Source organism: Pseudoliparis swirei, chromosome 6 (genome assembly GCF_029220125.1).
Source record: "Pseudoliparis swirei isolate HS2019 ecotype Mariana Trench chromosome 6, NWPU_hadal_v1, whole genome shotgun sequence".
NCBI classification, from domain to species: Eukaryota; Metazoa; Chordata; class Actinopteri; order Perciformes; family Liparidae; genus Pseudoliparis; species Pseudoliparis swirei.
The window spans coordinates 20637409-20781587 of NC_079393.1; the positions used below are offsets into that span (position 1 = coordinate 20637409).

Sequence of the window (144179 nt, forward strand, 5' to 3'; positions counted from 1 at the left end):
TGCTCTACGGGCCCCAGAGATGCAGATGGTATTTTCAACTGAATTCTTTATTTGGAAGGACAACTTTGTGATGCTTCATGCGTCACCGAGCAAGTCTCTTCGGCCATGGTCAGAGCGGCGTTGACCGGCACGACAGATCCACTCACATGCACTGAAACGCACGCACGGACGGTCCGGCTGTGTAAACAAAGCAAAGAGAAGCTCAGATTACAACACTCCTCTGCTCGGGTAAACACTCCTCCACTGTAAACAGTTGTTTGCTGCTATGTTCGTGCTCTGATTCCCGTCTTCAGAACCTTGAAGTGAACATGTGGAGGCTGCACAGCGAGTAACGCCTCCATCGGAACAAATATGCAGAACTGTCAGAAGCTCATAACAAGAACATTGCATTGATCAAAAGAAAATATGAGGGAGCTGGATGTAAGATCAACAACTTTCCGGTGGTTTCTTATGAGAATAAAATCCACATCTAGTTGGTGAGGGTAGGTTGTGTCCTTCTGAGTGGGAGGGAAATTCCCTGGGGGGAAATTCCCCATTGTAACCTCAGTGGGGAATTCACTATATGAGTCATAATGTGCATTTAGGCTGCATGTTGATATTGTTTGTGTGGAATGTAACCTGTAAAAAAAAGTTGCAGGTTGATGTTTGAGTATACAAATTGCACATTTTTATCGACCGCATTAAAAGTCTTTAAATCGAATAAAAAAGGGAACCTGGGGGGAAAAAGAACCGGTTGATCTCGGTACTTAAGAAGTTTTAATTCTTCCTTGAATCACTTCCAGATGTCCGGGACTCCAAAAAAATAAATCGTATTCAAACAAACACATAGACCTGCACAACACAATCTCCTTCAAAATTGAAGTGTTGCAGAAAATGTCCAAACATTATCAAGCCACTGTTTATCACCGGTCAAAATATTTTCCTCCACATCCTCCACATCTGTCTCCGCCCATGTGGCCGCGCTGTTGAAAGGATGTGCAGATTAAAGGGCCCGTCGGAGCCTCGGTGACTCTGTATCCCATATCACAGGGGAGTGAGGAGCAAAGGGCCCGCGTAATCCCAGTTGACCATATAAACACTTTGAAATATCTCGGCGACCGAAGCGCAGCGAGGACAAAAGACATCATTATGCGTGTGGAGGAATTTCACTCTCGGTCATTATTTGTGATATGAGGCTTCGCCACCGCAGCATGAGAGCCCTGTCTGTAATGCCATCTGGGAGTTGGAACCCTGTTCCTCTGCTCATTATCTCCCAGGGTGTGGAGATGGATGAGTCTGTGTAAGGCCTGTTTAAATGTGCTCTCTCTCTCTTTTACAATGTTACTGACTGTCCCTGATTCAGTCCAGACCAACAATAATGGGCTACTGCATTTATTAGACCACAATACAGTATACTATCTGCTCTGCACAGCTGATTTTCATTTTTAGACACTGGACTCGAGGTGGACTGCTGGCCAGCGTCGGGCAGCGGGAGTAATGGCAATCAGTGGCAAACGGCATCTGCTGCACCTCGGGGTTCTTTTCACAACCAGAAATTATAATGGTGGAAAATGGCCTTCAGAAAGCCAGTGTGATTCGTCAAAAATAGCAAGGGACTGAGTTAAAAAACACATCCTTTGTTTACTGGAGCACAAAGATCGATTTATCTGAATCACATGATATCGTCTCACACTCTGGGTCCAAGTACGTTCGGCCACGTTTCAGCCCATGCAACATTAAAATCCAATTTGACGGAAAATATGCCGTGGCCGCTTGTGGTTTTGTGGTATTCTGAGCGCTCAGGTTCTGACTGCCCCGAGAGCCCGAGTGGTGTTGTCCGCTGCTCCTTTTATTACTAAACGCACCGTGGACCTCAGACTTGTCGGATGAGATTCGATCGCTTTACGTTGAAGACCTACATCAAGACTGGTATTTCAGCATTGATCTCATTTCCAGTCTCTCAAGATGCAGAAGTCACATGTTTCTTCATTCCGCTGGGTTTCCTTACAGCGTGTGTGTGTGTGTGTGTGTGTGTGTGTGTGTGTTACAAGCCTTGCTCAACTCCCCCTGTGACTGAGATCTGTCGTCACGGTTCAAGAGAGCTGAGTTCGAGTGGAGCACGCCGTCATGTCACTGCCACCTCCTTTGATCATTGAGCAACACATTTAAATGGTATTATAGTGAGTTATGTGTGATCCGAGTCCTGAGTAGTGACCTTGATATTAAACATTCCTGGCAAACGAGGAAAGGACAAAAGCATTGTAGTATGTCACCATATCCCAGAAACAAATCAATGACACATGCAACTCATTAGATATTTAAGAAAACAGCTGATTTTTGAACAATTTCTGTTTCATCCCACTTGTTTTCTCCGATGGCACTGGTCTCTGTTCTGTCATACATGTAACGACATTCGAACCAATGTACAATATGTCGGTTCCCTCCGTTGCATAATAACACATAATCACCATGACCACATTATATGGACAAATTGCAGCCTAAGTGCAGCTTTTTTAGCCCCCAAACAGAGTTCACTGTGTGTCTCCTCCGTACCGCTGCAGTCTGAAACCACTTCGACACGGAGGCCCCATGTGAGTCTCTGGCTGCGTACACCGCTGCAGCTGAAAGAAAGGGGGAAAGAAAGCAGAAGGAGAACAAAGGGAAACGTTGGAGCCGCTTGCGTTCCCTTGCATGCACGTTGTCTTCACCACTGAAACTGTTTCATTCCAAGCATGAGAGCGGCCCAACAACAATTTGTCAACTGTTGCTGTTGTGTCGAGAGAGAGAGAGAGAGAGAGAGAAGAAATGTCAGAGAGCGGGCACAAAAAGAGAAAAATAAAAAACTGAAGAAAGAAATAGTGCAAGGGCTGTGTTGGCAAAGACTGGGGGGGAGGGACATTTGTATGCAAAGCTTAACTTTGGCACATTAGCATTCAGTGACTAGTCACTCTCCACCATGTGCTCACCCCACTATGAATCAAACGGCGTGTTTACTGCACCGATGGCGGAGTTATTGCTGATGCAGGGCGCACTATGAGAACACTGCGCGCTTCACATTTGATTTTCATTTGATGTGCAAGCCTGCAGTCAAAGCAGTTTTTTTCTATGCCTGTGACATTCAGGAGAACATCATGATAAAAATGTGATTTGACTGAAAATTGGCATCGGACAGACACTAAAACCTCCTTTTTGACAGCACTGGCTTCCAGCAATTAATGCACGTCAATCAACTTTCTGGGAGTACTCTATGATAGCATCTATGGCTGATAATATCAACTCATTCACAAGTTTAACGGGATCTTAATATTCTTCACGCAAGACTACCAGTCGGTCCCGCTGAATGTTTTTTAACAGAACATTGGAGAGTTATTGATCATATAGATGGATTTTTAAAGTATCATTAGCTGACCTGATGGTAGTACTGAATGAATATCTGATGTGTTCACGCAATAGAATACCTAAACAATAGCCTTATCTTGGCTTGGGGTGATGGAAAGAATCCAGACTCCAGCTACTTTAGCACAAGTCGTGTTTCTGGCCTAATATTTAGTCCTAATGTTGCTCTGTTTTTGGTCTCCACCAAGTCCTGAGGGAAATACGCGTCTCTTTAGCTGCTAAACTCTTTTCTATGTTCGCCAGCTGAGCCTAACTGTGTTGTTCTGCTGCCCGCTGTTGAACTGACAGTGTACATTTGGAATTTTACATATGTATTTTTTTATTTTAATTGAAAACATCTGTGGGTGAAAAAGAACACTATGAGAGCGGTGAGAGTTAACCAAAACCGCCAAGTCGAGGGTCAGAAAATCAAAACAACGAGCTGAAAGATGCCAAAAAAGCCCGTAAAGCTTTTGTAAAAACACACAGGTGTTTCCACTTAATTCGACTGACCATGCCTCCTCAGAATTTTGTGGATGTGAAGTGGCTTTGAAACTGCTATTTGTGAATTTGACCAACCAGAGCAGAGGCCTAATCAGCCTGTCACTCAAAACACCTGTGTGCATGACATGTCCCAGCAGAACACGCACATGTATGAACAATAAGATGGTTGCATTACATTTAGCTGCTGACTGGGAGATGTCGTTAGTGTTATTAGTAACACCTGCGCTGCTATGAGAAGTCAACATGTGTGAATGTGTGTCGTAAGAGAGTTTAAAAAGCTGTGCTTTTTTTCCCCCCATTGTTTTTTTCCCACCTTAATTTTAGTAACTGGTAATTCATGAGCATGTTCCCTTCTTTCCTTCCTCTGGTTGTCTATCCGTGTCACCTGCAGGAAATAGCAGCTCCTTCAAATATCTGCCAAACTACAGCCGAGACAAGAGACTCATGACCGGAGACCGTGTAATGTCGTCTAAAAATCAAGAAATACACAATTCCTGAGCATCAGCGAGAACTTTATTTGTAGTCGGCCTTCCTATGGCGTGCACTTACCGGATGAGCAGCCGGAGGAGACCTGAACTGACGTTTAGAGGATCCCTAGATCCTCTCCAATCCTCTGCAGCTCACATTAACTCCAGATCAGCTGCGGTTCTCATCAGAGAGGCTGACAAAAAGTTGGACATCAAAAACGACCAGGGTGGATGTATAAACACGCGCTCCAATAAACCGTCACGCAGCTCTACGTGTGTGTGTGTGTGTGCAAAACCGACGCGCACACACCGCACAGTAGGCCTATCCCAGATAGTTTTCTCAGCGAGTGTTCATTAAAGTGGCAGTAAACATCCTCTGATTGAACATATTCATGGTGTTTAGGAGAGCGCTGGCCCGTTGGCTCTCATTAAAATGATCATTTATGCTGCAGGTTATTGCTACAGATCAAGTTTTCACAGATAATTGTCAACTACTCTCGTTTTGTGTTTTTAATATTCCTTTATTGCCTGTTTTATATCCCTTTTTTATATGGCGAGGCACAATATTGACTCTTAGAGTATAAGATTGGAAGTGTGCGTCCAAGAATGCCTCGTGTCCGACTGCATAAAATGTCTGCCGCAGATATTGAAGGAAACACTAAACTACTGCATCAGAGGGTCAATTTGCCCGACAGAAAGGCAGAAAAAACATCCTCTGTGCAAGAAGTGTCCTTTCACTTGTTTTTAAAGGTTACACAAAGGATCTAATGTGCAGTGGGGTTTGGAACCATCCCGTTGCGGGTGTGGGTTGTCGATACAGAGGTTAGGAATAACCGAGGTTTCCGCGATAGTCTCTGCAGTGGGGAGCTTGATTCATCCGTGGAAAGACCTTGCTCCGGGTAATTTCATTATGCAGATGACTACTAGTGCTCCTGTGCCTGCGACGGTGCTGAAAAGGACATGGGCGGCGGTCGGCGTGCGGCTGGCGGGACACGTATGGGCTGGCAGAGTTGACCATACACTTGTGGAAAGCATGCCACCGCCGCAGTGAGCTCCTGATCCGTTGCAGTTATCCACTTTTCTTGATATAACTGGGGTGGGGGGGGAATGGCATTCTGAAGAAGAAAAAAAAAGCCACAGCATTCCTCTGACAATGCCGATGTCTGTATGGCATAAACAGATGGGAGTTTTTGGCCCCGCTGAGCCCCCCCCCCCCCCCCCTCCGCTTAACTTTACTCCAAGATCTATTGTTGTCGTTATAGCAGGCTGCTGCCATGTTGGCATTTTCATCCTGTGGAGACTTTTGTGGTTAATCAAAAAGAGTTTGAAGTAACTGAGACCTTTGTGGCTAATGATAACGAGAATGAAAGAGGACATTAAATAAAACGGGTTTCCTACCACGCGTTGAAGCTCTCTGTGGAAACTGTTCCGTTTGTGGATGATTGGTTGGTTGTCTGCAGTTTTTATTGTTTTCCCTCCTTTCTCCGTTCTTTTATTGTTCTCCCTCTTCCTTCTTGCTATTAAATCTTCACCATTTCTGCCGCTGTGAAATGTGTCCGCTGATCCTTCGGAGCTTCCCTTTTGCATGAGTTTGCTTAACGGTGCAAATGCATGCTGAATTCTCTCCAACTTATCAGATGAGGTGGCGGGTGACGTGTGGGTGAAATAAGGTTAAAAAATCAAAGTCAGACCTCCGTGGCTTAGCCGCCGCGCGCTCCAGCTTGCTTTAATTTGGGCAAATAACAAGAATCTGCCTTAGACGTTATAACTTAAAATAGAAGAGACAGGGTTGGTTCCCTTCCATGGCAAACATCAAGACTTTCCCTCTCTACTTTGACTTGTGAGAAAGACAGCGGCGTGGCGGCCGCTACAGGGGGCATCGGGGCTCAAAGCAGGACGCGGGCTGCTAGAAAGGTGGTGGTTACTTGAAGAGAAGGGGAAAAATAATGCAGCCATAGGACCTCGGGCTAGGTACCAGTGCCACTGAATTAGACAACATAATAGTACGGCTGCCACCTTTTAGTGCAACCGCCAAGATTTCTCAAGTCGATTATTCCGCTTTCATGTTTAAAAAATATTAATTTATGTCCAAAGAATCCTATCAACAAAAGATTCAAAGTGGAAAAATTCTGTGTGATTTTTTATTTATTTTTTGTGTGGAGAAGTTCAGTTCTCAATGAAACTGATACGTCGACAAAACCGTATGAGTGTTGAGTAAGGATTTCTTCGGTAGCTCTAGATCAGGGGTTCTTAACCTTTTTGACCTCGGGGCCCAATTTTTCAAGTACAAAGTGGCCCGGGACCCATTCAAAGAAAACACCGTATCGGTTTAACTAATTGATCTCCCTCTTGGTTTAATTCGTATTCAATAACTAAATAAAATCCAGTAGCAGTTGAACAAGCAAAAACATGACGCAATGTGATCATAACCAAGACATTTGTTCATCATGTGTTTATAAATCTGTGCATAAAACAGGAGAACAATTCATGGAACAAATCAAGCTGATACAATCATAAATGTAAAGGCTCAAGTCAGGCTTATTAACACAAACAAAACTAATTCACTGATTTTACTAAGGAACCAAAGAAAGGACTAAAAAAACTGGAACATTTCAATTTCACGAGCTGATGTTTGGTCCCGAGATGCCGCGTTAGCTTTGAGGCTTCAGTGCTGAGTTGCTCACACTGGGCTCTGGCTCGTCACCTCCGTTAACTAAGCCCTACTTAGTGAAGTCGGGATTGTACGTGCGCAAACATTTAAACTTTTTTTTTTGTAATCACTTTCATCTTTATTTTTTCATTTCAAATTCTTCTCCATAACTTTCGCTTCAGGCTAGCGGCTAGTCTTCTTCTACTTATTGGCGCTTGTAAAAGAACTGACCGCTGCACTAGCGCCACCAAGTGGTGGGAAGCTGTTGTAACTGAGCGTCTCGTGGATAACAGTACGACCTCTGGTGTCTTCAATTGATAACACGTGCGGTCTCGCGGCCCGCGGGTGCTAAACTGAAAGTTGTGTGCGGCTCTCTAGGGGGTGCAGAACCACTGCTCTAGATAATACTGTTGATTCTTTGCTCACAATTTAACTGCTTTTCAAATTGGCGCAACAGCGCACACTGAGGATGTATGCATGAGAGTGCACACTGTGATCTCCATGTATATGTGGAGGGACCAGGTCCAGTCTAGTCTCCACGAGACCGTTTAAAGAAGCCATTCAAGCCTCCTGCTCCTCTCGTCACCATTAATGGACCTGCCACATGGATAGACCTTCTTCTCTCTGATGAAGACGAGAGTAAGGATATTAATGGACATGCCAGTGTCCTGTTTGATGGGCGCGTGCTCCTTCCACCGTCAGCGTTATGCTTTCTCCGACTGCGCCATCAACTCCGAAGTGAAAAGTAGTTTACTGATGATGGTTTTACTGCTGACTAAGTATATTTGGAGCCTCTAACTAACGATCTGGTGTTTTCCCTGAGAGCCAAAGTGTCTCTTTAGTATAGCCGGCAGGTTGTAAAGCAGACGTGTCACCGGACTCACATCACACATCACATCTTATCTGATCTTCTGCTGAATGTCAGTCCCTCCAAAACACCCACAGAGTCGATTCATCCTCGTTGCTCCGTGCGAAGCCGTCTTTAAGAGAGCCTGCGTTAAGCGTCACTTTGTGTCTCGCCGCACTTTCTTCTTCGTTTTTTAAAATTTATTATTTTTTGACCCATGCAGAAGTGATTTGGCCTTAAGACCGAACCTGTAATTATGTAACAGCCAGAGCAGGTTCCCTGTAATTCGTTCAGACCGTCCAGGATCCGAAAGACATTCAGGGAGGTCTTCCTCTGTGACATCAGGCTGAAGCCCCCCTCCTCCTCCTCACACTCACATAGACACGTGTTTTCACTCCGGCGGACACTTTACATGTGCAAAGCTGTGAACTTATCCTCATAAAGTACAGTCCCTGTGATTCCTGCACCCCGAAGCTCCAACATGAATACTTAAAAAAATACTTTTATAGGAAAAAATATATTTAACACACTTCAGACAAGGATGCAGTAGAAAGTATAGTGTAAAAAGTACTCGGATTGTAAAAGTAAAAGAAGCAATATCACAATGTAAATCACACAATGTAAATACAATATATATATATACAGGACTGTCTCAGAAAATTAGAATATTGTGATAAAGTTCTTTATTTTCTGTGTAATTAAAAAAAAAAAAAAAATTGTCATGCATTCTGGATCATTACAAAAATCCTATCTCATAAAATTTTAATATTTCCTCAGACCAGTAAAAAAAAGATTTATAACAGCTGTAATATATAACGGCTGTTGTTACTTTTCAGATTAGCATTTTACAAAACAATCTAGGAGCTAATCGAATATGTTCATTATTTAAAGATTAGCTGATTAATCAGTGTGTTGATTGACATTAAATGCATCAGCTATGACAACAGGGATGAGTTTAATTTATTTTTCATGTTTCGCAAATGTCAGGATGTGCTGCTGACTGGAACTAATCTGACTATTGTTTGGACTGTTTGTATATTTGCAAATGCATCAGTAAGAATCATATTTAATAATAAAGCCATGTTGTACTTTCTACACTTCAATTCAACAATGGATTTAATTCTCAAATAATTATTTGTTGTATTAAATGTAAAAACAACAAAAAGCCAGAGATATATATGACACGTCACACAAAGAAAAGCACTTGGAAATGATCAGATGAAACTATTGAATATTTTTCTAGGGAAATGACTTAAGTGGAGTAGAAATAAAGATACTGGAGCAAGTACACGTCCCTTTATATGGTATGTGGGTGCAGTAATGGAGTTAATGTACTTTAGTTATTAGCCGTCTCAGCCAGTGGTAGTTAATAAAGCACAAGCGATTCAAAACCTCCCTTTGCGGCATACAACAGTGAGACAGTGTTTGCACATGCTTTTGGTCATTCATGTTTAAAATCAATCCTCTTGTGAATTTTAGACCAGAACCAAAACCGTGTGCCGGTCGCTCTGATCAGTTTAATTAATTCCTGAAACGCGTTCCATCGTCGTGTCCTGCTGCTGTCCCGTGAAAGGCTGCATTGAGGTCGGCCCCGGCAGATGGGGTCGGGCTATTGAAACAAGTCTGAATCAATATGCAGTGGGCCAGGCTACATGCTTTGTCTGTGGAGCACTTCTACGATTATTCTTTTTTTTCCCTCCTCCTTTCTTTGGTGCCGTTCTCTTGCCTCTTTACATGCAATATCCAAGACCAGGACTTTGATTTTAATATGCCGTATATTGCTTTTGGAAACCCAAACAGGTTGTCATGCTGAAATTGATGAAACAAGATCCAATCTACAAAAGTATAATAGACCTGCTAGCCAGACAATGAAGCTATCAGCATGTAAATGAGCACACACGTTTGGTATTTTACTCCATCAGTGTTTTAAATGGGCCCTTTTGGAACAATGAGATAATCCTTGGTTTAATATTTAAGGACAGCAGAGACTGTAGTAGTATGTCTACATGTGAGCCCTCTACTGGCCACACAGATAATGTTAAGCCTCACCTAAAGCAATAAAAAGCAATTACTGAAATGACATTGACAATACGTTTAGTAGCCAGTGTGATAACCGCGTCACATATTCTTCACATGCCAGAGGGAATCTATTGACCTCATTATTTAATCAGATAACCAGTCTTCTTCGTAGAGTAGTCACTCAGTCAGTGCACTGACAGAAGTCCAACGGAAAACTTAATACGGATTTTTATTGTTATTCTTTAATTTGGACTCAAATCAGATAATTAAGTTGCTTCAAATAAACAATTGTGAATCTTCCACCTTTTTACAAAAATATTAACACAATGTTCTTTTCATCGCTACTTTTTTTTCTGCAGCTGTGATCGTGTAAATGTTTAGTTTATTGACACAAGATCAGTATGCAAATACACGTTGTTTAATTTACTCAAATCATTCACAATCACAACACTCCTGATATATAAAGCAATGCTGCTGTATTTCTGTATTTGTCATAACCTCAGTGCTTTTCCAATTCACAAAGGTCATTACAAATCATTGAATAATTATCTTGAGTCAGAGGGCGCATACTAAATTATATCGTTATCCAAAAACGACACCTCTGTTGGAGATAATATTCCAAAAATTATTGTGGTAACCTTTAGGGAATAAAATGATAGTCAAATGAAAAATAAATATTCATGATTATGCTATAAGAATCCATGGTAACCACTTGAATAACTCCCAAATGTCCCATAACGTCACTCGGAGGACCACCTTCACATTATGGACTACTGTTAGCGTTAGTAAATGACCCTTACCAACGGGTCTCGGCATCATGGAGTGTGATTTGTCCCCGTCTCCGAAGAAGGGGCATTGCGCATGCGCTTTAGACCTCCCCACCACATGCGTTTGGATAACGTCTGCGTCAATTTCCCAGAGACACGGAGAGCAGGAGCGGAAGTGAAGCAGATGTAACTCAGCATTAAGGCACAAGAGCGTGGAGTTAGAGACCAGGACTCGGAAAACAAACCTGGGAAGAAAATGTGATATAAATAAACTCATAAATTAATAATCTTTATGAGTTTAACAATTTGACAACTGATGTCTTTGGTAAGAACAAAACCACATGCCACGTATCAGCAATGAGATAATAAGATCAAAATGGATGATTGGCTGTTTGAAAAAATGAGCAGCATTGTGATGCATATAATACAAATAGCACACATAAGTCCATTCATAAGTAACTGAACATAAACATGCAGTCATTGCATACCTACTATGTTGGCTAGTCTATTGCCACCCAACTTCTCTTGTGTGTGTCAAAACAATAAATACACAACACTCCATGTTATTCCGCGTTAAAGCCAACAGTTAGGAGAAAACTTCCTCGTGTATAAATTCCAAAAAATGCACTTATATACATGCTTTATTATAAATGCACATAAAATACAACTTTAAAGGCGAGCTTTTGTTTTGAAGGCTCCACCGGAAGTGGCGGACGCTACACGGCCGACGTGAGCGCTGTTGGTCCGGCAGCGACTCGGCGGTCCAGGCATCAGAGCGCGGGTCCTCCAGTGTGTGTGTGTATGCATGTGTGTGTGTGTGCGTCGGGAAGGCGTGCGCTGAAATGCTGAGACGCAGCTCGGGTATTTTTTTATTCGCTCGCGCTACTCCCGGCAGCAGCACCGGAAAGGCTCCACAGCTCGGACCCCGGCATGGGTTAGAGAACCGCGACCTATGGATTAGCCACTTTGTGCACTTCACCCGAGGAGGATGATGCCGGGAGGGGGGCGCGAGGGCGGCGGAGAGACGGACTTGTTTACGCCGAGACACCCTGACAAAGACGGGGGACTGAGAGAGGAATAGAGACTCTCTGTCTCGCTCTTCAGCCTTGTCTTCTTTTATTTGTGTCCTTTTTTTCTTTTCTTCTTCTTCTTCTTCCCCCCACGCGTGTGTGCGAGGCAGAGAGATGTTCGCAGAACTGCTGTGCGGCGCCGTGGCTCTGGTCCTGTATGTCAACACCCTGGACGCCGACTTCTGCTACGATGACAGGTACTCGTGCTGAATGAATGACGTCCAGCTGCGCGCCGACAGCCTCGCCGGGTCCGCCGGTACCGTTTATGAACAACGCGCTCCGGAGCAAATGGCTCCATTCATCACGTTGAAATAACCGCGCACGCGCCGCAGCGGACTCGTGCGCGCTGTTCGGGTTCACTCCTGCGATCTGCCCTCGGGGAAAGTATCACTCTCTCCACGGAGCGTGCTGCTGTCAGCCATGTCATCACTGTGCATGTGTGTGAGACACTTTGGGGTCGCTGTAACATTCACACACACACAAAAACACACACACACACACACACACACTGTACACGCGTGTTTTAACCAGGGGTCATGATCATACAGCCCTGTCATGAACATCCCTCCATCATTCTCCCAGTTATCTCTCTGGGACCAGTCTGGATGGGTGAAGCCTCCACAGTCTGGACTTGCTCATAAGTCTTGAGGCATTAATTGATCGCTGGAGGGCAAATGTGGAATAGGGTGCAGCTCATATTCTTCTCCACGCGCTTCCCCCCACAGCGTGTGTGTGTGTGTGTGTGTGTGTATAACAGGTGCAGCCTTTAAAAGTGCACCCAGAGGATGCACCTTGGTGAACTAACAGCACATTAACACCCTCCCGCATCAGCTGCCGGTGGACTTCCTGTACAGCGGAGCGGTGCACTTAGAGCACTTCCTGTCCAAAGGTGCTGTTTTACTTTGCCTTCTCTTGTCTTAAAGTTGCACTTTGTGTTGCGGTCAGGTGGGCCGGGCGGCTCTTGAGCAAGAGAGGTGGTGTTCTGTATCCATAAAGCTGTGCTTTACTGTATCCATAAAGCTGTGCTTTATGAATCCAGTGTGATCTTACGTGCTCCTGTAGAAGAAAACAAACAATAATGTGACTGTGATGGGGAAGAAGCTGCCATCGTGGACAATACTTCATGTGTGTGAAAAGAGGATTAAATCCAACCCGTGAGCTCGCCATTACCCACAACACCCTGCAGCTCGGAGGCAGGATATATTTAAACTGGGAGTGTGTGACCAATTTGTGGATCACAAGGATAATGACCAGCATCGCAGAATGTCATGAAGATCGATAGTCGATGTTTTCTCCGGTGTGCCCGAACATCTTGTAACTCCTTCTGAATATTCATGAGAAATAGCCACATAATTATTACATCTGGATATTTTACCACATCTCAACATTGATTCCTCTCTCTGTGAGACAGATTGGGCAATTCTCCTAGCTCCTGGCAATGTGGTGTGTGTCTCTGTGTGTGTGTGTGAATGTGTGTAAAATGTCTAAGAGCCCCAGAAAAGACACCTGAGGATTAGTAATGAATTGTCTGGTCTGATGGTGGAATACATAACGCGCTCTCTTTATTCCTCTCGTGGTGAAAGGAGTGTTTGAGAAATACATAACTACCGCAAAGGGCACCGCGTGTTCTCCGCCACGCGCTTCTTATCACTGACACATTAATCTGAGCAAACTTTATGCATTCCACACGCCGTAAACCAAGGCCTCGAGGAGGTCGCCGTTCGAAAAGGAAAGAAAGTTTACACGAGGTACACTACCATTCAAAAGTTTGGGGTCACTTAGAAATGTCTTTTTCAAAGAAAAGCACTGTTTTTTCAATAAAGATAACATTAATCAAAAATACACACTATACATTGTTAATGTGGTAAATGACTATTCTAGGTGGAAGTGTCTGGTTTCTAATGAAATATCTCCAGAGGTGTATAGAGGCCCATTTCCATCAACTATCACTCCAGTGTTCTAATGGTACATTGTGTTTGCTAATCGCCTTAGAAGACTAATATCTGATTAGAAAACCCTTGTGCAATTATGTTAGCACAGCTGAAAACAGTTATGCTGGTGATATAAGCGATACAACTGGCCTTCCTTTGAGCTTGAAGTTTGAAGAACAAAATTAATACTTCAAATATTAATCATTATTTCTAACCTTGTCAATGTCTTGACTACATTTTATATTCAATTCTCAATTCATTTGATAAATAAAAGTGAGTTTTCATGGAAGACACGAAATTGTCTGGATGACCCCAAACTTTTGAACGGTAGTGTACGAGACGTATCCTCCGAGCTCGGGGAAAGAAGAAAAAAAAGAAGATCTCACACATGACAGTTTCTGGACCTGCAGGCTGTTACGATCCCTCCCTGGATACACACTACAGCCCGGAGGAGAAGCACATCCCCCCCCCCCTGGACACACTCATCATTAACTCATACACAGCTTTGACACCTGCACTGGAAAATGGGAATCGTACGTCATGTAGTTCATATCTCTGCTGCTCTATGATCTACAGTTAGGGCTGAGTGAAAGAATATGGGAGAGCCCAGATAAATGTCAGGGGAGAAATACTGGCGCAATATCGCGTGTCTGGCCGCACGCTAGAAAACCCGCGGCACAAAAGCAAGAACCTGGCGACGGCATCATCGCGCCGTTATTGGCTTGATTGCAGGTGGCGGAAATTTATGTCGCGGCCCTTTTTAATTTTTTTAAAATCGTTTTCAGAATCGTTGAGCTTCCCGTGCCGCAGGTTAACCGAGGCGAGCACACGGGGAGGGAGGTCCAAAAAGATAAGGAGGCCACTTTATTTTCCATTTTAGAGCAGAAGAAATGTAGCTGTTGTTAAGGTATATTAAAGCATACACACACACACCCAAACACACACTACGGCGCTGTGTATTATCGTTCCCCGCCAGGCGCTTGACGGATGGGATGAACTGGACCCGCCTTGTTTTACTGCCCCGGTTTGATGTCTTACGGTTCGACCGACCGTGTGTGTGTGTGTGTTTGTGAAAGTCACGGCGTAGGACGCAGCCTCCCTGGCCATGGGTGGTGATTTATAACGCTCAGACAGCTGGCGAGAAAAGCCCCCGTGCTCCGGGAGCTTTAATTTCAAGAAGTCGAGAAGATTCACGAACTATTCGCGCTGATGCGGTTTGACGTGAGCGTCGACTGGATGGCGGCAAAGAAGCCACACGGCGCTGTGGGAAGTGACTCATGTTGCTCTAATGATCCACCAACCGGCTTCCAGGGAGGGAAAAAACAAACTCCAGGGAATCTATTCATTTATTTCTGCTGCATTTGCTTCATTTTACTCCCATTTTCCGCCCCTCGATCCCCTCAGGGACACACAGAGGGAAGTAGGTGGGATACTTCAACGTCTCCTTTGGGCTCCGTGTGGTCCTGGCTTCCTGTTGACCCCGCCCCTGACCTCACGTGGACTATACGCCGTATGCCTGTGCCCATGACGGCCGCCTCCTCCCCGGCCTGTGTGTCGGAGCACTGATCTGGAACCCTTCTCTCGTGGCCTGCAGGACGGGCTGTCTGCGGTTATGTTGAGGGCCCAAGGGCGGCAACCCCGGCGGTTTGAGTATCTCCGCTTGCCCCCCCCCCCCCCCCCAGTCCGTCTCTCTCTCTGCTCCCTGTAATTACCGTCCCGCCTGCCGAGAGGGACTCACGACATGGTTTGGGAGGCGGCGCTGCTCGGCGCTCTCTCCCTGCCTCCAGATGGTCCCGCTCGGTAAGCAGTTCAGTTTTTTTCTTCTTTCTTTCTTCTTCCTTCTGCAGTTCGAAGGGGAAGGTTTGAAAGTGTGGCTAATTGGATCGGGGTCTGCAAGTTAATGTAATATCAAATATCGCGTCAAATTACCCCCCTTAAAATGCCGAAAATGACCGACGACCAGTGTGGTGGACGTGGCTATTTTTTTCTTCTTCAAAGCGCGACGGATTGGAGGAAACTTTGATGTTCATGCATTTCCTCCCTCAAATCACCAGGGAGTACGAGCAGCTTGGCAGCAGAGGAAGGAGATGTGTGGGAGGCATCCTGCCCAAATCCCGTTGGCCCGCACACTTTCTCTGGTGGATTCGTCCTCAGAAGAGGGGGAAGTCGATGCTTATTCAAGATTCAAGATTCAAGATGTTTTATTTGTCACATACACACACAGGGTGTGCAGTGAAATGAAAGTGGCAATGCTCAGCAAGGAATGCAAGGGCAACAAGTACACACATTTAAAACAAAACAACACACACATTAAGTGTGTGTGTGTGTGTGTGTGTGTGTGTGTGTGCCTAAGAGGGGCAGGTGTGTGTGGGGGTGAGTCCTGGTCAGAGTTCACAGTCCAGATGGCTGAAGAAAAGAAACTCCGTCCCCTCTCTCTGTTCTTGCAGCTGCAGCGCCTGGCGCCTGGCCTGACCTGAAACAGCAGCTGTTGTTGGTCTGGTGTTGGGGTGGTGAGGATCCTCATGATCCTTGCCTGCACCTGGCTGTGTACAAGTCCTGCAAGTCCTGCAGGGTGTGGTTCAATTAGTTCAGCTGCTCGCACAGCACTCTGGCTCTCTGCCTTGCCTTCCGTCCTGAGCTGGGCAGGCTGCAAAGGCCAGGATGCTGTGTCAGGTCAGCTCTCCAGCTCTACAGCTGAAGGATAGAAGGACCTCTGGGAAATTCTTGAAACTTGCTCCTTGCCTGGTAGGAGTGAGCCTTTCTTTCTCACCAGAGTGTCTGTGTTGTTCGACCATGTCAGATGTTATACAGCTCATGATGTGGGACTCCGTCCCCCCCCACCCCAGTCACCATAGTCCACAGTAGTCCGTGAATCCCCAGTGGTGAGTCTGCCTCTGTTGTTGTGTGACTCCTGTCAGTCCACAATCAGCATTCATGCTAAGGTGATTGTCCCGATGAGGCTGTTGTCCCAGCACAGAGTGACAGATCAGAGATCAGGTCGTTCCTCAGTCGCGTTGATCAGGATTGATGATGGTCACACACCACCACATGTGGTTGATGGGAATGATGGGGTACAGCTGGCCACACAGAGAGGCACACAGTGGTGTGTGGGAGGGGGGGAGGGGGGGGGGGACAGAGGGTGAGGAGGGGGAGGGGTGGGGGCCCACCCTGACCACCTGTGGCCCCTCTGCCTGCAGGGTGTGGGGTCCAAGCACACAGGCAGTGCAGCTCATCAGCTCCTGCTTCAGCCAGCCCGGACTGGACTGACCACGAGGGAGGGAACAGTGATCTGAAGCAGTTGCAATAAGCCTAGCCTGCCAGATGAGAGGCCAGAGTGTGTGGTGAGGAAGAGTGACATGATCATCCTGGGAGACAGCAGAGGGCATTTGGAGCAGCATCCATGAGGAGAGGAAGGAAGGCGTCCCTGGAGGAAGGGAGGAAGTAGAGGTCAGCGACCACCAGGAGGGCCAGCACCGGTCATCATCACAACATGAGGGTAGCATCATTGGAAGATGCTGGACAATAGTGGATCTCTCTTAAGCAGGCTTCGGGGATAGGGAGAAGCAGGGGGAGAGTGAAGACTTAGGGGGGAGCCAGGAGCTAGCAGGTTAGCACAGTAGCTGGAGCTCTCAGGTCTATCAGTACTCACCCTGCAGGTCTTCAGTACTGCTGCCTCACTCTGTGTCCTGGTGTTCACCCTGAACAGAGGTGTGTCTATCACCCACGAGAGTGTGTGTTGTTCCTCGCTAACGGTGCCTGTTGTTGGCTTACTAGCTGACTCAAAAGCAGTTGTGTTGTTAGCGCCGAGTTCAGCACTGCTCAAAACGCGCTCTCTTTAGCATTAAATAGAGTTCCTGTGCTCCGCTAGGCTGCTCATGGTTCTGGCAGCCTAGACATAGCCTACCTAGTCCAGGCTGCTCCCTGCCCTTGCCATTCTGTCTTCCATCTGTCTCTGGTACCGCCTCCTTGTCCTCTCTGCCCCGCCCTCCCTTCTGTCCATAAGGCCGCAGTACTCAGCATGTTGGCCAGATCAAGACCGGAGCATCACGGATATGCTATCAGCAACTCATTGAGCTGGAAGATGGTAACTTGTACCGCTTTTGGTTAGAGCTCAACACTTACCGTGGGGAGGCGAATGTCGTGTTGCGTTGGTGTCGCTGGGTGTCCCAGACTGGATTGGATCTAGTCTCGGTACCTCAACCGCATCCTGGTCCCCCACTCAGCCACTGATTGGATCATGCACAGCTGGCGATCCTCTTGCTCATAGCTCAGCCTCTCATTGGTCAGACCACCGCTTTCGTCCGGTGCTTTTTTGTCTTCCCGCAAAGGTCTTTTAGATTGGTCCGCTTTCTCGGGAATGGCGTAGAATGTGCCTACGAGAATGGCGATCTTGCTGGTGAAGTTGTAGTTAGGTCCGTTCGGCGCAGCTTTTTGGTCACGCCTGTTCTGATACTTAGCACCCATGACTTTAGGTGGATGCGCAGCAAAACTTCCGAGCCACCACAGACGGTCCAGTGGATGACTGTTCGGATGTCGCATGATGTATTCATGGTAGGTCGATGTAGAATGTCCATGTGATATGAATGGTATGGATGTGGCTGTGGAGATGACCGAGCTGAACTCCGGGTTTGTTCCTTGGGGAGCAGGAGCTTGATCAGGTCTTAAAGGTTCAGAAAGCACCCTTAGATTTACCAGGTCTTGAAAAACTCTGAGTCTGTTTGAGAGAGCATCACGTTCCCTCCATGATCCCTTCCCCAGAGTCGATCATTCTGTCCCCCTCGTTTCGACAAACAGAGAAGGTCATGGTTCCATCTTATCAAAAAGAGATTCTCCACATTCCGGTTCATCTTGGACTTGCCATGTTTCAGATCCAGTTGTCCGTGTTCCCTGATAAAGTCTTCAATTGGGCAGAGTGGGCGGTCGGAGACTCCAGAAAGTGTTCTTCGTCAGCTCCGTTAGACACTGGCTCCAACTCAGTCTGTTTGATTCGCTCCCACTCTTCCCGCCGTGGTTGTTCATCGATGTCCGATCTCCGCACTGTTTCCCTTGTTCGCTTTACGTTAGATGACGTGGGTTTGGATCGATGGAAAAAGTGGATGTGACAAAATGTGAAGAAAACCTAGTTTAAAAAAAAAAATGTAAGAAAAGTGTGAATATGCCTCCAAAAGCGTACATACATGATTATGATTTCTGACCAGCGTTTACAGATTAAGCCCAAACTTGAGTCTGTTCACACGCCAGCCACGTGAGTTGTTGTTACGTCTGCACAAGTCCTTTTCTTACTTTTCGTCCCAATTGATTTTTAATTTTCTTCTCTCGGGATGATTACAAATCACAGAAACAATAAGTCATCTACCATCCAGCCATTCTCTCATCTCTTAATGTGGCCGTCTTTACTTGAGCTCCAGCAGCCCAGAGAGCTCAGTGTCTGACCACAGGAGGATCAGATCTTCTTTCTCCTAAGCTCTCATTGGCCAACAGATAGCCGATGAGGGTAGGAATACTTATTTTGACCTTTGCCCACCATTTCAAGATAAGCTATCCTGCCAGAATTTCATTTCTAAAAATAGCATTAATGAGGGGTTCTGATATGTTTGAGAGTTGCTTCCCTTCACCACAAAACCAGAATTACTTTAACATCTGAGTCGTGGGTAGAGTGAGTTCATATTCAGGTCAATAGGAAACAGCTGACTAGATATGATCCCCCCCCCTTCCCCCCCGACTGTCATCAGACCCAGAATAGGGCTTCACTTTACTGTATCTTGGTTATTACATTTTTTATTGATTTAGTTTCAAAAAATGTTGGCCTTTTTTTGTACCGCGTTCCCTGTGGTGTGCATGTGTGCACAAATGGAAAATCTGGAATACCTGCATATTTTGGAAAATGTGCAAAAGCGATTAAATTTGAGAAAGTGTTTTATTGGTGCACTTCCTAACAAGTAAAAGTTTGTGGAAACGCACACGTAGCAGCAGAAGCAGCAGGACACTGAAATCCTGTTGCCTGGCTGTGGACTTCCTTTTCTCTACCTTTCCATTCTGGGTAGCTGCCGGTTTCCCGCTGACTGTGAAAACAACAGTTCAATGGGCTCTTCAGGCGGCTGTGTGGCCCTTATTGGGGGTGGGGGGGGGGGGGCACAGCAGAGCTCTGTGAGCCCCTCCAGGACCGGAGGGGTGGGCTTTCTCCTCCCAGCACCTCTCTCTTCACATCCTTTTCTTCTTTTTTCTCAAGTATCTGAGAAAAAAATGTTGGTTTGCAATGCTTGCAATATTTTCTATCATTTACATTTTTTTTTTTAGCTCTGCCAATATATTTGCAAAATATTTAACTGTTGTACATAAGATATTTTTTAATAAATGATAAAAAAAAAGAGGAGGGCTGGATCTCATAGTAATGGTACACAATGGATCCTGATGCGCCGGCGTAGCACTGTCTCTTGAACGGGAGCACTGAACCTACACTGGAGAACAATAATTATAATCTTTATTATCACGCTCACATGGTGAAACAAGGCCAACGCATAAACATCCAAACAGTGACACTTTCACAGTAACACGGTTATTAGAGGACGAATACGACATCCTCTTCCTCAGCATTATAATTTTAAAAAAAACTTTTGCCAACAGTTTGGTGTATGGCCAAATACCTGCAGAACTCATAATATTCCCACTACCTGCTAACTTTAAGTGCCCCCATTTGGTCACAATTGAATAGATACTTACATTGAATTTGTTTCTCTATGTTAAGTGTTTAAGTAAAACCCGTATCATGCAGGCTACAATAATCTGGCAAACTAACAAAAACTAGAACCGGCACTCGGTAGAGCGCATACATTCGCATATCACAAGATTGGGCATTGAATTATGAACATTTTGGCATTAGTTGCATACCAATTGGACAAAAATGTATCGTGCTATGGTAAAAAAAGATTTTGACCTTTCCATGACCTTGACCTTGACCTTTGACCCGATTGATCCCAAAATCTAATCAAATGGTCCCCGGATAATAACCAATCATCCCACCAAATTTCATGCGATTCGGTTCAATACTTTTTGAGTTCTGCGAAAGATTTTGACCTGTTCATGACCTTGACCTTTGACCCGATCAATCCCAAAATCTAATCAACTGATCCCCGGATAATAAACAATCATCCCACCAAATTGCATGCGATTCGGTTCAATACTTTTTGAGTTTTGCGAATAACACGCATACAAATAAATAAATAAATAAATACACGGCGATCAAAACATAACCTTCCGGCATTTTCAATGCAAAGGTAAAAATACAGCCTTCACTAGGCCTCATTTATAAATTGAATTAGAATTTCTGATTCTTTTTAATCCAATTTCCACATCACTTCATATGATCTTGAATAGATAAACACGCAATTCCGAAGAGCAATATTTTTGACAAGTCAAAACTTTGTTTTATGCATGTGTGATTTAAAACCATATGCAGGAAATACATGCAAGGAGGCGGAGTTAACAGGGCCTCATTGTTATCCAGAATGCGCACTAGCCTGTCCTATGACATTAAATGTTATAAGTAGGCTACAGTTATCAATTGTCATGTGGCTCAAAGGTTTTGGAAAATCTGCCGATGACTTTGGTGACCCCCATAACATCTCCGGGGACCCTTTGTGGACGGCTGATTGGGTTTACATACTAAACGCTGCTGCGTTGTTAACAAGCGGGTTGAGGTACCGAACACGGTAGCGACACTCAGCCCCAGTTCAGGTTCTTCTCTTGGTCCGACTAATCCTGAACGAGACTTTACGTCGGTGAACACGCCACCGGACACCCGTGACCTGCAGGTCACGCTGATTCCCAGAAACGTGATACATCCCCGACTCTTCAAACACCTGTGATGGTCTGATGTAGAGCTGAAGGGAACTACTTGCTCTCCGCACTTTATGAAACTGAATATGTCTGATTGTCACGTGTGATCCACAGGTCGCCGTTCTCACCGTGGGGTCGAGAGCCCCTCACCGTGGCCACGGTTTTATGAAAGCCCCTCGCTGTGCTCCAGCCTGGCCGAGGCAAGCTGCTTCAAAGCTGCATTAATCAGGCTCCGATGCTTTGTAATCACCCGACTGGTATGCGGTGTGATGAGAAACGCGGCCGTATGGAGATGTGGGGTTAGCTGCATTAGAGATTGTCTTCGCTGCGCCGCACAAGACGTTGACCCTCGTCCTATTTGGTATTCTCAGTGCTGCTCGCCCGGCCATTTAATTAAAAGCCAGCAGATTATCTCTTCTAATACATCAAGCGGTGCGAGCAGCACACACACATGCAGCTGACTGCCCACAGACAGGCAGACGGAATAATAATCGCCTTAACATGGGAATGGGGTTTAATACCGGACCGAATCATCCAATGAGAAAATCCCCCACGTGGTCGGTATTGCGTGGCAGACGTTCAACACGGATACTCGATAATGTAAAGAAGGCGCTACAGCTGCCAAGGAACACACCAAGTCCAAACGATGGATCAAATGTACCGTTGGACCAATCGAGTGAGATTAGTGGGGATTTACAATCGAGTAACACGATGCATCTGGTGTGAGGAAACGAGGCTTCGATGGTGTGATGGGTAAACGCTTCCTGTAGGTTATGCTCCCATCATTAGACGTGGGTCTCAAATGATTTGACTCTGCCAGGCTAAATTCTTAATGGGTCTAGACAAGGGTTTGGATTTCGAGGGCTAATGCTGGCTGATGGCTCCTAAGCCGCGGCCACTCTCGGGCTCTTGGCCCTCTTCATATTAATGGGATTAACAGGACTGTGGCTGAGAGGGGGCACGACGTGTAAGCAGAGAACCTCGAGCCAAGAAACGGAACCTCCCCTGTCCCCCGTATCCAACAGGGATGCCATAGTCTCCTCTGTTCAGTGAGGAAGAGGAGAAGACTACCCCTCTTCACGGGGCCTCTCCATCTCGATGGGCTTATTCTCTGAGGGAGGGGTACTGGCTCGTTTCGATAAAGGTTATGACACAAGTTGGCCAGTTCGGGGGCAATACCTTTGTCCATGGTGAGAAGAAGGGGGGCTGTGTGGTCCCTCTGTTCTCCTTGGACCCAATGAAGGAGGCCATTTGTCCTTAAATGGAGGGGAATTAAGCCCTGGTTGTGTTGCTCTGTTGTTTAAGACGGACAAAGAAGCAGGACCTCAGTGTTCCCTGTTTGGACAGAGCAGCAAACTGCTTGTGAACCGGACCCGTCAGAACCAATCGGCTGAGCTCATTACGGTCGTACGCGCTCCAGTTGGCGAGACCAGAGGGCGGAGGTCACAGGATTCACAGTTGGCGAGCCAACAGAAGCGTCTTTGTGTTTCTGAATATGCCAGCTCGACGTGCTGGCGTTGGGTGGCACGGCTGGAGAGGTGATGCGACGGTCAATGCTCCTGGAGAAATGCGAACCCGGCGATATTTTCGAGCCGGTTGCCAAGCTGGAAAGCCGTCATCTGCTTCTGGTTGCTAAAGCTGCCAGAACGGTTGCCATATTTAATTTAGGATTGTCGTGATTATATTGCTTTTCAATTAAGAAACATATTTTAGTCACGAAAATGTGAAATCAAGAATGGTTACAAATATTTGACAGAAGCCAAAACAACTTGTTGGTGTTTTTGAGACGGGGATTTAACGGTCGGGAAGCTTTTAGGAAAAACATGACTTGCCGCATTCATATTCATAAGCGCTGTCGTGCACTGCTGCCTCTCAGTGTTTAAAAGCCGTTTCTCTTTCATTTATCTTTTGACAGTACTTACATCTGTGCAACAGCAGCAATCACTCGCCTCTTTGGAAAATTCCCCACCGAGGACTTTTGAGACTGTCCTCCCCAGTGGTTTGAGAAAGTTACCATTAACCTTCACCCTGTGTTTATTATTGTAACCATGACAACAAAGCTCCCTTAACTTTAGCAACGCAGCCATTTGAACTCAAATCATGATATTTCCTCCAACATAGTTTTTGTGCCAAATCCTTCAACCACATTGTTGCCACATCATAAAATGTATTGATTTTTACCAATTTGTTTTCATGCTCTTGATACTTTTTTAATTTTAAGTAGCATTGGCAACCAAAACAAATGGCTAACCGGGAACTCAATATCGGGGCTACTGGGGCGACGGGCCAAATGATACTGTTGAGCCCGTTGGAAGAAGCTTGTAACTCTGACTTGTACGCTGCATACGCCCCATCATTGGCATAAAGTTGCTTTTCATCTGACAATATCATCTCTTGGGACTTTCCCCCTCTTTTTCAAAGGTTTCGGTCCAATCCTTAAAGGACAAACGTGTTGGAATGTGTTATTATTGTGGTTTAAGTGGTTTTGAAGTATGAGAACAGTATCTGGTGTTTCCTGAGTGTGGTAAGGGAGTCAAAGGCAGCACAGAAGGGCCTGTGGTCTGGACAGTTTAGCCACCGTGGATAACATGTTGCTCCCCCTCGGGCTTGTAACGCTGGGGCACAGGAAGGCTTGTGCCCCTTGTGTGCTTTATTCTGGTGCTGTGTGTTCCCTCAAGTCTCTGAGTTGATGCATCGATAGCGAGGGATGAGAGGAGGCAAACCGGGAGGGACTCATCAGGTGTGTTGTATTGCAGTCGTCTGTATTCGTGGACTTGGTAACAAGCTGACAGAGCAAAGAGTGGAATCTTGTGGACCTCAGCTGTAGGACCCCCCCCCCCACTCACTTCCTACATCAGACCAGACCATGGCAACGGAGGAAACACAACCTTTTTTCACAAGCTGCCTCTAATTGATACTGTCGAGCGCCGGGAACCCAGCGTGTGGGTTTGATGCTCTGCAACATGCGTACGAAGCACAACAGCCTGCAGTACGCCACCCTCTGAGACACCACAGGTTATTTACAACCAGACGACTAGTCTGGCCCAGGTCTTTGGATAGATCCGTCTAAGTAAAAAAAAATAATAATCAAAATTCCCCCAAAAATCTTTACCGCACTTGGATGTGACCCTCGCCAAGCCTTTCATCTCGCAGCTGCAGAGAGAGGGTAAGAGTTGAATCCAAGCCAGAGCTGTAATCTCAGCCTTAGGGTTTTTTGTTGCTAAATGGCCGTTTGGGTTATGAAAGATTGAAACCAGTTATATATGTAGGTTAAGTTATTTTGGTGCCGTCTTTATTCTTCTGTCTCTGTTCGCACTTTTGCGGTTCCTCACCAGCGACACCTGTGGAGTTGTCATAATCGGACGATTATGTTTCTAGTCGCTAAGCACGGGCCACATCTATTTTCATGTTTTGAAGTGTTCACATGGCATCACCAAATCCAATCAAATGGGGTGTAAATTGACTAGTTCTAATGTAGCTTGTCACGGCTTTGGTGAGACGGACATGTCTGACATCTCTCCAGATGGAGAACAGCTTGTGTTATATTGTGTTTCACCGACCGAGCCAACTTTCTCTCTCTCTCTCTCTCAAAATCACCATGAGTAAAATCACGCTGGCGACAGATGATGGAATCATGATGGTTTACAGAGTTGATTTTGCCGGTTTATTTTGGCTGAGCGCTGACCCTCAGCATCTCTGGCCATCATTTTCGACCTTTCCACATGTGCAACTCCCCTCTGGCTATTTGGCCAAGTGAGGTCTTCCTCCACGTCTGGAGATGGATACACACGATTGGAGTTTATTTTTGAGCCGAGGAGGAAGTTTGGATTGAGAGAAAGTGTGCGCAACTGTTTCCCCTTAACCGGCCGCTGAGGTTTGGAGAGACGCGGTGTCAGAATAACGAGACTCCTCAAAGAAAAATAAATGTGTAATCTGGGAGAGATTGAGGTTTTGTAAAAGAAAGAAAAGAGCACAGCTGGAAAGAAGGAAGGAATGATTGATTGAGCATCATGGAATTGGATGGAAGGTCTGATCCTCGATTGTTTAAGTGTGACTGCGGAGGCCTCGGGGCTGATGCCTTTCATTCTGGGTGAGCACGCCTTGTCCTGACTGTGAACTCCGGCTGCTTTTGGGGTCTTACAACATTTACCTGATGAGATGTTAAGAGGCCTCAAAACCACCCCGGATCCCCCAGGCGGCTCCTCCAAAACATGTCCGGCCTGTAGTAGACACATTTGTTCACCATCACATGGTAGGAACATCAGTGGTTGCTTTAATTAGGAAGCAGTTCAAGGGAAATCCATCCACGGGCCTTGCTGTCTCGCAGGCTTTGTTTTCACATGTGTGAGTGACTGCCGGGGTCCTCGACGAAGACCCGAACCGCCAGACACACGACCGTTCAAACAAGCCGTCACCCAAACCTTCTTTTTTTTTTTCATCTCTGCCGAAACAGTGTTGGCCTTCGCAAGTATTTCCGCCTCGTGCTCAGGCTTAACGTTTTATTTTATAAAAAACAAGCACCGTTGTCTTGGAAGAAGACGCCGCGAGGAGAAGGACACTTCTACCGAGGGACTTCTCGAGGGGGGTCGATTTGTCTGTGTGGGAATGTGGGAAATGATGTTGCCCCGCTGGCAGAATTTCCATTCCCTGTGGAAAGAAAAGTACATTATCAGCACTAAACACGAGCCGTGATGACTCGCTCTGCCTGCCGCCGCTTCTCCTTCAGCACTGGCCAGTGTTGTGTTCAGAAAACCTCGGGTGTGGAACCAAAGAAAATGTCCGGAGACGAAAAAGTAAAAAATATAAAGCACAGGTGTCAAACACAAGGCCCGCGGGCCGAATGCGGCCCCTGACGGCTTGAAAGACATGATCACCTTTTATATCCCGTGCTTTTATTTTGAATGTTACAAACTAAATAGATTTGTGTTATAGTATTAGAGACATGTTCTTGTGTACAATATTTCTACTCTCGAATAAACAATAATCAAATGCAAAGAGAGTTATCTAACAATATGTTCGGGAGTAGTTTATACAGCGCTTCAGTTACACCGGCCCTTTAAGAGGCGGCCATGTTGCTGATATCGGTGAAAATTAGTTTGACACCCCTGATATAAAGTGTTTAATCAAAAGTATTACCAATTATTAATAATGGTTCTGATACAGAATATACATTCTCTGGACGAGGACTTCGAGGATTCGCAATCCACAGTCCACTCCCAGCCAATCCGATCGCAGTTTCTGTCGCTTCGACCCAAAAAGTACCCGACTGGAACAAACATTTTGTTCTCCATCTCCCGGGCCCTGCCGTATCCTCATTGGTTCAACTGTCCAGGAAACACGTCGGCACTAATGTGCTCATTGGGCTAAGCCATGTGTCTGTGGGCGGGTGGGCGTTCCCGCATGACGTCATCACCCCATGCGGGCCCGTTGGGGTTTCCTTAGGGGGTCACACCAGGGGGTCCTCTGTCCATGCTTGGCGAGGGGGAGGGCATTCCTTGCTGCCAGCTGTTTCTCTGCTCTGTGGTACACAAAGATTTAACCAGAAATCCATTAAATAATAATCTACACAGACATTCCTTAACAATATCGTACATTATTAAACAATAACATACATTCTATAATGACCTGTGTGAAGTTATGGTATATTAATAAATCTAATCTAAATATAGCTTTAATAAATTATCTAACTCTTCCATTCCTGGCCGTCACTCCACTTGATTGATGGAGCTGAGGACCCTCCCTCGTGACAGGCCTCGGGGTATCTGCCATGTGGGCTCGTACTTCCCCCGGAGACCCGGCCCCCTTGTTGGGGCACGACGGACCTCGATTGCCTCTGTGATGGTCTCACCTCACGTCCTCATTCTAGCAGATAGCACTGGTTGTTTCTAGCGACGGAACAATCCCCCATAGTTTCCCCGTGAGCACGCAGCTGGCTGGACCTCATTCAGTGAAATATGAATCAGTACAACAAAGAATGACTAATGTGTCTTGCCGGCATTTTGTCAGCAGAATACACATAAATGTAAAATATACTGTCTGTCTGGGTTGAGTTGAGCATTGAGTCGCCGTGACACGAGGAAGTCGAAAGCTCGGCCAACAAGTAGAGTTCAGATTGATGTTGGAGATTATGGTGCATCTCACACTCTACCTTCGCAAATGTTTGGCTGTAGCTCACGTGGCTGAATGATGGATGGAGGACATCACAATGAACAGATGAGTTGGCAGGACAAACGCTGCCATGTTTGCTCGCTCAACGAGCTTTTCACTTGCGGTATCAAGTCGACGTCAGCGCATGAGTGTGTGTGTGGGGTGGGGGTCTTCGGAAATCATGAATGAAGAACGCGTTTCTGGGATGGAAACGTTTTTAAGATGATCTGAGCCGCAGACAAAATGACTCATCGGCTTTTTGGGGGGAAAAAGCATGGAAACTGTGTTCGTGGAACTTTTCATTCAAAGGAAGTGTTCAATAGAAAAGTGATGCGCTGCATTTGGGAGAACGCTCTTTGGCACAAATGCTCCTCGAGTCTGTTGTGTCAGTTCAGTTGCATCCATGGCCACTTTATTCATATTTAACCTTCATCTCTCAACTCAATATCTGAACTCAATACCCCTCACCCTCAGTTTGGCTTTTGGTTATTAGTTTGAGGCCTTAAAGTTATTTTACGTGAAATTTAAAATGATATGTTAATTGCAATGTTGTGTCTTAAAGTCATACAGCGCTCTACCATGGCTTAATAGTGATACAATATGCCGTCTGATGTTAGTCTATTGTTGGAAAGGAACACACTTGTAACGTTGCCCTGATCACATAATCATCATTAAGAATGATCTCGGGGCATTTCGACCAGCTCACATGTCCAGTATATTCGCTTTATGAAATATTCTGGAAGCCATCAGTGCTCATTTCTTTCTCAGTGTTGCATTTCCCCGTGTTTAACCTCAACGATACGTCACCATTTAAATGTCTTTCCTCCTCATGAGCTTGAATCCTCGGGCTGGGAACGACTGTCAGTGACCGGGACTCTGAGACGAGTCGAGTGGGAATCGGAGCCGCTCTGCGTCGCCTGCTTTTTATCTGCGTCCTGCACAATAATCGAATAATGGAAACCCCCGCAGATAATACTGTTATTGCCAAAGCTACTTAAAATAGTTTAAGAGATGGTTACCGCATGTTTGTGTCATCCAAACAGCTGCGTCCTCGAAATAGATTCAGAATAAATTGATGAATAAAACGGAGGATTCTCCCAAAAAGCTTTAATAACTTGCAGATCTGTCGGATTTTGGGGGCTTTCTGTGTCACCGTCAGCCTAGAGTCTCAACCAGATTAAGAATTTAAACCTTTTAGTCCCCCGGTGTAGAGGATGTCAAACTTCCCTTCATTTAGCTCCATACCTTTTTCTTTCTGCATGGAAGAATGTGCAAAAGTAAACATTATGGTTACTAGATGATTCATGACTGAGCTGAAAGGTATCAAAAGATGCAAAGAAGAACTTGGAAGACGATGTGCATTTGATTATTCAGATCAAAGTGCATCGAAACTGGTCAAACATCTTGTTCTCATTTCAAACGTTGATCAAAGAATCGACATGTTGCCGCTGGAGATAAAACCCCGTTCCGAGTGCGTGCACACTGCTTTTCCCTCAGCACTCTCACACCGCCTGACCGCTTGAAGCAGAGGTCACTCGCATATTCATAAACCCGGTGCCGTTGACTGGATGTTCATCTCCAAACATTCTCACATCTCTGCAGATAATGAAGCGCGGCGCTCGCGTCGCTGAGGACAAACAGCGACTGTAACAAAATAAGGGCCAGCTGCGCTCTACCTTCAGACACACCGTGGGCCCGAACACTGAGTAAACACTGATGTGCAATGTGGAGCAGCTAAGAGCTTTGACCTCGTTGAGCCAATAAAGCCTCGCTGATGCAAGTTGAGCTGTGTGCTCATCTCTGAGTCCTTCTCCCAGCCGGCTTTGCGCAGTAGCCTGAGCCTCTCGCACATTCAATATGTTGAGCGGCCGTTCTCATTTTCTTGCACTTGCATTTCAATTTTCGTGGAACACTAAATCTCTTTTGCTAACGCTCCTCAAATAAATAAACACTTTGGAGGTCAAGCCCACTTTATTCGCAAGTAAAATGAAATTGCACCTGATGGTGTTTAGTGCAAACGGTGATTGATAATATTGTACTCGCCCTTCTATAAATCATTCATAAATGGATCCAGTGCAATGGACGAGCATCCTGGCATATCTCCAGCATCAGTCAACCAAAAAGCAGAAGTAAACACCGTTTCCTCGTACAATACATGTCTGTTAGCATTGACAGCGTGCGCATTTATCATTTTCAGCAGCTCTAGTTTGGGTTATTAGCTCAGTTGCGGATATGTTTATGGCTGTTGGAGCTGTGTTTATTTGAGCAGGATTTAGGGCTGTTTATTTGGGACCAGCTTCTTCAGTATACAGTAGGCCCAGTCAGATAATTGTGAGATTTAGGAGCTGAATAAAACACCAGCTCAGTGTTCAGCAGCGTTTACCTCGATGGTTTCGGTACAGCTAAAACATCTGCTATCTTTAAAACAACAACAAAAACATGAAATGATTATGCCGGGTTTGGAGTGAACAGAAAGTACCTGCTTATTTCCCCTGAATGCTCTCTGATTGTGGCTGACTTGGTGCGGAGTGATTATCCTGCTGCCTTTTTTCAACCCAGCGGTCTCTATAAAGACTGAAACTGAATATGTGCAGTATCTGTGTTCTTCATGTTGCATTCCAAGCATCTGAATTAATGTCTCACTTATTTTTGCATCCATTGAAGTCATAAACATGATCCACATTATATTTGTAAGCGTTATACCCGATCCTGTGTCTTTAATAGTAGTTTAACCCTCCTGTTACCTTCACATTTACTAACATATTTTACCCTCGGGGTCAATTTGACCCCAGCAATTAAAACCTCCAGAAAATTATTAGAATTAATATTGTTTCCCAAGTTTAAGTGTGAGGTACTTTATGTTTGTTTGTTGACTACCTAAATAGCCCTTTAAATATATAAAAAAGTTGATATTTCATATGTTTGACACAGTGAAAAACAGCCTGGGGTCAAATTGACCCCAAAGAACACCGACGTTAAACATTGAATGGGGTCAAATTGACCCTAAAGGTAACAGGAGGGTTAAAGAAGGACAACTGCTCATGAATATACCCTTTTATGCATCTCATTAAACAGCTGGGCACTACAGTTGTTTGTAAAAGTGACATAAACACAAGATAATACCTTTTTGAGGACTACTACATGTGTGCAGCTCCTAGTGAGTGTTAACGTCAGCAGGACCATGAACATGGGATTCAAGCTGAACTCCAGTGATGATGGAACGTGTCGCCCAGTGCTGCGGTGTGGCTCATGAATGTATTTTCAATAGTGTTTGGCCAACAACAGCATTCTATGGCGCGGATAAATAATCTATATCTGGCTTTGACTGCACAGTTGATACGTGTCATTGTCAGCTGCATCGGGTGACTATTGGTTTTGCTCTGTTGTGGGATTTGTTAGAACAATATATAACGTTGCCAGTTCTTCTTAAAAAAAAAAGATATTGCTCAATTAGATAATATTAATTGTAAAAAGGTATTTTATGATTTAAACGTAGAGTATTTTTGGCTGATTTAGCGTAGTGTTTTGCCCCAGAACCAGGGGCCGGTGGTAACCAGCATTAGACTGTAATTGATTTGTTTTGGCCCCCCGACTGGCCCGCTGTAATGAGATGACACGTACAGTCCTGGGGAGTCGCTGAGTGGGTAGGGGGGAGTGGGGGGAGGTCCATGACCGACAGCCAGATCAATACTACAGGATGAGGCTGTGGAAATGGGACTGCAGCCTTTTGTTCTCATCCGGCTCTTCGCTGTAAACCGACCATTTTGCTACTTGTGATGTTATGAGATAAAAACATTTCTCGGTGACAGAGGCCATTTGTTTTTTACTGGCCATGTGGTTCTCCATATTGCAGGCCGAGAATCATCCGTTTTAACTGCCGATCATTGTAAGCGATATTGAGGACATAAAACCCAATGCGGATGCCAAACAAAGGCTTTCGTTGTCCCATCGTCTCACCACAAAGGAATGGACACATCCATCACGGACTCGCACTGTGTTTTCTATTTCAGTTCCCACATTTGAAGACGTTGCAAAGATTAATAACCACAGTTATGCTCTTTTGGAGAAAAGACGAGCTCACATCTTTGGGATGTGGGCTTGATTGCAGCGTACAACACCTGCATGATGTGTGGGGAAATGCTCTCCAATAATCCCACCAAATACTGGCATTTGCTCGCGGCAAGGCCTAAATAATTTGTTTGTTTAACGTGAATAATGCAATCGTAAGACACAACTGCACAGATGATGCGCGGCTGTTTTTTCTTCCTGGGTTGTGGATCTGACTTTGAGGCCAGCTGTGGTGCTTCATCCCATCTGTTTGCATTTACAGTATTGAATCTATGCAGTGCAGTATTTGGCAGCATTGCCTTCCAACTTTAGCTCGTCCCCAGCCAAAATAGGGGAGAGGTCAACTGCAAGTACACTTTTCAAATCATACAAAAATACATATTCAAGTGTTGTTCTTTGGGGTCTAAAGAGAATTCCTCGGCCTCAGGAAAGCCGTCTGAATGGTTGCAGGGAATAATAGCTCACTTTGCACCTCGTAAAAAAACCTGTGAGCACACCTTGAGTGCCGCTGCTGACGGCCTCTCGCTGAAAGCCCCACGCTCAAAGCAGTCCCCGGGGATAATGGGAGTGATGGGGAGCGTCGTGGAGAGGATGATATCGGCCTTTACACCACTGACGTGTGTTTAGTCCTTTTCCCACCATTTGTCACCACGTGTCATACGAGAATGACGGGACATCACGAATACCTTCTTCCCTACACTTATTTTGTACCCTGCTGGCTCCTGTGGACGGCCTCAGCTTCCAGTCAACACGCCAACGAGTTTTTATCTGGCCGTGACCCTTCAGCTGTACTAACTGTGTGCACTATACCTCTTTTTAACCCAGTTTGGTTTGCATGACTTTTTTTTAAAATCTCGGTCAAGCTCCAGAAATGCGCTACGGCATGACAGGCGTGGCGGGTGGGTTGTCTCCATTGCATCCACCCCTTTTGGACAACGCCAGGCGACGGAGCTTGAACAGAACTGCAGTGGATGAATTACGAGGCGATGAACCGACAGATGAGCACTTTGTTTCGTCCTCACTCTCCTCCGATTTATTCTCCACCGGCTGTGTTGGCCCTGGCTGCGTGGACGGAGTCATTTCATCACACAGGTGGAAATAGCCATATCCATTATCTGTGCTCTGATGGTGATGATGATGTTAATTGATTGGTGGAAAATGTTGAAAGCTAAGAAGAAGAAAGACTTGTATCGTCATATTACATATAGATATACACATATATGAAATTGTCCTCTGCATTTGACCCATCCTTAGTATTAAGGAGCAGTGGGCTGCTGTGAAGCGCCCGGGGAGCAAATGGGGGTTCAGTGCCTTGCTCATGGACACTTCGACATGCAACTAAAGGGGATAGCGGGGATCGAACCGACTACCTTGCGGTTGCAGGACGAAGTGTTGAAAGCTAACCCTTTAGATGGAGAGTAATGTATCATCACGACTCAGAGTCTTCAGCCATGCTAGCACAAAGTAGTTGAGGCTGAAGCGCTTTACCTTTCCACTTTTAATACGTGAAGCAATCCTCGTGGCAATCTACCCTTTAGTCGATGAGGGGCCCAGAACCATCAGTTGTAGCAGTCGTCCACTGGGGTCAATGCAATGTCTGTACAAAACCTCACAGCTATCCATAGATTTGTTGCACATCGTTTTGGGCCAAATCGGCAGACGAACAAGAAACATTGGAATCCGCCAGCCGGCTAATAAAAGAGTGTAATATTATTAAGATAAATGTATTGCTCTGCAGCTGAGCCGTAAATCATCAACAATCTAAAGGGGAGATGGACTAGGATATGCAGTGTGTAGCCGTAAATGTTTGACTTTCCGAAAATTCTGGATTGTATAAGGCCCTCTCTGGAGGAGTCTGAAATGCATCCTTACTCCCACTCTTAATTCACCGACTTCTTCCAGGTCGCTCAGGGCGGTAAATCTCTCCTCTGAGAAGGCCCGTCCTCCTCCAAGCTCCGCTATCTGGGATCCGACATGCGAGCAGGTTCACGTAATTAAACCCCGCTGCTTCGCTCACATCTGCTCGCAGCTGCGTGTCTCCACGTGATCCGTCTCTCTTTCGCCTCAACTCCTCTTGGCCTCCATCGTGTCCCACGGTTCTTTCATCATTATATACGCATATGCAGTTTGCTTCTGGTTAAGTGGATCGAGGGCTCACTGGGGCGGATTTGTTGTGGCGGTACGCTGGAGATGTCAGCGTGTCTCTCGCTCACGCACAGATGTGTAAACACAAACTCACGGCAAGCTGACACTGATTGGACCGATGGCCTGGGATTTGGAGAGCACCTGAGCGGAGTGGAGTGAGACGGAGCAGCAGGTGTTGTCATATGGATCTATTGAAATGCCGCGTTTAGCAGTTGGTTATTATTTTTCTTTCTTGTGATTTTCATCTCTGAAATTCATTACTCTCCTTTTCAGTGTTTTCTGTGAATTTATATATCTTGCTGATCTCATTTCTTAAGTGGAGGCTTTAATCACCATGTGATGTTCTGCATTTTGCTGCTACGCTCAATAATACCTCTCAAATGAATCGCTTTTTTTAGCCAGGCCGTCGGCCCACCACTTTGGCCCAGACACAAATAACTATCGAATGGTTTGCTATTACATTTGGTACAGAAATGCAGCTTCCCCTCAGGCTGAAAGGTTTTTTGTTTTTAGAATGATTTAATCGCCAAGGCAACGTTTGTTCGTTTTGTCTAAAACCTCAAATATATTACATTTACAACAATATATAATTGAGAAAAGGTATATCTGAGAATCTGGAAAAAGAGAGAAATATATTTAGATATTAAAAAAAAGCTGATTGTAAATTATCTGATGACTTAATATTTCGGAAACTCCAAACGCCTCATCTTGTGCATTCGTCTTGAATATTTTATCATGACTAATCTGCCCCTGAGAGTCGGGGGATTGAAACCCCGGGGCCGGTGCACTGCTTTGGTCATCACCACAGAACTAAGAAAATGATGACCGCACCTTATTTCAACATGTTGTTTTTGGAGATTATGGCTTCCTTGTTCCTTCATGAGGAAATGGGGTTGACACAGTGAATTTATTTCCATTCAAGTAACCTCAATACTTAATGCTGATTGGTCTGCCCCCGGGCCCCACTGAGTAGTACGCGCTTTTTTCCGGGCTGGCACAGATTCTCATTACCTCTTGAAAAACGTCCTGGGTTGCATGTAAAACAGTGTAACCTGATCCCGAGACTCAAAATAGTTTCGCGGGAGATCCGATCTGGTGGAGGCGACGCCGGCTCCCGGGACGAGTCTCGTGTATAGAAAACGGCGGAGCCGACGATGTAAAGACACGGCGTGTGCTTGTTTAACACCTAAAAATACCTGAGGTGAGGGAAACATCAGCGGTGCACTGGAGTGAGAGGAATTAGGGGTAATTAAAGAAGACAAAGGAGCCTTCAGAGTGGTGCTATCTCAGCTATTTGTATTTAGCCATGAACTTTTTCTAAATACTTGAAATGGCGTTACATTGAGTGAGCCGAGGCATCTTTAGAAGTAATGTCTTTGGCTTCTAGATTTCTGTCTGATGGATATGTGCCCACACAGTCACTATGGTGCTGGAAAACCAGTAAATGCTGACATCATGTACTCCATCAGAAGAATGGGATTGCGAAATGTTTACAAGGCATCATCTGTTTTGTGCTAGAGGCCGTTATTTCTTGCTCCCCGGTGAGATAATCTATTTTCGCCGGCGACGTTTCCAACGCCGTAGCCACGCGGAGAGAAAATCAAATCCCAACCTGCTGGATAATGGGTCTGTGAGTCCTTCAGGACTGGTGTTAGTGATTGCCTCTGCGTTCAAATTCAGCAATGCTTGTTTGTTTTGGGGGCATCGGGGCTGTGTGTGTGTGTGTATGCAAGCTTGTGTGAGTAAGCGCTTGTGCTTGTGCCTTTTTTATGAGCTCGTCTGAGTGATTTCCCAGTGAGATTCCTCCAGGATGAGTCTGACTGTTTGATAGAAAAGCCCCATGGCGGCCTCCCGGTATCCAGCCTAATGAGCATCAAGTCTAACAGGTGGTCCATCAGAGCTCTGAGAACAAGAGGAATCGGGCTGTTTGCATGTAAGTTGCTTTGCTTTATACCTTTAGAAATCAATCTCCTCTTTCGAGGGAGAAAAGAGATTCACTAAACATTCTCGTTGGAGCAGTGATCGGCCAAACGATTTCAGAACGTCTGGGAGTTAAACCCAGTTTATTGCCTGGTTTTGGTGATGATGACGCTTCATACACCGTCTGACGTGTACCGTGTAACGGTTTGTTTTACGATCCTGAACTTATAAAACGGGGGCACAATTTAAACGGCTGGAATGAAAATAGCTGCGACAATGTTCATTGTTTCCAGTTGCACTTCCAGGTTGTGTTGTATACACAACATGGGTTCATGACATACTTCATGACAATCATTCATATTAGATGTCATTTTCTTTACTTTTAATGGCAATTATTAGACAGTGTGATTTTTGACAAGTGTGATGTGCTACAACCAGCCTAGGTTCCCTTGCTGTTCCCCTTTTCTGTTATTGAAAGTCACAATAACAACAATAATGTGCTTAACTTGTTGAGTTCATGAACAGATTTTAACTGCAAGCAACGTGGGCGTGGAATTGTTGGTCGAGCCATCACTTTGGTCCAGAGTGAAAAGTCTCGACAACCATTTGTTGGATTGCAATACAGAAAAGCCATGCGAGCGAATGATAATCAATGTAGGGAAGGGAGGGGACCCAGGACGAAGCCTTGAGGAACCCCAGTAGTGATAGGGCAAGGTTCAGACACAGATCCTCTCCAAGTTACCCGGTAAGTGTAGTCGTTGAGGTAGGATGAGAAAAGGGAGAGTGCAGTGCCCGAGATACCGAGGTCCTGAATGGAGGAAATAAGGATCTGGTGGTTCACTGTGTCAAATGCCTCAGAAAGCTCAAGAAGGATGAGGACAAATGAGAGAGAGGCTGCTGTCGCAGTGTGACGTTGCTCATAGACAGCATTATAGCTGCTACACATAGTATTGGTATCATTGTTGGTGAGTACAGACTTCATTGATCAATGGATGAACAAACCAACTGGGATCAATCACTCCTGTTAACATTCAGAAACAGAAAGAAAAGGACATAAATTTAATAAAAACACAAAAACTGAACATTAGAAAAAGGTGCTTGCCTTTCAGTACATCCCATGTCCATGACTAAAAGGCATAAGACAGAACATTTTATTTTCCACCATGTGACACGGGGCAGCATCTGATTTGAATTTGTTTTTCTTGCTGAATAAATGAATTTTCCCTTCTGGGTTACGGATCCAGAAAGAAGACGAGAAACATGACAAGTTTAGCTCCACTTCCTGCTGTGTTTGATGTCATGATGAATACATGTATTCTTCATTAGTCTTCACAGTTTACTGATTTATCTGCTTGATGTGCAACTGGGTTTCCAGAAAGGTCCTTATCTCAAATTAAGCTCATTACACCGTATTCATTTGGTTTAGTTAGGATAATTTTTTAATCATAATAGGATCTACTGTTACGCTAATTACTCAAAATGAGTTTGCTAGAAAGAAAAATAACATGTCATCTGTCATTTTTGTGCTACTTTGCGGTGTCCCCTTTTTAAAATGAATTTACATTTTTAGCGGTATAACCAATACAGATTTTTGGAAACAAAGCGGCATTGTTTAGCATAACCAGCAGGATTAGGGATGCCCCCCCCCCTCCCCCTGTCGCCTGCTTTGCTGCTGCAGCTGACTTTTAATGGAATCTGATTTAAAAGCTTGTGAATAATTCCTGAGGGGTTTGTGGTTTGTAGGTCATTGTGCCATTATGGTGTGTTCCTGTTCTGTGTGAGGCAGTATATATGTGTGTGTGTTGGTGGGGGAGGGGAAGCAAGGCACGGAGGCTTCTCCTGCTTGTCTGGCTGAAGCCTCCGAGCTTCTCTCTCCAACGCGGCTGTAGACGGTCACAGAGTGAACCCATCCGACCCTTCGGGCTTCATCCACAAATCCCTTCCTCTGGGCAACAAAGGGATTATGGGAAAGAAGAAATAGATTAATCTACTGTGAATGTACTCATGCAAAGTGTTTGCCACACAGGTCCTGACACCAGCCTGATCTTAGAAAACCAAAAAACATGAGTTATTTTCAATTTGATCATCAAAAGCTGCACTTGTTTGTTCTTCCATTCGATGCTTTCTGCGCAGGGGAAAGAACCAAAGCGCTGCATTTCCAATCGGAGAGCCTTTTTGTTTTCTTTATTTGGGATACTTGAGAAGGAACACTGGGCTTGTAAGGGGCCACCTGCGATAACAAATGACTCCCAAGTGTGTAGGAAACATCCAAAAGCAGCAGTCCGGGTGATTTTTTGTCTTGATTTATTAATATAGTGCATATGCCTGAGAGCTGTGCCTGAAATATAGCTGAAGGTGTTGCGAGATGAAAACTCCGCCTTTTGCGAAGGGCTTCCCAGCCAGTCGCATTCAGTAGCACATACCAGGAATGACAGTTTGGTACCTGGACAAATGCCTGGAGAGCAACTTTCACCTCTGAATGGTCTGTCTAGCTGGCTCCACTCCAAACATCTTTGATCTCCTGGATATATTTATATCTGGATGTCGTGTCTTTATCTGCTGACGAGGTGGGAGTGGAGTGACGGCGAGTGGAGGAGACCGACCGAGGATGAACTTATCACCTTGTCTGTGGGTGAAGGATGTCGCCTTCGCTGGCGCCGCTTCACGTGTCGATGGTGCGATACGTCGTATCTCTGGATAATTCAAACAGTCCGGGAAGGAATAAGCCGAGTGGCTGGAAACCGATAGTAAAAGCTTCTTGGCAGTGATGGCGTTGTTGCTCCACCTCAGACTTTTCTAGACGTTTGGAAATTAGCCTTTATGTTTGCACAAACTGTAAAATGATTGTTTCCCCCCTCCCACATTTGGCTCGGTGATGAAAGATTGTGTGATATTCTTTGTAGGGGCAATATTTATCTTAGAAGGAAGAGCTTTGATTGTGAGCCACAGGAGGAACATGTGGGTAGTCTTTGTGTTGCACAGCGCCGGACCGCGTTTGACTCATTTCCAGACTGGAGCCCAGATGCTGGACCTGGGTGGTCACACCCATCGGGGGTGTTGCGCAACGCCTGCTTGCTGTTGGTCACCCAACTGTTGTCTCTGTTTTCAAGGGTCTTGGGGAGAAAAAAAAGTCCATCAGAGGCGATTAACTGGTTGACCAAAAGCGTTGAACAGGCAAAGCCACTAAACTCTCGTCGTGATGTTTCCTTTCCAGATGTTCTAATAATGGTCCCGTCAACTCTCACCACCTCTGTTTTTTAACAGCGTGTTCACAATGTGAGCCAGATGGGTGGTTCTCCTCCGAGGACGGGGCTGTTCCCGCAGCGTGGACGTGGGCACGTCCTGTGCTGTCACATGTCGATCACATATCGGCCAGAATATAATACTTTTTTGGGTCATATGACATAAGACTCCCCCGCTTTACCAACACGTATTAGACTCCTCTTTGAAGTTTCTGGGAGATATTGTTTATGGTCCCATACAATACTCTTACAATTAGGGATGCACCGATCTGATCGGCGCCGATCCATATCGGCCGATATTCCCATTATCGGTTTTGATCGGCGTTCTCAAAACGGCCGATCAGATGATGTAACATCTGCGAGAACTATCAGACGTTTCAATCGCCGCGCATCGCAACGGAGAAAATGCGCCCGTCGAGGGCCGCAGAGGTCAGGGGTCCACGAGGGGATCCTCACGCACTGAGCGGCGTCCCCGTCCCCGAGTTGAATCTCTGGGTCAACTCAGCCGACTCTCACATGTCTGCCCCTAGAGACTGATGCTCACGGTAAACACATTCGATCGGGAGCGCAAGGGTTTTGATAAAGTTAGCGGAAGGATTTAAGTGACAACATCCGGTTTTGCAAAGTTAGCGGAAAGAACCACGTGAAACAACATCCGTTTTTCAAAATAAGATGTCGACAAATCATACACGAACATATAAAAGTAAACAATGAACTGATTTTGTATCTTTATAGATCGTTTGAGATTTAGCTTAAATTATGCTAACATTAAAACATTTTTACTGGACCAAGGAAGAGTTTATAAAAAATAAGTCAGACTTTTGTATGTTAAAAAAAGTCCTGTATATAGATTTCCCCAAGAGTTCCAGGAAATGAATAATGCAGATGTGTTCCATACATATCTGAAATCCCCGACAATAGCAATCAAACAATTTGAATGTATCAATTAGGACATTTTTCAAAGTAAAAGTCCTAAATGTTTAAAGAAATCTGTAATTTCTTTAATGTTTGAGGTGCTTTATATATGTATTTCCTCATAGTCCTAGGCAATAATGCTACACAATAAATAGAATGCTTCAATCGACACCGTGATCGGTTTTATCGGATCGGCAGATACTGAATTCAGTGATCGGCACCAAAAAACCTGATTGGCGCATCTCTACTTACAATAGTCTCTGCTTTATTGTTTCATGTAAATATGATTAATAAGTTCTGTTTTATCAATAGAACTATAACTGACTGACACTGAATTTTTTAGTCAGCTATCGATAATTGAAAGTAAAAAAACCCACTATTAAACAAACAATCTTAATAAAAATTCCTCTCGTGAAAAAAATAATAATTACCAAGATACAAACATAAAGAAACGTTGTACATTGTATAAATACATCTGTCAGCCAAATAAGTAATGGAGACACTATTTATAAATAAAACCTGCATCTTTTCTGCAATTAATTATGACTTACAGTATCGCCAGATGTAGACACCTGTACTGATATGTCTGCAAAAGCTAATATTAACTCGCATATCGGCTTGTCTGATGTATTGGTCAAGTTCTAATTAGATAGCATTATTAAAAAAACAGACCTTTTAAATTTCTTTTTAGAAAGCAATCACAATATTGTTATCACATTGGAACACGGAGAGCATGAGTTCATGAAAGTCTGGACGGCTGAAGTCTTGAGCGGTTCAGACGCGGTGGCGTTCCTCCGCCCGCCAGCCTTCTTGCTCCAGCTTCAGTTTCTCGCTCAGCTCTCCGAGTGATAAACGGCCCTCTGGTGACGCGTTGAACTTGTTCCTCACAGCGTTGAACGTTCGACTGACTTGTTCATTTTATCACTTAAAAGCTTCTTTTTGTTGTTGTTGCTTTGACAGCTGCGTAACATGAGCTATCATATTTCACAACAGTGAGACACGCCACTCTGCCCCGGGAGCAAAATAGCACAATCTGTGTTTCCGTTTACTGAACCTTATCGGAGCTGATTTCAAACATGGCGCTTTGCGTGGAAACAAAGCGCCGTTAAGCTCCCGAGCTCATCCCGGGGCATCCATCACGGGCCGTAACAAGCTGCGGAGTGACGTCTGAAGCGTGCGTGTTTATTTGTGCCTTGCGAGCTCGCCGCTGACGGATGTGGAGTGACGGCTGTGAGATATGGCCTGCTGGACATCCCGGACAGGAGGGCCGTGGTGTCTGGTGAGTGGCCTCTCTCTGGACCCCCCCCCCCCTCCTCCTCCTCCTCTGCTGTGAGCAGCTCTAAAGCCTCCTGTGGGAGAGACCTGCTCAAGACGGGGGAGGGGGACGGGGGAAAGGATGACGTAAGTGTCCTCCCGGTCTCGCCTGATCTGAGCCTGAGCTCTCGGGGAAAAGGTCAGCGGAAGCAGAGCCACTGACCCTCATTCCTGAAAGAATGGCTTCCTGCCTGCTCCCCGCTCCCGTTTGGCTGCTGACCCGGAAAAGGCACAAAAATAAAAATAAAAAGCGTCTGACGGAGGCGGCTTGTTTGTCGAGGCTTCAGACAAAACCCTGAAGGGCCTGAACTGCCTCCCTGGCTATTTTTGATTTGATCTGATGAAGGACACGGCTCCATCTGTTTCCTGCTCCCGAGGGCTCGCGGCGTTCACATCGGATGAAAACTAATGAACAAACGGGAAAAGGATGATTCGCGGCTCCTTTCGCTCTCATGTTATGACAAGCACTTCTGAGCGCCTGAGCCTGGATATATAAGCACGTTTTCTTAAATCGCGGATCGGGCATCACTACAAGCAGATAAGCCCAGACGGCAGACGGCTCCTCTGACATCATCATTCGGTCCGTCGGCTTTTACCAATTCAACCTCGGCACGTTTACTCAGCACGGCTTCCATTGTTCCCTCCGTCAATAAACAAGCCGACTCAAAATGTAGGACGTAAATGCTCCTTGTTGTGCTCTCCACAAGAAGCCTGCATCTCCCCTTCATCCACCTCCACCCTCCAACCCGTCAGTCCCTTTTCTTTGTGCTCCGTCCTCTTGTCTGTCTCCCCACAGCACCTGTCAGCTCCATTGTCCTCCCCTGAAGACGAGTGAACCCATCCAGGCATGCTCCTACGACCTTTTTCTCCATGGCTCTCCCCCAACTGGGCCGGTGCTTTTGTTACTGGAGCCTTTTCTATCCCAGGTTTTTTAAGGGCAATCAGCAAAGGGGGCATCCGTCTTTCCCATTGAGGGAGGCGTGGTTTTTACCGCTGCTTGCCGGGTGCGATAATGGACCACACATGGTCGTGCTTCAGCGGCTCACCGAGACCTGCGCACTCGGTGAGGGGGCAAAGGCCTTCTTCTTCTTCTTCTTCTCAGCCTTTTGTCGGGGGCCCTTTGTCCTCGTATCTGGGGTCCCGGGGCCTCAGCGTCCACTCCCTCGGCTTTGTTCACTCCACCTACAATATGCCGCCAACAAGTATTCCAGCAATGCGATGAATGCAAGTCTTTCTGTCAGTGTGAATATGCCTAAGTAAAGACAGCGGATGTTTTTTTGGGGGGGGGGGGGGTTAATGTTGCTCGTGAGATTTCACTGATGATTTGGGCAATTTATTGAGCCGATGGTGTAAATTAATTCATTGGTGGGGGGGGAAGCAACTCATCTTTCCCCTATTGTTGGAGAAAATTAAACAATTCTTGCTTTCAGTAGTTAATTCATTCCCATTTGTTCCTGAGTGAGGGCTCTACGTCATAGAGTTTCTCGAATTAAGTGAATTCAAGCCTCATGTGTGTTTTTAATGGCAGACAACTCCGCAATACAGAGTCGACATCGGTCCCCAGCGGAGTCCATCAGAGACCACATGAATCCCAGAAAGGGCTTTTTTTTTATCAGACCTGCAGGCATATTTATCATCTTTGTCCAAATTAAAAACAGGCGTCAGAAGTCTGGATACCACACTAAAATTGTTTTAATATATGTCCCTCTGTCTCCACGTCCACCAACATGTCTGACTTTGCATCAATAAATCTTTATATGCAAGCCTTATTAAGTTTCCTTTTTATCTGTCCACTGGAGCTTTTTGATGTTTGACACACATGTCAGGGAGGTTTCTTTCTTCTTTCTTTCATTATACTGGAGGCCTCTCTAATTCAGAAAACTTCTGTCGGAGGCCTGTGGCGATGGTACCACCCTGACACTTTATTAACAAGGGGCATGTTGGATGGTAATGATGTCAATGTAATGAAATCGCCATCCTTCTCCGACTGGGATTTCACAGTAACCATTTTAAACGATAAAAGGGATGTGATTGTGTGTATACCTCGTGAAATCCCTCGGCTCTGGTTCACCGTACGGATGGCATTGATTTGTCGGGGCTGCCGTGCTGCAGACCTGCAAGACCGAAGCAGAACGTTTGGTTGTTAATGCCGGTCCGCTGAAGTCCTCTGCACCACATGGTCCTTTGTTGTTTTGCTGCTAACCAGGAATACAGTGTGGGGAAACATCAAAGGGAAACCGTTGCCTCCTTTCCAGAGGCCTTGAATTATTTACAGGTCAGCGTACCGCCTGGAGTATTCAAACAAGTTATTTCAGTCCACGCTTTTGAGGTACGGCCGGGTTGAAAAGTTTCCATCTGCAGGGCTGGCTTGGATTATTTTCACAATATTTATCTGACCCGTGTAAAATGTTCAACCGTCTTTACTGAGCGTCATTTAATTGCCACTAACTTCTCCGTAACATCAGATCTCTGGCGTGCCAAACTTTTACAACCCATCATCAAATATATACGAGCTTCAAAAACGTCTGAGGCCAGTGTGCGGCCCGCGCTTCCACATTTGCAGCAGGAACCTTCAACAGTGTTTCTGCGACCTCGCAGCACGGACTCGTCATCGCCACCTGGGACTGTTTCTCCATCCCGACACCAGCCTCTCAGGGAAATATTGAAAGCGAGCTACTCTTCCGCGTGGAGTCGCGTGACCGCGATCATTAAGCCTGGCCAGTTAGGAGCGAGCCGTCTGCTTAACAACCGGTTCTGCCCTCAGGGCACAGACACTATGGATCGCTGCCGTTGTGATACCCGCTCTCAGACCCAACGCATCGATCGCCGCACCCTTTATCCAAATTGATTCTGTTCTCGCCATCCCACAGCAATTAAAAGCTGCTCACGCTGCCTCATCAACATGCGCAGTTCATCTGAATGTTGATATTCACTTTCTATTTCTTGCATTGTGTGTATTGTACAATGTGGCCCAGAGTGGCGTTCGCTTATCCAATTGTGCTGACTGTCGCAGTGTATGTTATGCCTTAGTTGTTGGAACTCACTTTAGCTCCACAATGGGGACTGAAGGAAATTGCCTCTGAATATTATTGACCCAGAGACGGAGATTAGCTCGGAGGAAGTCTTTTGTGGTGCAGTGACGGGGCTGAAAATACAATCCAGAGAAGACATGAAGACACGGGAGGAAACATAAGTGTTAGGAGAGAAGGGTTTTTCATTTCAGGGCACAAAGACTTATTATTAGATGTAATGTGTTCTTCTCTTTGTCATCAGTTGACTTCGTTGAATAATGTAATCTTCTCTTTATCCCGTATATATGACATATGGGTTGTACAGTTCTGCATTCATCTGAAATGGAGGGCCGAGAGTTTACGTGATGTAAAAGAGGAGCTGTGTGTGAAGATAGCGAGTTCTCTGCTGAGGATTCGGACACGTGGACTCAACTTCTGTGTTTACTTACTTTATGAATGGAAAACGAGGAGAGGAAACTCAGTCTGTAAAGGAGCACAGGCACTGGTTACGGAGGAGGACGTGCGGTTTTGTGTGATTCAGTGGCAATAAACTTCGCAAAGATATAAATTGCCACCATGTGGAAGACAAAGCATTTAAGAACACGTAAGAGGCTATTTGGGTTCCTCTTGGACACGTTTATAGGTTAACAAGTCAGTGACTCCCGCAATGGCAGGCGGCGCTGGAGATATTTAGGGTTATTTCGCATCAATAGTAAGCTCATTGTTTCTTTCCTTTTTTTGGGGTTGGTTCATCTGTTCAGAGTTCCACTTGCCTAGTTGCACATTTAAACACAGTTTTCCCCAAAAAGCTGGCCTAAAGTAAAGCTGATCAGTCATCTCATTTGGTAGCATCAACTCCCTCAAGCCTCGTTTTCCGTTTAATTTGAAAATAAGTGCAAGATTGGCATCACGCATTAGCCGGATTTCCTCCTCGTGCTCCGGCTCACATTGGCCCTGACTATCTGAGATCAAGCAACAGGTAACATGGCAGCAATCTCAGTTATCAGAGGTGCATCAGTCCAGTCGGGTCATAGAAAGACCTCGCTGATCCCCAAAGGAGCGCCAACCCCCACCGACTACCACCGCACGTGGCTGTCGACGGGGGCCCTCGATCTCTTGACTACATGTGTCTTCAATTAAGGCCTGGAACCAGAGCCCAAATGGGAGAGCAAAGAAAGGCCGGGCTGAGCGCCGTGCGAGAACACTGGCCTGTTGTGATAGCATCTAATGAAATCACTCCGAGCTGCATCCTTGAACGCTGCCATTCATTAATGTAATGATTCATTTGTGTATGCGCGTGTGTCCCAATTCATCCAAGGGAGCTTTCAGGCTGTGTTGCGGTTGCTTCCTTGCGGGGAGCAGAGAGAAGCAACAATGAGCCCCGCATTAGAGGTTTATATATAGCTAATGACGGTAGGATCTGAGAGAAGTAATCCATTGATCTCTTCCTCCTGGTCTCCATTGGCCTTTCTCCTGCTCTCGGACTTGTTTGATTGATTGCACAGGGCCTTTCTTGAAAATAGCCACGAATGGCAAACGCCTCCCGGAGTCCTCCTGCATCTCCATATTTAAACAGAAGAGCCTTAAATACGTGAGGAGGGCTGGGACGAGACCCAGCTGTTTGAAATGCTGCAGATATAAGATGGCCGGGGCACTAAAGATGTCTTCTCCTTTCTGCACCACTGGCCTTCTCAAAGGCTCTTCCTGCACTTAAGCCCCCATGCAATAAACATCAGTGAGCGGAGGGCTCCGTGTTGACTTGCCATGATTCAGGCTCATCCTTCAGGGCTGCTGTGCATCGTAAAGACCCTCCATGCAGAAAGCTTGGGGAAGAAAGATGGCAAAATGCTGGACAGGCGATCCACTCGCTCATTCGTTGAGCTCCGGCTCGCGCGATATTTTTCCATTCCCACCGTGCCGGTCTGGCGAAGGGTCTCGCTGAACCGCTTCATGGGTCAACATCTTCCGAGGCCCGAAATCAGAACGCTTAACCGGCCCAGTGGCGGGCCAGGCCCGGATGGGTCTTGCGTGCTGCATGGCCACGAGCCCAGAAAGGGTAGCCTCCCCTGCATTGATCTCCTGCTTCGCGTGGAAGAGAGGCACTCTAAACAGGAGAGGCGGAGCAAATCAAACACATTTATTGCCACATGGCTGGAAAGGTCAGAGCGTGACAAAAGCCCTCCTGTTGTGAGGAGGAGTGCCGTGGAGTGGCCCCCTCCCAACACAGCCTGGGTGACATGGGTCAGGCTGAGGGGAAACACGGAGGTACGACTAGCCAGAGAACAAGGGCCTCGTTCTTCATTCTTGTTGAGCTGTGGCGTTCATTTAATAACAGCCTGTGTGGTTAAATGTTCCACTTAAGTGTTAAAGTGGATTTAAAAAAAAGACACTGATAAATTTAATTTTTCAATTTGCTGACCATTATGTGACCGTGTTAACAAACTCAACGAAGAGTAAAGTTATTAAAAATATTTAAGTTGGTAATAAATTTAAATATAGCATTTCCTCTTACTTTGAATCCGGTTGTCAGATCCTAATTTCATCGTAGTTTTAGCTTTTATTTTAAGAAATATTCATTGGCGATTTTTTAAATTCATTCTATGTGAGCATTAAACCTTTTTTTTTCGTTTGCTGCTATGCCTCTGGCAGTCTGGGGGTCGGACGGTTCCCCCCTTTTAGTTCAAACACTTTTTGGGTGAATTGCTTTGAAAGCATACAGGTGCGTGCAGCATGTGTCGGTACGTGCAAGTGCAAGGCTTCCATTTAAATTTCACCTCGCACCAACGAGGCACGAGAAGTAGTGACGGAAACCGAGACGTAAGAAAAGAGAAGAGTTAGTGCCTGAGAGAGTGGTGTGTGTGTGTGTGTGTGTGTGTGACCGACCAAGCAGCCCGGCACATGCTGGCAGATTTACTGGACACAATAATCTCGGCGTATATCACCCCGCTGCGCTGTGCACATGCGGCTCCTGTAATTGGCTCTTCCACCTGGCATCGCCCATAAACATCAGAGGACTTTACACTCTGACATTGAGGTGATTTGCTCCCGACACTCCCGGTTTGGACAGTGATCAATGTGCTCGACTCCAAAAGTTTGCTTTAACTCGGGGAGCCGCGCTTACATTCTTGAAATACAGCTCGGGGTTCTTCATCCTTCAGAATGTTATGGGAGTGTCGGTAAATAGTTTTGATGTCTGGTCGGTCAGGAAGTAATGGAAACGGACTTCCAGACCGCTTCATCAAACAGAGCAGTGGCCCTCGGGGGCCTCTTGCTCGGACATCAGAGGTTTGAGCCCGACTCATGCGCACCCCTGGCAACTTTACACCGTGGGATTGAATGCCGGGCTGCCAGGATTCCTGCCCTGCCAGCACCGTTGGCTGGAGGGAAGCGTGGCTCGCTGGTTGGTTGTTTTGCTGGCTGGTTGGCTCTCGGGATCAGCATGCAGGTCGTGCCCTTCTGGGTCCATCCCGTACTGCACAAAAGGCTGATCAGGGATGCTAGACAGCGGGCACGGGGCATTCACCGAGCTAACGCACTCGGCCTGCCCCGCTGCAGACTCGGAGTCTCGGAGTCGCCGTGTTCGCTCGTCCACTGCGCCTTGAAACGGAGCGAGTGTGTGAGACTTTGCCAGTGGAGCAACGCGAGCACCCCGAGGGGGAGACTTATTCCACTTAGTTCGGGAACGCTGCTGGATGAATTGGACTCGGTGTCGCTTGTTACACTTTGATCCTCTTTTGGTCTTTAGGGTCTTTAGTGAGATCGCTTTTGTGTGCATTTTAGACGCAAGCAGGTTTGCAATGTGATAAAGAATATTACATTACGATTGAATGGATTAGTTACAACCTGGAGAAAGGTCCAAACACATTTAGATGTGTTTAGTTAACATGGTGTACTTACCGTGTTAGTATTTTAAATCTGTAATAGTTGCCAGAATGCAGGACAACTAAATTATTGTTATTTTTTCAAGATCCTCCCTATTTTTTAAGGTCTCAAGGTTGTCACTTATAATAATAACTGTATTTACATAGCACCTTTAAAAACAAAGCTTACAAAGTGCTCTACAGAGAATCAAGGCAAAACAATTAGAATGGTAAGATACAAATATAAAATAAAAAAACAGACAAACTAAATTAGGGGAACAAAAGAACTGTATAAAAAGACAACATCACTTAAAAGCTCTTTTATAAAAATGGGTTTCAAGAAGTGATTTAAACGAAGTCACTGATTCTGCGAGCTTTATCCCCTCCGATAGGTCGGTCCAAAGTCGATGGGCTCTAACGGCAAAAGCACGGTCACACTTTGATTTAAGCCTCGACAACATCACACCACATCCTGCTGTATGAAGTTAGACATTTAGAAGAAGCAGGCAGAGGAAAACGTGCTTCTGTGCACACCAGAGAAGATCCGAATATAATGCAGCGAGGGCAAAAGGATGTTGAAGAACTGTTCCATTGTTCCATTAGCTGTACAGAATGAATTCAATGTAGATCCACAATTAATGAATGACCTTTATCCTGATTGTCCATCGCGCGGATGTCATCTATCTTTACTCTCCTGCCTTTCATCACTTACAATGATGGAGGGGAGGCGTCACAGAGCCAGGGATAATAGTGTAACGGCCTCAGTGGAAAGGATAGCTTCATTTAGTTTGCCTGGTACTGTAAATTAATATAGCATTGGTTAGTTGGACAGGAAACAAATGTACATGTTATATTGCTCACTCAGACATTTGCAGAACAGATTATTTGTAGGTCAATAAATTAAGACCCCCTGCCTAAATGGCAAAATAAAATTGTCATACAAAAAATAAAATCTGTTATGTTAAAGAAATATGCTCTTCAACGCTTCCCTGAGGCCGTTTTTATTTTATTAATAGCTTTCATAATAGGCTTACTAATCACATGTCAAGAGGAAGAAAGCAGCCATTCATTCTTGACAATAGGGATTTTACGGCGGCCTCAGCGGTGGCGTGATGGCGTGATGGCTACAGTGAGCGGCCACACAGCCACTTGCTCTGTTTGTTCTGTCCGGCCTCATCTTTCATTCACTGCTTGCCCTCTGATTGAAGCCAGAATATCAAAACATTCAGTGACACCCGAGTTATTAATCACATTTTAGCCAGAAGATGCAAAAACGGAGAGTTTTGAATACCAGCCAAAGATAATTTGGACTTTTTTCCTCCATGTTGAATGGGACCCAGGTTCCTTTTTTTTTTTACTCCCTGGCTGAGCTAAAAAATGTTCACGCTTGATTAAGTTTTATTGTTTGGCGTCCATTGCCGTTGGCTGGCGGGACTCAGCCATTTCCCCGAGTTTTAGCAGGCTATTAGCAACAATGTCCCAAAATAGGGATGATTTATTTTGCTCTCATTTGGAAAATGATTAACCCATCTTTGCACACTTCATCTCCACACTTCATCTCCATCAACCTCTGCAGTAATAATTGCTGTGTTCCAATGAGCTTAATGGGAGTTGGGTTGCCTTTTTGGACATTGACCACATTAATCACAGCAGCCTTATTTATCTTTCATTTCCTGAAAAGGACAATACCTTAAGTAGGCCGTTACCATTTAGTCAAGACATCCTTTTAAATGTATTTCCCTGGGTGTACAACCTTTTAGTGGAGAAAGCCAATGTATTCGTATGAAAATGTGCTCTTAGACGTCGGAAAAATACCTTTCTTTTCTTTATTAGGTACCATATAAGTGCAGTGGAGGTATGCCATTAATGGACCGCTAGCATGCCCATGGGAAGAAACATTAGACAAAAGAGCTTGCCGGAACCGCTAAGCAGACTACCCCGGTGTCTCTGTGGGCAGTCTAAAAATACCACTGAGCCTCTTTCAGATATTAAAGCCGGCTGATGACATAAAGCTGGCAGACCTTCGATCACTTTCCCCCGAACTCCCACCAGAGTTGATTTTCTTTTCATATGCCGTCACAATTGGAAATCACTATACGGCGTGTGTTTCGAAGGGCTGACTTTCTCCTCAGCGTTTCAGTGTCCAAACCGGTTGGTCTCGTCCCGCCGCCGAATGTCCAGCAGCTCGCGCCGAGACCATCGTCCACACCCAGAGTGTCTCTCGCTTCCAAAATGTCCGTATGCCTTTTACCCTGTGTGATCAGAGCACACACAGGGGGATATGCATTCTTCCTTGAGGATGGTTAGCCTATTCTTCGCTGGGGGGAGGGTTTCCAAAATGTTTTATTCTGGTCACGGCTCCATTTCACTCACAGCTTCATCTCAGATTCATGGAGCGGTCGTATAGGGGGAAAGTCCTGAAGACACGTCCTCGGTTTTTTTCAATCTCCGTTCCAATATCCAGCCTCATCTCCTGTGTGTGTGCGCCCGCTGCATCGACGCCAATCAATCTCCAATTTTAGATTTAGCCTCTTCTTTGTGTGGGATCCTGTCGTATTTTCATTTCTCTCCCCCCTGCTGGTGCCTTCACATGATATGTGAAACTGGTCCGGCGGTAAAGAGGTCAGGTCTCATGTGATTGTGCCTTATCTAAGGAGATAAGGAGGTAGCGGGAGCGTCTTTCATGGAGATGTTGTTGAACTCCACAGAAAGGGTTCAAGGGACGCCCACTTAGGACATTGTTTTACTCTGGCTTTATGATTACACGGTCGACAGCTCTGCGGGAGCAATCGTGCCTCATTAGAGGCTCATGTATGTAAATGTCGAATTTCATAGCGGAGCAATAAGAGCAAGGCTTTTTTTTCCTTTTTTTTTTAAGCAAGGCACGGCAATGTTTTTTATTAAAAACATATATAATCATATTATCTCGAAGAAAGAATTTCCACATGTGACAGATCTTTCTTGAAGAGAAACAGTAGGAGAAATGGGAGATTTTCAGCGTGCAGATTCTGAAGTGGTGTTCCCGTAAAAGGATCCGTGTTGTGAAACATGTGAGAGGAGTTAGTCAGGCCTTCTGATAGCAGCAGCAGACATGCTGTTGCCTTTGTTTTCTCTGTACACACTCCTCGGGTCTCCGGGTTCACCACAGTTATTCCAAATCGTTGTTTTGCGTCCGCTAACTTAACATTACGATCCTTGCATATCCCACACGGTATCTACACGAGGAAATGAGCCTTTACTTTTATCATTTCAAACAAGGGCACAACTTCACTTTCTGATTCCAACAAACCCCGATCGAGTCCACATTGTGGCGGAATGAGATCCAGATAAGTCGAGGAGGAATAGAGGCCGGCGGCGAGCGCGAGACGATTGAGAGGGAAAGGTTTTTTTTCTCGGGGCTCCTCTCTTGTTAGCGCGATCCCCTCGTCCCCCCGGGAGTCGGCGTATACAGGCGGGCGGTCGGGGGGGGGGGAGGGAGGAATGTGCTGCCGGCTGGAAAAGAATCGCAGTCCAAAGAGAGAGAGAGAGGTCCTCGAGCTCTGAGGAATGGGCCCCGGCCAGCCGCAGAAACCCAATCCGCCTCTCCGGCTGGCCTCTCCGCTCGCTGGGATGACGACGATCCAGACCTGCAGTGGATTAATGATTCGCCATAGATCGGGAAGACTGCCCACGACTGGTTGGACTGTGATGCTAATTTGTGTTAATTCCGCTGTGGGCGTTTCCCATTCAAACCCCCCCTACACACACACACACACACTCTGTTCTCCGCGTCCCTCCATTCTCTGCTCGTCGACCCCTGGGCGTTCGTCTTCCTCGAGAGGTGAGCCCCGAGCACGGCGACTGCGGGAGCCGAGGCTGTAGCGGCGGAGGGCCTTCCGAGCGAGCGGCCCTGGCTTTCGTCTGCGCCTCGTTGGCCAGTAGACCCCGGTGTGGTTTCAGAGGCAATGCATAATGTATCTGGCCTCGCCGGCTCCACCGCGCTGTGCAGTGGAAAAAAGGGCTTTTGGAGATGTAATTGAACCATAATGCCTCTTATGGAGATCTCACCTGACAAATGGGCCAGAGAAAATAAGCCGGCCGGCGGAGAGCTGGAGCCTCCGTCAGTCTGACTGGAGACGCGAGAGAAACCCCATCATCTGTGCGCTGACATCCCAGGCATTTCTATTAGACCCCGGCTGATTAATCATTTGCCTCTTCCAACATCCCAAGGCCAGGTAGTATTTATTTTCCCTTGGAGGGGCTATTTCTGATCACCTTTTTCTGGTAGTGAGAGGTTTCAGTTACCAAAGTAAAGTGTTCTGCTTCAGAGCAGCTGAGGGATACGGGATACGCTTTTCTTCTTCTTCTTCTTTCTCATTTTCCTCACATCGGCATTATTTTTTAACATGGATAAAACAAGAAAATAAGTCGATTTCCTTCTCGTCTGGCTCCCTCCCTCCTTCCTCCTCCACCCGTCTCTCTTTGAACGGATTGAGATTTAATAGTGACCGCCGTGAGGACACATCGCAACCCGGCGCACCTGGCTTGTTATCACGGGCCATGCCCCATCCATCACACCTTTAATTACAATGGCTCTGCTCCTGCCAACCACCATGTCCCTCCCCCAATATCTCCCTCCCCCCCCCCCCCCCAGCTCACCTCACCTCCCTTGACCCCTTTTGTCCGTCTCACTCAGCCGCTGACACTCGCAGCTTGCGGCTAAATGTAGCAGCGTTAGGCGAGGTCACGCGGGTTCATGCCTGACAGGGAGGAGGTCAAACTAACCCCTTACTTAGTGGCCATGGCTGCCAAGAAAGCCTGGCGGAAATGTCCTCAACCGCGGACACGGCTCTCTGCTTCGTCCCCGGACAAACTGCGAGCCGCCATGTCGACTGCCGCCCGCCACACGACACCTTCTCTCCGAGCTGCGTTTTGCCAACGCGGCCTTCCCCTACCACGCGCCCCGTTTTTTGTTTGTGGCTCCGGGGTGTGGTGCTCTTGCTTTTAAACCCCCGCGGATTCCACTGCTGGAAGAAGAGCTGTGGCAAAGCAGCCCGGCGCTTGAAGCTCACCCTCTGTCCTGTTGGCGAATGCCAGGCGACCACACTGGGGGGGCGAAGCCGTCGGCAAATGCAAAGTCTCATCTCGCAGCAAGTCGTGTTTTCTCGCTGTACACACACACACCATAAACACTGGACTCACATGTGGCGTTTTATTGAACATGGCAGAGCGCTGGTGGTCAGGCAGTGAAGCAGTGTGGCGATAATGGAATTGACACAAACACAGCAATGTCTCCAAAAGTCAATTTTCCTCACCGCTCATTGTTCCGTTCTCCTTCCAGCCGCGCCATCAAGACCAATCAGGATCTGCTTCCCGAGACCCCCTGGACCAACATCTTCTACGATGACTTCTGGGGCACCTTCCTCACGCACAGCGGCAGCCACAAGTCCTACAGGCCGCTCTGCACCCTCTCCTTCCGCCTCAACCACGCCGTGGGTGGGCTGGAGCCCTGGGGTTACCACCTGGTCAACGTGGCGCTCCACGGGGCCGTGACGGGCCTGTTCACCTCGCTCGCCCGCCTGCTGCTCGGCGGGGGCCCGTGGAGCCTGCTCGCCGGCCTCCTCTTCGCCTCGCACCCCATCCACACCGAGGCGGTGGCGGGCGTGGTGGGCCGGGCTGACGAGGGCGCCGCCCTGTTCTTCCTGCTGTCCCTGCTGTGCTACACGCGCCACTGCGAGCTGCGGGGCCGCGCCGGGCCCTGGCGCCTCGCCGCCTGGTTCCTGGGCAGCCTGGTCTGCGCCGCATGCAGCATGCTGTGGAAGGAGCTCGGCGTCACCGTCCTGGCTGTGTCGGCGCTGTACGACGTCTGCGTCTTCCACAAGCTCAAGTTGCGGCAGGTCGTCTCGCTCCTCTACAAGGTAAGTGGTTTGTTCTCGCCTCCCGGCGATGCTTCTTTTCCATACCGATCATCTGACTCGCAAGGATAGGACAAACGGCGTTGGAAAGCTGATGTGTGTGTGTGTGTGTGTGTGTATAGGTGTGTGTCCCTGTGGGAGCACTATATGTGGTTTTTTTGTTAGCTTTTCATCACAAAACATTTGCGAATGTATGCACGGCTGTGACATTCAGCTCCGATTATTGTGGAACACACACACTGCTGCTGTTTTATAGTCAAACTAATGCATTTTTACTTTATTTAGTAATGCATATAGGTAATCTGATTGATCATTATCATAATGAAAAATCATTATAGTCGTCGGTAGGAGGAAACTTATTGCTTGAATAAAAAAACCATAATATGAATCTGTTCAGCCTCAGGACTAAACGTACATGTGGATATATGTATTTTTTTTGCTTGAATATTAACTTGCAAAAGAAAAGGCTGAGATTGCAAAAGTGTTGGCCATTTAATATGTTCTTGTTGCTTTTGAAGCATTTAGCTATTATTAAGTAGCCCTCCCCCAACAGCTCCTATCACAAGTATTCACCGCTTGCTGTCTCGTCCACAACTCTCGAGCCATCACAACAAATTCAACAAGATGTGACAAAAGGGCTCCGGAGCAGCCAATGAGAGGGCGGCTCTCCGGCACGCCCCAGCAGACAACAACACTTTGAGATATGTTGTGTGGTGGGGGGGGGGGGCGGCTAAAACCAAGAGAGACACTCAGAGATGGAAACAAAGAGAGAATATGGTTTATTCATTGCTCAGCATATTGTGAACTGCCCTGCGCGCCGTCTCCTCGTGATTTAAGCCTTATCTGCGTCCCCGTGTCCTCTGGAGTCGGGCCCATCCATCGCTGCAGGCAGACAGGCCTTCTAATGGCTTGTCAGGCTTGGCTAGACTAAAGAGGAAACGGGGCCAAGAGGGCCGAGGGAGATGATGCCTCATAGCTGACAGTTTTGCAACTTTTTGATTGAAAATCCACCAAGCCTGCTGATCCAAGTGTTTTTGGGGAAGGAAAAAAGAAACGGACTGGCAGATAGTTACACTGGCGTGGAGCGAGCCGCGCAGATCTCTTTGACGGCTCGCCATCGCGGTTAACTGAATTGGCAGAACGGGCTGGCGACTTCTTTTTCTTCTCCGGTGGAATAAGAAAGGCAACAAGGAACTCCATGAAACACAATTCAAGACGTCTTTTCAAATGTTCCTTGAAGGAAGTGTGTGCAGTTGCACGTGGAAAGGTCAATAATAATAATAAGTCAAGTTTTTGTGTTTGTTTGCGTAGAGATGTTGTCTATCTTAAAAAAAAAGGGTTTTATACACTTTATTGATAATGCACAATAAGATATACAGTGATCAAATAGCAAGTATTTAAATTTGTTGTGTGCATGTTTCAATCAGATTACATGTTGTATCAGATGTGTTCTCTCTATCTTGTGGATATTTCCAAACACTGCAAATATCAATATTTCAAAAGCACATTTGAATGTGATTTGGCCTCATCGCTGGTGTAATGACACATCCAAACCAACACACGAGAGTCGAGGGAAAAAGAGACTTTTTTGTCTTACTCGCAAAGGGTCACTGCACTTTGCTTTGAGAAGACGAATGAGGAACTGCGTGGGTTGTCGGGCATTTTTTGGAAACCCTCTGCAAAAGAACAGTTTTTCCTTCTGTGGAGAGACGGCTGCAAAGAGAGAGACTCGAGCCGCATACGGCTCCTTCCTTATTACACGTATGAGACTTTAAGTTGACAGTTGTCATTTAGTCTCACAGAGGAAGCACACAGAGAGCTGTCACCAGCTCGTCACTCCTGTGGACTCGGGAGGTTTCAGCGCGACGCTGCTCTGCGATCGTGGATTTGTGTGTTCGGGTGCGCCCATCCGTCTCCCTTTGTCTCCCTCGAGGGAGGCCGTCACTTTGACTGTTGATGCGCGGAGGGAGTGGCTTCCTTCACTCGAGCCTATCGACCGCCTGCGTGAACATTTGGGTGGGAAATAAATGCGGTTGAAGTTTGGATTTCAGATGCACCGGGTGCTGAACACGTGGCTCGTGAAGGCGAAAGCAGCAGAAAAAAGGAGACGCACAGAAGCGTATGCAGGCGTCTGTCACCGTGTTTCTTTGTTTGAGGACATGAAACCCGTTGTTTTGCCGGACTGACGAGCCACAGTGGGCTGCGTTGTTTTATTTCTCCATTTCCAAGCTCCCCACTCAGCCGCAGTCGTTTGACATTTAGCGTTTGGAAACGCTGAAATGGGGGTGGGGGGGGGGGGGTCCGCTTATCTGATCGCGGCGCACAGTCGATTACATTAGAGTTTTATATCTGCTGCAAATCTCCCGTTTGTCGTTACGGTGTCCGTGTGCGGTTTGAAGGTTGCGGGCAGGCGAGACTCGGAGCTTGTAACTCATTTCATCACGACTTTAAGAGCTCTCTGCATAAAAATCCAGAGGGAAAGAGGCGATGCGCGGATATTATCCGAGTTTATTGGTGATGCGATGCGCATCGGAAAAGCGCTCGCTCCAATTAATCACGTGCAAAAATAAACTGAGGGAAAAGGGAAAAAAACAACTTTTTAAAGAGCGAAATCAAAGACGTAATCGGGTGAAAAGAGACATATTGAGATGCTGTATTTGAATTCCTTGTCAGTGTGAGTAGACTCTAATTTGTTTGTGTGGCGACTTCAGAGCTGACATGGATCCAATTTATCAAATGTAATAGTCCCCGGGTAATACACATCCATATATATACAACAGATTAGACACATGTCTTCTTTATATTCCCCAATAGATTACATAAATGCGTTCAGCGTGAAAGCTAATACAAGTTTAGGACTATTTCTGTCCTGGTTGATGTTAGTGCGACAGGAGGATAATGAAAGAGAAGTGGTGAGAGAGGAAATCGTGCCTGGACAGTAAGTGAATAAGCACACGTTGGGTTTACGGGTGGCGCTGCAGTCAAAGCTCTCCGGCATCCTCCGACATCCCGACTCTGGAAGAAGCTGTTATTAAGAGATCTGGTGCAACCTTTAGCGTGCTGGAATAACCTTTCTAAGAACAACATATAGTGCCCTTTAGATCAATCCGTGTCACCCCTCTGCTCTTTTATGAACGTACGCTCACAAAACACCTCGTCGGTACAGAATCCGCCCGCACTGACTTTGCAACTCAACGTTTTACGACACGTAATCTCCTCTCTACCTTTCAGCAAACATTAGCCGCTTCCTTCTCCTTCCTCGAGTCATTAGTGTGTGTGTGTGTGTGTGTGTGAACCCCCCAGCACATACACAGTGTGGAGAGTCAGTGTAAGTCTACAGCTTTACGGTCGCTTATTACTAAGACATATGCCGTCTTCAAATGTGGAAAAAAGGCATCATTAAATTGTTTACTGTAGCCGAGCTCTACGGTGGTGATGCTCTCCAGATTAAAGCCCTCGCGGCCATATGTTCTCGTGCACCGAGCGACTCCCCAAGTGTAATGGTGTTGGCAGTCGCGAGTGTGCGGCGTTACCACGATAAATGTGGAAAAAACGTGCTCTTTTTACGAGACCGCCATCCTGCTCAGTAATGGGCTCATTCTTTCGATGAGAGATACTGAAACGCAATTAGAGCTCCTAATTTAGTGTCGGAAGGAACGCTCTTCCATGAGATCGTTGTTTATTTCACGTCCTGCTGCAATAAAGTGTCCGTTCCGAGGACCGAGGTGTTCTTTCTTTGTTAGTTTCCCGTTAAAATGTAAATGTTTGGACAGTTGAGGGCCGGGAAAAGCATTCTCTAATTCAACGTAAACGTTCCCGCTACATCTCGACTGCTTTTTTTTCTTTTTCTTGAATGTTCCGCTTTATTGAGTCAGAGCATCCATTCCTCTTGTGTTTGACAGTGACCGTGTTTACATGCATTCGAATAACTGGCTTAGTCGGACTGAAATCGAATTATCCGTTTCATGTAAATACCTTTGTTCGATTATGTGCGGTCCGACTACGATCCGATGAACACCCCTGGACAACTCGATCCGATCCGGTTGATAATTCGACTATCGCGGCATGTAACGGTGAATTGGATTAGGAACTGGACTTTGCGTCTTTGCGCATGCTTGAGATCCCGCCGCCCTCCTCCCTCCCATGTCGTGACCCGGAAGTCGAAAGAGTCGAAAGAGACGATAATGTCACTATTAACATCATGCAAGAATAGTCGAGGGATGTAGCTTCGCCTTGCTCTCTGTTCGCCATCTTTCTCGAAATGTTGATGTTGGTAGTGGTGAAGAGGTCAAGCGGAAATGGCTGCATCACCACGAGTTGTAATGAAAACAGCGCCACCTATCGTATCGGATATGACATGCTTTCGGCCAATGATTCGAATTACTCACTGCCATGAATATTGGGATAATAGCAGATCCCCCAAAAGATAGCATAGTCCGACTAAAGCAAGATTTGAATTATACCATCGTGTAAACGCACTGACTGCTGCCCACATACCGCTCCGCTCCGGGTCCACGTCACTACCCAGAGAGACGGGATGCTCGTGAGTTGTGTGAACACACCGGTGCCGTGCGACACGCGGCACTCCCAGAGGGGCTGACACTCCGTCCAGGACCGGGACACGCTCCAACCCTTTGAAGACGCAATGCTAGAAATGTGATGCTTTTGAAAGTGTAAACTGGATACAGAGGAATAATCCTGGTGATGTAACGACAAAGCTGTCCATCCATCAGGATCTGCCGAGCACACGAGGGACTCAGATGCGTCTCCAGGGAAACTCGAGGTGCTCCTCTGTGATCTCTCTTTGTTCACGTCCGGTGACGCTGGGAATTGATTTTCCAAAATCTGGGACGGGACCCAGCTGGCAGTCTGTGAATGTCGAGCTTACACAGTTTATCTTTTCACACCTCACATTTTCTGTTCACACTTTGTGTATTAGTGCAAGGTCACTGCTTTTAGTGTGTGTGTGTGTGTGTGTGTGTGGGAGAGCTCAGGTGTCGTGGAGCTGGCGAGGGCAAATGTGAGAAGTGCACGTGTGTGTGCGCCAGTTTACACTCCGTATAGACCCCGTATATACGAAATACGAGCCCACACACCCTTGCTGTGTATGAGATGCGCTAAAAGGAATCGCTGCCCAGCTGATACATTCTTACCTGGGGCTCCACAGATGCTCCTCCGTGCTCTAATGGCTCCCGTCAGCGTGTGATGGATCGGGCCCGGTGGGCTCAGCTAGAGCCCCCTGCCCCTCACACGGGGATACACACCACCGCTCCGGGTCGGGACGCGTCCACAATGGAACGACATTCAGGCCGCAGACGTTTAGGTTGTTTGACTTTCAGTAAATATTAAGCAGTTATTTTAGTGCAAGGAATGGAAACGGAGGGCTTAAAAACTAGCCTGGCGTCCGGTCGTCATTTTGAGCTGGTATGCAGATGTTGGTACCTTTTAGACAGGGAAGAGATAGCCCCAGTTCCCACTCGTTATGCTAAGCTAAGCTAACCGCTACTAGCTTCACACTTAGCAGACAGTCAAACCACTCCCATGAAATGAGTTTTGAAACATCCTCCATGTCTCTCGTCTGGAAGAAACTCTCTCACCCTGTACAGGAGTAGCGGGGTAAGAGGGAAGACATTCCAAACACAGACGATGGAGCCGCTCTTTCGACCCGCGAACGTCTCGCCGCGGGGTAAAATGTGCCGAGCGCATATATTCAGGGCTGAATATATTTAACGCGGCGCGCTCGCTCGGCTTCCCGCTGGAGATGATTGTGCACCCCGTTCTTTTCATAGCGTGTCTGTGAAGCCATCGTGGCATGTTATGCAAGCTCCCGGGAAGGAACGTCTTAATGGAGACGCGTATAGATTTGCTGGTTTCCTCTGAATCATTTAGCTTCCACAAAGGCATACATGATTCACACAGAAGTATTACGGCCAATAACTCCCGGTGAAGAGAATCACCTCATTTGATTCACTGAGACGTGCTTCCAGTGTCTTTTTATGTTTTGTATTCACATCTTTCTCTGCACCACATCGGACCTGCTCTTCCATAGATACTAAACTAGAGTTTAGAGCTGCAACACAAGTGAAATATAATGTGGGCCTTTGTTTCAGTTGCTGACCATTGTTTCTATTCACGGCTCCTTTTTTATGGTTGCACAAAATAAACTGACATCGGTCATCTAGAACGGCATTACAGCTCCTGTACCAGTAAAAATAGTCTTCATGTGGACATGGCGTGTCATTTTGGAATACATCTATATTTAAGTATTTCTCTTCTTTCTTCTTCATGTACGTCTTCTTACTTTAATTAGTATTTCTTTAGAAGAAATACCTCATTTCACACGGTGCACAAAATCAGAAGTTTATTTTTGAGATGTTTGGTGAGTTGCGGTTATGTCGACGACGAGATGCACATGAAAACTGGAAGAGCCCAAAGCTTCATGACAGGTTTGGAGACCTCTTGGGAATCCTCTCATGCTCGTCGTTTGTTTATTTAGTACAGTAAATATGTCTTTTAGGAATTCCCCTTTCAAAACAAACATAACCAGACAGCCAATAAACTAGAAACTGCTGGCAAAATCTTCCTGATTGACAAGTTAAATAAATGTAATCATCCATATGTGGAGCGGGCAAACGGCCACTTTCAACAAACAAAAGGGGAAGGGAACCAAAATGGACGGCTGTCGGCAGATTCTCTCGTGCATCGTCCCGTCGCATCCCGTATTGGCACAGGCTCCTGAAGGCAGCACGGCAGAAATCCCCCTAGTGCGCGCTGCGTTTCCCAGCAGAGGTGCTGTCATCGCCGTGGGCGCTGACGGTCCATGTGCGAGAGACACGCAGCAACAGTGTGATGAAGAGGAGGGACCCTAATGGATGAGGGCCCAAGGGACCGAGCGGGGGAGAGAAAGGGAGAGACCGCTGCAGCGTGATATTCCTCTCGTCTTTGACGGTTGGTCACCAGATGCTCTATTTTAGGATATACAGCCAGGGAATAGATATAAATATGAGCTGGAGCTTTGACCGTTTATTAAACATGCACATCAATTAGTCATCGAGGTTCTTCTCTGAGCAGCTGTGAAATATGCAATGATGTTTTTTACAAATGCATTTGTTCCAACATGAATAGTATTGTTGTCACTTAGTGCTGTACACCTTAGATCTGTACCAGTGGGTTCAATACAATGGTTTGATTAAAGAGACATATAAGGCTCTTTTTATTTATTTTTACATGAAAATGGTGATATAAAAAAAAAAACGAATAATTTATGTTAGTTTTGGTATTTACGTTGTCCATGTCCCTCATCTGTGTTCCATATGCGTTCGTGAGGAAGGCGTCTCAAGTAAAACATTAGAATTAAACAAAGGCACATATGTGTGACAAAAAAGTGACATCAAATATTCCCAAAGAAGACGAAAATTCAGGAATTATTAAAAAGTCATCCACCATGTCGGTGCCTCTGCCTGGTAGGAACAGCGTGTGTATTTAATATCTATTTTCATCCTCTTCATCCAGGCATGATGTTTTGATCAAGAGCGTGTCTCTCCTGTGAGAACACAAAGACGGCACTGTGAAGCTGGAATAACAACGCTGCGAAGCGATTGGTCCGCATTCTCCAAAATGCTCCTCCAGTCCAAATGTGCAAACGCGTCTATTTCTTTTCCACCGATATCTTAATCCGTATGGCATGCAAGCCATGAAAGATGGAGCGCTGCTCTCCGGCTCCTTCCCCTCCCACAGCGCTGTCTAATTGTTTTCGAATGCCTCCTCCTTTAACTGCAGAGTTGCAGTTCTCGTCTTTGAACGCTCGGTCGACCGTGTGGACTAAATAGACTCTGGCCCACGCCCAATTATAATTTCTCCTCTGTGACACATTGGAGTGATTATCGCGGCCGTAAAGCGAAGCCACGCGGGACAGTCTACCGGTTGTAAACACGGATGCCAAATTGTAGAAATAGTCCTGCTTAACAATAGGATCTGTAAAAATAAATTCATTATTACCGAGGGACTCTCGTTGATTAGCTCCTGTCTTTATGTGTGATCAAGGCTCGCTCACTTCCAGACGGATGATATAACTAATATTCACAGATCTTGTTATACCTCCATCATGACATGCTACTGAGGATGAATAATTCATTAATATCCCGGCTGTAAACAACAACAAAAGCAGTCACGGTCTTGTCGCACTAAGATTGAATGTTGCACATGAAGGAGACGTAGACGTGCTTGATTTCGACACCAGCACATCTGGGAGATCCTCCTCTCGGTGCCCAGATTCATTGGTAATCTCGGGGCATACCAGTGTAGAGATGAGTTATCTTCCCCTTGTGGGGGGTTCGAGTCTGCGTGGAGACATGTGGAGGCCCAGAGACCCACAGAAAGAGGTCTGCCGGCATTCTCCCGCAACATGAAAGGGTTCTCTGGTTCTCTGCTGCATGTCTCTGGCTCCTTCCCTTTTGTCGGTTCTCTCTCTCTCTATTTTTGATTCACCGTCTCTGCTGACAACTACCAATTAAAGTAATCCCGTGGCTTTCATGATTTTACGACTTGGATCCATGGCTCCATCCCTTTTTTATAATTCAAGCGGTGCCCTTTTTGGTATTCTGACTGGTGGATATTCCGAGACAGCCTCCGTGTTTTTAATTGTATTTCGGATAAAGAACGGCACCATCTGTACGTGCGTGTCGTCTTTATTTCTGTCTGAACCGGTACAAAGTGGTCTTTTGGAGCCCGACACATTGAGAAAGGTGAGAGTGAAACAAGAGTGAAGTTCGGCGTCAGGCAGCCGAACAATGAAGCCATAACTCTCTGTAGAGCCTCTGCTGGGGGAAGCTAGAACGTGAAAGTCATTACAAACGAACCCTTTCCCATCGTTACGTTGCTCTCCCATTGTTGTATTGGAACCATATCGACTATAGCAGTTTAACAGTCGTGTGGCTGTCTTCTTGTTTCTCACAGAGACACTTCCTCTGTCTTTAGATCTGTCGTCAATTATCCTCGAAAAAACGCGGTTCCGTTGGCCAAAACAAATGTCTCGCTATTATCTGACGGTGACTCTTGAATGTGACTGCTTTGTGTCCGACGGTTGTTTCTGCAGTTTGTCATTATCGCGCGCCACAAGTCGTCTTTTCTCCGTCTCCCGAGGCCCCGCTGTGCTCGTTACTGGCCAGTGTAAACGGCAACAAAGCGCACGCTGTCGCTGAGACGTGGCGGTCAACGTAATGTGACACACCACAGAGCTATTTTCAAAAAGAGGTTCGCAGCAAATGTGCAATCGGAGCAATTTTCTATTCCCAGCATCTGACATTTCAATGACATTTCATCCGCTGAGCTCTGGACTCCCGATCCGGCTTTGTGCGTCTCATTCATGCACGTCCCGGAGTAGCTTACCGCCGCTCTGCACGCTGCAATGCAATGGCGCTGATCTCCCAAATGCATCGTAATGACTGGGAATCCATGCGCGGACACGACTAATCTCGTTTGGAGACTGGCAAAATGCTTCAGAAGGTCCGTGAGCCGCGTGGAGCGTAAAGCACATCTCCCCGACCCGCATTTCATCCCCCGCCGCACAACTTGAATCCGAATGTTGTCACATTACATTTGCAGTCGTGGTCGCACAGTCTAGTTGAACCCCTCAAAAGAATACGGTGAGACCAGAAATGAGGAAGAATCCGTTTATTTTTCAAACCATGACGGTGGTTTCACTAAATAAATACGCCTTATGAAATGTGAATGGGGTTTCGAGTTGACTTTGGTTTTCCATTGTCATTGTGTGCTTATTCTGTTGTTTGGTCGTCCCGACACTTTCCCCTATGGGACTTCAGTTTGTACGAGTACGAAGGGAAGATGGATTCAGAGTCACTTCTTCAGGGCTTTTCAATTCCTCCGCTTAATCACAAAGCATGACCATGATGAGTTGGTGGGACCTTGATGGGGTCATGTGACCTTGATGGGGTTGTGTGACCTGGCAAACGCGCTTTGAAAAATGACATCAAACTAAGTGGAATGGGTGTTTTTTGTTTTCACGGACAGAGTTGGTGCCTGAGTTGAACTTCATGTTGAGACTTTTGGAAAATATAGTGAGACGTTTTGAGGCTTTTTCATACATTTTATCAACTCAACTCTCAGCAGCGGCGGAGGAGAACTTGGCAAAGCGTAAGACTTTCCATCGATGAGCTGTTTGTGTTCCTTGCCTCGGGCCCTCCTTCATCGTCCTCCTGCCTACCTACAGCACACTTCTCCAGTTAAACTCAACCAGAAGTTCAGCTTTCATCTCCTCTAGAGCCACTACCTCTGGTAGACAGAGCGAGATATGTTTTTCCTCTGCCGTTATAAATCTATAGACGCCTGATTGCCACTGATGACAAAATAAATGTACTCTGATTTTGGCATTGGGAAAGGGTGACCTTTCCTGACCCCTAAACAAGGATCATCTGGCTTCAGCATGAAAACAAGGCATTTTGCAGCGTGATTGGGACATCTTAAATAAGTGTGTGTTAGAGTGAGACGAGCTGGGAAGTCGAGCGAAGGTTGAAAAAGAAACGGATCCCGTGTTGGCTCAATGATTATGGTGAATAGAAGCTGACCGAGAGAGCTGGAGCTGGCGTGTTTTGACAACGTCTTGGTTGGAAATGTTCTCGCTCCAATTTGTTTGCTTTCGTCCAGACATTTGAATTCAAACCTTTTAAAGTTGTATTTCATTCCTTCGCTGTAGGCCTTTGGAGATGGCCAGTAGAACTTGGAAGAGAAATGTTTGCTCTTTTTCACACTCTGCACAGAAACCTAACCTGACTGGCGTTCATCCAGCACCACATACTGGTTGGTGTTGCCCTTCTCGCTCTCTTTCACACTTTCTCCAAACCTCCATGTGGTCCCACACATCTCAGTCAATAGTCGGCGGTTTCTTATCTCCAATGGATTCCTGCTCATTGCTGGTTGTTTTTCTCCAGGGCTTTGCTGTTTCTGAGGCAGATCCTCGCCCTCTCCCATCTTTGTGTGCCGGCTATCTGCCAGACCACTGTGGTCTTTCTGATGGGTTCATAGGGGTTAACAGCTTTAAGCATGAGCGGTGCGCTGGTGTCACGACGGGATTAGGGTGGACCCAAATGCACGACTCAGGAGACAGATAATTCAAATAAAGAATCTTGACTGAAAGTGTCGTCAAAATCGGAACAGATAGAACAATCAAACTATGGAACGCTCGAGGGCTTGGTCGGAAAAACACAAGACAATCTGGCAGAGGACAAGTGGAAGTGAGGGAGCTAAATAGTGAGGGACTAATGAGGGGATGGGCTGCAGGTGAGAAGGGCGTGAGGACCAGGTGAAGGGAATGAGGGACTAACGAGGGAGGGATCAGAGGCAGGTGAGGGGAGTTGGATTGACAAGCTGGGAAGCAGGATCTGGAATTACATGATAGTTAGTGACAGGATGAAAACAACTACAACAAAAAGGAAGGTGTGGAGCTAAACTGTTACAGCTGGGGGCTTTGACTCCATGACCTTTCGCACCATGCGGACCACGACCCAGCACTTGTCCTCTTGGCTTTAAGTAAACTATGTACTGCACCTACACACAGAGGGTTATCTGCTGGTGGTGACGGCAACGTCGTAGCTTATCTCCGCCGCATGACACGTTGAGGAATGTGAATTCATTGCATGGGGCTTAAAAAGACTCAAGGTTGGATTTGCTCAAACCTCTGGTGATAAAGCAGATCGTGAAGAAGAAAAAAAAGTGACACTTCTTCGGTGTTCACAAACTCTTTGAGTCAAGTGAGTGCACCTGTCGCCTTTCTGCTGTAAAACTCTGTTACAGATTTAAATGAATAGTGACACATCTTGAGAAAAACACGTATTCATGTGCCGAGTGTTCGTTAGCTTAGCCTAGCTAGAGCCAAGAAATAACCCCATAAAAGCACTTTGTTTGTACAGATTAAACAAATGATATATAGCATGTTGAATTATGGGCTTTTGACTTGCTGCTTCTTTCATCTAACTCTCAAAAAAAACAACATAAAAGTGTCTTATTTTGCCAGAAATGGAACCGAATTTACTTCTGTTATTGTCACATTAATGGTTATGAAATGGGCCCAAACTGGGACAGCTTCCACGTTCTGAGTGTGGGAGTAAATTATCAGGCGTAATCACATTTTGAAAACGTGTGCCAGCTGTTGGTTATCCATAACACGTTGTTAGGAAATGCAATAGTCACGTTGTTATCTTGTCTTGCCTGCTAACAATCAGGATTTTACAACCAAACGTTCTTTATCGTCTCAGAGGAACAGATCACAACAGCTGGAGCTGATTAGGAGAAGAGGTGGTGCATTTGTGGTTCATCACACGGACACAAAGTGTATATGCATCCTTCAAACCCGGAGGAAGACGTATGCAGGATTTTTGAAATTTTTTTTAAGGGGATCTGGTGCTGTTATCAAATTTGAGCTTCCTGCGTGTTGGAGCGTGAAGGCTTTGAAGGAGGTTCTTCTCTCTGCTCGGTACCCTGAGCTCATTTTCACTTCCATTACAAGTCTATCAATGTGGAGCCGGATCTTGATGAAAAGCGCTCTGCAGACAATTGATCTCAGTAATGATGAAGAGGAGGGGATAGGTCAGACCAGCCACTTCGTCTTTCACAGGATTCTGTCAGGGGGGGAAACTCGCTGGAGTGTGAGCCAGTCACAGCGGTTCACGTTGATGGGCTAGTTAGATGTGTCGTGTGATGGATTGTTCTTAAAATGCTCTTGAAAAATGGAATAGAGTGTGTGCAGCAGCCAATTATGCAAAAAGGCCTGTGTGTACCCAGAGATGGGAGAAGTTTCCCCAAACTAATTAATCACATTTCTCTCTGAGCTCTTTTTTCAACTTCATTTTGCTACAAACCCTTCACATCGCTGTAAAAAAATAAAATAAAAAGAAGGTTTTAGATAGTCAATTCAACTTAATCAAAGTGTAGTGGGAGAAAAAAAGCCGGCACAGGCACACATAGGGAATCCGTAATTGGGCTGTTTTGCATTTCATCTCCAAGGATATTTTATTCACATGCCGGGCTTCTAAAAGCTGTGTAAAAAAGTGATTGCGCCTGAAACACAAAAGGAAAATGAAAAAAATAAACCACCCACCTCAAGCCTCCTACGGGGTTGTGCTAAGGCACTTATTTCAGACTAAACTGGATTACAAACAAAGGACTCTGAGCTGGAATCCCTTGGTTTTCCCTTTTCATAAGAGAACTACAGCAACCAGGGAGCCGTTGCCCGGCTGGTAATTGAACTCTTTGAATGCTACACCTTTTAACGCAGGTGTATTAACGAGGATGCACATGTTTGTTCATTCAAGAGATAACAGACAAGACCTTCATGAAAATGGGGAATCTCAATGTGGGAGTGCAGCACAAGAATGTGAAGGAAACGGCGCCTCAGCCCTCCACATCGACATGTGGATGTGGTTATGGTGGTGGTGTCATATCTTCTTGTCTCGGGGCCAGGTATGAGCTCGCATGGGAGCCGTGGCAGGTTCCCGTCAGCACTTTCAGAGGTGTGTACACAGAAACACGAAACACACGTGCCACTTCGTTGCCCTTTTCGGACGGTGGGCCTCACTGCAGCGGGAACAAAGCTGCTTTGCACGAATCTGGCCATAAACGGCGAAATAAATCGGCTTGCAGAACGTTGTCTCTTTGGGAACCTGGCACGCACCCAATTTATGATGACCCGTTGGCTCTGAAAGCAGACGAGGCTTCTCTTCCAGGCTCTCCTCTAGAGTGCGCTCGGATAACTTTAAGGGGGTTGTCTTGTGAGCAGCCACTTCGGCCAGAGAGGCGACTCGAGAGTTTTTAGAAGAGCCTCATAAATCCAAGCGAGATCTCCCTGAAGCAGTGATTGAGATGCATGAACCCAGCTCAGCGAGACTCGCTGGCTACGTCAGCAGACGGTACAGCCCCCGGACCTCACAGACCGCTTCAGCCTCCTCTATCTCTTTGAAGAGTTCATGCTCACCTGCTGAGATGAATCGGGACGACAGAGGACCTCCGTTTCCTCCTCTTCAGTGATTTTAGGGTCGACTCAAAGTGTAGCAACATTGAAAGCTGGTGTTTGAGATTTGAAGAGGAGAATCTGCGTCCATCCACACCAAGAGTTCATATATAGTTCGGATGACAGATTTTCAGTGTGGGCTGCCCTGTGTCCTGTTGTACATTTGAATGCCACAGGGATAATAATATCAGTTTGTTTCACACTTAAAGAAATGTTTTGTCAAAGTTGAATTCAATAGGCCTTACTTACACACTTTTAGACCTCATGCGGTACATCAGACTGGAGAGAAGACACTTCAAGATGATAACATCTTGTAAAGTATTGAAGGAGTGTGACATTATGGGAGTGACAATTCTTGCAGATATTCAGATCAGAAGTTTGACACCACTCTCACGTCTGCAGGATAAATATATCCGAAACTACAGCTAGCAGCCGGCAGCTCTTGGCACCGGCTAGCTAGCTAGCTAGCTAGCTCTTAGCACCGGCTAGCTAGCTAGCTAGCTTGGCTCTGTCGATAACAGAGTTCACCTCCATTATATCTTCTTTGTTTCAATGCGCAAAACTCAAATCTACAGACAGGAAAGTTGTGATATTTCCAGGGTTTATATGCCAGACTTTCCTACGCTAATCCTTTGTGTTGAATTAAGCTAATCATCTGCTAGCTGTAGCTTCATATTCATCATGAACTTCTCATTTGACTCCCGGCTGGAATGGGAACAAATGCCAAACTCTTCTCTGGAATTGCATAAAGCATCTATTTCATCTGGATCTTATAGATGTGTTTGTGTTGGTTTGAGCATGCCTCAGTGGTTATTCCCAAAATCAGCAGCAACATAGATGTTGCATTCTTTTGTTTCACCGAGGGCTAATTAAAATGATAGATAGGCATGCTGTTATTCTTTGTTCACCAGGAAATTGGGCTTATGTATTTTATTTTCTGCTAGACCCTTTCAACATAATGCTTTATGACCCATGTGCTTTCTGTTTCAGCTTTCACTTGAACTGGCATAGTTTCAGTCACTCACATCAAAATGATTACATTACAAAAGTCCCCTTTTCTCTTATTTTTGGACCCCTGCACCAACATATCAGTTGTACGTATCTGTATATTGCAACATATGTCAGCAACTTTCCTGTTTAAAAAAAAATCTTTAATAACATTGAGATCAATGCAATTATTTCTTATTTTCTCCGTTGTTTTGTATTCAGCTGCTTAGCTTATTGGTCTTTAGTTTTTTATGTTTGAGCATCTGTTTTCACAGTGGGTTTCTAGCTAAAGTAGATTGATTACAGCCTTGATTTTCCTATTTAGTACTTTATTTTTGAACTCAATCTGATATCATTTCTCATCATTCTAGCCCTCTACTGATTCTTACTATATAAGATACATTATTTGACTCTCTCTGCATTGCAAGATGACTAACACTTTTTGGCAGTTGCTCATATTAATGAGAAATGGTGATGTGGATTGAGACAGTGACCTTTTGTTGCCAAGTAACCGAATATCTTCTTCAGCAGTGGCTTATTCTGAAGAAAGTACTGCACTCCGGGTTGTTGTCAGGCCTTCAGCGAAGAGTTTGACAGAGTTGACCTTATACAAGTAGTTTATTTTCAAAAACTACTGTGAATAGTGTATGCAGCGCCACAGTGTTGTGCTTTATCTACACAAGTGCACCTGGTGCTCTACCGAGCACTTAAGGAAACATTTTGAAGAGGAGTTCCTCCATCACGCGTCAGTATACACACGCGCTGTGTTGGATTGCATTGTATTTTCGGGCTGTGGCATTTACCACGACAGCAGATATTGTAATGAGCTGTCACAGTGTTGTCTCTTTATCTCGCGGGTTTCCGGTCTCATTTCTCACTTCAATTCATTTCTTGAGCTGCAGCTCGTTCGATTGCTCATAAGCAGACAACAACGCGTTTGCCTTGCAGGCAGATGTCCCCACAGGTTACTGAATGTCTCTTTCCAGATTCAATCTGCAAATAACAATGGACAGGCGAGGGAATCAATAGTACACCCCCATAGCAGTGTTGATTTGAAGATTATGATCACAGATGAGACATGTTTATACCCTTTTCTATGTGGAAGTGAAGAAAAGATCACATACACTGAAATAAGAGTAGCCTTGGTTTAAATTGTAAGTAATGAAAAGCAATTTGTCTGAGAAGAAATAGAGGACTGTGATGCCCTGAGATTTATATTCAGACTCCTGAGACTAATGGAAGCACCTATTTCTGCACAGCTCATGCAGGATGCTGCAGGATGCTCGTGGACATTGCTGTGCATGCTTCTGCTGCTGATTTGAGAGAAAGCTAAACATGTTCTCATCAGAATTTCCAACATGAGCACAATGTGGAAGGTCAGTTGGTCCTAGCAAAAAGAAAACTTGCCTGCGGGGAAATATGTCCAGTCATTTTTCAATGCTTTGACGGCAAAGTATTAAACAACCAAACACACTATAAATATTTCACAGGCATTCCGACACAGCTTTTGGAAAAGTGTTTAATATCGAGTCGGCAATAAGATGAATGGAGTTCAACGAGTTGTGCTTGTTTTAAGATGTTTATGGAGGCCATGGAAGGGAAAGAAATGGGTGCGTGAAAAGAAAATTCTGCTGTGAAGTCATCTAGTTTATAAAAAATAGATTAATTGACTTAGTCTGAATGTTCTAGCTTTAATGAAAAGCCAGCATGCCGTTTTTTTTCCCTCTCTTGATTGAGAACAGCAGCCAAAACAGAATTTATTTTCTTCTTTCTTGAGAGTTGAAGTGCAATCAGGCCTTCCTTTTACCAATTTCCAATCCATAGGCCCGTTTCATAGTAAATGTGAAGATTACAAGAGTCATCAATATTGGGACCGACCAGAAAACAACGTTTAGCTAGACTCTTCCATATGTGACGTATGTATTCTGCAACAGTCGCTCCTCTCCGATCCTGTGGATTGAGGGTTTAATCACTTTTTTCTGTGTTTTCTTTGTCCTTTAGAGAAAGAACGTCCACCTGCTGCTGAACGTGTTCTCGCTGGCAGCCTGGGGAGCCGTCCTGTTGGCCGGCCGCTTCTACTGGATGGGTAACAAACCCCCCAACTTCTCCAACTCCGACAACCCGGCAGCCGACTCGCCCGCCCTCCTCACCAGGACGCTAACCTTTTCCTACCTGCCTGCCGTCAACTTTTGGCTTCTCCTTTGCCCGGACACGCTAAGCTTTGATTGGTCCATGGACGCCCTGCCTTTGATCAGGAGCCTTGCCGATTGGAGGAACACTCGCACCGTATTCTTCTATCTTGGGTTGCTCTTCCTGGCTTGGTTCAGCCTGCGGACGCACCAGGCGGCCAAAGGCAAGGAGACCAATGGCAAAGCGCACCACTACGCCAATGGCAGGAATGGGAACAGCAATGGGCACAGTTACCAATACAGCAATCATGAACATTTGAACAATTCCCACACAGACGCTCCCATTCATACGGCACAGAACGGTACCACGAAGCCCTACGAGAGCAGGACTCCACTGCCCACCACTGAAAACGTTGTGGTGTTCTCGTTGGGCCTGCTGGCTATCCCGTTCCTCCCCGCCACAAACTTGTTTTTCTACGTGGGGTTCGTGATAGCCGAGAGAGTACTTTACATCCCCAGCATGGGCTTTTGCTTGCTGGTGGCGGTGGGGATGAGGTCTCTGTACGTCCGTCTGCGACGCAGGTCCTCCAGGGCCTTGTTGGTGTACTGCAGCGCTGCCGTCGTCCTTCTTTTCGGTGTCAAAACTGTTTTGAGGAACCGGGACTGGCGGAACGAGGAGATGCTCTACAAGTCGGGGATTTATGTCAATCCCGCTAAAGGTAAGGCCCCTTCGTTCATATCGGCATGCACGAAGGAAGCGACCGCACTCACACGTGCACATACACCCCGTCATGCCCTCTTGTACATTCCAGCACTAAAAGCCTCTTTCACCCATCATATAGAATCGTGAGGGAGCTTTTAGGATAACGTGTGCCGCTGCCGCCCTGAATAAGTCAAAGTCAAGCTGCTTCAAAATGTCTTCTCTTCGTCACTCAGCCTCGCTAGACAAAATGAGTCTGCTGTACTACTTAAGGCTGGATTTCTACTCTCTTGATTTTCTTTTCCAAGGCCCACAACAGAGTTGTACCTCTTTTACCATACACCTTCTTATAGCCAGCATGCAATCTGTTTAATGAGACCAGACCACCCTGTCTCACTTGGAAGCAGCCCATCTCCTGTCTCCTATTGGCACCTGGAAGAGAGGATGACATATTCAGCAGCCTCCACGTTCAAGGTCATCGAATACACATTTCTATCCAAAGCAAAGTTGCCAGAGCTGCTGAGGAGGGGAAGCAGGGCAGGGCACTCGCAAGGCAACCGCGGAACATGTTGCGTTAGCTAATTTCCCTTTCAAATTCTGAGCAGGGCTGAGGCGTGACAGCTGTTTGCTTTGGCAGGCCGAAACGGAGCTGCAGCAATGTCCCCAACTCACGTTCATAATTGCTAATATGAGAGTTTAACAGAACCCAACCTCAAACACGGACACACACGTTGGACTGTTTGAACTGTGAAATTTCAGAGTGAAGCGAGCGTTCCTGTAAAAGACACTTTGTGAATTCATGAATGGAGGACACCTGGGTGGTTTCTCTGCTTTTCTCAGTGTGCACCGACTGTTCTTCTGGGATTCCGTAGACGTTGAGATTTTCGACTCAAATGCACGCTGCATATTTGATCACTTTAAATGCATGTCAACGAAAGCAACAAGATCCAGGATTGTATCCTCTTATTCAATAATACGTGTGGAAGAAGAAACAATATAACACCACAGGTGCACGCTGACTTTATTAGGCCTATTCTCTATCTATTTTAATGACTGTTGTTTTTATATCCACTGTGTTGTATCATTACTCAAGTTGAGTGTGTGCAGACTATAAAGTAACACTTTAATTATGTTTCATAGCCATTGACGCTACTATTTTACATCCATTGATTCTATGTTTTTGTTTGCTCCCCTATACGTTTGTCTTCCCACCCCGTGGTCTCTGAACACAACGTATAAAAGCTCCAAACCGTAATGCCAACAGCTCTGTGGTGGTCTTCTTTTCAGAGCATTGACTGGTGCTCTTGGCTCAAACCACCTCCCCCGTCTGTCTTTGTCCTTAATGTCTTTCTCTTTCAGGGTAAACCACAAAAAAAAAAAAAAACCTGAACCTGTGAAAATGATTACCTGTCACAGAAACGTCCTCTCCTCACGCTTCAATCGACCAGCTTTTAGAGATTCTGGGGAAAAAAATCATTTCCGATGTTCTCATTTTGTCTGATTAACCTTTTCTGCTGTCGCCTGTCAGCATGGGGCAACCTTGGAAATGTCTTGAAGAGCCAGGGCGAGATGGAGGAGGCCGAACAGGCGTACAGAAACGCCCTCTATTACCGCAGCAACATGGCCGACATGCTGTATAACCTGTGAGTTGGTGTCTCTCTTGTTTTCACATTACTGCGTTGTTATTTATATTTCCGTGATCCTTCATGCTCACGCTCTTTTGCCTCTGTGGACGTCACGGTGTGCTTTTCAAAGTACTCGATTCTCTTTGTGTCTCGGCTGTTCCGATGACCTAAGAGTGTGTATGCGGACAAAAAGACATGTTCTCATGTCCAATGTGTGTGTCCATTGATCGGCGCGGCTCTCTCGGAGGAGGTGCCGCCTCGTCTTGTTCTCCCCAGAGGGCTGTCGGTCTGACAGGGTTATTAACGATGCCGTCGTAGCCCGAGGGGGAAACGCAAAACATCCTCAGCCGACACGCAATGTGTGCTCAAATGTCTGTGGATTGTTGAGATCTAAATCTTCCTCTTCGCGAGCATCAGCTGCTTTAGTTCCAGTCTCATCCTCGCAGAGGCCTCTTAACTTTAAAGCATCTCCTCTTTCTTTAAAGCTCTAAACTCCCTGTACCGTCTCTCCTTGTGTCTGTTCCAGTGGTTTGCTGCTACAGGAGAGCAACAAGTTCTCCGAGGCACTTCAGTACTATAAGCTGGCCATTGGGAGCCGGCCAACCCTGGCTTGTAAGTACAGCTTTTTCATTTTTATCGACAATCTCCAGCTCTTGTGGTTGTGGCTGTGCTGTGTCCAGGCAACAGTGAACAATGGCGGTGGTCATGTGGAGGCAGAGGGGTGGGCGGCAAAGGGCAGCGGGTATCGGCGACTGAATTCAACATTCGACACGGCCGTCGGACCGGCTTCCAAAGCCGAGTCACGCCGACGGATCAAGCGACTGCATGATGTCATTTCTCATGAATTCAGGCCGGTGCTCTCTCGTTTCACCTCGTCCCTCGGGCAATATCCTCGTCTGATATTTCCTCTGATATTTCCTTTTAGGAGCGCGTCTTCTTCTTTGCTCGTGACTCTTCCTCTGCGTACTGTGAGAATTTCCCCCTGCTATCGCTGGAATGACATTTTTCATACGCCGTCACCTGCAGCAGGTTGATTAGAACAAATCGCTCGCGATCTCACCCGATCATCAATTCAATTCAATTCAATTCAGTTTATTTGTATAGCCCAATTTCACAAATTACAAATTTGTCTCGGAGTGCTTTACAATCTGTACACATAGACATCCCTGCCCCAAAACCTCACATCGGACCAGGAAAAACTCCCAAATAACCCTTCAGGGGGAAAAAAAGGGAAGAAACCTGGAGGAGAGCAACAGAGGAGGATCCCTCTCCTAGGATGGACAGATGCAATAGATGTAATGTGTACAGAAGGACAGATTTAGAGTTAAAATACATTCAATGAATATGACAGAGTGTATGAATAGTTCATAGTAGGCATATTCCACGATGGAGACCTCCACGATCCATCAGGCAGATGGCGGTGGGGAGGAGGAGTGGACGGAGTCTCAACAGGACAGTGGCGTAGGCATGAGCAGGAATTCCACGACCCAGGCGATCCATCAGGCAGATGGGATCTATGCCGTCTCATAGGGTCCGATGACCCCATGAGACGTAAAGTCAAGGACTTCCGGGAGAAAGCAGAGTTAGTAACGTGTGATTGAGAGATGAAAATTCATCCTTAAGGAGAGAAAAAGAGGAGATAGGTACTCAGTGCATCCTAAAACGTCCCCGGCAGCTATAAGCCTATAGCAGCATATCAAGGGGCTGGACCAGGGCAAACCTGATTCAGCCCTAACTATAAACTCTGTCAAGAGGAAGGTCTTAAGTCTACTCTTAAGCAGGTGACTGTGTCTGCCTCCCGGACTGAAATTGGAAGCTGGTTCCATAAAGAGGAGCTTGATAACTAAAGGCTCTGGCTCCCATTCTACTTTTTAAGACTCTAGGAACTACAAGTAGTCCGCATTTAGTGAGCGTAGCTCTCTAGTGGGGCAATATGGTGCGACAAGCTCCTTAAGATATGATGGAGCATCACCAATCAAGGCTTTGTAGGTTAAGAGAAGAATTTTAAAAGTGATTCTTGATTTTACTGGGAGCCAGTGCAGAGCAGCTAGTGCAGGAGTGATGTGATCTCTTTTCTTAGTTTTAGTGAGAACACGAGCTGCAGCATTCTGGATCAACTGGAGGGACCTAAGAGATTTATTAGAGCAGCCTGCTAATAAGGAGTTGCAGTAATCCAGTCTCGAAGTAACGAACGCGTGAACCAATTTTCTGCATCTTTTTGAGACAAGATGTGCCTGATTTTTGAAATATTACGTAGATGAAAGAATGCAGTCCTTGAGATTTGCTTTACGTGGGAGTTAAAGGACAAGTCCCGATCAAAGATAACGCCAAGATTCTTTACAGTGGTGTTGGATGCTAGGGCAATGCCGTCTACAGAATCCACATCACCAGATAATTGATCTCTGAGGTGCTCAGGGCTGATTAAAATTACTTGGTTTTGTCTGAGTTTAACATCAAGAAGTTGCAGGTCATCCATGTTTTATGTCTTTAAGACATGCTTGAATTTTACAGAGTTGGTTGCTCTCCTCTGGTTTTATCGATAAATATAGTTGAGTGTCATCTGCATAACAATGAAAGTTTATGGAGTGTTTCCTGATAATATTGCCCAAAGGAAGCATGTATAAGGTAAATAAAATTGGTCCAAGCACAGAACCTTGTGGAACTCCGTGATTAACGTTGGTGGTTATCGGCGTCATCGTTTACAAATACAAACTGAGATCGATCTGATAAATAGGATTTAAACCAAATTAGTGCCGTGCCTGAAATGCCAATCGACTGCTCCAGTCTCTGTAACAGGATGTCATGGTCAATGGTGTCGAATGCAGCACTAAGGTCTAACAAGACCAGGACAGAGAGGTCCTTTATCTGCTGCCATTAAGAGGTCATTTGTAATTTTCACCAGTGCCGTCTCGGTGCTGTGGTGTTTTCTAAATCCTGATTGAAATTTCTCAAATAAACTATTATGATGTAGAAAGTCGCACAACTGATTTGCGACCACTTTCTCAAGGATCTTGGAGAGGAAGGAGGTTAGAGATCGGTCTGTAGTTAGCCAATACCTCTGGATCCAGAGTGGGCTTCTTCAGGAGAGGTTTAATAACAGCCACCTTGAAGGAGTGTGCTGCCTGGCCTGTTAGCAGTGACACATTGATAATATCTAATGAGAGCCGCCAATTAAAGGCAAACGTCTTTAAGCAGCCTCGTCGGGATGGGGTCCAAGAGACAGGTAGGCGTGTTGAAGTAGAAACCGTTGAAAATAATTGGTCACGGTTGATAGGAGAAAATCCTCAAATATACACCAGGGCATACAGCGGTTTCCAAGGCCATTCCACTTGAGGACAGATTGGCACTGGTTATGGGCAAGATTATTAATCTTGTCCTAATAGTTAACATCTTTTCATTAAAGAAGTTCATAAAGTCATTACCACTAAGGTTTATAGGAATGCTCGGCTCCACAGAGCTGTGACTCTCTGTCAGCCTGGCTACAGTGCTGAAGAGAAACCTGGGGTTGTGTGCATTTTTTTCTATTATTGATGAGTAATAGGCTGCTCTGGCATTACGGAGGGCCTTCTTATATGTTTTAAGACTATCTCGCCAAACTAAGCGGGATTCTTGAGATTAGTTGAGCCATATGCGTTCAAGCTTTCGTGACGTTTGCTTCAGTTTGCGGGTCTGAGGGTTATACCAGGGAGCAAACCTCCTCTTCCTCACTGTCTTCTTCTTCAGAGGGGCTATCGAGTCCAGTGTCATTCTCAGAGAGCCTATGGCACTGTCAACAAGATGATCAATCTGGGACGGACTAAAGTTAGACCAGGAGTCCTCTGTGTTACGAACTCAGACACTTAGGAAGTAGGACCCAATTGCACGACCCGGGAGACAGAGATAAAGTATTTGTAAGTACTTTATTTTTCGGTTCTGCAGTGAACAAAATGAAAGCGCTCACGTAGTGAGGGATCAAAAACTTTTCAAGAGCACAACATAACCCGACCTGATCATGGCAAAAGACCAGACGAACTGACAAGGAACACTGGGAGACAGAATTTAAGCACATGGTAACAAGACACAGGTGGGACCAATCAGGGGCGGGGCTGACACTGATGAGCATAGGAGACAGGTGTGATGACAGGTGAAAACAATCAGGAAGCCTGGAATGAGAGAAAGCGAACATAAATGACATGAACCTCTCTAGCATATCTGTCGGTGCACAACAGTACCCCCTCTAGGGCCAACTCCTGATGGCCCAGGCTGATTGTAAAAGTCGTGGATAAGAGTCTTGTCTACGATAAATGAAGCAGCTATCCAGCTTCTAGCCTCAGGACCGTAACCCTTCCAGTCTACCAGGAATTGCTTGCCCCTCCCCCTATTACGGACCTCCAGGAGCTTACGGACCTTGTAAACGCCACCTTCAAAGAACTGGGGCGGTGGAGGGGGCTTGGAGGCGGGAACAAGTGTGCTCTCACACCGGCTTGATTCTACTAACGTGAAACGTTGGGTGCACTCTCAAGGTCCTGGGGAGTTGCAAGCGTACCGACGCCGGGTTGATGACACTGGACACTGGAAACGGACCCACAAATCTCGGAGCCAGTTTCTTTGAGGCGACATGGGTGGTAAGTCTTTGGTAAAGAGCCAAACCTTTTGGCCTGGACTGTAGGAGGAGCGACCCTGCGATGAGCGTCCGCAACAGCCTTCATCCGAGCTGAACTTGGAGAAGAGACTGGCGAGCACCAGCCCAAACTCTGCGACAACGTCTGATCATGGCATGTGCCGATGGAACCATCACCTCTTCCTCGTTGTTAGGGAAAAGTGGAGGCTGGAAACCATTGACACAATGGAATGGAGAGAGACCTGTGGCCGCCGTGGGAAGGGTATTGTGGGCAACCTCGACCCATGTGAGGTGGTCACTCAGGTGGTCTGGTTCCGGGAGGCGAGACAACGTGGCGTAGTCTCTAGTTCTTGGTTCAGACGCTCCGACTGTCCATTTGACTGAGGGTGATATCCTGATGACAGGCTGACGGTGGCACCTATGAGTCGACAAAACTCTTTCCAGAAGGCGGAAATGAATTGTGGACCCCTGTCGGAAACAATGTCATTAGGAATCCATGGATCCTGAATACATGATTCATCATGACCTCTGCGGTGACTTTGGCAGAGGAAGCTTGGTCAATGGGATGAAGTGAGCCATTTTTGAAAATCGATCAACCACTGTTAGAACCGTAGTCTTGCCTCTGGATGAGGAAATCCTGTCACAAAATCCATCGAAATGTGTGACCAAGGCGATGGGGAATCGGCAGCGGCTGGAGCAAGCCCATCTTAACTTGAGATGAGGTCTTATTACACGCACACACGGACAAGCCGCTACATACTCGGCCACATTTTTCTTCATGGATGGCCACCAGAAACGTTGTTGTATCCTGGACATTGTTCTTGCTACTCCCGGATGGCACGAAGCACAGATGAGTGAGCCCAGTGGATGACCTTGGGTGAAGAGCCTCAGGAACAAACAGCAGATTGTTGGGACACTAAGCTGGCGCTGGATTCATGACATTTGCCTCTTTAACGTCTGACTCCACTTGCCAGGAAAAGGCTCCGATCACCGGTTAAGTGGAAGGATGGTCTTGGGCTCTACCGCAAGTGGTTCGGGATCGTAAAGGCGAGACAAAGCATCGGGTTTTGATTCTGAGACCGGGACGAAAAGAGAGTGTGAAGTTGAATCTACTAAAGAAAAGTGTCCACCTGGCCTGGACGGGAGTTGAGACGCTTAGCCTTTCTTATATATTCTAGATTCTTGTGATCTGTCCAGACTAAAACGGTTGCTCTGCACCCTCTAGCCAGTGTCTCCATTCCTCGAGGCAGCTTTTACAGCTAACAATTCCTTGTTTCCCACGTCATAATTCCGCTCTGCCGTTGTCAACTTCCGCGACAGGTAAGCACATGGATGCATCTTGTTGTCTTCTGCAGAACGTTGAGACAGTACTCCTCCAATTCCCTCATTGGAAGCATCCACCTCGACCATAAACTGGCGCTGGGGATCTGGAATGGTGAGTATGGGAGCTGATGTGAATCTATCTCTGAGAAGTTTGAAAGCAAGATCCGCCTGGGGGTCCACTTGAAGGAACCTTAGGAGAAGTCAGAACATGCAGAGGAGCAGCAACAGAACTGAAATTCCTAATAAACTTCCTATAGAAGTTAGCAAATCCTAGGAACTGCTGAACCTTTTTCCTGGAGTCTGGTGTGGGCCACTGGGATACTGCACTGACTTTCGCAGGATCCATTTGGATATGATTAGGTGAGACTATGTATCCTAAGAAAGACACCTCTTCTGTGTGGAACTCGCACTTCTCTGCCTTGACATATCTGATTATCCAGTAGTTTCTGCAAAACTTGGCGGACATGGTTAACATGAGATTTAGCGTCTGGGGAGAAAATCAGTATGTCATCCAGATACACAAACACTGAAATATTCAAGAATTCCTAAAACCTCATTCACAAAAGCTTGAAAAACAGCGGTGCATTGCACAGTCAAAAGGCATTACCAAGTACTCATAGTGACCATTCTGAGTGTTGAATCCAGTCTTCCACTCATCCCTTGTTTTATTCTAACCAAGTGATATGCATTTCTTAAATCCAACTTGGTGAATATCTTGGCCGTTGAAGCAGTTCAAAAGCAGATGACATGAGTGGCAGAGGATAGCGGTTCTTCACCGTAATGTCATTTAGTGGACTGTAGTCTATGCAAGGTCTCAGAGACCCGTCTTTCTTTCCCACAAAAAAGAATCCCGCTCCGGCTGGAGACGATGAAGGACGGATAATCCCTGATTTGAGTGAAGAGGAGATGTATTCATCCATTGCTGTTCTCTCAGGTCTCGAAATCGAGTAAAGTCTCCCCTTGGGAATGGGGGCTCCCGGTAAGAGATCAATGGGACAGTCAAAATCTCGGTGAGGAGGTAGCTTCTTTTAAATCATGGTAACAGGAAGGTACCTTGTGTAGATCAGGATAGTCAGGGTGATCTATAATGATCCTACTAGAGTCTGTTGGTGCATTAACAGGTTGCGAAAGTTTACACTTGCCCTTACAATCCTCTCCCCATTCCTTAACTTTCCCTGAAGGCCAGTCTATGTGAGGATTGTGGATCTTCAGCCAAGGAAACCCCAAAATAATCGGGTGCTGAGTCGACTCAAAAATATGAAATTGCATGCTCTCGGTATGGTCCTTATTTATAGTAATCCGTATGGGCTCAGTGCAATGGGTAACTGTGAACAACAAGCGGCCGTCTAAGGCACTGGCACTAACAGGATGAGATAGCGGGACAGTTTTTATTTTTAGCTGTTTGACTAGGCCCCAGTCTATAAGGCTTTCGTCAGCCCTTGAGTCTATTAACACACCCTGGTCAATGGTCTGATTGTTAATACAAATGTCTACCTGAGTAACAGGTCGAGGAGGGAAGTCTGCGACTTGCTCACCAGCGCCCTCCTTTTGACTGGTGAGCACGATCTTTTCCGGGCATGAAGCGAGTTGATGACCCGGCTGGCAGAAACAGCAACCCTCCGTGACGGCGCTGCCTCTCCTCCAGAAAGCCTGGTTCTTCCAAGCTGCATGGGTTCACGGAGTCATTCGGAGTGTAGTCCTCTGATGGTCCGGTAACATGAGCTGAAATCCTCCGCTGGCGGCGCGGCGGCGCGACCTCCGGCGAATTCTGGAAGCTGGGAATAACATCTCGGTTGCGTCGGCGCTCCCTCTCTCTTTCGAAGACGGTTATCGATCCGGATGGCCACAGCGATGAGGATTCCAGATCGGTGTCTCCAGTGGAGCCAGCTGGTCCTTTATCGGTTCCGAAAGTCCTGTCATGAAGGCGTCACGAAGGGCCGGAACATTCCATCCGCTGTCCGCTGCTGCTGTACGAAACTCGATGGCATAATCAACCACCTGACGGTTGAGCTGACGTATTGAAACAGTCTTCTGCTGGCCTCCGTAGCAGGCGATGAGTGGTCAAAAATGCGCCTCATAGTCTCTATGAAATCGGCCAATGAGTAACATAGTTCGGTGTCTCTAGACCATTCTGCAGTAGCCCAGGCTGCAGCTCTTCCCGTTAAATGAGACACAATAAACGCCACTTTACCATGCTCAGATAAAAAGGCTGCTGGGTTGTGTTGAAAATGCAGATCACACTGTACCAGAAAGGCTCTGCAATTCGAAGAGTCTCCAGAAAATCTCTCCGGAAGAGCCAGCCGTAACGGGGAGGAAACAGCCTGACCTGGGTCGTCAGCTGGAGTATTGACAGGCAAATTCTCAGCTGTGGATGACGTCACCGGAGGAGCAGTCTGTTGATGAGTGAAAAATTATTCATTTGGGCAACCAGTTGTTGCATCTGTGTAGATAATTCTTCCTGAACCCCTGGCGTCCTCTCAGCTCTTGTATTTCCGGCTGACTTTGTCCAGTTTTTCCTCGTGATGAAAAATCGTCACGCCCTGTACCGACAGAGCGGCGTGAGCGTTCTTGGGTCGGCTGGGTCCATAATGTGGTCAGTTCGTTCTGTTACGAACTCAGACACTTAGAAGTAGGACCCAATTGCACGACCGGAGACAGAGATAAAGTATTTGTAAGTACTTTATTTTCGGTTCTGCAGTGAACAAAATGAAAGCGCTCACGTAGTGAGGCATCAACAACTTTTCAAGAGCACAACATAACCCGACCTGATCATGGCAAAAGACCAGACGAACTGACAAGGAACACTGGGAGACAGGGGAATTTAAGCACATGGTAACAAGACACAGGTGGGACCAATCAGGGGCGGGGCTGACACTGATGAGCATAGGAGACAGGTGTGATGACAGGTGAAAACAATCAGGAAGCCTGGAATGAGAGAAAGCGAACATAAATGACATGAACCTCTCTAGCATATCTGTCGGTGCACAACACTCTGTTATATTGAGACGTGGTATCGAATCAAATACAGAAGGAATCGCTTCAATGAATTAACTCCCCGTTGTTCTCGGCATCAGCCAATGACGGATAGACAGAGACTCTCTGACGTCTCCTTCTTTCTTCCCCTGATTAATTATCCGCCTCATCAAAATCGCTGTAAGACAAGAACATTTCCATTCGGCGTGCAATTATCCAATTAGTTCGAGCCGATAAGGAGCTTAATGAGTTACCTCTAGCAGCAGCCATGTTGAAGGCAGGATTATAATGGGACAGTTAAACACCTTGCTCAAGGTTAAATGTTACTCACTGGCTAATTGGGAGCTAACTAGTGAAAACTAGCGTTTCTTTAGTTAATATTCAGAACAAAGCTGTTCTATTGATTTTAGTCACATGTGTTGCATACAAAAAAATCAGTTTTGAAGATACAATTTGTCAAAACAACTTTCTTTCGTCTATCTCTCATTTTTCTGACCTGTTCTGCTTTTATTGCAAATCCATAAAACGGAGGGGAAAAAACCACATTTAGTTTGACTATCTAATGCAACACCACGTAGCAACGATCAGCCTGTGAGGCGTGTGGAATAAAACAATGTGAGCTAGTAAGAAAATGAGTTCCAAAGGCAGAAGAGGAAGAAGACTTGTGATGTCGGAGGAATAAAGGTTGTTTGGTTCTCCACCACCCGCCTTCCACTTGATGACACGTCAACACGCTGGAGAGGAGCTGCAGATTGATCTGCTGTGTCAAGTTGATTTATTCCAACAACCAGACTTGACGGGGAGTTGTTGAGAGAGGCCGGTCCACAGAGATTAATTACTCTCCCGCTGCGTATTGATTATTGGATGTTGTCTCTGACCGCTCGAGGAAAAAGTTTAACAAGCAACAGAAACTATCCCCCAGGATGCGCGCACACGCTCTACAGTAAAGCATTACATAGAGCAACAGTGGTTTATATTTCCACCTCAGATGTGTAATGTAGAAATGGCCATTACTCAACTTTTCTGCACCGCTGGTCTCTGAGGATTCAGGTCAGTGAGAGACACTTGTGAGGAGGAAATGACCATTTGGAGGGGGAAAGGGTTTTGTGAGTTATGAGGTTCAACTCTTTCAGGGAGCAGCAAGGTTTCTAGATTTTTTTTTCTTCCCTTATATTATCTCGTTAAATCAACAATGCAAAAATGAGTTTGGGTGAGTGGAGGAAGCATCAGTGGTGATAGGTATGGACATGAAGTCGGATGACAGCAGCCGCACTGACCACCTGTATGAATCTATCTGGACCTGACCAGTGGGCCTGAGCACTAAGGGGAACATCGGGTCTAGTCAGCTGATGCAAGGCAAACCAGAACTCACACCACTGTCCATGTTTGGTTTTCCCAACAGCGGCCTACCTGAACACGGGCATCATCCTGATGAATCAGGGCCACCTCGATGAGTCCAAGCGCACCTTCCTGACCTGCGCCGACATCCCCGATGAAAACCTGAAGGACCCCCACGCCCACAAGAGCTCGGTGACCAGCTGCTTGTACAACCTGGGCAAGCTGCTCCACGAACAGGGACGCCAGGAGGTAAAGACACAAACTGCAGCACATATGTACTTCACATTTTGCTACCCGATACGTTGTTTCGTGATGACTTCAGCGCGCCCGGCTCTTCGTTGGCAGGCGAAGCGCTGCTGATGGGACATTGGTCATATTCAGTAACAGCTTACGACAGAGATATACACGTCTCAGACCGAGCCGTGTGCTGAGGGACACTCATTTCCTGCACTTACCTATTTATTTAGGAAGTCAGTCAGTGTGCTTTGTTGGTGACGGAGCACCACAGTGTGAAATAAACTGTGCTGTAGTTTACATGCACGAACATGTGTTGTCCAACAAACCTTCACATGCTGGGGGATGTAACACCGCTGAGATAAGATGCTCCCAAGGAGCTGTTTGGGACACTGAGAAAATGCTCAGTTTTAAGTGGACATGATCCAGAACGGCTCGTGTCGTCGTGTTTTGTGAAGATGATCTTCAGGCTGTTTCTCACAAATGTACTCCCATGCCTCTAAAGACAGCGCTGAGCTAAAGCCACCGGCTCTCCACTGCTGCACATGTATGCGTGGACATAAGCTGTGACGCTGCCGATTCAATCAGGATTGGAGCCGATTCAATAAGGCCTTTTTATAAATTGTTGTCCCGCTGGAGGAAGAGAGCGAGTCCCACTCCCTCCGATCTCTTCACCGCAACATTTGCCTCGGCATTAAAGTCGTCGCAGCTCCTTCTACCATTTAAGTGAGTCGGGACTCTGAGGTGGACGGCTGGACCTTCCCAGAGTCGCTATGTGACGGCGCTCTAGTCGTGCTAACAGCCGTGACTCCGAGGGGAGACCCTTTCTGTATGAAGCGGCCTCCCGGCGACCCCCAATTCCACGCTGTGTATTCACGGTGTCGGGGCCCCAGCTGCAGGGGAGGGACGGCTCGTTACCACAGCGCCAGTTTCTCTGGCTGGGTCTCTTCGCTCTAATGCAAACACCACCCACCTTCTTTTTGCGTGTTTGTTTCCTTCACAGGAGGCCCTCACGGTGTTCAAAGAGGCGATGCAGAAAATGCCGAAACAGTTTGCACCACAGAGCCTCTACAACATGATGGGTAAGAGCTGCTGCTGCTGTTTTGAAGTCCACACAATAGAACAGTCAGTGGAACTGAGAATGAATTTTTTTTATTTTCTAAGTACGATGGGAGAATTGGATGCTGCGCCTCATTCTGTTTTTGTTTAACTTTGTTGTGCTCCTTCTGTTTTCTTCCGCACTGTCAGCATTTTAACCGAACCAAACTTTCAATTAGCTTTAGTGGATTACTAATTGCGAAGGAAAACCACATTTTACAGCCCTATTAGCTGTTCTACTCTTGCAGCTTTGAATGCGTTGTACCCCGAGGCTCGCGAACACGCACCGCGGAGCCGGGATATCCCAGAAGAACATTAGAATCAGTCGGAGAAGTTAACACAAAACCACCAGAACGGTTGTTGTTTGTGCTTCTAAATGCTTTGTCTATTAATGATGAGATATTCTCAAACACGAGCGCAGTGAGAGGTCAGAGGATGTTAACCCCAGGTTCACATTCCCAGTTGTAAATCTGAAACCTGGGGCTTAGGATAAACCCTCGCTGATTAGATATGACGATGAAAACTAGGTTAAGCTCTGCAGCCTATTGTTTAGGTTAAACCTGGGCAAAAGGTTTTAAGCAGAGCTAGAATAAAGTAGATTATCCCCCCCCAACAAAAAAATCTGACATCAAGCAAACAACTATTTACATCAGGGAAATTGTTCTTTAAGAAATATATGCGGAATGAGCTCTGTTAAGCAGTGTTTTGAGACAGTAGTCGGCTTTATCATATCATGTTTAACAAAAGCTAATTTGCCTTTCACGACCAGAACAAGCCAGCTTGTTATATTACAGCTGTAGAACAGCTTTCAAGCTCATTATATCTGATTTCTCTTGGCTTTTTCGACTTCTTTTCTCTCTCTGTTTCCCTTGTGCTTTTTTCCCCTCTACCACTCACACACACGCAGCTGCGTACACACACACACACACACTGGAAACCTAGGATGTCTTTAATCCAGACTTGGTAGTGCCACGGGTTCGCATGTTGGCAAAATGCATTTTGACAGAGCTGCCGAGATTCTGTCAAAATGTTGACGGGAGCTCCAGTCAGCGTTGAGGAGCCAGTAATGGAGGCGCTGAGCCAGACACCGGGGATTCCTGCAGCGAGCCGTTGTTTTCTCGCTAAACTGATTTGCACATTTGGCCCACCTGCTCATACATATCTGCAGTTATTCGCTCGCTGCGCTGCTCTCATGCTGTTTGTCAGACGCCGAGCAGCAGAGGCAGCAGAGGCCTCAGAGCAGACCTGGGTGGTAATGTGCACCCCGCAGGCCTCGCTCCAACACACTCTGGTGGGCGGAGGAATGTTCCACTCCGAGGGGCTGTTTTTCAATGTCCCTTCTAATTGCACGTTGATGTTTGGTGCTAATCTCATACAGACGTCTGCCGCCGTGAGCGCGAGACGCACGTCGTTGGGCCGCGTTTAAACCCCGTGGACTGATGGAGCGGTCGCATCGTGCGTCCATGTTTTTGAGAGGACCTCGGTGCCTTTCGGTTGACGTGAAATCTTTAAAATCCAGATGATTCTGTCCATCAAACACGTTGAGGATTTATTAAACTGAAGTTATTCAGTATTTGTTGGTATTCATGTCACGCTGCTGGAGTGGAGGTAAAAGGACAAACTGGCTATTGGAATATAGGAAGCATAAAAATAAAGTCTTTATTTTACAACAATATGGAGATCCTCAAATCTGTTATTTTTGTTCCGTTAGATATTTGTGATGATGTAGCTACAGTTCCAACACTTAAATCTGAAACATAAGGCTGTGCTGAAACTGCTGATGGATATCCTCTTGAAAATATCTTCTCATGTATTGCTTTACATCTCAAGGGCGGTATTAGTACCCAGCATTATTGCTCATTCGCGGGAAAAGGAAAATGTGTGTTTTCAAATAATTAAAAAGGTCCCTGAGTTGTGATTCGGCGTGGGACACCTGTTCCTTATCACAGTTTCCTATCAGGGCAGAGATTAGACTTAATCCTCTCAGAATTAAAGAGTCGGTCCACTCTAGTCCAAACAACTCGTCCGCTCAGGTTCTTGTGAAATGTTCTCAACTGGGATAAATTACGTTTCTTTCCTTAAATATGTTATGATGTTGATTTGAACTGTGTTGTCCTCGGTCACCAGCCGCTTGTTGTCAAACGTGTGCAATAATATGCGTGTTATTGGATGGCTATGAGCGAGCGGGTATTGTTTTCTCAGGTGTTAGCAGGCAGAGGGCGGGGGAGGTATCGCATGATGTCTGACAGATCGGGGAGAGTGAGGCAGTGCGTCACAGACCCAATGTCCTCTAGGTTTTCAGACACACACTCAACTTTGCTCATTTCAGATTTTAGGGGGAAAGAAATGGGGACTGAGTCATGCACAACTGACTGGGTATCAAAAATACATAAAGTAGTAAACTATGTGTCTAAAACGAGGGGTAGCATCTGCATTCTCTCGGTTCAGGGCCTTGCAACATGCAACTAAACATGTCATTTGGTAAAAATAGAACAACATGGTGAGGCCGCATGCTGTGGCCCTCTGGGGTTGAGCTCTGGACTCACAGCTGAACAATGGAAAGATTTGTGATGTCTTAACCTTTTGACAGCGTGACTCCCCCCTCCCCACCCCCACTCCTGACTCAACGCTCACTTTGCTCCCACAGGAGAGGCCTACATCCGACTGAACAAGCTGACGGAGGCTGAACACTGGTACACAGAATCCCTGCGAGCCAAGCCGGACCACATTCCAGCACATCTCACCTATGGAAAACTGCTGGCTATGACGGTAACTTTCATATTTCATCCTCGCTTGTTCTACCTTTTAATTGAGGCCTCGCACTTTTTACCTTTTTTTTTTTTTACTCACTTTTTTTATTATTTAGTTTTCAACAACATAACAATATGTATTTTCATACAGGTTTTTTTGTCAATTTTTCAGTTCTATGACTTGGTACACATTATATTCAGCTTTAGTGTACAACACACAAAGAACAACAAACATCACATGGTGCTCACTCCAACAAAGAGGAAAAAGAGGGTAAAAAAGCATAACAAATTATTATATGCAAATAATTTAAATAAGTGTCTCCTCCTGAGTATTTTGACACTCGCATAAGTGTTGTATGTGTTATATATACTTTTCAGAGAGGATTGTGTATGGTGTAATATTTTACCTCTTTGAAGTAAGACATGACATATTCTTTCCCCCCCGCCCGTCAAAGCGGTGACATCGTCTCAACCTTTTGTTCCCCTGAACCGGTCCTCAGGTTCTCTGCTCTCCTTTTTATTACACTCTCTTTCATCTCGCCTGACTTTTCATCAGTCCTTTACAGCTCTTTACTGATAGATCGTAATGTCCTCCTCAAGTCTCTACAGTTAATCAATAGTGTGATGGGGAAAATATTGGAAGATAGTGAGCCTGAGAGAGAAGGTTGTCACGCCGTGTTTCTCCAGATGCTCCAGTCTGAGGAGGGAATAGAACCTCCTTATTAAAAACCTTGTCCTGGCAGCCGTTTCTTTTGACCTTCTAATTTATCACTAGGTCTTTAAAAAAGTAGCACAAAAAAAAGCTGCATTCAGCAAAACAGATAGCAGGCATGTGACATGTTTGTAAAGTTGCTCTGCAAGATAAAGAATTTTAATATCTCAAGAAATACATCAGCATCTGCCCGGCATTTTCCAAGACGGCGACCTGTGTTTCAATAACCGAAGAAAATGCCGTCCACGCAGGAAGTGTCTAGTGTCTAGTGTCGCCGGGTTTCCGAGGAGGCGGTCATGTGGTCGGGTCACGCAGTTGTCCATAGAGATCGCAGCCAGATAGGTGTATTTGGAGCTGACCGCGAGGAGCAGTTAGAGCTGAAAGAGACATAAACTAATTAGAAGAAGAGTGGCACAGGAGGTCAAAATAAAGGCGGCGGCCTCTCGCACAGTCTGGGCCCCGATGAAAAGACGTCAACGTGTTCGATGGCCTGCGGCGCGACCTGGAATTCCACAGGCGGGCTCGAGTCTTCCTGGCCCCCTTCCACTTTCATTTCCCTCAAGGAAACAGTCTTTTTTAAACTTCTTTTCATTTATAGCCTTTCCAAAAATATGAGTTTTGTGTTTCACAACTGACATGTGTGGAAGGATTCTGCTCGCCCATCAGTTACCTAAACTGTCTGGAAAATCCAAGATTTGACAATTTGTGTCAGTTTTTGTATCAGAGCTTTATATTAAGCCCTTAGGAAGGACTCGTGTGACGTGTCGGGGGAACATCTGTGTTTTCTTTCCTGCCGAGAGCGAGATGAGAAGATTATCACCACTTTCATATCTGCAGAGCAAATATGAAGCTACGGCCAGCAGCTGGTAAATTATTAGCAGAAGGATCGGCTCCGTCTATACGACAATCCACCCACCAGCACCTCCAAAGCTCACACGTTAACACGTAGTATCTCTTTTATTTAATATATAGAAAAGAACAAGGAGTAAAGTGGCACTATGTGGTTTACAGGTGTTACTAGTTGGCCAGGCTCACTGACACAACACGTAACATAGATGCTTTAATTGCCTTCGGGTCAATTTGACCCCATTCAATGTTTAACCCTCCTGTTACCTTTATATTTACTGACATATTTTACCCTTGGGGTCAATTTGACCCCAGCAATTAAAACCTCCAGAAAATTATTAGAATTAATATTGTTTCCCAAGTTTAAGTGTGAGGTACTTTATGTTTGTTTGTTAACTACCTAAATAGCCCTTTAAATATATAAAAAAGTTGATATTTCTTATATGTTTGACACAGTGAAAAACAGCCTGGGGTCAAATTGACCCGAAAGAACACCGACATTAAACATTGAATGGGGTCAAATTCACCCTAAGGTAACAGGAGGGTTAAGACCTTTTGGGAAATACACTTTGAGAGAGATGACTAGCCTGGCTCTGTCGCTCATTAACTGCCTCAACCTTGGTTATTAAATCCACACAACGACGTAAACATGCTGGCAGGTCTTGCTATCTTTGGAGGAGCTCGCTTTAGTCTTTATGCTAAGCTAACATAATGTCGCTGTTGCTGGCTTCATGTGCACGGCACAGAATGGAGGGTGGAGTCAATCTGTTCATCTAACTGCTAAACTGAAAGGTCACATTTATAATGACATTAGATAATTGTGTTGATTCTTCCTCGTATGATTTCATGACATCGTCATAGTGTATCCTCTGTGTAGATGTCTTACTGTCGTGTGTCTAAATTAAATGAAGCTCCAGCACCACCGCACTAGATTGATTTCCCCATCCGCAGACGTATTAATGATCAGCGTAAAGAAAAGTTCAGCTGACACCGCGGCCGAAAGTTGCTTGTTAAGCTGAGGTGAACTCCGTTGGATATCAAAAACTTTGTGAAACCACGGGCTGTCGGTGAGGACGGTCAACGGGAACAACACAATTCATAAGTGTTCACAAGTGGACTCACCAATGGATGCAGCGGGCCGTTCAGAGAAACTCATTTCATAAAAGAAAGTGTTATTGATTTTGTAAGAAAATAGAGCTCAACCCTGCAGGGAGGCCTCTCTGCACATCTCTGACCCTGATTAATGGCACAGAGGTTTTGAGCCCCCTGTGATTATGAGTGCAATTACGGCTAAGGGGACTCCGTTGTTTGGCTGAGCTGAGAGCCTCTTCATCATGAGCGAAAATGTTTTTCTTTTTCTTTTTCTTGAAATGCATTGGAAAGTCTCCGTGCCTCGTGACAACAGCGTTTAAGTGTGATCCGAACCAGCGCAGGAAGTTGACCTGCCCAAGACCCCCCCCCCCCTCTCCTTTCATCCCTTACATTGTGGCACCACTGTGAGTGATGAAGAAACTTTAGATACCGCCAGGGGTTTTGAGGTTCAGATCCCCGTGGGGGAGACGGAGAGACTTGGAGATGAGGCTGCCGGGTCAGAGAAGGGTGAGAGGAAGACGGTGGTGCCGAGCCGGTCGCCGAGCCACACGGAGAGGAACAAGTCGCTGTGATTTGTGGATGAGGGGTTGGAAGATATAAGGCCTGAAGGGAGAGTTAATAACCCAGATCAGTATCGCCCCCCCCTCCTGCTTCGCTGACCCCTCTACATCTCTGATGACACACCCCAGAGATCAGGATGTGATTCGGGCTCTCTGAGCAAACCACAGGTCAGAGATGGACACGGACGCCCCGCTGCTTTCAATATTGGTTCCAGTCATCTTCTTTCACCATTTCCTCAGCTAATGCGACGCAGGCGACGTTCATAATCACCTCGGCGTCCACAGAGCCACGGCTGCATCTGCAGTTTATCTGATGTTATCAGGAGGTTTGAGGTGTAATGCATCTCAGCATGTGTGTGACAGAACGGAGGATTTTGTATCCAGACAGCGAGAGACAAGAATGAGAAGTGGATTTATTTTATGGTTGGAATTTTTGTATTGACTTCCCATATTATTTTGGTGTTTTCCACCCCCCTCCCAAAGCGAGTGGCCTCAAACTACTTTCAATTAAAAAGGGTCACGACACATACTGTATGGACATGGAAGTTTAGGAATAACCAATCCTGATTCAAGCAGAAAACTGCTGACTGGCGCAAAGAAAAAGAGGAACTTCATTTCTCTCCCTGTTGTTCACACTTTAGATATAGTGGAGTAATGAACTCACATTGGGTTGGAAGCTTGGACCTCGCTGAGAGAACATTGAGCATCTGTGCTGGTTGGGTTTCATCATTATTCATAGAGACATACAAATGTGTTATAATCCAATACTCTGAGGATGAAATACAATGCTGTAACACATTGCTTCTCCAGGGATTACGAAAAACGTGCAATAAGATGGGAACAGAGCAACTTGTTACATGTTGAGGTTCTCACTGCCGTGGACTGTATCGTACTCCGGGCATGGCATCCGTTAATATCCACGTGTCATAGTAGAAATCCTCCAACCACTTACAACTGCTCAACTCATTTCAATGTGTGAAAGCTTTATTCTAAGGTTTAATAAACAGACGGCCTCTGTTATTAGAAAACCAGCTGGCGCTCAAACTTACACATTCCTACATCTGTGAATATAAAGGATAAAAATACGCAGAGAGGATGCTTTTCAGGCTGGAACTGTGATAACGACTTGGACACCATTAACTCTGTTAAACATATACTTAGCACAGGCTTGATTTTCAGAAGCATCAAGGGAAACCCCACTTATATATTTACATTAGCAAATGATGTGTTTATTGAATCTACAGCTCACTGAAAAGGTATACGCTTGACTAAGTATATGTCATTATTGCTGCACTGTACTGATTGTGTCTGAGCCCATTCTCTCTACCGGACTCGACTGAAGCATTTGCTGTATTTCACACTGAATTTATATACATTATTTCTCCTTTTTTGTATTTTACCATAAGCCTTGACAGACTTGACACAACTCCGATTTAACAATACACTGTGTTTTATTCATGCGCCGCCGTCGTCTTGTGATGGAACTCCCACTGATGGCTGCATTGCGAATGCTAAAACATCCGCCTCTAGAGAGGAGTGTGCGTTGTTGATTGTTGATCAGATGGCATCTGGTGCCCAACTGAGAGCAAGGGATGTGTCAAAGTCCCAGCTGGCACCGCCATTGGCCAGCTGCTCCGTTCCGTTTGAGCTATGATTGGTTCACGTGTCACAGCCTCAAGGACCTGAGGGGGCACTTCAGGGCTTCATGCCGCTTCTCCTCATCACGCCACGCTCACCCTCCCAGCATGGAGTCTTTAATCCGTCAACGTTGTGTGTGTGTGTGTGTGTGTGTGTGTGTGTGTGTGTGTGTGTGTGTGTGTGTGTGTGTGTGTGTGTGTGTGTGTGTGTGTGTGTGTGTGTGTGTGTGTGTGTGTGTGTGTGTGTGTGTGTGTGTGTGTGTGTGTGTGTGTGTGTGTGTGTGTGCGCGCCATGAGATCCCTGTAGGTATCTGATCGCCCTCAACGTTTCTCTCTCTCTCCTCTCGCGCTCCGTTTCCAGCCGCTGCCCGCCGCCCTGTTTCACTGCACACACACCCTCAGCCTGTGGTTATGCTCTGGAGGTGTTATTGGTGCAGATAAAAACGTGTGTAATGAATGAGCCTCGGCTCTGCTGGGCCGAGCGTGTACTTTGGACACATGAGCTTGAAAGAAAAGCCCTTGCGGTGCGTGTGATATATGTCCTTTTATTAGGATTTATTGTGAAAGTGGGTCTGCGGTTTGGAGAGGGACTTTGGATAAACAAAGAGATATTCTTGCTGTCGAGTTGAGTGTGGTATTTTTTAAATAATGAGTATTTTTCAGGAGCAGTTAAAACAATAATGACTGTTTAATCCGTTCCTCTTAGGGACAGAAAACAGAAGCGGAGAGGTACTTCCTGAAGGCCATCCAACTGGATCCTGCAAAAGGCAACTGCTATATGCATTATGGTACGTGTTTTTACCTTTATTTTTTACATAGCCTACTGAAATATATTATACGTCAAATTAACACAGAGGATGATTCCCTCCGATTGTTCTCTTTCAACATCTCTTTTGTCTTGTTTCCATATCACTTAAAGTTGCGTTACCTCCTCAATGTAATTACTGCAATAGTGAGATTGATTTTAAATAAGCGGACAAGTTAATGACTTCCATTATTTAAAGGCTTGCAAAGCCTCGTCAGCATTGCATGATGAACTCCAGTGTCAGCCTGCTGTCATTGCACCAGCTTGCATGTGACATTCAAAGCCATCAACGCGCCTGGTTAATGGTGGATTTTTGCATTTTCCCAACCTACTTTATTATGTCTAGGTTAATAACTCATTTTAGAGGCAAAGAACGGAATATAGATAGACATGCAGCTGATGGATGATTAAAGGTGGCGCCTCCCCTTTATGCTATCTGATGTCTTAAAGGCTCAGACACAAACCATCTTACAGACCATATTCTGATCAGGACGGGCTGCAAGTTATTAATATATTATATATATCTATATCTATATATATCCTTTTTTTCCACAAATAAACAAGAGTGCACCACTGAAACAGACTTGGAGGGAAAAAAATGAGGCGGAGAGAATGAGAGACAGAAGAAAGACACAAAAAACTGTATATGTGTATGTATATATACATATATATATATAAAGAAAACACAACATAGTCTTATGTACTGCCGGATATTTATAACTCGAGTTGTTTTGATGGTTGCTAACCGGAAACACAAAAGCTCAAGTCTTCCAAAATTCCCCTAAAGTCATGCTGTTTCATGATGAACAAGGATGACGGTACCCAAAGTCTGTATACACAGCTTATTATTAAATATTTAAAAAGGTATTCATGCACTTCCTGTATTTCCTTTATTACTCATATGTTCTCTTTGATGTATCATAAACCCTCCGTAACTGCGGATGTGTTTTTAACCTGGACCTGTTCTAAAGTCGCTTTACAGTCTGTCCCTCGCCTCAGGCCAACACTCATGGCTTCAATTTTAATCCCCAGTTGTTAAGGACGATGGGTTCAGTTTCACATCGTGGTTTAGCATCCTGCTTCAGTAGTGGGGCGAACCAAAGTCAACAGGGTACGATTACCTCCCTCAACCCGGCCCGTACCGAGTGGACCGACCCCTGGTCAGAGCCCCGTCAGGCTTGCTCCGTCCCATCTCATTATGCGGGAGGCCGATTCCCATTATAAGACACAAACCTTCCGCGGGAAACGGTTTCATCCTAAAGAAACGGATCCATCAAGGTCGGCTAACCTGAACAAACGAGTCTGAGTGATGGCGTGTTGCACTCGTCTCTATCGTATTATTGTTTCAGGGGGGCCGACCAGGCTGTTGCTCCACCAGAGCCAGAGGCAACACTTGCAGACGGCGTCTCCCTCCGCCTTTTAACGGCGGTGCTGTTCTCTCCTCGTCCTGCCAGGTCAGTTTTTGTTGGAAGAGTCGCGTCTACTGGAAGCCGCCGAGATGGCAGAGAAAGCCGCGCGCCTCGACGGCGGGGAGTTTGATGTGGTCTTCAGTGCGGCGCACATGCTCAGGTGAGTGTTTGATTGGGATGATTCTGTTTCTCAGGATTTTTTCGAAAAGCCCAAGCACGTGCAAAAAAACAAAAACAAAAAGACACCGCATGAACTGTAATTCATTCTCTGTCGATGAGGCCGGGCCACGGTGTTCCAAAGGTGGAGCAGAAAGGAGGCTGTGTGTGAGAGAGGGAGGTCTACTGTCTGCACAGTTTATCCGGGGGCTTACACCACTCCACCTCAGCCACTGTGATTCCCTTGGCTGCTTCGTAATCCTCTTTTCTCGCTGCACTGCCAGCCGAAGAGCTGCTGGTTTGTCTTCGCATGCTGTGCAGCGAATGTTTATTCATATGCTCGCTCTGACTCCGTCTCACTCTGCTCGCGCTTGAACGTCGGCTTCCAAATCGGTGCAAAGGTTCAGCTGCTGCGCTTCAGCAGCCCGCGAGCTTTTGGGTTTCTGAACACGAGCCACGAGTGGAAATGTGTCTGATGCAGCCACTGACTGCATAAAAACCTACACAAGTATGACCCTGTGGAGAGATTTCCTTCTTTAAAGGCATGAAAGGGTTTTCAAGTCTTTTTCATTTAAAACTGCCTGCCGACGAGATCTTTTCAGGCACGGTATGACATTTTGGGACATGTGCATATGCTCTCTCTTTCAGGAAGTTGGGTTAGGACATTAGACACGGCTCTCGTGAGGCCAACAGCTGGTTGCCAACTTGTGTGTGAAAGTCTGATCTGTGCTGATGGAAAATGTGAAATAAATCCCCCACTGCATGCAACGCTTATTCCTCCTGCCCAGAGGCCACGCCGGCTATGCATACATGTCCCAGGATGCACTGCGGGCAAGTGGCGAGTTTGCTACGTCTGATGAATACACATCTTTACACGGAACAAATAAAGGCTTCGTTGCCTTGTTAACTCATTGTAAAGACACTTCATTCAGATTGGAGTGAAACTAAATAAAACCAAAACTCACCCAAACTATTCGGCCGTTAGTCTAACACCTGTTCCAACAATCAGCAACGCTGAAATAAATTCATAATTCACAGAATAAGATGTGAACATATGCCGACCCTCCACAGTGTTTCCCCCCACGCTGTTTCAGATACAGATACATGCCTGGTGAGCAACGCTCCATTCGTGACTCTCACTCCTTCTTTGCAGGCAAAATGAAGCCAATTACGGCCAAGATTTTAATATTACAAGAACACTGTAAAGTTGGAATAACTGTCTTTTTCCTCCTCATTCCATGGAAAACCCTGGGCGGCATTATGTGTCGTTTTTACACTTCTCGATTTTGGTACAGATTAAAAGAATGAGATATAACGTGTTAATTATTGAGCTTTAAAGTTGCTTCTGGGTGGATTTTTTACCTTTGGACAGTTTTCCACTCGGTCTGCTGAGCTCAACTTCATATTTAGGATACAGTCAAGAGTGCTACTTTATTAATATTCACATTTAACTCGGCGAGCGTTTTCTTAAATGTCGAACTTTTCCTTTAAGACCACGTTGTGAGTTTGGCGTCTCTTTACCCGAGAGGCTGCTTCATGCACGGCTCCTTCAGCAGCCACAGCTTTCAGCATTGAGAGCCTCCATGGCAGCTGATGCTCGGGCTGAACTATTCTCTGCCTGCTCTGCATGGGGTCTCACTCCTCCACAGCTCTTGCTCTTTATGTGTTTGTCTTGGATGCCGACGTGGAAAGGCCCTCGGTCGGGGGGGGCACAAGTGAATCTACACGGGGGAAGGGCAGAGATTAAAAGGAGAGGCAGACGCTCTCAGACGTACAAATGTCTTTTATTGCTCTCCCGGGCCCTCGGTCTTTTGACCATTCCAAACTCATAATTTCCTTCTGCCTCCTTTGAACAATTCTTTTTTCTCTTCTTCTTGTATATAGTTTGAATGTTGGTCAGGAAAGGCCGATTAGTGGTCAGGCAACCGGGGATGTGTTTATAGTATTTAATGTGTCAAAAGTCAGTGAAAGCCAAAAATGACACTGTGACATCATGTAGGAACGTTAAATCTGTATATTCATGGACAGCCCAGGGAAAGTTCATCCCTAAAAGACACACTCAAGCAGGTTATGCGCTCATATAGTTCACATTCCGGGATACCTATTCAAACCACATGTCGCACATAATATAATAATAGACCATATCTAAAAGATTACCGTATGTTACTGGCATGTCATGATGTTAGATATGCTCATTTGTCCATCTTTTACCGTCCAGGTTTCTACAGAAAATGTATAAATTGATAACTTATAACGTCAATAAAAGAATTACATTGGTTGCCATTTACATTGGACTTCACATACAGAGCTGCCCTGAGGGAGGATGTCTGTGTTCAGTGTAGCGTTCTAACAAAGAGAATCTTATTAAAAATCAAAATGTAACTCCTTACTCCAAAATAAACAGATGGGGCTGCGGTTTAAGCACAAAAATCTGGCTGTTGTTCAAAATCTGTTCCCTCATTATTATCCAACAATGTCACGCTTATAAGCAGAGCTGTCAGTGCTCTGATTTGTGCATGTCTGGGTTTAATAGAGCATCTCGAGAGAGAAAAAGATCTCGGGGTTAAAAGATCAGCGTTGATTTGAAATATGGTCACGAGTTGTTTTCTTTGTCGATAATCCATTTGCATTCCTCTTCCTTATTCATGTGCTCTTGCAGCTGTACACCGACTACCTCAGTGTTGAAGCCAGGCGGGGGTTTACTCGCTTGGCGTCCATCGTCTGTCCTCTCAGGACAGTCCACCAGCCCCTGGGGGTCCCGCTGACCCTTCGGTCATTGGTGTGGCAGCTCTCCTCTGATAATGTGATAATGATATTATACAATTAAATTTGTTTCCCTTTTGTTGCTCAGAGGGTTGTGCCTTCGGAATATTACAGTGGCAAACCAACACGAGGCTGTGGTTGGACGTGAAACCTACATTTATAATCTCCGGGCAAATTCAGCAACTTCGGAATGTAAAATGCTTTTTTGGACCAGAGCTGGAAAAATAAACAGCGGAGGCATGGGCCCTCTGTATTTCTGAAGCACGCGACATGTTAACATACAGGGAGACTTCTTCAGGATCAATATTACACAAAAGAGATTGTGTTTTGCTCATGTCAGCATGACTTCGCTCAAGGACTGAAATATTTCAGAAGTCTGTGGTTTCCAGAAGCGGAAACCTCCTGACTTTGTTCACTCCCAGCATGTTAGCTGTGTCATTATGAGCATGTTATCATTGTCATTGTGAGCATTTTGTCATTGTCATGGTGAGCATGTTAGCATTGTCATTGTGAGCATTTTATCATTATCATTGTCATTATGAGCATGTTAGCATTGTCATTGTGAGCATTTTATCATTGTCATTGTGAGCATGTTATCATTGTCATGGTGAGCATGTTAGCATGCTGGTGAATGCATTGAGCTCAAACACGGCTGTACCCGAGTCACATCGTGGCTTTTAAATCTCACTTATCATAATATCTGAGCTCTCTCGCTTAAAGATACCGGCCCAGCGCTGCTGTTAGAATATCAAGGGTCTTTTATTGGTCGTAAATGTTTTTTTAATGTACATTTCTAAGTTCACCACTTGACTCGCAGCTCTTGGTGAACTTATGTCATTATCTCTGTTAATATGATATTTAACATTTTTAAATAACAAATATGTTATAACTTGAAAAAACATTCCGTGAATAATAGGAAAAAATATGAATATAAAAAAAGTGTGACGGTTGTCTTTCAAACCAAACATAAATACTATGCGTTTACTTTGGCCACTGATTTGGTAATCCTGAAATAAAAGCTTTTCCTTTTCATCTGCAACCACATGGACGACGATCCGTGAATAGACCTGGACAGCCTAAATGAAACTGTGGCTCCACCGGCCTCGCCTCCTTTGATCATAACGACTTGAGGGGCTCCATGGCCGGCCGGCGTTGACTCTGTCCTTGACTTCGTCAAAGTTAAATTGTTTGCAATGAAACAATTGTTACCATCAGTGAAAAGCATGCAGCTGTGGACCATAAAGGTGATTTCTGAGGTACCAGACCATTAATAACAGGAAAGGCCTCGTGACAGAGGAGCCACCGGTTTGTGTATAACAGTAGGCAGAGCAGCGGCTCATGAAAGAAGGTAAACAGTATAATATAGGACATCCTGTCTCGAATGCCAGTTTTATGTCCTCCGGAACAATATTTTTCTGAGGGTCTCATGCTGGTAAGCCATCTGCCACAAAAATCATTTGTGTCGCAGTGTGGCATATGCAGCGTGTTGGTGTATCTACTCTGCTGTCGAGGTTGTGATTCAATTCAATTTACTTTATTTAATATAGCCTAATATCACAAATTATAAATGTGCCTCAGAGGGCTTCACATCTGTATACATACGATATCCCTGTCCCAGGACCTCACATCGGATCAGGAAAAACTCCCAAAAGATGATAGTATGATTAAATTACGTTGTGTTTCCACACTGTTCATTCCTTTAGCGTCTCAGTATTCAGCCAGCAAGTCAGACAATCTCCCCCACCAGCTGCAAACAAACATGTACAGTGAATATTCCCGACTTGTTTGTTTTTTTAAAGTTCGCAATAAGCCAAATGTCCCGACATCGAGGTTCAATTAAAGCAGAAAGTGCTTGCTGTGCGCTTCTCAGCACAGATGTTATCGAGTGAAAGATGCAATCGAAGGAGAGCAGACGATTGGATTGGCTTTCCTTCCCTTATCCCACATGCTCTTCCCTCCTGTTCTTTTCTCGGTGACCCCTGAGTGCCAGTAAACATGCAGGGTTCGAGGCCTCGCCAGGAGCAATAAAGATGAGTAATGATTGCCTCTCTCTGTTTTCCCTTTGCAGACAAGCCAGCCTCAACGAGGCAGCCGAGAAGTATTACGGACAAGCAGCGAGCCTGAGACCCAATGTGAGTTAAACCGCCAGCTAATCTTCGCCATTACTATTCACCCTGATGGACGCCAGGCAATCACAGTCTGGGTGGCTTTTCAGTATTATTACGGCCCGGTCTGCCTTGTCACAACGGCTTTCATTGTCGGTGAGTCTCCAAAAAATTGGGAAGGGTTCCGTTTTTTACGAAGCTCAGAGGTTTGTTTGTGTCGCATCCATCACCAGCTTCAAAGGGCAGGCCGGGGTAAGTAGATTGAAAAGAGTCTGACATCTTGAAAATGAATGGAGTCCAGTCTTTGGGAGCTTGTTGCTGGAGGGGTCGAGTTGTTTAGGGGAGGGCCGCAGGGGGCGCACAATATGTTTGACATGTGGTCAGCCTGTTTGTTCCTGTGTCATGATGAAAATATGTCAGTTTAGGATTAATGATGAATGGAAAATAAAGCCTAGTTCTGAAGGCTTACAAACCACACTATAATGTATACAAACAAAAAGACAAACAGACAAAAGGTTGAGTATAACAAAGGGATCAAATGTAAGATTTCCACTGAAACCATGAAATGTAGCTGCTATCACATCTCTGTTGTTCTCGGGGTCAACGGAGCGTTCACCTTGTGCAAAAGAGTTGTATATGTTTAACATCAGATTAAACCCAGGTGTAAGTTAAGAAAAGCTATTTTTCAAATATGAAAGACATAAGACAACCATAAGGTGAATTGTTGAAGTGTTTCCACAGACGACCTTTTAATAAGGAGCGCAATCCCGTATCTGTGCTGTGGGGGCGCTCTCACATCTCCACTCACTGGTTTATCAAAGCGTGTCGAAACTTTGCCGTTCAAGACGGGTTTCGAAATCTTAAAGAATATCTATTTTAAAACTTGATAAACAGTGGAGTTATTGTGAGGAAACAGAGTTGGCCATAAAGAGGACCAGTGTTGGGCCGCCACCTGATGGACATGCACTTACCTGCTGAGGGTGTTTGTGTTCCTTACGGTTCTATTTCTGGGCCAGATCCGTGCTCTTTTCCCATGACTGGTTCTTGGCATCTGTAATTGTACAAACACGCCTTAGATGGCCACATCCACACGCAGAGGCATTTCTTTGGCCTTCTTGGTCCTTTTTGCTTGGATTCCTTTTGGCATTGGTATTGCTTTCAGCTGAATTTGAGCATCTTCATCCATCTTCTTTACCGTTAACCTTTGTTCTATCCGATGCAACTTGACTCGAGCCATGTAGCCTGTCAATCTGCATTCGTCGTGTCTTGCTTTACTGCAGCATAACTCTTCACTCTCCAAAAGCACTAGTGTTTTATATTAGGCGCATATTTTGTCTTGAGGACAAAAGATTTACGCCCTAAGTGTGAAAAATTCCTTCTATCCAGAAGAGCTAAATCCCAGCGGATGCTTGGTTGACTTTGGTGGATCTCGACATGTAGTTTTAACCCGAATGTCAATCTGAAGTCATTATGATCAGGTGCCCAACCTCGCCTCACTTTCTACTCTCACAGCCTTCACTCCATGTGTTTCTTTATGGTCGAGCATAACACGCTCCACATCTGGCCGGCCGTGCCTCTGCTGCTACGTGCCAGTGTTGGGAAAGGTAGGCAGGCGGAGCGCTCGGAGAGCAGCAGGAAATGAGGGAAAAAATGAAAGCTTTTGACAAGGGTACGTTTTGCAGAGTTGCAAGTGTTGCAAGGGTGAGGGAGAATGCTGGAGTAAGGTTATAAATCACAAAAGGCTTGAGTGAGGAATGGCGGGAGCCTACAGGGGAAGAGTGGGGAAGGAAACTAAACTCAGGGCTTGATAAGTCCTGCATGGGCGGAGAAGAAAAGATCTTTTGAGTTTCACTGAGGGGAAAACCAGGAGTCAGTTAACTTTCTATCCAGGGATCAAAAGTCTTCCTCTTTTCTTGACTAACATTATCTTTTTAAAAGCGTGCTCCCCGTCGGCCTTTCATACAAACCGGGTCATGCATACGGCAAATCTCTCAATCTATTGTGTCAATTAGTTGGGTTCATGAGTCCCTGTGATAACGTCTCCATGGGGTAGAAAACCAGCCGGCTGACTCCTTTGTCCCTTGTCATCTAATTTGAAAAACAAACGTAGTGGAGAGAAACGCCTTTCGTCTGTTCTCTTCTCTGGGGGGACCGATGAAGCTCATCCCTGCTCGAGCACCACAATACGGTGTCAGAACCTTTGGACATACCGTTGGACCTGGTGGAGGCAGATTTAGTTGACGTTAATTAGCTGACATTTTTCTGGAGACGCTGGGTAAAGAGCATAAAATAAAGATTTGTTTAAATATTTCATGCCGGTTTAGAGATAGTCAAATGTGAATCTTTTCTGCCCAACAGTAACTTGTCCCAGTAAAAAATGTCCCCGATCATTAGCTCCGCCTCCAAGGCACTCACGCTCATTGAAATGTTTGGCAACAGCAAAATAAGTGTATTTTACAACTTTTTTGACCTAATGATCTAAATTACAGCTATTTAATGGGGAAAAAGTAAGGCATCAAGTGACTGACCTCGAAGTTTTTTTTTACCAAAATGCAGACATTTCTTCAAAAAAAGACCATCATACTAATATCACAAGTATCTAACTAGCATATTATTTTTATTATGATCACTAATAAGTTCATCATAATTTTGCCCCCACTTCAGAAATCAAACCTACGCCTCTGACTGAAGATAAGTGATAATTGCAATTCCCTTCATATTGCATCATCACCAACTCCACAACATGGTGTGAACACCAGAGTTCCAACTCACACCTACTTGTCACACGCTTTGTGGATACAGTATTACCGTGTGGCCCCATAACTGTCACGTCCAACTATGTCCATATGTATAAACAGTTATATATTTTGCCTGGCATCAGTTTTTAAGATCCCCAAAAAAATCCCCTGAACTTCCAAATTGATCCCTCAGCATTATTTTGGGGTTTGACCTTCAAATGGTGGGTCAAACGGAAGGTAATTTATTGTACAAACAGCCCTAAAATTACCTCGACCATTAAAGTCAAGAACTCTCGTGCTCCCGTGAACAATAATTGAAACACGGGGAGAAAATGTTACCTAGCACATTTAGTGAACTGGTATCTAGGAACTTTCGAATATTCTGTCCTTTGTTTTTATGTGTGCTGTGGAAGACAACAGAATTGTTCCCTTTGATTTATTCATCCATTGAATTCTCCCCATGCAGAGAGCGGCACTTTTGGACATATTGAGTGAGGACAGAGCAGTGAGGACAGAGCGGTGAGGACAGAGCGGTGAGGACAGAGTGGTGAGGACAGAGCAGTGAGGACAGAGCGGTGAGGACAGAGCACGATGAATGGTCACATGACGCGAGTCTGGTCATCTCTCTGAATAGGTTATTTATGCATGATGACTAAACTATGGATATGCATGGAATAAACTTCAAACTCACAATTAGAGGTGTACCCTACGGGAAGTGTGTTGGTAGAAATGGTCTGATAGAAGTTTAGCAATCGTATTTTAAATGTTATAGAAATACCACATTAACTGAGTTAGATCTAAATATGTTTTACGTCATGCAGTTACATAAAGAAGGTTTTGTGCGTGTTTTTCTCCGAATCTGTGTCCATGCCATCGAGCAGCTTTGGTCACCACTGATGTATCTCAACAAATATTGGACATGACATGTGTACAGGTAGTCATGGTCACCAGAGGATGAAGTGGACCAGCCATGGTGGTGATTCCCGGAGCATCACTCTGTCAAAAATGTGTGAAATATCTCGCATCCAATGGATGAATTGGCACCATATTTGGAACGGACGTTCATGGTTCAGAGAGAATTTAACCGTAGCTTTGACTTGTTCTTTAGCGTCACCATACAGTCGACATTTTGACAACTATTGAAGGGATTGCCATGAAATCTGGTTCATGCATTCACGTTCCCCTCGGGATGATTTGTCATAACTCGTAAACCCTTCACGTATCCTCCAGCGCTTTCATAAAGCCAACAGTTTGTCCAACTTTAACTGGCAGTGAAGTGGCTGCACGACGAGTGACATTCCCATCAACCTCAGCTTTACCCTTTTGTTCAGCTAATTATGAAATGTTAGCGGCCAAAGACACTGGACTAAGATGATGAATATTGTCAGCATTACCTGCTAATTATGAGCATGTGCCCAGTGTCACTGAGGTTAAGTAGCCACTAGCATGCTATGGCCTCTTTATGGTCCCCTCTGGTTTACAGCACTGCTGTTGTTGTCCGTGGTTCACATGGCCACACATTTCTCATAACGTTTATAGAAAAACACTTTTATCTCGTGCAAGAGTGTCGCTCCATGAAGTACTCTTCATTATCGAATAGTCCACGAGTAAGAGATTAAAGGCTCAGACTTGTGGTGGAGCCCTGGAGATGCTGTGACGTGTGGGGTGACGGTCACAATAAAACTCACCAACGCTGCAATTAAAGCACCCTTTTTGCTCCGACGCTTTTATTTGAACATTCCTTGTGTCCCAAGGCAATTACAGAAATTACCGCAGTCTCGAGCAGTAAAACGGTAGCTTTGCGACAAGCTTAGACATCTTTTCCACACTCCTCACTAAAATGGAGATCAGATGTGCCCCCCCCCCTCGGCCCAGACGCTTCCCGGTCTCACCGTGATTGCACCCTGGACACTTTTCCTGTACTTATTGTCCCCGTGACTCACCGGCCCGCCGTGGCACCGGCAGCAACTCGGTGTGTATTCATCTCGACCCACTTCAAGGCCGTGGTCGATCCCACTGACGAGACACGGGAACACGCAGATCGCCATGGTTACCAAACACTGCACTGCAGTCTGTGTGATCTGCTCCGGAGCTTCGAAATGACCAAATGTTCTTTTACAGCGTCCGTTTTATTTTAAATGACTAGATCACTTTATATTTCATAACGTCTTGTCGTCATCGACGATGTCACTAATTATCTAAACACTCTGTTAGGGCTGAGTAAGTGAGTAAGTATAAACCGCTCACTCTGAGAAGAGGACTGTTTATACTCCATGTAGAGAGATGCTCCTTCTCTTCGTTCTATTTGTTGTCAGTGCAGTGCAAGTGTGCCGCATAAAACAAACATGTGACACTTAAACATACTCAAATGTAAACTGGACTCACACTTACTGAAACTGCAACCACAATAACAAGAAAAAAAGACCTAAAAACAACAAACAAGAAAATGGAGGATTTGATTTAGCGTCCTTCGGACCTACTTCTAAATAACAGGGGATGTTCTGCTTTGCTGCTCCCGACCAGAACACGCTTCTTTAGAACAGAAGCTTGCAGCTCTCCTGAGCTGCTGCCACGTGTTAAACCGCTCTTGTCCTTGTGTTGCTTTCAGTATCCTGCCGCCCTGATGAACCTGGGGGCGATCCTCCACCTCAACGGGAAGCTGCAAGAAGCCGAAGCCAATTACCTCCGAGCGCTCCGACTGAAACCAGACGACGGCATCACCCAGTCCAACCTGCGGAAGCTGTGGAACATCATGGAGAAACGGGGCCTGAGGACCACGAGCCCCTGAGCCCGCCGACCTTCCATCGGAACGCCAGACCTGGGAGGAAAGGAAGGCCGGCACGCTTCTCGTCCAGGGAAGATGGAAGAGAATCAGGGCGGATGTTTGCTTCGAGAGAGCCGGACGGTGCCGCGCAGCCCTCCTCATAACTCCCGAGCTCCGCACACACCTCGGGCCGGCAGCTTGGCTCAGAAAGCATCGCTCACAGTTTGGCGGGCGCCGCGTGGTATTTGGACTCTTCAGAACTTTCTTCAAATGAGTGCTCTCACAGGAAGGACTTCTGGGTTGTTTTTCTTCTTTTCCAACCAGAGCACTTGAAGTTCAGGCAAAGCCACACGGTCGGTACGTCCTTCAACATTTGTGATGAATTAGGTTTTGTTTTGTTTTTTAAAAGAAAGTTCTCGTCGTTCAGAGAGGTGAAGTTTGCCCCCGAGCAGCGCGAGTTAAGATATACAAATAACATCTCAGACCGCTGCGCTGAGGGCATTTTCCATCACAAGTTAATAGAGTTCTTGTTTTGATAGCCCGTCTTGATAATGAAAAATAAAGAAAATGAACAACTGGATGTACACACACATCCAACACCACCTAATTAGGTTTACATCACTACATAGCAATTACCACCAATCCTTTTGTTTTTCTCATAAGATTAAATTGTAAAGATATGACAATTAGCACTATCACTTAAAGAAAAAAATGTGTGGAGCAGATGTCCTGATATTTGGGGAAAACTTGAAAAAGGGAATTTAATTTGGTAGCGAGTGCAGCGCAACGAAAGCCTCTGAAAGCTCCACAGAGGCGGACTTTGCCAAACTCCGTATGTTCTGGAAAGCAAGCTGGTGGACCGCCTTCTAATAAAAGGTGTGAATCTTTGACAGCAGCGAACACGAGCGACTTTACCTCCACCGCCTCTTGCTCTGCACCGGAGACGAAGCCTGGTCACCACGGCGACTCGTTTTGCCGGCAACAATAAAAAGCTAAGAATGGAAACGACAGAGAGGTACAGGAGACGTGTCGGTACGAGCTGCAGCAGCTTGGTACACGTCTGAAGTTCATACAATCAGAACCACGGGTGGAAGAAGAGTTATTAGAACCAAATACAGACGCGATGCCGAGGCTCACAGAGCGACATATTTTAATGCCTATGTTGGAATACAACTAATTTCATTGCGTTGTATAAATGAATCCTAATATATACCGACTTTGTCTATAGTATACAGAAATGCCTGCAGCATCAGAGTGGTGCACTTGAAGTGGAATCTCACGTGGGGTCCGTGACATGAAGTGTTTCCCGTACTGTCAAAACCAAGTCTTAAAGTCTCATGTTGTATATAATCTGTGTAATTAACATCAATTTGTTTGTTTGTTGTCGTCGGCATACAGTGAGTGAAGCGGCACCTTGCGGGGAGTAAGAATATGTACAGTATTTGTCATCACTTGTTGGTTATCGGTGACCTTCGTCGACACATTGTTAGTTAGTGCGGTGTGTTACCTAGCAACAGAACCAGCTGGCCTGTGTTTGGACATGTAAGATGAAGGATGTCAGCAGATGTGGAAGAAAAACCTCCGAATAAAGTCGAGCGTCTCATTCTTGGTGCAGAGTCGCACGACGAGGCGTAGAGATGTCGGAAGACGTGAATCGCGCGTTGCGGTCACACTGTTCTGGTTCTGACCGGGATGGTCAGTCCAGAGACATCGTCACAGTTCACGTTCACCTCACACACCCCGTTGTCAAAGAGCTCGTTGGGTTCTCCCGTGTATATAGAGTGTTGATGAAGAAACACTGACTGTTGTTATCGAGTGAAGATGTAAACAAAGTTGCTTCACTCGGCGTCTCTGCTCAGGGATCTCAAGCGGTGCAGAAACTTGTTCACAGAGCGTTTTACTAAATTAAAGATTTATTTTTGGAAGTTGTCGTATTTGTATAAATTATCGAGATTTGTAGCCTTTTCCTCCTTTTTGTAAAATAAAGATGAACATGTGTGTCAGAAAAGACTTTTTGGTTTTTTTCACAATGTGTCTTCTTTCAGTTTTTCACAATGAAATGATTGTGTTCTCCTTTTGTTTCGGGTCCTGTGCAGATATTTCTTTCAAAAAAAAAAGTAGATTCATTTATATTTTAATATGGATTTTTAGCATTCTCTTCCCGCTCTGCGGCAACGTGCACGGCACCGAGTCCGATTTCCTTTGTATTCATGCGGGACAGCAGCCTTAATGGGGGGGGCAGGTTTTACAAGGCATTTAAAGTCCCCCCCCCCCCTGCAAATTTGCGAAAAAGTGTCATAAAATCAAGTCGAATGAATCTCCTTCCTCCTCTTTGATCTTTTAACAACGGAGAAGACGCGTAAATATTCCCAGATGGAAAGGGTAGCGGTGTCCACACATGGCTGCTGTGTAGCTGCCCCCACGATCCAAATCCCCGCTGACAAGTCGAAGGCCCGCTACCGTCGGCCCGGTGGCGATTCTCACACGTCGACCAGGAGCGTCTGCTCCCGCTTTCCTCGTAGGACTGGAATGCACCTGCCCCGTCCCGTCTGAGTCCTCTTCTCAGAACACAGGCGCGCCTCACTCGTCTTGACAACTCATGAAATAGTGACGCTTTGTGGAGTCAACGGGCTTGTATTTATTGCTGTGGGCCTCCAGAGGCATCTGGGCTTCTTCCCATATGACGCCATATTGAACACTGGCTTTGAAATGATGTGACGCTGCACAGCTAGTTTGGATAAAGTTAGTTAGGATAAAAGTCTTGCCAAGAGAGAGAGAGAGAGCGTGCACACATTGGTGATCAACAGAAGAGAGAGGAAGCATCTGAACAGACTGAAACTTTAGATTAGATTAGATATTCCTTTATTAGTCCGACAGTGGGGACATTTCAGATTAATTCATTCATATCTGATCATTATTAAATGAACTGCAGTCCCAAGGAGAAGCAGGTGATGGCTGTCTCTGATGGGTCCAACAAGAGTTCAACATCTTCTTCAGTGGACTCGCATCACACACTCACGTCTCGCTGTGATATGCATGATGTGAACTGCAGCCATGACAAATTTGCTAGCTTTCCTAAAATGAACTCGGCATGTTGAGTTTATGAGTTTATTTGGACCTCAATGCCAGTGGGATTGTCAGAAAAGTGACGAGTTTGTAAAGTCTCTCACTAAACTTGATTTCCTTCCTTTTCTAACGATAAAATATTCACCTTTATCTCGTGGCATTTAAATAAACCCCGGATTCCCTGTGTCCTGCAAACCGGTTGGAAAGATTTTGTCTAATTATGCTCTGATCTGACAGATCTGCCCACCGTTATCAAGCAGACACGTTGTGGTATGTGCTGGTGGACGATCACCACGTAGATCTGGAGCGCCTGAGCCAGCTCCTGGTGAGCGGACGGCTGTGCGTGATGCTCACAAGTCTTCCCCTCTGGACTCAATATCCACTGTTATTACGAGATAGAAGAAGCATTACGATGAGACTGCTTCATATTATTGAAGTGGTTTGATGTCCACAAAGAAGGAAATTGTCTTTTTTTGTCATTATGTTGCTCTGCAATATCTACTGCTGGCTCAATGTTACACAAGATAATTCTTTAAAATACAAAGTGCTCATTAGAACTCTTCAAAGTTCACACAGAGGTGGATTATTGAGCTTTTTCTTCTGACAGAATTCCATAGGTGAGTACTCTGTCATAAGACACACACTATATTGAAGTTATGGTGTCAAGAGAAACCCATGTTGCTGGTATTGTGTCAGCCTATTAAACAATTATCCAAATATGATATAATATGAAGCAACTTCTTTGTGAGTTATACTTTTCTTGACAGATTTATTTGTAAAGTGTCTATGCAGAACTCAAAATCCCACGGCTTAAAAGCATAACAATGATGATCTGTTGATTGGTGCACAACTTTCAGCCGGACTGAACTATCTCCCATTGCCATGTTAAATCTCCACTGTAATAATGATGTAGTAACACAGGAAATAAAGATTCTCCTCACATACTTAGGGAAACGCAGGAAATTCCATATTCATACACATTATGCATGTATACTATTGGCATTAAAGTGTCACGATAAAAGCTTAACACGCCGTCCAGTAAAATCCAGTAAAATGACAACAGATTCATCAAAATGACGCTGTCCCACAGCATTGGCTTTCAGGACTACTTCTACATGTAGATATATGCACCCAACTGGAATGAGATTGTGATATTATCATTAATATGAGTATGTGTGTGGGGGGGGGGGGGGGGGGTATGAGAGTGAGCGCTCTGGCACACCACAGGAAATGAACACATTGGGTGGTTCCCTGTCATCCGTGCCATTAATCTTCTCTTCAACACTGCAGCGTTCAATATTTGGTGTTTAGCCTTCACACCGACTTACTGACATGTTACATGTTTTAAAAAACGGAGGTTGCTGATGCACGTGATTCCCACAACTCGACTGAAGAGTCTTAGTGCCCATGCTCTCCCAAGTGTCAGGAAGACATGTAGGAGTCCTCTGAAGCCCACGAGTGGCTCTGACTAATGGTTGGCGAAGGACAACTCTGTTTTATGTCCCTGTTTGGACTGTATTCCCGCGTATACAGTACCACCACTTTCATGTGTGTGATCTTGTTCCATGTGCTTGTGCAGGTGTACAATGTTACCATGAAAAGGGAGTCGGAGACACAACCCAGATCCCCGTCTCCCCCAACTTGGCCACCCCAGAGGATTTACAGAGCGCTATTAACAGCCAAGCTCTCGAGACCTTATGAACACACAGTTTTGTGGTTTTTTTGGGGCAGCTGGGACCGATACACATCTCAGGAAATGGCTCCATTCTTTCTCTTTTTTTTACGTCCACACCGACAGAATGTACTTTGTCTTCCTTCTGCGGAGAGAAAACGGAGAGAGCTGCAGCGGTCTCGTAGCGGGAAAGAGAAAAAAGTGCAACGTGTGTGTAGAATTACCATATGCGAGATTGAGCATAATGCCACGTGTGTGAATGGTAGCCGGAGAGGACGCAGGTGCGGCCTGTGCGTATCGCGGCGTCGGGATCGATTAGTTCCAGAGACGGAGACGAGATGTGAAGATCCAGCAGCGGACTGTCCATCAGGCTCCTCTCAGACAGCTGGGCTTCCATTCAGACCGTCACATGGACAACATGCCGGCACTCGCTGGGACACTATTTATGTGCAGTCCAGTTTGGGCTCAGGAACTCTTTTGACCAATGCTTATTGCCGCCAGAAGATCAACGACTTGCAACCGAAGGTGGGAGAAGAATTATTCATTTGATGATTTAACACACACTGACAACCATGAAGGAGGTCCTCCTCGGCTGTAGGAGCAGCAACGCGGGTGACCAGATTGCACATATTAATGTACTCGGTGTCATCAAACTACTGTAACATGTGTGGTTTGTTTTGACAGCAAATCCATCAGATTTCATCACTTATCAAATATCCCAATGAGTCGTAAAATAAGTGAAAAGGCCGCTGGACCGTCGTTTATTCCAGCGTATCAACGGCATGTGAGCTGTGTGTGTGTTCTGGTCTGTGTATTTATGATGTAAATTAATAAAGCCGTCGGACACGCAGACATTATGACTTCAAGTGGAAGCATTCTTAATTCATATCTTCACATTAGTGACACACAAGAGCCCTGAGTCTCATCGGCAGACTCGCTATGTCTTCACAGTGTCGTAACTCGATGATTCACCGGAAAGAACATGAAATGAACATATTTGTGCTCAATTAGATTATAGATTTGAATACCCCCCGCTCTGTGTTTCATGATGCTGCATGTGTTATCCAGCATTTTTCACGACTCTCTAAGTCACACCTCACAGTGCGCTGTCAGCTGGTCTCAAACATCTCGTCTCACTGAAGTGACGTGGGGACTATTTAAGGCGCATCCGGTCTGAATATAGACCTGCTTCCTACTCACCGTAGCTGCTGCTGCCGGGCGCGTCTCGCTCAGCGTCCACCTGCGTTAGCGCCGCTCTGTTGGTTCCTCTCCACACCCACCGGTCAGTGGTGTAGTGTAGTCCAGGGTATACGCTGGTATACGGCGTATACCCACTTATTTTTCAGTCAGCATTGCGTATACCCACTTCTCAATCACCGCTGGTGCCTGGTGCGCATTATTTATAAAACAGGGCGTTTATCCTTTGCTGTATGCGCAGGGCTCTTCAATAGGCGGCCCGCGGGCCGAATCCGGTCCCCAAACTGCTTTGGATTGGCCCCCGGAGTGTGCTCCAGTAAAAAAAAATTCTCGTGCGGCAGAGCGATGCGCGCAGCACGGCATCGGAGCTCTGCCGTGCTGCGCGCAGACGGACGCACACGGATGAGCACACTTTCACTAGCCCCCCCCCCCCCCCTTGTCAACAACTCTCCTTTGCGCGTGTTCGGGAGCATCGAAGACCCATTTTGACCCAGGAAAAACCCTGACTGTGATTACTCATATCCTCCGGTCCCTGACTTTGCCTCAATTTCAAGAACCGGCCCCAGCTCCAAACTAATTGAAGAGCCCTGCTGTATGGGCTGCTTTAAAAAATTGCAAAATTAAGAGTATATCCACTTCTCCAGGGACCACTACACCACTGCCACCGGTGGATCACGTGCATGTCGTTCATCATGCGACGTGTTCCCAGAAGGAGGCGTCGTCCTCCGCCGAGCCCGACGGGATCGTCGTCCCCATTTGCCGTGTCGTGTAAGTGTCTCTGACAGAACCGAGTTAACCCACGCACGGTCTCGTGGTCTGCGCTCTTGAATGAACCGGTGGCGTCGTCTAAAATACTAGTGAAGAGTCGGCCTACGGGCACGGTGGACACACCAGCCTGGGAGGAACGTCGGCGTCACATCCGTGTCCACAAATCTCATCGGCATTAGTTTTTTTGGGGCGCGACACATTTGACGTATGACGCAAGCTGCGGAGCCTCTGCATCTGGGCGGGTTTCCAATCTGTCCGGTCCTCTGGCCATGTTGATGGAGTACAGACACACACACACACACACACACACACACACGGCTCTGATGGATCAGTGAGCCAAACGTTACACAATATCTGAATGCCAAAGCCCATCCGTTTCCATCAGGAATAAATCAATAAAGCATCTCGAATTTGCAAAAAAGCTTTCTTTATTACATCTCATTTGGAAATAATCTCCTCATATGTTGCATTCATTGTGGTGACCGTTGACTTCATGAGAGCACGGTGGAGAGTGTGTGTCAGAAGAAATGCACATTTTGGTTTGTGCACAGCTGATTTGTCACACACAGGAACTGCTGGAGTCCGTCCAGCTCATGGTTACAGGAGCAGAACGTTGTCATCCCTCGGAAATATTGTATTCGCAATAATTACTGTTTTTAATTGGATTGCAATTCCCAGTTTTGTTTTCTTAAACACAGCTTCAATCTGACATATTCCAACATTCTGGTTTTACGTTATTTCCACCAGGTGAAAGGAGAAAGTCTGTAACATGTGTCCAGTATATCCTCCACGGACGGCTTGACTCGATTCCAACTTTAAAGTCTACTCTGTATATTGTGTTTCTCACTTTTAGCGACTCCGCTCACCTTCTTTGCCGTTTCCAGCCATCTGCTGCAGAGCCATTCTAAACACTCCATCCACACATTCTTGACAGCTGCCGCCATGTGTTTCAAGGAGCCGCAGCCATGCGCTTGTTCTTAATCATGTAAACGCACTAATCTCGCTCCATAAAAGTGTGTATATAAAAAACCTGGATGGGAGTGTGTCTGGCTATTTAAAAATACGCTTCGTACTGCGGGCTCTCGACAGATTAATTCTTTGCAGCCAGGCCAGTTTCCATTGAGCCGGAGCTCACGCTGCAGTGCAGCTCTCCTCACATGTAGCATGTTTGACCAAGAGCCGACCGACTCTCACTCACATGCCGGATGAGCGCACACTGATTGATTGGCACAGATAGATCTATTTTCAGAGTAGATGTCTCGGTTTCTCAGCCTCCATTCATTAACCTTTTAAGAACCAAGCTTTTTTTAGGCCTCTGCTCCGAAAAGTGCATAGCCAAACTAAAAAGGCTGTATCTCTGCAACCACTAGGGCTGTTTTAATCGATTTTACATTTTTACCTTTAAAAAAAAAAAAAAAAATCTTTTGTACATATCAGTCTATATGTTACTGGGTAAGAATAAATGAAGCTGGCACACAGAGAAAATATTACAATTTCAGGTCCGAATTGAAAAAAAGCACTTCCAGGATGATTAGCTGCCGGGGGACGTTTTAGGATGCACTGAGTACCTATCTCCTCTTTTTTCTCTCCTTAAGGATGAATTTTAATCTCTCAATCACCGTTACTAACTCTGCTTTCTCCCGGAAGTCCTTTTGACTTTCGTCTCATGGGGGCGGACCCTAATCTATCTGCCTGATGGATCGTCTGGGTCCACTGTCCTGTTGACTCCTCCTCCCCACCGCCATCTGCCTGATGGATCATCGTGGATCCATGCCTACTATGAACTATTCATACATATTCATTCTGTATTTCTAAATCTGTCCTTCTGTACACATTACATCTATTGCATCTGTCCATCCTGGAGAGGGATCCTCCTCTGTTGCTCTCCTCCAGGTTTTTTTCCCCTGGGTTATTTGGGATTTTCCTGGTCCGATGTGAGGTTTTGGGCAGGGGTCTATGTGTACAGATTGTAAAGACAAATTTGTAATTTGTGAAATTGGGCTATACAAATAAACTGAATTGAATTGAATTGAATTGAATTGAATTGAATTGAATTATAAGCTCATTATCTTGCTATTTTTTTCTTAGAGTGCCACCACTCAGCTCTTCCTTGGTCAGAACCCCGCTGCAGCGGAGTTGTCCGACTTGTTATTTATCTTTAAGTTCCTCTGAGACCTATTAGAGCAGGCAACCTGTCCCACTCAGCCACTGCCACCATCCATCATGCAAATCTAGAACAGGAACACCACGCTCAGCTCTGCCTCCGTCGGCTTCACTAGACCCTCGTGTCAAAAAACAATAAAAAGTCAGCTGCTAACCACTCTGGACACTTCCTTTACAAAAAACCTCCCATAATAACAGAAACGGGACGCCGATGGCTTCGCGTAAAAGGAGCAACAGGTCTCGTATCAGTTGGGTTTGGTTAGCCAGGTTTGACCCCCACCCCGTCCCTCTTGGTGCCGCTCCATATCGCTTCTCTCTGCGGCGGCTGACCCAAGGTAGCCGGGTCTCGGACAGGCGGCAGGCTGCTGTGTGTTATTCTACCCTCGGCTCTGGTGCAGGAGGTAATTTGCAAATAGGCTTTAAGACACCCAGCACCAGGGTTGGAGCCTCGAGGCCCCTGACTGGTCCAATACAAATTCCAATGGAAAGTCTCTCAAAGCTGCGGTTTGGACATCTACCAGTGGGTCGGCCTGACTGAGCTCCAGAACAATCCTGGGGCTGTTTTGTTCCTGATAAAAGCCGTATGTTTTACCTGTTTGAAAGTTTAGCGAAAGTTAAATGAGAGTTTACGATCAGAACACTAATCCGTCCTTTGACATCAAAAGGTTACTGAGGCAAAGAAATGCAGTTATGCTATTTATTGCTTGAAATCACTCTTTCGTGCATTCGTTTTTACCATCAACATTTTTCTCTCGGGCTCAGCTCACATGACATACTCTTGATTATGCGTTTGGATCTGCCCCTATAAAAGGTATGACCATGCACAATCCATGGAATGGAAAAAAGAAATTCCGGCTGATAAAGTGAAATAGCGGCTTAAGTTTGAGCTTGTTGCGATGATGAAGTGTTTGTTTGGCTCTAATGCGTTCAGTGCTGTTAAAATAATTTACTGGCACGACCACATGGCGATTCATTGTTTGCCAGGACCTGTCTGTTATGTTCATCTGTTTAAGGAACCTAAATGCAGCCTCACACACATGTCGAGTCTCCCCGCTCACACGCCAATGTGTCCTCTGTCCAACAACAAAAATCACATTTTTTTCCTCTTAAGGCAAAGTTGCAAATTAGCTCTTTTTCAAACAACGCCGATAGCCCCATTACATGCCTGATTGTAATTGATGCCTTTGATTGTGTCAAGCTCTGCCATACACAGCCAACGCCACCAGCTTCAAGCCAAAGACCTTCATCATGAGAGGAGGAACAAAAATCCAGAAAACAGCACGCACAACTGCTGCTGTTGTGTATCAAACCGACAGGCGGGAGGACGGACAACGTCTCCATTGAGACCGGCAGCAAACATGTTGTTCATTTCCAACAGAGTGTAAGACTAATGAGGAAAAGCCTTGTGAACACCAACCAGGTTTGTGACATGTGTGCGGCCCGCTGGATGTGTGCAGAACGGTCTGGATTGTAATCCGACCGCCAACAAGGCACACGCAGCCAATGGTTAATCCTCTAAAATGGAAAAACAAAACAAATTGACTGACCTCATATCAGATTGAAGCGCTGTCTTTGTGGGGAGTGTGAGTCCGCTGCCACCAGAGGTACCAACACACCCGTTCTTCCATCTTGTCCTCCGCCACGCGAGTGGATCTGGCGTGTTTCTCCTCTCGAGTGGGGGAGAGCCAACAGAAGCTCTGGAAGTAATCAAAGGATGTTTATGAATTTGGCAAAAATGATATTCACTTAATGCTGAGGATGAAATGGAACCGAGGCAGCTGGTGGTTAACTGCATGATATCGCAGCCATTAGGCTGTCAGGGTTAACCAAGTCATATTTCTTCATTAGCTGGAGGCTCGGTGCCTCACGGGCTCCGGAGGCTTTTAATGATGAGTCGTGGAGACAATGTGCACCACGACACTCTTTACTGGTAGCCATGACAACTTGTGGCTGGTGTTGTTTGCACCTTTTGACTGTTTGCGCGTGTGTGCATGTGCTTGTGTGTGTGTGTGCTGGAGCAGCAACTACCCCAGAAGCCATTTCAATCATCGTCATCCATCATTTAACCCTCGTACTGTTCTCTCCATTGCCGTACACCTTTTGTCCTCTGGGGTCAAACACGTCTTGGATATTTAAGCATGTTCTTGTTGTGTCTGACCAGGTCTTTCAATGTATGTGGGCAAAAAACATCCAAGAGCAGCTGTACGAAATCTATTCGGCCTTTTCAGCAGACGGGATGCAAAATGTTAAGCACACAGTCCATGAGACTCTGTGTAGAGGAAGTGTGTTCATGAATGTTCCCCATGTCAACTCTCCGGCATAATCTTCAATGGTGTCTCACCCAAAATATCTTTTTTTCTTTCTATTATTTTCACATTTAAGATGCAAAATGATAAGAGACCATGTCACAACCTTTGGAAGTTGTTTAACACATTGTTTACAACGGGATGAATAAAGTCTTTGGGTAACAGGGCCACCATAGTTTAATTTTAAATGAAATGAAGTAGAAGGAAACAAATGAAATCAGATTCATGCAGATAACTTAAGGTGACATATCAAGCTAAATACAGATCCTATGAGGTATCTGCTGATTGGCTGTTTGTCCAAGTAGATGTGAGTGTGTGAGCTTGAAATGTTCAGGAAATTAATTGTTAGAGTGCTTTAGATGAATTCAACCTCCTCAAGGGCACATACAGCTCAATCATGGTCACACAGATGGGAGTGGATTTCCTCTCAATTTGTTAAATACACAGAGAGATTACCTGGTCAGATATGACTTGTGTTAAACCTCCTTTATTGGCTTCTGTTTTGGTTGTGAAGATACCATTTAAATGTAAGATAGTCACTCTAGTTTCTCTGCACATTTTGTACAAATAATAAGTTGTGTTTTCTGTTTTTTGTTTTCAACAAGGCCTTAAAAACATCGATCCGAGTCGTCCAGGTTCACATTCAGACCTCCTGTCAGCGGGGACTAAGTGGAAAACTTTGCAACGGATGTTTTTTTTATCCTTAAAAGAAAGAAATTGATTCAGCTCATACATAAACTACAACCAACCCACCGGGCTCCGTTAGTTAGAAACATGCAGTGACTGTTTGGACCTCAGCGGGATCCACTCCCCCGGGGGAAGGAGCACGATGTTTTAATAACAGCGATGTGCATCAAAGATGGTTCTTGTTAGGCTCGCTGCTCTCATGGAGCGCCACACACACCACGGCATCTTTGATATCACAGTGTGACTGCGGTGTGGTGTTCCCTCTTCCAGGTATCGTCATTTACATTGAGCTGTCGCTCGGTCGAGCACAAAGGGCATCACGGCTGCCGCTCCGTGGCTCCTGGATCCATCCTCAATGGTGTTTTCCTCCTCCGCAGGAAACGGAGACGGCCTGCCGAACTTAAAAGCAGTGAACTTTAAAGTGATCCTTTCTTAATTCATAAGAATGCTCCAAAACATGCAGCGCCCGGACAAAGAGGTGCATTGTGGGCGTGCTGCTTTGTAGCGACCCCAGGTACGGTGTGACTCACAGAACAGATCTTTGTGCGATGGAGACGTGGAGGAAGGATGGAGGAGGTGCAGAGGCAGGACTGCTCTGTGGTTGAAAGACTCCACTTCTCCCTCTCTTTCTGTCCGGTTTACTCTGAGATGTAGAGCTGAAGGAGCTGCTGAACCGTATGTAAACAATAATTATATGAAACTGCACTGGACACTTCAATCAATTACAATTATATCAATACAACATCAAAGCTGTGGCATCAAAGGCATCAAAGGATCTTTAGTTTGACCTAAATTCAACTCTGTTTGCTGACCAACAATATCCAGTGGACTGCGCGGCGCTTATAATGTTCCCCTGCAGTTCCAAGTTCACCACGGTTTCCTGGAATTCCCAGTAGGTCACACATCACTGTTGGGTCGGTCAAGTAAACACTTGTGTTACTACAACATCAGCAAATGACCCCGCAAATGAACATCTGGGGGCCGTATTGGGCGCACTGCCCTCGTAGCTCTCATGTGGAAGGTGCTGCTGATTCACAGCTGGCTTCACAAAGAGCTACAGCTGTGTTGAAAAGGCAGATTCCTCGTGACACGGGGAGCAGGCGGCCCTGCCAAGTGTTTAGTTTTAACAGACTTGTTTGTGTCGTTGCTCTTCTTCCTGTTCGTTGAGGGATTCGATACGGTGAACACCACCACATGGCTCAGCCAACTCACTGGGAATGAAGATTATGTTCAGAGATTCTATTTTGCATCTCTAGCTCTGAGCTCGTCACTCCCGAGAAGGGCGGAAAAAAAGTGCACTCAGGGAAGATAGACTTACATTCTACAGGTGTTGTGCGATGATGGGGCGGCTGTGATTACCTTCGCATTGAAAATGCGGAAGGTTATGTTTTGATCGCCGTGTATTTATTTGTATGCGTGTTCCTCACATAACACAAAAAGTTTTAAACCGAATTGCATCAAATTTGGTGGGATGATTGGTTATTATCCTGGGACCATTTGATTAAATTTTGGGATCAATCGGATCAAAGGTCAAGGTCAAGGGCATGGAAAGGTCAAAATCTTCTTTTTCCCATAGCACGGTCAATTTCTATCCAATTGGCATGCAACTAATGCCAACATGTTCATAATTCAATGCCCAATCTTGTGATATGTGAAGGTATGCGCTCTACCGAGTGCCCATTCTAGTTGCACATTTTTTAAGGGCCGAATTTAGATTTAAACGGTGTAAAGGGAGTAAAATGCAGTTATGCATGTACCAAATGTTTGCTGATAAACAGTTTGTAGATATCAGAAGGGTTTGAGTCTGTTTCCCGTCCGTCCCCCACTGAGGCTGAACGCCACACACTCAAACACAAACTCATGTGATGATATAGTTTGTTGTTCAGACCACATACATGATTCTGTTGATACATTTTGACTCGCCTATATCATTATGCTTCTACAGTTTGTTTGGGTAATTATTCTCTGTCTGTGTAACATCTTCAGCATCACAATAATTGAAGGGCTGTGTGTGTGTCGTGTGTAAATGTCTAAACGCTCGAGGAGCAGCTGGAGAAACACACGGAGGCGGATCAGAAGCAGCTCCGCCTCCTCCAAGAGACAAAAAAGGCTACGAACTCATAAAGTACGGAGGACACCAGGGGGGCAACATGTTCTCTTTACTTTGTTTTACCAGCGTTTCAGTGTTTTTTATTGCTAGTAATTGTGCAACCTGGGGAATATGTGTTGAAACCACTTGACTACCTGGACATGCATGTTTTATCTATTTTTTATATAATTTAGATTAATGGACGATTAATGCAGTGAAGGTCTCCATATATTCACTGTTAAGCATTTGTGAACTGCATTAAATGTATTTAAATGTTAATAATCTTTGCTTTGTGTCGTACAATGTATCGTATGCCATGTCATAATGTCACAGTATATTATGCTTTAAAAATATTATTAAGTATATGTGGTCCAAAAAAGGCATAGTACAGTACACCCTGTGCCCATATGGTATAAAACATATGGTATGCCATCAAAAAGTTATAAAACACACAAAAGTTAATTATGCCATGAAAAAGTCCCAGCATGGTATGCCATATAAAATCTAAATATAATACGCAATAAAATTACAAAAAGGTGTAAAAAAAAGCTTGTATTTATTATGATATACTATATTATTATTATTATTGCATAAGTTTGCATTTAATTTATCTGTAAACATGTAGACATTACACACTCTGTGGCTATTTATTTATTTATTGTCTATGCCGAAAATCCCCTCAAAACTTTGCATATCCTACTTGGCCTTTGGTTTGCAATCCTATAAGTCATTTCAACTATTTTAGATTTTTACATTTGTATTATGGCATTGTATGATATATTATGACCTATACTGTTGTATAGTTATGCCGTCCTATATGATAAATGAATGACATGAGTTTTATGGCAATAGAAAAAAATCTCAAACCATGAAGTATAAAGAGGATATTATGGATTATGGAGTGATGTGTTATCACATTGTGAGTCGGTGCAGCATCAACATCGTGTTAGCGGGCAGCTGAGTGTTACGTTCTTGTCACTGGGCTCAGGCGCAGGCTCAGGCGCAGAGAAACAAGCTGGACTCAATATGAAAAACAAAAAGGCGCTCTTTAATGAGGTAAAAGTTACTAAAAAAAACAAGGTCCAAAAGGGGCGGGCAGGGTCAAACAAGCAGAACCAGGAACACGGACAGGACGACGGGAAAAGGACACAGAACTATAGACGACAATCCAACAGCAGACATGGGAAAGACTGACACAATATATAGGAAACACGATTATGCGACATCAGACAGTAACGAGACAAGAGTGGCTGAGGGCAGGTGCAGGGAATTAAACAATTAAGACAGAGAAGACACAGAGGAGACAGAGAAGACACAGAGGAGACATAGGAGAAACAGAACAGGGTGTTACACTGAGATGCTTCTGACCAGCCTCCCTGTTGCAGTGTCCATCTCTGTCGACGCTGTGTTTTCAGTTCCACCTCTGCTGGCCCCTGACGTTCTCTTCTTGCACTCTGTTGCTCTGACCACACGACTGTCTCTTTTCTCTGAGAACGCACAAAGAAGACCAATGAGCTCCTCAAGCAGGCGGTGACTTCACATTCAGGTTTCTGAAGTTCTGGACATCAGAGACAGTGAAGTGTGAATCCCCAAATGCAGTGCAGACTCTGAAAGCACCAGTTCGCTTGCAAGCATCTGTACAATGAAATTTAATAAAGTCATCAGAAATTGTTGTTGTATTAATTTCAAATAAATAGTTGATATTTGACAAGTTGTGCACACATTTCAGATGTATCATGTTTAATCTAAACTTTAAAGCATGTTAGCTTTTGCATATATGTATTCAGCTATTGATATAGTTATTAGTTATTTGTTGGTTTTCCTCTGCAGCATCTCTACATTTTGCGTTACTTTTTTTGCAGATTTGGAAATAATGATTGCCAAAGTAATGAAGCTATGATATACGAGTTGTAAATGAGAGGCACGAATACAGATTTACAAGTTACACATCACGGTGCATGCATTTTTACTTGACATGAATCATGTGCAATTGGGGTCACATGTTCTCACTATTTGTGGATCGTGTATAAAACAGAATACTAAAACAGAATTTAATCAAGTAGATCAGGATTCACAGACATGTTTCCTTCAAAATATGCGACATTTACACATAATGAAATAATAATTTAAAGAATAATATAATAAAATAAGATAATTGTACCATCTGTACAATAACTGGCATTAGAACACCACGAGGGAAACAATTAGCAAGCATGAGCAACACATTATCCCTTTAACTGCAGGCAGATTCTCTATCTCAAGCATCTTCAAGGGACGGCCATGCTCTGTCGGATGCTCTGTCGGATGCTCTGTTGATGAACGTGGTGTGTTTCCAGAGCTTGGACTGCAAACGGAGCGTGGCCGGATCTGGTCTGTCTTCGGGGGGCTGGTCGTGGCTGAAGGCCCAAAGTCTGATTTATCATGGAATCATTAACTTTAACTATAAAGAAATAGCTCATTTTATTTCTGATGGTCTTGTTCACTTTTGGAGGTCATATACAGGACTGTCTCAGAAAATTAGAATATTGTGATGAAGTTCTTTATTTTCTGTAATGCAATTAAAAAAACAAAAATGTCATGCATTCTGGATTCATTACAAATCAACTGAAATATTGCAAGCCTTTTATTCTGATTTATTGCTGATTATGGCTTACAGTTTAAGAAAACTCAAATATCCTATCTCTAAATATTAGAATATCATGAAAAAGTATACTAGTAGGGTATTAAACAAATCACTTGAATTGTCTAATTAACAAACACCTGCAAGGGTTTCCTGAGCCTTGACAAACACTCAGCTGTTATAAATCTTTTTTTACTTGGTCTGAAATATTAAAATTTTATGAGATAGGTTTTAGAGTTTTCTTAAGCTGTAAAAAAAAAAAAGGCGAATGCATGACATTTTTGTTTTTTTAATTGCATTACAGAAAATAAAGAACTTTATCAAAATATTCTAATTTTCTGAGACAGTCCTGTATAGTCATCAATATTACTTTGAGACTGTTTTTTATAATCTGTTGAAAGTTGGCTAAAAGACCCAGGGCGAGTAACGCATTATAATACCTAAAGTCGATTATATATACTGTATATACATATATACATACAGTGCATCCGGAAAGTATTCACAGCGCTTCACTTTTTCCACATTTTGTTATGTTACAGCCTTATTCCAAAATGGATTAAATTCATTATTTTCCTCAACATTCTACACACAACAACCCATAATGACAAAGTGAAAACTGTTTTTTTCAAATTTTTGAAAATCTGTTCAAAATAAAGAACGAAAACATAACATGTACATAAGTATTCACAGCCTTTGCCATGACACTCAAAATGTAGCTCAGGTGCATCCTGTTTCCACTGATCATCCTTGAGATGTTTGATTGGAGTCCACCTGTGCTAAATTCAGTTGATTGGACATGATTGAGAAAGGCACACACCTGTCTATATAAGGTATCACAGTTGACAGTGCATATCAGAGCATAAACCAAGCCATGAAGTTCAAGGAATTATCTATAGACCTCCGAGACAGAATTGTATCGAGGCACAGATCTGGCGAAAGTAGTGATGGTGAGATGAAGCCTCATGAGGCATCGAACCACTTCAGCCAATTGGTTCGAGAAAGGGTTCATTTCTCGAAGCTTCATGTGCTCACGAAACCCCCTACTGGCCAAGTGTATAATCACAGGCAGCTGTATCTGAACCACATAATGTGATGCATTGAATGTGTGTGTGTCTGTTATGGCTGTTGGGAATGACTATGAATTACAAAAATGTATGACCAAATCATTTCTGTACATAAATTATCACATATGTGCATAATAAAATATTGTTTTAATGTATTCTGTGTGTGTTAATGTTCCCAAAATGGTAGTATCATATGATATGGCAGGTTGTGTAATAATGTTATTATGTCCCTTTAGGAAAATGGCATGGGCTTAAGCAGGCAGAGGACAGTGAAAGTGCTCGTGGAACTAGGAAGAGGGGACTGAATATGGTTGTGTAACTTGGACAGTGATGTACAGGACAAGGGACATTTTATTCATTTTTATTCAGAAATAACAGTTTCACAACAGTTCCATCTTATCACCTCTCCTTCTCTCCTCACTCTCCTAACTCTCCAAACTATTTCTCTCTCTAAACTCTCCAAACTCTCAACCAACAACCCACAATTTGAATGGAGCCTGAGGCGTTTATATTGCTGTCAAACCTCCCGGCAATATCTGAACCACTTCCCGAAGCAGTCACGTGGTACAGCCGGGCAGCGAGGCTTCGGACGTCATAATTTTTGGCTCCTCCCCTAAATGAAGCAAGCCTCGTCTGGCGCTTCGAGGAAACGCCCCCTCCATTACTCGACACACGCTTCGAAGCGTCGGCACGTCTCGTAACAACACTAGGCGAAAGGTACAGAAAGATTTCTGCAGCATTGAAAGTCCCAATGAGCACAGTGGCCTCCATCATGTGGACATGGAAGAAGTTTGGAACCACCAGGACTCTTCCTAGAGTTGGCCGCCCAGCCAGACTGAGCGATCGGGGGAGAAGGGCGTTAGTCAGGGAGGTGACCAGGAACCCGATGGTCACTCTGACAGAGCTCCAGCGTTGTTCTATGAAGAGAGGAGAACCTTCCAGAAGGACAACCATCTCTGCAGCACTCCACAAATCAGGCCTGTTGGGTAGAGTGGCCAGACGGAAGCCACTCCTCAGTAAAAAGCACATGACAGCCCGCCTAGAGTTTGCAAAAAAGCACCTGAAGGACTCTCAGACCATGAGAAACCAAATTCTCTGGTCTGATGAAACAAAGATTGAACTCTTTGGCCTGAATGCCAAGCGTCATGTCTGGAGGAAACCAGGCACTGCTCATCACCTGGCCAATACCATCCCTACAGTGAAGCATGGTGGTGGCAGCATCATGCTGTGGGGATGTTGTTCAGCAGGAGGAACTGGGAGACGAGTCAGGATTGAGGGAAAGATGAATGCAGCAATGTACAGAGACATCCTCGATGAAAACATGCTCCAAAGCGCTCTGGACCTCAGACTGGGGCGACGGTTCATCTTATGGGTTTTTGTGTGTAGAATGTTGAGGAAAATAATGAATTTAATCCATTTTGGAATAAGGCTGTAACATAACAAAATGTGGAAAAAATGAAGCGCTGTGAATACTTTCCGGATGCACTGTATATATATATATATACAGACATACTTATACATACATTGTATACATATACATATATATATACGAACACATATACATTATCTAACCATAGAGACCATTTTAAAAACATCTATTGGACAATAAAAACCTTCTCAGAGGACGTATTCCAAGGTTTTGCAGGATCATACGAGTTTAAAATGAGAGTAACAAAGAACTGAAGTTGATTGAGTTCTTGTTTTATAAACATCATGCACTGCATGCCAATGCTATGTGTCTATAGCGTTTGCTTCTATGGAAACAAAACACTGTAATCACTAAAACATGATCCAAACCATCTTATGTTCACAATCCAACTCAAACGGTCCACAGTCAGTGGAAAGGATTACAGTGTAAATCTGTAAGGTAAACACAAACAGCGCCTGCTGCCTCTGTGATTGGCCCATGAGCTGAAGGGGAGGGACGTTGGGCAGAAGGACAGAAAGATTGTCAGAAGGTGTTCGAGAGAAAAGGTGAATCGTGCCAAAATGTTGCTTTTTTATCATTTAAAAGGCATGTTGAAAGACTTCTTCTGATATTAATCTCAAGAGGTGCTCTACAACATCCATCGGCCACCGTGTCGACCTCCACTTGTACTCGAGGTTAACGGGGGACACGTGAGCCAATCACAGCCAGGTGACCCAACCAGTGAGTGAAGGGAGCCTTGTCTGAGGAACTTCTGTTTTGGTCAACTTAAAAAGCAAAAGTGTGTTTGATTCAATCTCTGCTGATGTGCAGACATATCCAAGATGTTTATAGATTTGTTTACCATGCAATCATCTCCTCTAATCACAAGTTAGAGCTCTCTGCTCTTATACGAGGCTTCAGACTTAAACGCAATTACATTTACTTTCTGGTCAAATGTTGAATTCTTGAGAGTTTGTTTATACACAAGAAATGTGTTTATGTCTCGTAGAGGCTGAACACTTGGCCCAAAAGAAGAGTGATCTGAGCACAAGGCAGGGAGGTACATGTTACGACAGGATGGGGGGGGGGGGGGGGGGGGGGACCGCCGTTTATGAAGCGGAGGACAAAGGTAAAAAAAGAAAGAACATTATCTTGAAAGGTTACAACTCATTTAATATTTGGAAGTAAACAAAGAGAGAGATGGCAATGACACATTTCCATCTCACACTTTTTCAGCTTCCGAGCTACTTTTCAAATGATCTACCAACATACAAAATGTTAAATATCTATTTTTTATATATGTAGAATGCATACACACAATACAATGTTGTACATTTTTGGCCATAACTTTACTCTGATGACTGAACTGAATCAGCCAGGCGTGCATCGTGTGGACAGTAGCTGCTGGCCAGCCTCAAGCAGACTTCACCATCAGTCACGGTGGAACGGTATTTGAACTCAATATTCTTCATGTGGGAAAAGGCTGACTCACGCGAAAAAGTAGAGCCAGGAAATGCAAGAAGGGAGCACATTTCCTCATGTTCAGAGACTTTCCCTCTGTTATTAAGTCCAAAACTGTCCATGGGCCCTGGACTTCAGCTGGACTGTAGCACCTGAATGTCCTCTCGAGGGGGGAGTTCAGGTGAAACAGCGTGGCAAGTGACTCATCCTCCACATCTATAAATGTAGCCGCTGGCTCAAAGTAAAGCAAAGTCGTCTTGAAAGCATTTGTCCGACCCCGACACGCACACGCCTTCCGTTGCGTCTGCAGCTTTCAGGACAGATGTTGCATTTGTCATTTGAAAGCATGAACTGAGCGGATCACACGGACCACGGTTCTGTCTTTTCCCCGCAGCTCGAAATGAAGCCCACTCAACAGATCGGTTAAAAATACAAAGTCTAGCAGCCATTGATCGTCTCGTAGTTGGTTGTATTCTGCATGTTCATCGACGAGGAGAAACTCCTCTATCTCAAAATAGAGCTCTCGAAATCTCTGCAGGAATTTCGCCCTCCTAGGCCTCTCCCATCGGTGTGGAGCAGGAACTCAGAGCGGGAAGACGTTGGAAGGCGAAGAAGACGAATGAGCTCGCCAGAGCGTTGCAGGAGCATGACAACCTCCCGGGCTGAGCGGTGACGCCAACGCCGAGCATTTGCATTATTTCTATTGGCCAGCAGGGTTCCATACTTTGGGTTGCAAAAGAAGTTTGTTTGTATAGAAGTTGTAACGATTCTCCCTCTTAATCAAACTTAAGGGGAAAAGTGCAACGGTATTTGAAGGGAATGGGCGCGTCTGATATTGAGTGTTGAGTCCCTGCTTAATATGATTGAAACCCACCAAGAACGGCAAATGTGGAACAGTTAGAAAAGAACCCAAACTGTCAATTGCAGACACCAAATGTTATTATTAAAGCAAATTCAACATACTAAACAAACATGCATAACTCCCAACATTCCCGTTATTGTCCGTCCAATGACAGAACAACCCGCCAAAAGCTGGAACACAAACTTGTTTGGCGCCTCGTTTCCTTCAGCCGGCTCTTTTGCACATTTGTTTCATTCATAACGTTGAAGTTCATACGAGTCTGGAGGAACAAGTCCCGGAGCCAGAGATATGTAATGAAGAGTATTTAATTTAACAAACTGGATCACCCACACATCGGTCCTTCCAGACGCGCTCGGGGGATTCCACGGCCACCGTCCATCTGGCTGCACGCAGCCGACAGATTCTGGCCGTCGCAGTAAGAGACCGATTCCACGTCTCACAGAGTTTTAATCGGCTTCATTCATTGAGCGTAAAGCGCCATGTGTTAGTGAAGGTTATCAAGCAAATACCTTTCAATAACACAGCGTGCCACTAACGGCTAACAGGACGGCGTGGCTTTTCCCGAAGAGATCACAGACTCTTCAAAATGTGATGGCTTCAAAATAAGAGCTTATTCCGCCTGAAAACGGCTGTTTTTACAATCTCTGAAGAGAAAACCACGACGTCCCAGAATCAAAACATTGCATTCACACCCGAGTCATCCTATAGTTATGATAACCATAAAACATCGTACAATCAACATTGCAGTTACAATAATAACACAGTGATCATAATTTTCTCCAAAGTTTTCTTCAATACATTTTTCAGAATAAATTATCTTTCTTATGTATTAATTTAAAACAGATGCTCTTATTTACATGTGCAAGTATAAAATCTCTACATTAAGGACCTTTTCTAAATTAACTCAAAGTGATTGCCATAATGCCAATCTGAACTACAAAATATAAACTCAACATGAAATACAATTGCTGTGAGGCAGAATAATGTGATATTAAATATTCATATTGAGTCGTAGTAAATACTGCCTTTCAACAAGAGTGTGCCGTTTCCAAAGTGCCCGTAATGTATAGGCTATAATAGCTTGGAAGAGATATTAACACAATAAAGCAACATAAAACAATACTATTTAGAATTAGGTATTTACATAAATTAAGGATTCAACCAAACTATGTAGTGTGTTAGCTATTTACCTGACAAAAAAAGCATTCTTAAAATAAACAAACCACGACTTACTGAAAACAATCATAGCATTTAGAGACATTTCAAGGATCTTTCTTTTCTCACCCAAATCTGGATGGTAACAAACTCATAATTCATATATTTTGACAAACCATCCAACAAAAGCCCAGCTAAAACTGTGTGTTTGGATTTCAATGAATTGGAGAGCACATTGCCATGTGGGCATTGCTCTTATGAATAGAGTTGTGCATTTAAAGTCTGTCCTCTCACATTTAATGCATTACAGAAGGATATTTAATTTCCACATCAACAAGAAAGGTCTGAAGCATTTTTATTGCAGAAAGAAAACTAAAAGATACATTATTACTCCATCGTGGAATATGCCTACTATGAACTATTCATACACTCTGTCATATTCATTGAATGTGTTTTAACTCTAAATCTGTCCTTCTGTACACATTACATCTATTGCATCTGTCCATCCTGGAGAGGGATCCTCCTCTGTTGCTCTCCTGAAGGTTTCTTCCATTTTTTCCCCCTGAAGGGTTATTTGGGAGTTTTTCCTGGTCCGATGTGAGGTTTTGGGGGCAGGGATGTCTATGTGTACAGATTGTAAAGCACTCCGAGACAAATTTGTGAAATTGGGCTATAAAAATATATACTGTGTGAAAATCCCCCACGTTCCCCAAAAGACACGCCGTGGTGCATCTGACCCATCGAGATACCTGTTGCATTATTTATCATTCATGAATAATGAAACCAACATCACAACAACTCTCAACATCCTCGGGAGATATCAGATAAAAATGTGACTAGTTCATTTTAGGGCAGCAGGAGGATTATTTAGTGTCTTCTGCAGGAACATAAGGACTTGAATGCAGTCATTGAAAGCTGGAAAGGATTTGTTTTTGTTTAAGTGAGTCTTTTTGCATCTAACTTTGCCATTTTTGACTTATTTGAATAATTATTCAACCATACAGGCTGAGGAAATGTACCCCGTAATTTATTTTGAAAGAAACCATTTTCAAACCAGTTAAATTCATACTTTTTTGCTTCTTTTCATCTCGGAGGCATTTTAGGGTACAGACTGTTGAGCAGCTTGTCCGTGATAATGAACTGCTCAATCTGCCTATTTTAATTACGGTGGTCATTTAGCCAAGAAAGGAAATTGGAAAGTGAAATCATCCCGGAAAATCCGAACTGTGCATTTGGAAATGCCGTTTTATAATTTTTCTCCTCAACTTTGTACCATGACTACGTTGTCTGAAAACTAACATCTTCTTGAACTGTTGTTAGCCTTTATGGTATGGTCCAATACAAGCACTGCATTTATTTGAATTAAACAAAGAATAAACAGGTGGTTTTTATACCAATGAATAATGAATAAAGCGTTCAGCTTCAATCCCCAATGGTCAAAACCACAACCCACGCCTAGAGGTATGGCGTAGTCGTGAACTCAGACCTGAACGTCAACAGCGGAGACAATTACAAAGTCAGCCTGCAGTCACCTGAAGAATATGTCAACTATAGGACTTGCGTCTCAGCAGGATGTGGAAAGACGTGTCCATGCAGTTAAGGTTTGATATCTTCAGTGGACTGTAAATTATTGATGAGACAGCTGAAGCTGATTTAGAGTGCGGCTGCTCGAGAACAAGAAAGTGGATCGCATCACTTCGGTTTGATACCTTTCCACTGTCAGGCAAAGATTGAAAATACTAGTTACAGTTATCATCTTCTAGCCTAATCTACCTGATTTTCTCTTGGCTCTTTAATTGGTGGTTTTAATTGTACTAAACATTGCACATAAGGCTATTTAAATAATCGTGTATTGCCTAAGCTGGCTTTGGTTTTGTATTTATCAACAAGCATGAGCGTGGTATCAGTCTTCTTACGCCTCAACTTTTAGCAAGACTGAGACTCTAAAACCGGGACTAGCCAAACTCTCAAAACCATCTACTAGCACCTCTAAACCTCCACCATTAACATGTTATCGCTCTTTCATATGGGCCGTTATATTCCACACAAATCGTTATCCTATTTCCAGTCTTTATATGAAGCTAAGCTAACTAGCTGCTGGCATTTAGCCAGAGTGGCATTGAGCCTCTCAACTCTTGACAACAACGCAATTATGCATATTTGGCTAAATTCCAGATTATAGCGTCAATCAGAACATCCTCACACACATCATACTGTAGCAAAGGGGTAAAGCTGTCATAGCTTTTTCATTGTGCACACTCCCCTTTGGGCCTTGAATGCAGTTGACCGTGTTGTGCATCGTGTTCTGCCCACTCGGTTTGTCTCCGTGCTCAAATAAAGAGCTTTCACACTTGTCTTTCCTTTGCTAATTCAAGATCGGCCTCACACTCCTAATTACTCACTCATTCATCGTCTTCACAGTCTTTCTTCCATTGTGATCCGCAGGAATGCTGGGAGAGCGTCCTCATTATGGAGGAGACACCAGTTTGGAAAAGTTCTTCAGACACAAGTCTGGTGGCGGCTTTACTCGACAGAGAGAGATACAATCGACCTTGGAGTGTCGCTGTGGGGGAAACAGTAAAGCTGAGTTATGCGGCTGAGTGTGGGAAGAAAAGTGTAATAACTTTCACCTGAATGCCTCCACTCTACAAAACACCATGGGTTTGTCATTCACAGGCGTCAGACCCCCCTGTATCTGGAGGAGGGGGCCTGCAGGGATCTGGTACTAATGAGGCAGCAGGCATTTCTCTGGCTCGTAACAACCCGCTGTGTGGGGAGCCTTTCTCTTGACTAGAAGCTGCACCCAGTACCAGCAACTATTTCCCAGTGTGAAAGGGATACACAATTAATGATGCAATTATGCTAATGGTTTGCCAAGCTGCTCGTTTGCCTCCCGTCCTACTAAGTATCAATCCTGTGGAGGAACGACACGGTGAAAGCGTCATGGTGCAGATTCGCGGCATAAATGTGTCAATGAATCTGAGGTTTCCAGAGAAATGGTATAGGCAGTGGAAAGTGGATGACAACGATTGGCTTGGAAATAACACGACTCTTGTTTATTGTCCCTGAACGTTTCTTGCTTATTCACAGTATCAGATTGGAGGGCAAGCCGAGAGGGTCTTCTGGAGATCCAATCAAGATTTTGGCCGTATGATTAATTTAATATTGACAGTATGATATAATTTATGTTTCTGCAACCACGGAGCATGGTATGAGCTATTCGGGCTTCAAGGTGCATTTTCCTTCTGTCAAACGAGCTCCAAAAGTTTCCATCCACTTGTAATTTGCTGTCTGATTGAGGCCATGTTCTCTTCATTAATGGGTTGAAACACTTATACTGTAGGCCTGTTTAATTCTCAGCAGACCATGTGATCACAACTTGTCATTTGCCAGCCATATAGTTGAAGAGATTCCTGTGAAGACATTTGTCAGCATGAAAAGCGTACATGTTCTCCATAGTGAAAAATGGCAATTTAATGAGAAGAGTGCTGTTATTGCCAAAGCAGTGGCCATATTGGAAAACCATATTTATTTGTTTTCACTGGAACATCCATTATCCTGTAATACAGATTGGTGCATTTGTTATGTTTCCATCAAAAACTCATTCATAATTATATTCAGTGTTTAGTTAGCACCAGAAGGAATAACAGCAGACTTTAACTTAACATATCAGCTTGCACTCTTGTTTGGAAATATTCATCAAACTTTACCGAAGTATAATTGTCCATCGAGTGCGTGGGCTCGAAACATCTGAACGCAACATCTTTATGGTTCATGAATTCAGCCAAACAACTTGAAAAAAAAGAGCAATTTTTTAGCCCTTTTGCAGTCAACATTTAATTATTGTTTTATATTCTGTGCACCTTTCCTCAGTGCACCAGCTGTTGGTTGGGCACTGCACATTTGTATAATGTGTCACGGGTTTGTCACGGGGTGAGGCTCGGGTGCAGAGAAAGAGAAAAAACTTTACTTGGGGGGGGGGGATAAGTAAAACATAAAAACTCTGGCTCTAAAGCAGCTACAAAAAGAAATATGACTCATCATCGAACGAAGACTGGGAATGAGACATAAAAACAGAAACACTACGAGACAGAGATAAGCGAAAGACTGGCACAATATATCGGTGGAAAAACACAGGTGTACGGCATGAGACAATCAGGGGGACAGGAATGGCTGAGAGCAGGTGAAGGGAATTAACCAATCAAGGAGACAGGAGTGGCTGAGGGCAGATGAAGGGAATTAACCAATCAGGGAGACAGAGGAGACACAGAGGAGAAACGGAACAGGGCGTTGCATAATGCCCTTTTTGGGGGTCTTAAAGGGTTCATTTAGTCTATTTACAGTTCTCTGGAATGTCTGCTGCATATGAAAAATACTTGTTTAACGCACTTTGTGGCTCGATAGTGAAGCTTCAACTTGGAGCGGAAGACTTCAAGTTTGAATTTGAGAACAATTAGTGAGCTCTCTGTTGCAGGGTAGCAGCTCGCTATCGGCATTAGCCAAAACTATCAGAATGCACTGTACCACCGACATAACTGTCTGTACATGTGTTGCATTGTGGGTAATGTAGGTTCCAGAACTAACAAGGTAGAAGAATACTGGTTCTGCTGCATCCACCTTTCTTTAAACTGTCCATTGTAAATGACAATGGGATAAGAGCGCAGTGCCTTTTATCCTTGTGAGAATGTGATAACACCAAAGAGCAACTGTGCTATAATCATCATATTGCACACATTTTGCAGGAAAAACAAGAAATATTCTATATATCTTCCTTCCTACTCTTACAATAGTTTGCAAAATGTGGAACAATCAACTGACCAATATAGTTTTTGCACAATATATCACAAAACAAGGCACAGTGTAAGTATCAATGTGTTCAGAGAATGTGGCGGCAATTGTTTTGTCTGCTTTTGATTGCAAGTGCTCAACGTCATTACCATGAGCTGCAGTCCGTTGCTATTGTTTGTCTTGGTTTTGGAATAATTTCAAAACTTTGATTGCCAAAATGCTCACAGCTTGGATCATGCAACTAATGCCAAGCTGGAAATCCTAGCTTATCAACAGGGAAATCAAATCAACAAATTCATGGAACACCTCAACTAAAATGCTTGTTTTGTTATTGCTATGAAAACATACTTTTCTGGACTGGATTTAGTGTTGAATGCCTAATTTTCATATTAATTCAATGTTGACAGGCGATGATTATTCAAGCACCTTTGGCTGTGTACCACCCAGGGTCAAAACAAAACACAGTGCAGCCAACTCTCTAAACTACAATTCATAAACATGTAGATGGTGATTCTCTGGGGCGACTGTGATGTGATTAAACTGAGAGCTGCAGTAATTGGAAACGTTACACCTGCGAGTCCCTGCATAACCATACTTCTTCCCATGTCAGGATATTTCCATTCGTCCGTATTTCATCAGAGAGAAACTCTATATGTGGGCCTGAAGCCAAATGTGTGATTGTTTTGCTCCAATGTGCTTTGGCTTGCACGGATGAGTAAAGGTTAATTATATAAGCGGTGCACAAATGAGTCCTGTGTGTCAGCTGCAGATAAAATGTTGGATTAAAGCGCTATTTTAGCTCCTTCATCACATCATCTTATTACAGTTTGATACAAACCCTTATTTAATTTCCTCCTTTGCAAGTGTATCGCCAGACTCCAGTCAGCTTCATTAACAATAACTGTCACATGAAACAACATCCAAAACCACGCTGCTCAACCTGAACGATGGCGACCCGGAGCCAGACAATCAGTCAGTGGAAGAAATGAATACTGACTAATGGTAGACAAGCCCGTCTGTGTCTGCAAGGGCTTGTGCATGTGTGTGTGTGGGGGGGCTGCTGAGGGTTCTCCCAGGTGATTTCCCTCCCATGAACACTACCGCGGTGGCGGAGGTGTTTGCTCTTGTCGTTCACCTGCCAGATGACGCCAGAGACGAACCCGCCAGCAGCATCTTGAGTCAACTCCAGCCGACGACGAGAGAACTGAGCGGCGTCATCCTCCCCCGGCTGCTTCCAACTCTATGGGAAGTCAATGTTAGTTACGTGTTACAAAAGCTAAAGTACTTTATTTTTTGTGGATGAGAGACTTTTGCAAAACCATGCAGATGCAGGAAAACTGATAATCATTAAGTATATATTTAAAATGTCTTAGTTTGTTCCAGTTTCTATATTAAATGATCCCGACTATTGTTTTTCTCAAAGCATAGTTAATGAAATTAAAACATCCATGTTGAAATCATACAAGCGATACTATTTTGATAGGCAGACGACAACATCACAGAGAAAATTGCAGAAAGTGTTCTTGACTTTCAGACCTTACAGACTTCCTGTTTCCTTACAGAGACACGTCAGACGTGTGGTGGGCTGGAGGTGGAAGGCCAAACGCAAAACACTTATTAATATTGTGAATTGTGAAATGTACAAGATGTATAGAGTTTACAGAAAAACAAGTTGCTGCATTTAAATATATACTGTATATATATATATCAAATACATTTCGAAATCACAAACATGATGGTAAAGGAACAAAGTCCTTAGGATGCGTCCTCTGGTGACCATGAATGTCTGTACAATAACAACTAAAGGAGAGCCATCCAATAGTTCTCGAGATAATTGGACAAAAGTGGTGGACCAATCAACTCCAGAGCAACATTGCCATCTCTGGAGCCTTTGGCATGTAGCTGCTCTCATGCAAAAGAGAACTTGATCACTCATTCACTCGGCCACAAAAAAATAATGATTTCCCTTTTAATGTGCTTTTCACTCTATCGTGTAGGCAAGATGCCAGACACTGCAGCACTGACTGGCTCAAAGATTCCGTTGACAGCAGATGAAAGGCTTTATTCATTCACTTCAACTCAGTAGCTTATCATCTAAATCTCACCAGCTTCATACAAAGCCTCCCAATGTATAAAATATGCATTTTACGTCTATATTTAGATAATATCAGGATGAAGTATACCCCCCCAGGAGTTCTGGTCTCCATAGCAACAGAACAATACATTTGGAAACGAGTGTTCTTTTCACTTAGTGTCTCTCCTTTTCTCCTTTTCATATTTCTAAACTGGGTTGTTATTTGACCGCCTAATTTACATTATAGTGGCAGTTCTAGTGGCAAGCCTAACAAGAAGCCTTAGAAGCCTTTGCTCGGGGCGTCTGTGGTCCACGGTCTGACGGATGAAACACTCGCCAATCTCGAGTTCATTTCCCTTTTCTATTGTAGGGAAATACACGGCTTCCTGCAGCTGCTGATGAGCGAGCTGTCTCACAGAGCACCACTCATTTATTAAAACTATTGACTGTTAAATTCACGAGTAAAGAACATTTCTTGTAATAATCACATTTTTAAAAACCCAAAATGTAAATCCTTCAAGTTTCAAGTTTCAAGTTTTTATTGTCACATCCCCTTTTATACAAGTATAATCGGTTCGTGAAATTCTTATGTGCAAAACACCCGACAGCAGTAGCAGACTAAAAAGAATAGAATGAGAATAAACTATACAATATCCACACACAAAAAAAGAAGAAAGTATTAACAATATATATATAAAACAATGTAATAGAATATACATCATGACAATATATATACAGGACTGTCTCAGAAAATTAGAATATTGTGATAAAGTTCTTTATTTTCTGTAATGCAATTAAAAAAACAAAAATGTCATGCATTCTGGATTCATTACAAATCAACTGAAATATTGCAAGCCTTTTTTAATATAGCTGATTATGGCTTACAGCTTGAAAACTCTAAAATCCTATCTCATTAAATTTTAATATTTCCTCAGACCAAGTAAAAAAAATATTTATAACAAGTGTTTGTCAAGGCTCAGCAGGTTTAATTAGACAATTCAAGTGATTTGTTTAATACCCTACTAATATTTAGAATAGGATATTTTCTTCTTAAGCTCAGCAATAAATAAAATATTAATGAATCAAAAAATAAAGAGACAATCTATATAAATATGTAATAAAATATACACTTTTTTGAGATATATATATATATATATATACATATATATATATATATATAATATATAAAATATACAATATATATCACAGAATATGTTCTGGTGTGTAGTGTTAATATGGTCTCAGTCCTTGTTCAGCAGCCTGATGGCCTGACTGTCAGTCTGTTTGTGCGGCACTTGCCTGACTAGAAGGGTGAACAGTTTGTGGCGGGGTGGTTATTGTCTTTCAGCATCCGTTTGGCAGTGTATATGTCAGGATGGGAAGTCACCTCCAAGATGTACTGCCGACCACCACCCTCTGTAGTGCCCTACCAGGGCGGTGCAGTTCCCCAGGCGGTACACTCTCGATGGTACTGGTGTAGAATGTTCTCGATGGTACTGTTGAATCAGTCGCCTACGTGGTAACTCATGGAGATGTGCTCTCCTCTCCGCTTACTGTAAACCAACGTTTAAAGGTGGAAAATGTGTTTTTTTTTTATCCGATATTGCATATTACATGATAATGGACAGAAATTGTAATAAGATGTCTTTGATTACCTCTAGAAATGTTTATTCTGAAGCCAAACCAAGCCAGAAGCAAGAGGTGTATCCATTAATAGGGATAAAGAGCCCCTCAGTGGGGCTTATCACCATGTGTCCAAAGGAAATGAGCGTCCCCTGCCCATCCTGTCACATCCTCTTCTGTCCTCCTTAGACATGTGACATTTCAGTCATGTCCCCCATATAGGATGTCAACCTGGATGCTGTATCCTGGGCCATTAATCTCCTTAATTGAATAAAGATGAAGAGAGACCACTGTGATGAGAAAGGGCAGAAGAGTGTCTGGGGTGTGATTTAATGACCCAAGTGATTTATGGCAGAGGATAACACCCTGCTTAGGACGGTGCGGGCGGTGTGTCAGAGGACAGCTGGCAAAAAATGCCCTTTTCCGCGGTTCTCCCTTTAGCACTCAGGGCAAACACCCCTGCTCTCCCTCAGCATCGTAAATTTCAAGCCAAAGGAGAAGCCAGTGAAAGGAGGAAAGTTTATTTCGATCGTGGAATACATAAGTAGTTTAACCCGGAGGCAAAGGAAAGGAAATAACATGAAGGATGATGTAAATGGACAGAAACTGGACATGGGGAGAATGTGAAAGGCACAGGAAAAAAAATTATGAAAAAGAAAATATAGGCAAAAAAAGGAAAGGATAGGAAAGGAAAGGTCTGTAGGTTTCCAGGCCAGTCGTTGGGGGGCCTGTTCTGCTGAATGCCGCATTAACTTGACAAATTAAAGGCAAACCTATGTGGAATATGGTCTCTTTCAAGGCTCATTAGTGTGCAATCACACATTTGTTTCATATCCTGTAAGGTATGTGGCTGCTGAAGTGGCTACTGTAAATATACTCTATGATTAAGATGTCAGCACCGGGTCCTTGAGAAACCATTCCCAGAGGTACGGCTGGGCCTTTTGATTGATTTCATCTGAATTATGAAAATGGCTGGCACACTGCCGTCTCTAGTTTTAAAAAAACATACAGGAGCAAACGTGCACACACCTGTTTTTACACAGAGAAGCCTCCTCTCCTCTTCTTCCCATACACGTTTCAAAGGGAGGTTAATGGCATTCACAGATGCAGCGTGACGACATGGCATGTTAACGCTCCTGAAGACAAAGTCTCGGGCCGAGAAGGGGAAATATATTTTGCAGCGGGGGCCGCTCGACGCAGATGTTAACAGAATCACTGCCATCTGCCTCGAGGTGGCCACTGCACACGCCCCTGCTGGTAACTCACGCCATGTTTGTGCAAAGTCACACTGCGCCATCAGCTGTCAAGTCAATCCTAATGAAGCAAAGGCTTCAATGTGAGCAGAGACTCACACAGCTGGACCGACACACCGCGGTAGCGTAGCACACAGGCGCGGAGGCGGAGGCTCCTCCTTGTCATTTGTAGGCTCTCTTCAGGCTGCAATCTATCAAACGCAATGACTGCAGGTTGGTGATTAATGGGCTTCTCAACGCGCCTGAAACTTTGGGTGCTTTCACAGAACGCGTGCGGTGTAATATTAGATTCTCAAATACAGCAGAAACTTTGCCATGGGTGTCTTGCCGGAGTGTTTTCACACACGCCTCTGGCGCACGAAGGGGGGCTTCTTTTAATATTTGTGAATTTGGTTTTAATTCATTTATTTGTTCCCATTATTCCAACATCAAGACATCTGTGCTCAGCCAGGGAAGCTGAAAATACAATAATATGTAGAAAAAGAGGCATATCTTTCATCCTATGCTAAATATATTTTGGAGTAAATGACGGGCGTCCTCCCCATAGTGACTCGATGCCAACAATGGATCAAGGATGGAGGACACAGCAATGGTTTGTTAATGTAGCCAATCTGTCCTACTAAAAGAGGAAATCAGCACCAGCTGTGACATTAAAGCAATGCACAAGGTACTCTCTGCAATTCAATGTGTACCTGCTGCAGCAAGTCGTCCCTTGACCACCAGGACACAAATCAAACCCATCGTATCTTCTTTAAATGGACTTTCCATCAAGTTCAGCTTCCATTTGAACCCTTATCCTACTGGGGTCCCTAGGAAGGCCAATAATAAACTACTGCAAGAAACAAAGGTTATTAGGAATTAATAATATATGAAGACAAAGAAAGAATCAATTAATGAGCACATTATGTCCAATGAAAATAGACAGAGCACATGGGAAACTCTGTCTTCATCCTTTAAAATGATGACCCGGTCCCCTGATAGTGCGTCGTACTTTAAATCAGGATCCATGCCAAACATTGTACATTGCATCTATTCTATTATATAGATTTGAAATGCATAGGCTGGACTCCAATACACTGGTGTTTGAACATGTTTTATTTAGAAAGCAATAATTGAAACAGAAGTAAATGATATCAAGTCATTAGAACAGAAGTTGGAGCTGGAAGAAGCACTCGAGCGTTCCAGTGCGTGAGACAACTTAGCCAGGTTAGCCTTTATTTGCCTTTATTAGCCATTGTTCCATCGGTGGGCCGTCAGGGCCAGCAAGGCCTTCTCTGCTGGCCTAAACATCATCAGAATATATATATTTTTTTTAAATAAATGTTCCCACAAATATGTATTCAATTATTCCCCAGAGTAAGAGTTCTACTCTTCATTTCATAGCCTTCCCCTTGGTTGCGCTGCTTCCAGCCCCAGGTTGAGATTTGGAGGGCTGGTCTTTATGTTAGATCTTTTATCCAATCATATTCAGCCATTGTGTGTTGCCAGGGGGCTAAAATCTGCCCTCAGGCCTTCAGAATCAACATTGCGGGTGCTGGTAGCTTAAAGTGAATGGAAATGAAAATTTGGTGTCAACCAATCAGCTTTAGAGTTGGGTACTGAAGGCCGGCTGGCCCCGGAAGCAGCACAGGAGCCAGCTAGCAGGCGGAGGGCGTGCACGTCTTTTGATTGGATTACCAATATTGAGAGGCGGATCCTATGGGCAGGTATATGCAAACGAATTAATTTGCGTCCTACTAAGTTGTTTTTTCAACCCACAATGGCGGAAGGAGGAGACGATATCGATTTGGTCGAGGATATAATTATAACGGCATTCTCAAGACAACTTTAAGACCGACGCCGCCCGTCACAGGCGGGGAAGAGGTTCGTTCGCCACTTTCAACGTTCCAACTGAGCGCTACCAACGGCTCAGGCTCCGAGAAGCTCTGCACACCGGACTGCTGGGAATGCCTATTTGCAAGTGATCGATTTGGTGTTTGGAGCCACACTGGCTTTGCAAACTTGAGTTGTCTAACCGAGGCAGCAACGAGACACCAAAGTCCGGCTCGGCACTTACAAGCAATGGTGCTTTGAAAACTTTTGGGGACACGGAGCGGATCTACAGATCAACGAACAAGCGGCAGGGCAACGGAGCTGCACAATGTACAGGTGAAGAAAAATAGGGAAATATTGAAAAGACTCAATAATTGTGTTATGTGTTTGGGTAAACAGGAACTTTCATCTTCATCATCACGGTGAAACTGCTTTGGGTGACAATGCGCTGTTTAGTGAACACACTGTAAAAAAAAGTTGGACTTAAAGCTCAAAGTTTGTGGACCAGAAATGGATAGAAGAAGAATATTAATATAACTCTGTTGCACTCGACTGTTTACTGTATTGTACTCTTCCCCTGCAATTCTCTGAATAAAAATGTCAATTTCAAGGTGACGCAACGCCTGGTTATACTGCGTCTCTGTCTAACTGTATCGTGTCTAGAGCCATGGCATCATAATGATAGTAATGAGAGGTGGATTAATTCGGGTGGGACTGTGTAGGACCTCACTGAAGGCCCAGGCCCCAGGCCCACGGCACGCCACTGCATTGTTCCAATACCAGTTAATAACTATGGAAGATGTCACTATTTTATGTTCACAAGCTTCGTTGCCACAGTCCACATATATCGTTTGAACAGATCAGCATGTATGTCTGATTCAACAAGACAAAAACAAAACAGAAGTGCTAATAAACAACTTATCACTCAAGCTTGTTTCTTTAACTGTTGATGCGCAAAGCAGCCATTTTGGATTTTGAAGCGGTGGTTCGCCTGACTTCCCGGTGCAGAAATCCCACTTCAGGCCACGGTACAGTTACAAATCTCGGACCCGCTGACGTGGGACACCAGCATTACTGGTTGGTCCTCGCACTTGACTTGAAACTAAGAGCGATTAGGTGTCTGAAGTCGGGGCCCTTTGGAGCACTTCTTCAGATATTCGCCTTTGACTCATTTAAACATCAGCTGGCCTTTCTGTAATTTTGAGTGTTTTATTGTTAGTTTATTTTAACTGTTCGTTTTTACAATGTTATTCTTGTGAAGCACTTTGTGACCTTGCTCTGTGAAAGGTGCTGTATACACTTTCCTGACTTACTGTTCTTGGATGACTGGCACTAAAAGCAAAGTCATCTTATTTTGAAAGATGGAGAGAAATGAGCAGAGCTGGGATTTCAGGTTTCAGTGGAAGCTGCTGTAATGAATACAAGACGGCTGGACGGAAACAAATGAAGCAAAGCACCTGCGTCTGCCATGTCTGCCTCATTATATCCCTCAACAGTTTCATGACCAAAGAAAGAGACGCCAGAAGTTGGAGAGTCGTCACATTTGCAGGTTTTTGCTGGAACTTGTTTGATGTCTCTTCAAACATCTCGAAGCCTGACTGAAGTCAAAGCTCCGACGCTCTCCAGCGGTGTAATTGCACCTCGGTGGCAGCTCTCGCCTGCAGCTGCAGACTCTGCGAGTTCACATGTATTTAGTTCCTCTCATTGTACATTTACACAAAGGTTCAGACTGTGGTTGAGGAGACAGTGACAGAAAGACACCAGAGGAGATAATGCATTCTCTAAAGCATGTTACGGAAGAAAAAACACAGGTTGCATTATATTTACATAATGTCTTAAATGGTGAGACATGTATTCACATACTGCTTAAAATATTGAAATGTGCTATCTCTGGCATAATTGAGATGGTATATTCATGCCAGTGACAGAATAGGGCTCCATGCTCTCCAAGTCAATTACTAAGTAGGTTTGGGAAATGCTGTAATAGGAGCAGTTAAGCCAAAGATTTATAGCGGAGCTTATTCTGGTTTCTGAGCATAGAATATAACATTATTCATTCAGGGCCGGTGTGGTGATATCAATTGATGTCAAACATTCTTTAGCTTCGCACCATGAATCAAAAAGTACATTTGCACTCAAGAAACACCATCAGACTGGGCAACGCTTGTATAAGTGGAGTTATTTATAAATGTACTACAGTGTTGTATAACTGTCGCTTTGTGTTTGTATTTTACCCTCCTTAATGTCTTCCTCTGTATACAAATACAGAACCATCTTCTCTCTTACTTTTCTGCAGCCAAACCAAAATTCAATCTTCTTTCACTCACACCTTTTCTATCTTTTCCAATCTCCTTGACCCCTCCTCCTTCCGCCCTTCTACCAAGTCACTTCATCGACTACTTTACAAACAAGATAGATGACATCCATCTACTTTCACGACACTTCTTCTTCCACCACCCTCTGTCTCCTAATCAAGTTCTTACCTTTGTAACCTCCACCCGCCCCCCCTGACCACCTGCTGTCGTGTGGTAGCAAAGCTTTGACCCAAGAGCAGCAGCAAGAGTTTTCACAAACAAGGAGATTTATTTAATTGCATCGAGCAGGAACATAGACTAACACCGGACGGGAACAAAAACAATCTGACAATGAGCAAGAAGGAAGACAGACTAAATACACTGGGGAACGGGACACAGGTGGAAACAATTAGGGCGGGGCTGGATATTCACACGGAAGGAAACAATCAGGAACAAACAGACAATCACAGGGAAGGAAGTGCCGGGAAACAGAGGAAACGAGACAGGGACTTCAAAATAAAACAGGAAAAACTCCAGATCATCACACCTGCCCCGTTGACCCCGTCCCGTCTCACATTCTCCAGTCTATTGATCCTGACCTTCTTACCTTTCTCATCCATCTTATTAACAGCTCCCTCTCAACTGGCTGTTTCCCCTATCTCTCTGAAGGAGGCTAGAGTCAGCCCTTTTCTGAAGAAACCCAGCCTCAACCCGTCTGAAGTCAACAACTACAGACCGGTATCTCTTCTTCCTTTTCTTTTCAAAATTCTGGAGCCAGCTATCTTTAACCAAGTGTCCTCCTATCTCCACAGCAACAACCTTCTTGACCCTCACCAGTCTGGATTCAAGGCTGGCCACTCAACAGAGACTGCCCTCCTTGCTGTCTCTGAGCAGCTTCACACTGCTAGAGCAGCCTCTCTCTCCTCTGTCCTTATCCTTCTAGACCAGACATGGGCAAACTACGGCCCGCGGGCCACATCCGGCCCGTTAGGCTTTTTAATCCGGCCCGCCGAACTTCTCCAAATCGCGACTTTGTTTACTTCCGGTTGGCGCGGAAAGAACTCGTCACACGAAACCCTTCACCGTGATTTGTCAATCCGTTTGTCTGTCAACATTTTGCGAAAAAAACAACCAATGAACACTCAGTAAATCACAAAGGACCCGCCCACCTCACAGGTGAGGCTCATTTAGAAACAGCCGCAGTGATTTTGGCGAGCAGCGCGGAGCCTGGAGGAGCTGCAGAGCCACAATTCAATTCAGTTTATTTGTAGAGCCCAATTTCACAAATTACAAATTTTTCTCGGAGTGTTTTACAATCTGTACATAGAGACATCCCTGACCTTTGACCTCACATCGGATCAGGAAAAACTCTCAAATAACCCTTCAGGGGGAAAAAGGGAAGAACCCTTCAGGAGAGAACAGAGGAGGATCCCTCTCCAGGATGGACAGGTGCAAGTACATGTATCTAGCATTGTATTCAGATATTTCACTGCTTTTGTGAACCTATGACCTTTGGTAAACCAATTTCAAACACCAAAACAGTTCGTCCACATGAGTAAAGGTGTGTTTTCAGAAGAGATATGAATAATTTTTAAAAATCGAACTTCAATTGTCAGCTTTAGGGTCATATTTTCTCGAGTAAAGCGCTGTCAGTCTGTTTGTGATGGGGTTCTTACACATGCTGACCAGATGACGCCGCACATCGCCCTCAATTTAAAGACCCCTTTCTAGTTTCTGCTGCAGGCAGGATATTTAATTCAGTCTATCTCTCAGGACAATCCGTCCATTATTTTGCGGGGTTTAAAACAATTAGAAATTATTGAGCTTGAGTATTTTGTTGGGTAATAATTTGTTTTGAATGTTGAAAGTGAGCATTGATCTCTTTCCAGTAAATTTTGATTACTTTAACTTTGCACCTTAAATTGAAATGTATAAAAAAACAGATGCAATCTCCAGGTTTAATAAATTACATTGCGTGTCCAAATGCTCCTGGCCCGGCCCCTCTGTCACATTTTAGAACCGATTGTGACCCGCAGGTCAAAAAGTTTGCCCACCCCTGTTCTAGACCTTTCTGGTGAACCACCAGATCCTTATTTTATCCCTTCAGGACCTGGATATCTCAGGCACTGCACTCTCCCTTTTCTCATCCTGCAATGACCGCACTTACCAGGTAACTTGGAGAGGATCTGTGTCTGAACCGTGCTCTCTCACTACTGGGGTCCCTCAAGGCTCCATCCTGGGTCCCCTCCTCTTCTCTCTATGCACTAATTATCTCGGATCTGTCATTCGCTCGCACGGCATTTTCTACCATAGCTATACTGATGACACCCGACTGATCCTCTCGTTCCCCTAATCTGAAACACAGGTAGCAGCACGAATCTCTGACATCTCTCAGTGGATGTCTGCATACCACCTGAAAATCAACCCTGACAAAACTGAATTAATTTTTCCTTCCAGGGAAAGGCTTTCCCACACACATCCTGTCCTGACTA

The 144179-nt window shown here is 45.0% G+C and overlaps 1 protein-coding gene and 1 long non-coding RNA gene across 2 annotated transcripts; one reads left to right on the plus strand and one right to left on the minus strand.

The window, feature by feature from the left end:
* Positions 1–11334: 11334 nt before the first annotated feature.
* tmtc2b (transmembrane O-mannosyltransferase targeting cadherins 2b) lies at positions 11335–107335 on the plus strand. Its single transcript, XM_056416400.1, has 12 exons — positions 11335–11875; positions 53388–53964; positions 70970–71816; positions 73326–73440; positions 73949–74034; positions 83721–83905; positions 84894–84972; positions 87636–87757; positions 93292–93373; positions 94845–94959; positions 99787–99850; positions 105170–107335. Exons 1-12 carry the CDS (start codon positions 11793–11795, stop codon positions 105347–105349), a joined length of 2535 nt encoding a protein of 844 aa, XP_056272375.1. The 5' UTR covers positions 11335–11792; the 3' UTR covers positions 105350–107335.
* An 835-nt stretch (positions 107336–108170) lies between these two features.
* On the minus strand, positions 108171–111302 carry LOC130195530 (uncharacterized). The gene is made up of 2 exons (XR_008832080.1): positions 110288–111302; positions 108171–110208 (listed from the first exon to the last, which is right to left on the minus strand). It is a non-coding gene; the product is annotated as an uncharacterized LOC130195530 (long non-coding RNA).
* Between the last annotated feature and the right edge of the window lie 32877 nt (positions 111303–144179).

What these genes read in the sequence shown, in the direction of transcription:
- tmtc2b (XM_056416400.1), top strand. Translation starts at nt 11,793, where the DNA reads ATGTTCGCAGAACTGCTGTGCGGCGCCGTGGCTCTGGTCCTGTATGTC. An exon ending in GCCGACATGCTGTATAACCT is followed by an intron (nt 73,441 to 73,948) that starts GTGAGTTGGTGT and finishes TGTCTGTTCCAG; the next exon opens with TGGTTTGCTGCTACAGGAGA. An exon ending in CAACTGCTATATGCATTATG is followed by an intron (nt 93,374 to 94,844) that starts GTACGTGTTTTT and finishes TCGTCCTGCCAG; the next exon opens with GTCAGTTTTTGTTGGAAGAG.